At 42.7% G+C, this 144,179-nt stretch overlaps 1 long non-coding RNA gene across 3 annotated transcripts; it reads right to left on the reverse strand.

The window, feature by feature from the left end:
• Positions 1–31,216: 31,216 nt before the first annotated feature.
• On the reverse strand, positions 31,217–111,332 carry LOC130610178 (uncharacterized). Of its 3 annotated transcripts, XR_008974980.1 has the most exons (4): positions 106,794–107,454; positions 101,388–101,492; positions 88,878–88,991; positions 31,217–32,144 (listed from the first exon to the last, which is right to left on the reverse strand). It is a non-coding gene; the product is annotated as an uncharacterized LOC130610178 (long non-coding RNA). The 3 variants fall into 3 exon arrangements; XR_008974981.1 differs by lacking the exons at positions 88,878–88,991; positions 106,794–107,454 and adding an exon at positions 111,227–111,332; XR_008974979.1 differs by lacking the exon at positions 88,878–88,991.
• Between the last annotated feature and the right edge of the window lie 32,847 nt (positions 111,333–144,179).

Consider the following 144,179-nt stretch of genomic DNA (forward strand, 5'->3'; position numbering starts at 1 on the left):
AGCTGAAATAAACAACCTCTGCCCTTGGGGATAGAGAAGGTTGGTCTTGTTAAGAAAGGGATAGTATTTAAATACTTCTCCTGATGAAGAGATTCCCACCAGATTCCCGTTCTGCCCTTCTGCACTGTGCCATTCCAGGTCCTCACATGGGCTGGTGCAAGCATTCATGGGGCCACGCTCTAGGTAGGCTCAGTGAAATGATTAAAAAGTAGTGAATAACTGAGATGTGGGACTGTAGTAAGATTGAAATGGGAAGCCAAGTGAACTCAGGAGCAATGAGGATCCACTGCTTATTACAGCTCTCCACTTGCACTCTCCATTGCAGCTTTAGTTGTAGCACCTCAAGAAGGAAGTCACTCCCCCATCACCTCTCCCTTAAGTTATAATGGCAACTACACCAACCTCTACCAGTTTCACACAGAATACTCATCCTAAACCAACTGCATCAAGACCCCAAGCTCAGCTGAAGCCTCTCGGTAGTACAGTAATTCAGCTAATTAATGCTAATTTTAGTCAGTTGTTCCTGTGTATCCTAGAGAATGGAGTGACTATTCATTAGCCTTGATGTTTACTTTGGCAACAGCTACAAATTAAAACTCTTTTAAAATGCAGAATGTTATTTGCCTACGTGCTGCTTTCATTGAGCAAATATAAGTTAAGGGTGAGGATGAAAGAGAGTGCTGTACGTAGATTGCATAAGAATGAGATCAAGCATGTAGCTGTTACAGTGCCAGTCCCTCCGGTGTACCTGGCTGTTAGCCCCATCACAAGGTGGCCTTTATCAACAGGGTGCAAGGCACAGCCTGAGAGGGCAAATGCAGTCCATGATATTATGGTATAAAAGCTCAGGTCTTGATCCCAGACTTCAGTGTTTGGTGGTGCAGATACCAGAGGACATGGAACATCTAAATTCAATACAGTAGTGCTTGTGATTTCATGCCTCCAGCTCCTGGCTCCGGGAAAGAGGAGAAGTGGTTTCTTCTGCATGGGAGAGATGTTACTTCAGTTCCAGGGGAAGAGAGTGGTGATCTTAGCGTTGCTGGATTGCACCTCAATTCCTAGTAGAAAAAGAAGTTGACAGCTGTATCCCCCGGTGTGTGGCACAGTGAGCATACACTTCCAATTACTTCTTAAAGTCCAAGGTGCCTAGAGAGTGGTATTAAACTAGGTTTGATTCAAAGCACAGACAAAACAGGTGAGTGCACAGAGGTGTTCTGCTCCTGCTGCCAGGCCTCAGGTTAGCAAACAGATGCTGCCAAACACCTCAAACAACAAGAACAAACAAGATTTTCTACAAAATCCCCTATCTGCTCCTCTTTTCCTAGAGAACATACCTGATTGCAGGCAATAGCAAAGGCAAGCAGGGAAGAGAAATAAGCTGCAGAGTCGCTGGCATGCAGCTCAGAAGTGGGTGGAAGTTTGGAAATGTGTTTGATGAGCCTCTGGGTATGGTAAGACCTGTAGAAAAGAATGAAGCAATAGTTACCAGGGGGGTGTTGGAGTGACAGGCTTATGTAAGAGTTACAGTGGGAATAGTCAGTGGGAATGAGGAACAGACCAAAGCCTGGAAATGCTGATGGCCCCTGTGAAAGAGTGTAAGGAAGTCACACCAAGCAATAAAACAGCAGCATAAGATGTAATCCCTGACCTGAACATTCTCTCATTAAGGTTATTGGTCCAGGAACAGTGAGAGACTATTTCCCCTGTTCCTACTCCTTAAAGGAGAAAGCTAGCATAGCTCAGAGACTCAGGAAGCAGCGGTATCAGAAACGAATGGCTCTACCACCCAAGGGAGGTAAGAGGCATCTTTGTGGATTACAAATTAACTCTAATCAAGTCATATATATGGGAAAAAAAAATGATCTCCATCTAGTGCATATGCCGCAGGGAGGCAGTTATAGCAATGCCTGATGACTTCTTCACAGCACACAATGCAGCAGGCTTCCAGTCTGTCACAACAGGTTCTGGCCTTAGAGGGAAAGTTGCAGTAGGTCTCATTTTTGCTTTCTCCAATTACTCTGGAAAAGGAAGAGGAAAGATCTATCAGAACTGCTCCTCTTACCCATGTGAAGTACTGTGTTGCAGTCTGGAGCCTTTGTGAAATGCCAGCAAAACTTGAGCACGAGCCCAAGTTGCTGTGCTCCAAAGGCAGGTTGTAAAGGTCCCCTTTTTGGGCAACACTATCTATGTGCTGGCTCTAACCAACTTATATGTGACTTGTGCCCTTCAGTGACATTCACTAGTGGGCTGCCTGTACTGATGTATATATATATGTCTTGAACTCCCTGCATATTGTGTCTTCAGAAGCTGGCTGAAACACAAAAGCTGATGACGATGAGCTGAGGACTTCTGAGTCCTTGGATGTGGTCTCTTCAGAAAGGTGCAGAAACAACAACAAATTCTGGTTTGAATATATCTTATTTTCCAGATGCAACATGAGCTGAAATAACAGCCATTCTGAACAGCATCCACCAGTCCAAGACAAAGCTTGCATAACTTCCAGATAACCTCAGCTCTAGTTAAAAGTCAGAGCCAGGAACACACTGTTAATACCATTGTAAAGCAGAAAAGTCTCATTACAACATGATTCTTTTAACGTCCTGTTTTCATTTCTTCCCTACTTTGTATACACATAGTGTCTGCTTGTTTATAATGTCAGTAAGATAGTGCTCCTCAGGGAAAAGAACAGGGAAAACGCACCAAATCTAGCACTTTAAATCTTTCACGCACATGCATCTAGTTAGTGCTGTGGGGCAGGACTTTTCTCATGTGCTGAGGACCACAAGATCCTTGTGCTGCTGCAGTACTTTGAGAGGAGACCAAAACAAAAACTGAAGGCCATTACCTGGCAATTCATAAGACAATAATTCAAATTATATACTTTCTTCTCGCCTCTATTCCTTCACCACAGCTTCTTTCTTTGTTTGGTGACCATAAGCCTTTTCCAAGTTCACTTATTCAGCCTCAAAGGAAAACCATTCCACCCAGTAATCAGAGAAGTAGAGAAGCCAGTGAGGTATTTCTGAGGGAAAATTCCCATTCTTAACCACTTCTCAAAGAACAGATTCACACAGGTCTTACTTACAAAGTTGATTTTTAGGCATGTGAAAATGCAGAAATAGGGCAGCAAAACATATTTTCCAGTGAGTACTGGTCTTGTTTCTTACTATAGATCTTGAAGGGGAAAATGTACTTCAGAACATCTCATTGGAGAAATTGTCTCTCAGTGTGCAGCTCAGTGCCCTGGGGCCTCACAGGACATGTTCAAGGCCTACATAAAGCAAACAAAATGCTGTTAAGACCACTGCTGCAAAGGCTATGAAATTGATGTAAAAATGTCATTTATAGAAGAACTTTTTAGTAATGTCAACTTTCTGAGCCTGTTTAGTTTCACCATAACCCCTTTTTCACTGCCCTACAAACAATTATCTAAGTGGCAGCAATGCTATGAATTTCTAGGACATACAGTAGCAATCTACATGATCAAAGCAAAGCTCAGACACTGCCCTCAATGCCAACCAACTCCCTCTGGATTTATGGAAAGGCAAAGCCCTGGATGAGGATTATGCCCTCTGCTCTCACTGTAGATCACAAAGATTTCACCTACTAATAAGGATTTCTCTTCAGAAGCTGCTGAAGACAAGGGCATCAAGCCAAAACAATGACTCTTTTCTTGTCCTCCTCTCATTTATTTTTACCCTCACCTTGGGAGCCTGGTACCTACCCCAGACTGGTGCCTCCCCAGCCATCACCTTATTCTGGCACCCTCTGTATCACCATACTGGCAAGGATGCTTTGCTCTTGTGAGGCAGGATGGTGGGATAAGGGCCATGAAATTCAAAGCTGTTCTGATTTAAAATCTGGAAAGAAAAAAAAAAGACATTTTCCTCCCCTGTTCTATCACAAGTAGGCCTACATTTACCATCCTCTTTTAGGGTTTTTTTTTTGCCAGATTGCCAAATCTTCAGATTTTAAGCTGGAAAAGTTGGTGGTTTCTCCTGGAAAAATCTTCCAGACATTCACTGAACTCTTTCCACCTCCCTAACAGGGGCAGAGAATTTCTTGTAACATCAGAGAGGAGTATTTAAGCTGCATCTATAGCTCATCAAGACCTGTCAGATGTGAAAGCAAAGGCCCTTTGTACTCCCAACAGGTCTTCCTGACCTGGACATGAAAACCTTGGAAGACTCACTCTTACGATTATGTCCTGCTGGATCTTTACCAGTAAAGTTTCTCTTACTGTCAGTTGTGGTGCGTCAACTCCCTTCATCTCACTCCTACTCTGTGATAAAGAAGGACAGGAACACAGGTGAGATAACACCACCTTGATGACGGCTCCTGATGACCAACAGGAACTTTGCAAATACATCTGTATTTGTGTAACATCTTTTATTCACTTCTAACCTTCAAGAAGCTTCTTCACTTCTGCCACAGTGTTTATGTGCCTCTTCCCTTGCCATCTCTGTCCCTGTAGTAACTGTGCACCTACCAATTTACCTAACAGCGCCTGAAATTGCTCTTCACAAAAGGAGCCTGTGTTTTCCTTTTGCGTGGAGTTTGCTTTAATCAGAGACTTCAGCATGAAAGCCTACACACACCTCCCTTGAAGCTCACAGATGAGCTGGGAAACTTATTCAATGCTTTGAACATCCATTGTGGCTCAGGGCTATGGTCAAGCACCCTTAATGAAAAGCTGTTTGTGCAATCTATTTCCTGCTGATAACAAAGGACACCTCCTTGAAAAATAAATACACTAAAATAAAAATCCCAGGAAGCTGTCAAGCCTGCTCCCCAGCTTCTAGACTCTTCCATGGTAACTGAACTCAGAAAGCTACAAAATCCACCTCAGAGCAGCCAGAAGCCTCAAGTGAACGATGACTGCAAAGTGCCTCTGTTAAGACATAACTGTGCAGTTTGTGCATTTTCTCACTGGGGAACAGTTTCCTAGGAATGAAGAAGAATAAAAGTGCTTCCATTTCCCTTTCTCTCTTCTCCTCTTATGCCTTTCAATGACCCATATCACAACTGTCTAAGTCAAAACAGAACCAGCACCAAGTTCCTCAGAGCTGTGGCACTTCCTACAACAAATACTTTCATCCATAGGGGCATTTGATTAATTTTCTGCTTAGCCAAAGTGAAAGGATGTGGTTCACACTCATCCGTGTGTACTCACTTTGAGTCACATTGAATGGGAAGCATCATTGCAAGTGCAGTGACAAGCAGAAATCTTCCCTCAGTCCTGTACAAGCCTTGCAGTTTGTCAGTGCTATAACAGCTTTCTGTCATGACATGCTCAGGAAAATACAGCATTGTGATCTACAGGGAACATGGGCTTTGACAAGCAGGATGTGTTAAAAAACTAACTCTCCAACCCCTTTTCAGTGGTCAAACACTCCTCCCTCTGAGCTTTGAGGTTTTATGAGAAAATACTCTTTTGTCTTTAAATCACTCTAACTTAACAAAGATTTTCTGGAAGTGTGAGAGGAAGCTTTCCTATTGAAACAACTTTAGAACTTGAGTCCCAAGTTTCACAACGCAAGGGAAGGAGGCTTCCTGAAGCTGAAAGTGAGGGCTGTGAGTCAGAAGGTTCGTAAGCTTTTGTTCCAAGGTCTCCACTGTGAAATATTGCCTGGAGAGTGGAAAGACTCGTCCACTGCTATAAATAGCTCCTCTTACTGACAGTACTAAGTATATACATTAAAGGAGCAACACTCCTAGGTACTTTAGACAATAGCCCTACACCAGAAAAAGCTGGTCAAAATGAGCAATAATAGCTTGAACAATTGACTAACCTGCTCTTAAATTCCCAGCCCAGGCTAGGGAGGCTGATTTCTCAGATAAAGAATCAGTTTCAGATTCTTCACTTAAATGATGCAAAATTTCCACCCAAGGAGAAAAAGATGGAGAAAGAAAGGACAGGCTTTGAGAACAACATTGCCACTAAAAAGCATATGAGTGAGTCAAACTTCTTCACTTTGTGAGCAGCCTGTGGGGAGGCTGGCCATTGAGAGCGGAACTGCGTGGAGTAAAAACTGTCCTACAGGGGTAAGTGTAGACACCAATATCCTTGTATTCAGCTGTTCCCAAAGCTGCAACTGGACTGAGCATGTTTCAGTCCCTACCACCTAACCAAGGACTCTGTCTCCAGTATCTGCTTTTCTTACTGCTCTTTTACACAGAATTCTTTTGAACTTTTCTGGGTTTGTAAAAATAGAACAAGGGGTAATGGGTTCAAACTTAAACGGGGGAAGTTCAGGTTAGATATAAGGAAGACGTTCTTTACTGTGAAGGTGGTGAGGCACTGGAAGAGGCTGCCTAGAGAAGTGGTAAATGCTCCATCCCTGGCAGTGTTCAAGGCCAGGATGGACAGGGCCTTGAGAGACATGATCTAGTGTGAGGCGTCCCTGCCTATGGTAGGGGTTTGGAACTGGATGATCTTAAGGTCCTTTCCCACCCAAACCATTCTATGATTCTATGACTTGCAATTAGTTTATGCTGTCTCAGAATTGCTATTTTGCTACTTGAACAGCTGAGAGAAGAGTTTGGGGTTTTTTGTTTAGTTTTTAGTGACTTTTTGTTGTCTTTTTGTTGTGGTTTTTTCCTCTTTTTTTTTTTTTCCTTTTCTTCTCTTCTTTTTTTTCCCTTCTTTTTTTAACTTTACATTCATTAGGCTTTGGCTATTTAAAACTCTGCTGTAGACTGCCTTTGGTCTTCGTTGTTGCCAAAGGGGGGAAAAAAGAGAACTTGAACATCAAACAGCAATGCTGCAGACAGCGTATGGCTTGCTTGACTCCTTGCATGATTTGGTTTGAAGGGAGGAAAGGAAAAGTTGGACTGCAATTATCAAACTCTGGCAGGTTTTTGCTTTCCTCAACTCCCGAAACATAACTTTTGAGAGAAATAATTTAGCTGAGAGCTCTGCATCTTTAGAGCGCTTTCACTCCAAACACAAATCCCAGAACTTAATAGATTGGGTGGGGGCCAATCTGTAGAGAACTAATTGAAGGATTTGCAAAGACAGATATTCAACCCTGATTAAATAGAAGAGCAAAAAAGAGCACCCTAATTCCATTTCCAAATCAAACCAGTTGTACCACAAATATTTTAAGTACCTCAGAGATAGTTGAGTTCACAGTTAGTCTCTCCTTTTCCTCAGGGAGGAATGGATAACCCTGTGCACAAGATGAATTCTTTATTCACCAAGTCACTCGTCCATTACAGTAATATATTATTTTAAAAAGACACAGTTTGTATGGAGGACCTATTTTCAAAGGTGCTCAGCATCCATGTCCAATGCTGTTCAGCTCCTTGGAAGCTGCCATTCTGATGGAAATATGCCCATTCATTTCAATAGCTGAAAAGGAGCTGTTCTGAAAATATAGCTTTGATAGGCTTTGTTTTGAAGAGGGGATACCTCAGAAGTCCATGTAATAAGTCTTGCCTTCCTCAGCTTTCCAAGTGGTCTGGGTAATAAGATGTGTGATACCACCAAAACCAGCAAATCTAGTTTTCCTCTGAAACTAGAAAAATGTCCTATCCTAGACATTTATCTTTTTGCTCCTTGAACAACTCTATCGTCTACCTCATTCCCCCAGCTGCAATGCTTTTGTACCAACCATAACATTTCTGACATATGGTAAAACAATGACACCATCATCTCTTTCTGGCAACACTGTCTTTCTACATTTTCTCACTCTAGATTCATCGCCATCCACCATCTAAATGTAATTGCCTTTGCAGCAGACAGTGGCTGTTTTAACAGAGATACAAACAGTACACAAGAGCTCTGGAAAAGAAGTAAGGAACTTTACCATCCTGAATCTGAAACAGGAATTTCAAGCCAAAGACAAGCAAATGGACCATTGTTTTCTCAGGTAGCTCTGCTTGCCAGTCTTCAGCAACCACAACTGGTCAGGGCCTCTCATTTTGTATCTCAATTGAAAGACAGCTGTTCTATTTTTTAAATGGGAACATAGTTCATCTTGAGCCTGGCTTCCACTGCTGCAGCTTTTTCACTGCTAAATGCAATTCAGAATAGATTATCAGCATGGGGAGAAGACAGACAATGTTTGAACAAAACAAGCCATTAATTTTCTGCATAGAAGAGAGCAACTCTCATCCTGGAGACACTGCTGCGCTATTGTCTGAAACACAGTTTTCATCTGAAATTGGACAAACCATTTGGAAAGTAATTCAAGTTCCTCCAAAGGGAGGATGTATTACACACTGATGGTGGTGGAGGGATTCAGTACCCCACAACTATTATTTTAACTGTATGTAATGAATTGGAAGCATCTTCTTTTAATAGGTCCTTATTGTGATGTTTTTTCCCACCCCAGGTAGTCCATCTCCTTAACCCACCATCATAGAGTTTCACTTTGTTAATTCTGCTTCAGTGGCATCACTACCAACTTGTCCTTTTTGTCTTGCAGCTTTTTCTGAGTCATGGTCTAAGTCAGCGAAGACCTTCAGGGAAGAATCTGTCTCTGCACACACCCCCACCAAAAAATGAGGACTTCCACATTTAGAGTATTATGACTAATATATTGAGGACTCTCTATAAATCTCATTGTGTGGCTACCATTTTAGTACAGATTACTTACCAAACTGAAGGCCAAGTGGGGGAATGCATCACTTCATGACCAGCTTCGGTATTTTTTAAGCCATAGACACACACGGAACTTTATACCCTCTATACTAAGCAGTAAAGGAAGAAACAACCTGGAAGCCTAGAGGTTTTCCCTGTGAAAAGTTTGCTTGGTACTTTACCTCTCCAGTGCCTTTTAATCTGGTTCACAACCACCTTTTGTCCCCCATGCAAGGAAGGCTCTCCATTTATGTGGTCACAGGCTCAATGCCAACACCCTCATAGATAACACACAAAGATGATGCAGAAACTCCTGGTCAGCCGTAGACTGTGAAGTACCATTCTTTGGCATTCCTTTTCTGAGTTTAGTTTGGGGAAAGCATCCAGATCTGCCTATCAAGTGCCACTAAGACTATTGTGTAAACAGATGTGGTATATAAAGTAAAAACATATTTTTATTTTGATTTATTGTGCAAACAATGGAGGTTAAATCTAAGCATCACTTTGGTGGATGCACAGGATCAAACTTTCATATTTCATGCTGACAAAACCCAATAATTTTAAGAGATAAGAATACAGTATGTGCTGAGTGGTAGACGTATCTTATACAGTATTACTTGTGATTTGCTCCTAAACAGATTTCCAGGGTTATTCCACCCTCAAACAAGCCTAGGAGCAGAAAAAGGAAATAGGATGTATGAGGAAGCAGTTGGAGTAACGAGCCTTTCTACTCTAATCTCAGTAACAGATGAGATTGCATCTGTTCCTTTGCTGGACCCTAAGCACAGTGTAGGGAAAAGAAGTCTCCGATAGAGCCAAGCATAAACATTGGGTTTCTGCACATGGAGACAGCAATAGGGCAGAAGACAGCATACTGAAGACAAATTTTAACAGCTTAGATTTCAGAAGTAGGTTAGATAACTGGCTTAGATTTCAGAAGTGGGTTAAATATAAACTTACTGAATTGCTTTCAGCACAGCCCTGGCTAGAGTTCAATATGCTTTCCATTAACTGGCTTGCTTGTAAAGATTTCTTTTCCAAACCACCTTAACTATTTTCAGTTTGAGATGAGGTGTCTTTAGTGAAGTTAAGTAGAAAATAATGGGCAGTCTCTTTTGTGGCCTAAGAAAATGTTTAATTTGGTTTAGGTTAAATCAGCAAGGAACAGGTTCAAGTTACATTGAAATAATAAATCAGAATAGACACTACACTGGGGTTCATGTAGACATAATTAATACAAGCTGCACATGGTACAGTTTCAGCTCATCAAGACGTTCATGTTGGATTGATTTAACAACAGCTGCGTAAAATGATACAGCCTGAGACATGGATAGGCAAAATCCCTGGTAAGAAGCTACTTAAAGCAGTGGGTCTCAATTCCTTGGGGTGAAATTTATCCATGTGTTTTTTTAACATTCCCCTTATCTCCAAGGTCATTATGAACACAAAGGCCAGGTGAAGCAAAACTGCACTTGGGCATCCCTCATGGGTTAAAGCCAGGCAGTGGACAACAGCAATGGCACTGTGGAAGTGGTGGTGTCATCGTCATCACTCAGCCAAACACAGAGTGTTGTGAAAACACACTCTTTCCCCTCACCCCCTCACCTCTCATGGCTTAATTATGTTGAGTTATATTGTTTTTTGCCTCCCAGACACCTGGACAAGAATTAGTGCTGCCTCATTGCATTTACGTGCTTAGCCAAGCCATCTCAGTGTGTTCAAGGTCACCATCTCCAGTCTCCTGAGGTTGTTGATCCTTTGGTTTGCCTTTAGAGAAGCAGGGGAAGTAAACTTGCAAAATGGAGAGAAAGGATGAAACTGAATAAAAAAATCAAAACGTGTCACTTTAACATAATACAGAAGATGGAGGTCAAATAACCTTGGCTAAAAGTCTTGCCATTGCTCACACAAAAGAACAGCAAAACCCCCCAACACTTATATTTGATGGTGATGGATCAGTCAGGGTGTTTTTCTTCTATCCACAAGGCAGGCAAGGACACCTGCTAGAGAGACTTCCTCTCCCCAAAGGCAGTGACTTCATAATTTTAGCATGAGTAAGCTATTGCTGTCTCACCCCATTCATTTGTGCTACCACCTCTATCCTCACAGCAATAATGAGCTGCAATTTACCTGTTGGTAGGTGAGAAAACTACTTGGATCTGTGCATTGAGCAGAAATGGATTTTCTTTTGTCTGTTCCTTTCCCTTACCCCATCCAATGCAGACGAAACTGCACTCTGGTTCACCAACCAATTGTCCTTCATGGCTGGTGTACCAAGTAACAGGGTTAGCCCTGTTATGCTTATTGCATTCTGCTTTTAGCCTGGTAAACATCCACAGGAGCTGCATCACCTTGAACCAGTGGGTAAGAGACAGGGTTGGTCATTGAGCAGGGGTAGAAATAATTTACTATGAGTTCTTTTAAGCATTTGGCCATTGTGGACTGGTTGGATGACTGATGTTTACTATTGTGGTGTGTTGATCATAGCCAGCAGCCAAACACCCATCAAGTCACTCATTCATTTCCCTTCCAGCAGGACCCAAGGGAGAGAATCTGAAGACAAAAGCTGAGAACTCCCGGGCCAAGATACAGACAGTTTGATAAGTGACACAAAGCTGTGCACAAGCATAACAAAATAACCAATGCATTCATTACTTCCCATTGAGTGACATATGTCCAACTGCTTATTAGAAAGCAAGGCTCCATCACACATAACGGTTACTTGGGAAGACAAATGCCATAACCACAAACGTTCCCCTCTTCCTCCTTATTTGCCAAGCTCTATGTGATGACCATGACACCATACGGTGTGGAATATATCTTGGGTCATTTGGAGCCAGCTGTCCTGGCTCTATCCCCTCCTAACAGCTTGTGCACCCCCAGCCTACTCATTGGTGAGATGGGGTGAAAAGCAGAAAAGGCCTTGACTCTGTGTAGGTCCTGCTCAGCAATAACAAGAATATCCCAGTGTTATCAACACTGTTTTGGTCACAAATCCAAAACAAAGCCCCATACAGGCTGCTATGAAGAAGGCTAACTCCATCTGAGCCAGACCCAGCACACCTACCTTGTTTGTGTTTGTTTCCTTTCTGCATTCTTACTTTCTTCCAGTCCTCATCTTAAATTAGTATCTTATCTCTTTTGGACAAGGTCTGTCTTTATCAGATATTTACACACAGATAACATGTACATTAAAAAGAGCTGATGGGCAGAAAAATGACAAAAATAGTTAAGAGAGTCAGGGTTTACTCTCATTTCTTTGTTTTATTCTACAATATTTTTAGTGCATACAGAAGTGTTTGTTAGATCAGGAATAATGTTGTATTAGGTGCCAAGGAAATGCTTACCAAGAAAAAGTCTGTGCCCCAATGCAATTTATATTTAAGCACACAACAGGAGAAAGGTGAGCACAGCAAGTCAACCAGCAGAAACTCCATGGTCTCAGTTCAGTTCCATATCCACTGAACCATGCTGCCTCTACTTGGAACAATGAGGTAACCTCAACCTTTCCCAAAAGATGTCAGTTTTCACACTTCTTTCCCAAAGAAAGGCCTTTGGTGTCTGGAGATGGGATTTGGAAGCTATTTCTATATAAGTCACCAAAATAGAGAACTCGGCTTGAGAGGCATTTAAATTTCAGATGCATCTCCTTGGTGAAAAATAAGACACTGTGTTTGAAAGAATCTTTGAGGAGTTTTATTTGTAGCCAGCCTTGCTAACTAAATGAAGACCTATTGTCGTGGTTTAAACCACCTATTTACAGATACTTTCAAGAAGTCCCATGCACGCCATTAGCAGATAACAAAATCTGTCTCTTTCTTCCCATGGAGCTGTAATTTTTTTGTTCCCTGAAGCAGAAAAAAATTTTGCATTTGAGAAGAAGTTGATTCATAAAAATGAATTGGGAAAAATAGAGTGTGTATTGTCTAATCAGTGACAGAAGCGTAACACGCTGCCTGAGTTTCTCTGTGGATGCTGAATTTCACTGGAGATTTACCTGAAAAAAAGACCCCAAGCCAGCAAAATGCTTAAAACCACATTTGCAGCTTTAATCATGTGAATAGTCTTGTCTGAGCCTCATCCTGCACGTCTGAAGATAATTAGAGGTTTATTATGTTGAAGGAAATAGTGAGTACTTAAACAACGTGATTTAGGGACGCTGCCTGGGACTTCGGAGTGAGACATATTTCTTCCTCCTGACTCTGCGAACTCAGGCAACTCACTGCATCTCTTGATTTTGCATCTCTAAAAACGGAACTGGTGGCTTCTTCCTTCCATGTCTGGAAGGAGGCTTTCTATATGTGTCAATCTCCATAGCCACTCAGGCCTGAACTTCTGTTATGAAACTACCTGTGATAAGGACAGTAACTACCAGTACCTGTAATGTAGAATGTAGTCCATTGGTACCTGAGCTGAGACCATCAGTTCCTTTTGTGAAAGTTGTCAAAGAGCTGTCAAAGTGACCCTTGGCAGAGCAAAACTCTCTGGTTCCATGGATCATCCCCCCTCTCCGTCCCCAGCCACCACCCAGGTTTCACTCTTGATGCTATATTACTGGATTTTATTTAGCAGCAAGACAAGAAAAGGGACTTTGCTTCTGGGCAATTTCAAAGTAGAGGAAATAATACCAAGGGGAGACACAATAACTGTCTGCAGAAAAAGAAAGGAATGTTGCACCAGAGGACAGGAAGCTATTATTGCCATTAGTCAGCAGTGATAGAGAAAGAAGTAATTAAACTTCAGCTGCATCAGGGAAATTTTTAGATAGAATATTAAGAAAATAGCTGAAAAAAAAAGTCTAGGCTGAGCTGCTGAGGAAAAGTGGTGGTGTGACTGCGGTATGCAAAGTCACATCTCATGACTGTCTTTCTGTAAATAGGCTAAGAACACGCTAGTGCTATCTCAGCATCCTTGGGGGTTGAGACAGGAAAACATTTTTATTCATAGGAGTACCTAAACATGCTGAAATCCCATTTGCATTGTCTGAAAAGTCAAGGAATTTAAGTAGAACTGGAGCATTGGATGGAGCACTGAAGGGCACTGAATGCCAAGGGAGTAGATGTGAATCCTCCTCAGATGCCACAATTTTCCCCAGTACAAGACGACCGGCAGCAATCTGCTATGATGAGCCTTCACCTCAAATGGGTGCTTGCAGAGCCAAGCAACCTGTTTCTACCCAGACTGCTGTCATATTTTATAGACTTTTATAGTTTAATGGCAACCAGGAAGTAACAGTGCAGAGGGAATCACACTCCATTCCAGTGTCGCATAAGCAGAGAAGGGAGGAAGCAGAAGTTCCCTGTGGCTGTGGCAGCAAAGAAGACCCCGATCTCAAGAGCAATAGGGAGCAACCACTCCTTCCCACTGCTCAGCTTCAGCCTTGCAGGAAGAATTACATCAAAGGATGACTCCAAGCAGAAATCAAGTTTATATATTCTGAATTCCCTATAGAAGAGCCTCTATCTGCAGAGAGAATGCATAAAGAGAAGGGCAAGTCCCCCTTCCCTCTTGCCTGCTCCACCAGCCCACCTGAAGCTAGGTGAAGAATACGTTATAGCTGGTTTTCAGTGTTGAGCTCCCTTCCCATTTCTGGCACAAAGCAGAACACAGAGAGAAATTACAAGGGTCTAGAATAAGTGTGTAGAGCAAGAACAGAAAGAAGCAGGGAGATAGAGTGCGTATGCCTAATAGCACAGTTTTTACTGCCTTCCCCTCTCCATATTTCATTCATTTTGCTAATCCACTGAAGAAATGTCTCACTGGCAGGCAGAATCTTGAAGTAGCCGTTTAAATTTGCTGGATGGCCCTCAAGGCAAGTCAATTTTCAGTCTGACTGGCTTTAATCCTAGCAGAGAGCCCCGCCATGCCATTACATGGCACAGCAGGAGTAAGAGTGGGGAGGTAATCACATTACAGCACCATTCCATTTAGCCGTAATCTGTAAGGATCTCATGAAAGCATCAAGCATTATTATGACTCCTGATGTCCTTCGGGAAAAATCTTTGTAGGGAAAAGGAGAAGAAAATAAAAATCTCCGCCTGTCAAAAGGAGACAGGCACTTTCATTCAGGGAAAAGGGAGGGGAGATGTAAAAGTGACACAATATTATTTAAACATCCTATTACTAAAATTACAGTTCATCTATATAAAACTGAGCTATAGGACCTTAGTCTGTCAGCTAGATCAATGTACCTGCCATGGTTGCAGAGATGCAACGAGCTGAGGAAGCATTTGGGAGGCAGAATTTGCTGTAAAGGCTTCCAGCTTCAGTTCATCATTCCTGGTGTCCTTCCCACAGTACCAAATAGCTGCTGTAGAAGGTGATGCTGGGGAGGGTGAGGATGGCTCTTCCTCAGCCCATTGCTGTTACGTTCACATCAGAAGGCTTAAGGCAACTTCCACACAAGCACAGGTGGTTTGGGGCTGGCAGCTTTACTAAGGATTGTGCTTAAAATCCAGCTCTGATGTCCTACTCTTTGATCTCTTGTGGCAGATGTAGGCTGATTACACACTGTGTGAGGAAACAGTGGTCATCAGTGGCTGCAGAACTGCTCCAAGATGGAGTGTATATGGACCAGACAGGTTATGTGGGGAACTGGTCCTATTTCCATACCTGCTTTTGACATTCAGTAAATCAAGTCAGCTTTTCAGCCTCAATTTTTCTGTTTGTAAATGTAAAGTCCTTCTCATGTATATAAATGGACAAGCAAGAGATCATGGATACAACACACTATTGTACATGAGGCAAGTTTCTGTGGGCTTTTCCTTTTCATTTTAACTCCCAATATTTTGTGAACTGGCTCAAGGAGTATCAGGGAGGCAGGCAGGAATCTCCATTTGGGATGGTGGCAAACAGGAATACACACACAGTCCAAAGTAAGGGCACATGGAGCCCATCCATGAAGATGAACGTTTTCCAGAGCTGCAGAAGAGAGCCAGTGAGAAGCAAGGATGACATAGTAGCAGGACTGAGAGCGTTATACCCTGGCATTCAGCCTGTAAGAGGTGATGCCAAGAATGGCTGTGTTTCTTAGGAGGACGTCAATCCAGGAGATGATGTGTCGTAACAGCAAAGTTGCTGTTAGCAGGCCAGGGCATCTGAATTGTGCTGGGGCTCCTGATTCTCAGGGTAGGATCCACATGGAAATCCACATCAGGAAAGCTAAGTATACCACAGACGGTGATGCTGAGGATGCTGAGATACAGCCGTGATGGTTACCTAGAGTCAAGATGAACTCGAAGTACTGAACTTCACACAGGGGACAAGAAAACATTCTCACAGTACAGCACTGGTTGCTGCTACAGAAGATATCTCTGTCAGGAATAAGACAACCAAGGAAGGAAAGGCTTGGATTACTGGGAGGATTTGGAAGAGAAGAGGCCCAAATCAGCCTCAGATGGGAATGGGGTTAAGCTTCTAGAACTGGATAAAGATCTGACAAGGCTCTCCCCTAAGCTGTACATTTGGTGTCTGCAGTGGATGTAAAAGTGGGGCAGAAAAACAAAATGTAGAGGAGGAGGTGATGTTCCCTTGCAGGAAGGCAGAAAAGAGAAATCATAAACAGAGGGGTGGGTTGGGATGAGACAAAGCCAAGAAGAGGGAGAAGATGCTTGAAATAGTGCATTTCATCTACCTCCCCACTGAAGGGATACAGGGGAAGGCTTAAGGTGCCTCCCTTACAGAACTGTTGTGGATTTTGCCTGCTACAAACAGGTCATGCTGTGCCTGACCCAGCCATCAGGTTCCCTGATGCATGGAAAAAGCAAAGTAGGAACCTAGATGGATGGAACACGGTTCTGGTAGCTCACCAAGAAGAAGGCATCTCACATCACGTAGGGATATTTTGTTTATGTATATATATACATACATATATATAATCAGAGATCTGTGGAGAAAAGGGGCACCCCTCCTGCTGGATTTTAATGTGGCTCTCGATGACTTATAATAGAAAAAGATCTATTGTTTCTCCAGTAGCAATAAAGTAAGGTTAAACCAAACTCAAACATAAATTTTACAAACAGCCCCATATAAACACAGCTGTTCAATGAACTGACAGCACTGGTTGCTAGTTGAGTACTGCCCTCTAACGTTGTCATCTAAGGGAAATGTCCTTTACAATGTCTTTTATTAATGAAACACCATTTCCCTGTAGAACAATGGAGAAAAAATGATTGCTCTTGAGATTAGGCTAAATTTAACCTAAATGTAACCTTGACTTCAGCAGATGTGGTTTTGGCTTGGTTGCTTACAGAGTCAGTTATTTTCTACACCATCAGGTGATGTTTAATGATGCTGTTTAGAAACCTTGGTTTTAGGAAAAAAAAAGCCTACTGTGGTTTGATGAAGTGGCTTTAAAGGCAGAGATGGGAATTAAGTCAGAATCATCTTTTCTGAACAAGTTCAGCCTGACTATACAGTGTCTGGAAATAGGTTCTGCTCACAGAGATCTGAAAGTTCTGGTACTTCTCAGAGCCTCTGGAAAAGAGAAATCTGAAATGGAAAGGATTTCCATGAGGTTTCTAGTGTCTTCAGCCTCTTAGAAATGAGACTTTCCCTTACTCCAAAGCTTTTCATATCAGCCCTATACATAAAATTCTGCTTTCATACTACTTTAGACTGTAGACAGTGTAAACAGCCATCCAGGCACATGCAATCCTGCATGGGTCCTAGAAATACAGCATTGCTGGAAATAACTCATAAAGGTAAAGGTTAAGTTCTGACCCAGTTGAGAAGATTTACATCCCTTTCAGTCTTGTTTTAGGAATAACTGCTCAGCTCCTTGCCAGCATGGTGCCTGGTGACAGAAAATCCAGCCAGAGAGGAATCGTGGCACTACTAGAGACTAGTGACTCTCACCCAAACACTGTGTTCCTTTTGATAGCAGATTTTCCACCTGGCAGAGCATCCCATCATGGTCCACACAGGACACGGCATTCACAAAAGCTCTGCTTTGCCAACTGCAGCTGCCTTGCAAGAAGGCAAAGGGATGGATCTTGCTCAGGGGTCGGGCACTGATTTTCCTGATGGCTCTGACTCACCTTTCCTGAGTCACTCTCCCTGACACTGTCACACCTACCTGACAGCATCAAATCCCCCACTGTCACTTTACCGAAGGATTAGAAACCCTTCCACCATCATTTGCCTGGGACAGAACAATTTTCTTCGGGGGGTTATTTTTCATTCTTCCTCCTCTTATTGCTGCTTGACAGGAAACCATCTCATGTTGTTCTGCTCAAACACGTCACCTGTCTGTGGAGCAGCAGTCCCCATCTCCCTCCCTTCTTCCCACACCCTGCTGTTTTACCTGACTTTGAAATGGCAGCTCAGCAGACATTATAGAATCCTCTATTTCTATTTTCTTTTCAAGGCAAACAACAAACACTTCTATCTATTTTTCTATCTGCTGAACATGGGAATCTTATCTGGGAATAGTGAGAAGTTTCAGGGCAGACCCCCATGGCTTGAATTAATAAGTATAAAAACAGTGAGAAAGACTAAGGTGGTTGTCGTGGTTTAAACCTGCTACTGCTGAACCCAGGACAGTGGTAACTAGGTATAGAGAGAGTATCTTTAAGTATTCTGCCTATTATAGTTTAAAGGCAAGTGCCTTTATGCAGATGTGAGGTCTGCTGCCATTTCGGAATGGATAAGGCTACATGCTCTAAATTATTGCAGGAAACAGAAACACAAATAGTGCTGTCTTCTGCACCTGGACAGATTCCCTTTTTATTGTCACCTGCCTGACAGCCAGGCTGTTGCTGCTTACTAAAATCTGTCTGTAACTGAAATCCCTGCGGTAATAAGCTCCCTGTGAAACAGGTTCCTGACTGGAAAAATCTGCACATCTCCAGATTAAATCAATAACAATTAAGAATTCTTTGAAATCTAATTGGAAAAGCAGCTATTTTGATCATGACCACGATGTTATCTGGAAATTGTGTTCTGTTTATCTACAGCCAAAGAAGGTTTTCTTCTTCGTGGGATTGGTTTGCCAACTTCAGACACATCCTTTGATCTCTGAGATGATACAGTGAACTGAAACACGGGGGCAATCAGAGGGATTATCACAGGATGGGGAAACCATTTGATCTATTTTTAAAAGGATTTTTTCTTATTAATAACTTTGGGGTTTGATTACCATTAAGAAAGGAAGAGACCGAACTCCCATCTTTAGTAGTGTTACATTTCTCTGAAGATGATTGATTCTTATGGTTTATAATGCTTAGCATTTATATAGTGTTTCCTACCTTCAACACTGTACATTTCTCACTATAGCACACACCAAACCTCTGCGTTGTTACCTTCAAGGAGAGATGAGGTTATTTGATGTCTCTCACCTTCCTGTGGATGGGTTTCTGTTCAGGTCCCTCTTTAGTTATCTCAGGTTAACTGGGACAGAAAATCCCAGTGAGAAAAGGAAAAAGACTAAAGCCCTGGACCAGAATGCAGTGAAACTCATTCAAGCACATTATCTGAAAACTCTCCTACTCATCTTCAGGCTTTCTACACCTTGTACAGACTATCCTACCAAGTTAACTGAGACTCCAGTGCTTATTGTAAGGACAGTGCCCTTGTTTGAAGATCTCTAGCAATACCAATGCTCACAAAGAGAGAACATAACACAAGCTCAGAAGACATTCTGTACTTTCTGTGAGACTTTCTGATGCTTAAAACAAAACAAAATCCAAACCATAGAATGAACTTGAATGTCTTTCAAAGGTTTGCGAGTCCCTTTTTTCCCCCTTCAACCTAGTTTTCTTATAGTACATATTCATGCCAACAAATAGCAGATGGTGATGGCAGATATGTACTAAACCAGCTAAAATTGTATTCCTTGCAGGAGTATCTATCATGCTGATCAGGCTGTACAGTCTGTGCTGGCAGGAACGTCTGGACCATGCTTGGAAGGAAGGATCAAAACCTTTCTTGAGATCCCTTTGTATGGTACTTCAAGTGGCTCACTTCACAAACAAAGGTAGATTTCCTCTTGTGGTCTTTGGGAGCCACTCAAGACAGGGATGTTGTTGTGTTAGCCATGTGTCTGCCCTGAGCCAGCGGCTCAAAGCAAGCTGGCATCAAAGATGGAAAGGAAGGACCTCAGGTATGTGGTGCTCCCCTGGTCCAGTGGGTGTCCTTCCTTGCATGTGGAGTTGAAAGCAGATTGTAGGTCTTATAGCTGGGGTCAACAGATGAGCCAAGCCAGGCAGACCCAACATTTCTGTTTAGGATTCCTGTAGTTAACTTTTTCTCCTTTCCAGGAAGATTTCCAAAGAGATTTCTCAGTATCCAGGTCTTTGGCTTCTGCCTGGCTCCCTGCAGCCAGCTGTGACGATGTTTCTTGCAGCACAGAACTTTGTTCACCAGGAGCTGGCATAAGACCCATTTTGGAAAGGGCATTAAGGCTGTCATGGATAAGAAAGAGAATTAAGGAAAGCGTACATATACCAGTAACTCATCAAGGATCATGGTTGCCCTGGCCTCCAGGAGATCACTCCATCTGTGCCAGCCTATTAAAGAGTGACCTTTGAGAGGTTAGCATCTTTTCAGGCACAAATATGTTCCATCCCAGTCCCCCAAATCTTCTAATGCACAGACCTTACACTTCCCTTTTTCAAACAGATTGGCATAAGACTATAGAGTAGGATTATCTTAGGGGAAGAGCAGGTGGCCTGAGAGTCAGAAGCACTGAGCTCTGAACAGATCTGTCACTGGTCTATGGTGTGATCTCAGGCCAGTCACTGAGGGCCTGGTACTGGAACATAAAGAAAACCCACATTTCCCACTGACTCCAGAGGAAGCATTGTCTGTTGGAACCAAAGTACCTCCATCATCTTGACTCTCTGATGTCTGTAATGAAAAGATGTGATTTCTCATACCTGCCTCCTCAGGATATTGTGCCACTTTGCTGATATTCAGATGGCACTGTCAAATGTCCCCACTGTGAAAGGAGTTGCAGTCACTCTGCTGTGTTTCTCACTGTGCAGGTGTAGCACAATGCCTAGGCTTTGAGGAATTGCCCAGATTTTTCTCTGCAATCCTCCAGGCATCTCGGCAAGCTGATCTCTTAGATTTGACAGCTCTGGCTTTCTCCAGGCATTCTGAGTGGTAATCCTACATGGCCCTTTTGGTAGTGATATTCATTTTCCCCTGTTCACATTGCCTACTGATGAGCTCATTTGAAGTTACCTCTTGCTTGCAGGTTCAGCCTCTTGTTCAGTCACTTTGCGCTCTTTTATCTGATTGCTGAAGCGGAAACTGGGCTCTGCTCTTAGGCAGAAGCAAAGACACACCAGCAGCACCAAAACCTGGCAGTAACCTCCAAGCTTTGAAAAACGCAAGAAGAGAAAGCAGACCCTGTGCCTGCAGGGAGCTCAGCCAGATCCAGCATTTTTCATAGATGCCCCATGTCTTCATCAGTATGCAGATCCATCTGCACTGCTGAGATATCTGCATGGTTCAGACAGGGAGTGGGGGAATACATTTATAAATAGGATCACTTCATCTTTCCCTTTCCCGCTGTCCCCACTCTTCCGTAATCCCCACTGATAGACATATTTCACAGCTGAGAGCTGCCAGCTCCACCCTACCTTCATACCTGCTCTAATGGCACCAAACACTTTCTTCTTTGCATTGTAAATGAAGAAGCAGCTGGTGAGAGGTAGGGATGGGGAAGGAGGGATAGACTCCAGTGGCTGTTAGGACTCTCAAAATACCTTTTACCACCTGATTAACAATGACAGGTACTAGAAATTATGAGAGTCTGACGTTACAGTGCCTGCATGCTACGTCTAACGGGTGTCTGTTTAAATCCAACAGGTAAATAATAGCATCTTCTTACAATGGGTGCATACTATAAACCTGCCCTTTGTAGCACAGCAGCCTGCACCAAAATATCCCAGAACACTGGGTAAAGCTAACCCTTCCTGCTCACTGCACTCCAAGGTTGTTAAATGTTGTGCCGTCACAGAGAAATTAAACATTGCTCCTACTCATGCTTACTCACATGAGAAGCTGTTGAAGCTGTAGTCACACTGAAGGCAGCAATCATGTTAGTACATCACAGTAACAGCTTCTCGGAAGAAAAACACAGCAGAAAACCTATATGAGACAGAGCTTTTTTGCAATTGGGTTGAAGTTTTTCTCCTGGCATCTCACTGTGATTTTCTGGCAGAGTCAGTAGCAGATTTATAGAATCCCAATTGTCTTCTGTGCCCTAATAGATAAAAACCTCCTAGTGATCTTGTCCTGTGCACACAGTCCTGGCTCTAGTATGCTTTGTCTGCATGGTCTTTGTGTGTTTTTTTCCTTCCCCAGGTTCACACAGCCTATTGGCAAGCTGATTTATCCTCACTTGTCAGAATGCACATAGAGAAACTGAGCTTTGCCTTCCAGCAGCAGAAAAACTACCCCAACATCCTTCAAAAAGCATAAAACCCCACGTTTTATCTCTTCAAATTTTTCTTTTCTTATTAAGGAAGTAATAGAGGAAGTTCTGTAAATTCCATCATCCAGCACTAAGGATGTAAATGTTCAGAAGCAGACAATACAGTGATGATTTGTGTAGAAAAGTTACTTTTTAACAAAACATGAGAAAGATGCTGAACGAATTTACCCTCTAGGCAGGTGGCTGGCAGACCTTAGAGAAGACAAAATGTTGCAGCAAACACTTCAGGCAATTCTGCTATTTCTCTGGAAAACAGATGCCCTTGTAATTATCAAGTGATGCCTCTTGAAAGAGGTGATTTGAAGATGTGTATACATCAACCATCGCAGCCATGGATGCACAGAAGAGCAAGTGTTACATTGGCATGTGTGGAGAAACTCTATGGATTAGTAGTACAGTGCTGAACAAGGAGACAATAATAATTTGGTGGTAGATGTGTCCCTGGTTTATGCTATAATTCAATGGGAACACCTTCTTCAAGGCCTTGAGAACAGCTTTGTATGAGTTGCAAGGTAAGTCTTCCAGGACCGCCACAAATGTCTATTGGAACAGATCAGCCGACCTGGTTTTCCGACAACAGCCTCCTAAAGCAACTGTGAAGAAACTGTTACTGGCAGAGAGGTTGGAACTGGATGATCTTAAGGTCCTTTCCAACTCAAACCATTCTATGGCTCTATTACTGTTTGCACTGCCAAACAGCTGTTAACCTCATCAAAGAGTCTCGGACAGCAAGTTGAGCTTGCATTAGACAGGGAGAAAGCCCCTTCCCAAAGTGATTCCCTCCTCACAGAGGAACAGATTGTCCCTCATAGACTACCTGACTTAAGTATGTTATTACAGGCCACCATTTCCTAACCTCACTGACACAAAGCTCAGTGAGACATGACCTCAAGACAGGAATCTCTAAGGGGTCAGCACAGCCATTGACAAGTGCTGGTGACTTTGCAACACTTCCCAGGATCTGGAGTGCCCAAAACTGTTCTGAATGGAGCCATCCAGGGGAAATTAGATGTGCTGCCTGGTTTCCAGCCCAGGAAAGAAGGAGACAGAAGAGACAGGAGATGTAATATAGGAGGAGAAAAGGCTCACATGAAGGGACAGTAAGGTGTGAGGCAGGAAAAATATGGAGGAAGAGAATGGAACAGGTAAGATGGAAAAGGTTTGAGCAGCAGTCACAGGACTGGGAGATAATGGTGAAGATGCAATACTGGAGATCTCAGGAGAATTAGCAGAGGGAACTCACTGTTTTGTTGTACTATAGCTCAGGAGCTCCTCTTGAGCTCTCCTACACTCCTGTGTCTCTGCACAGCTTCTCACATGTGATGCCTGTTTATCAGCCTTTCCTTCACCTTGGCTGATGTAAGTCATCTCAGCAGCCCAGCTGTCCAGAAGCTAACAGAAGATACCTGAAATGCTGAGTATCTATCTAGTCACTCCATCAGGTACAGAGTTGTCTGTGTAGACAAAGAATAGATCCTGGATATGACCATAGCATATGTGCTGAACATCCCTACAGTGTGCACCCACCATGACTAATGCTTCCTAGAGGTGCTAGCTTTCAGTCCATATGTTCCCAGAGCACCCACTGTATTTGCACATATTTCCATCCAGGAAAACCCAAGAATAAGTATGGCAGCCTTCACTCTGCTAGGGCACTCGCACTACAAGGCTGACACTTCCAGGATGCAACAGATGGGCTGAGTGCACATACACTACACAGCCTGTGTACACTCATTTCTCTGTGAGAAACCCTGATGGGAAAAATGGCAGCCCCATGTGAAGACTAATTTCAAATACACAAAGACCTATTTCACTATTTGCCTACGCTTTGCATTAAGAAGCACTTGTGGGCATATGAAGTAACAGAAAATCGAGGCTTCAAGTCTTCAGGTATCCAAACTGTGACCTCTGCAGTGCAGAACTATGGCAGTTTTATTACTTGGCTGTGGAACAGCTATGTCAGTGGTTCTTCCCATGCACCTTCTCAAGCATCAAACTTCATCACAAACATACCCTCAGACATGGGCAGGCTCCTAGACACTGAGGTGTCTCACCATTATCCATGTGAAGCAAGGCAGCAGTGATATGAAGATGCAACTGATAACAGCCCATCAGGTCTAAGCAGAACTTTAGAACTTGCTGAAACATTGCTTTAAGTCTATCGGTACATTTTCTGGTTGGTATCCAGATCTCACAACTTCACAGTTGTCACTGCAGGATAGACCCTACAAATCAATCACCTTGCTTGGCAACGTCACATCACTTTGGGATGACAGTAGATTTAATCAGAACCTGGCGTGGGTGCTTTTATCACTTACTTCACATATGGAAAATCTCATCTATTTTTTGCCAGAATCTCATGGGGAAGAACTGAGAAGGATGAGGGGGAGGAGGAGGGGAGAGGTGTGACAGCAGTGTCAGTCTGTCCCATTTCTGACACTTGAGAAAAGGGGGGATTTTTGTTTCTCATTCTGTTCTGACCAAAAGGGGAGAAAATATACATACCGAAAAAGATTGCAGTGTACTGAATGAGGAAAGCCTGAATGAAGCTGTTGTGTTCTCAAAAACTTTTTCAGTTCTCCCCAAACTTTTCATTCATGGAGATTATCAGTATTTCTGTCTGGTTTCATTTTGACTTAGAACAAAGCTGGACTTCAAAACCATATTCCATATTCCTTCCTGGAACAGAGTTCTCATGGTCCCCTCCTGCAGTGCCAAACCACTGTGGGTTTGGGAGGTGGGCACTGCCAAGAGCACAGTTCCTGACTCCACATTCATGCCTTAGTCTTGCCTTCTGAGCCAGAATGTTAATTTTAGTACTTGTATAACCCTTGAATATTTCATGGTCCAAACTAGGGGCACACGTGTAGGGGATGTGACATTTTTGTTCTGCCAGAATCAGGGAAGACAGAGGGTGTCAGAAGTACAGATAACTGGAAAGCACTATGCCCTCCACTAACTCTTCCCATTGCCAACTCGGCAAGCCTGGGGAAAGCAAGGAGAGAAACCAGGGGCACATTAATCTACAGGAAAGTGAATAAGGCAGAGTTTAACGCACAAGTAATGGGAGAAGCAAGCAGGCAGCCATGAGGAATAACCTTGAGTGATGAACAACAGGATGTGTGATGTCCTTTCATGTGGAACGAAAGGCAAACATGAGACTTTACCCGTGTTCTTTCTGCCTGAAAAACACTGCTGATTGCACACGGCAGAGGTGAAGTTAGAAGTCAAACACAAGCCCTCAGTCTTCTCTTTTACAACCACAATCAGACAACAGACAGAAGGAGATAAAAAATGCTAAGTATCGCGGTTGCAATGCAGGGCCTTGTTAGAGGGACCTTCAATACAAAGAAAAGACTATAAGCCCTTAGCAGTTTTCATGTCCTCTTGAGTGTTTGGGAAGGAATCAGCAGAAGGAGAAACTATCAATTATGAATTAGTCAGTCTGTGTGTTGACCTGGAGTGCCCCCAGTACACCATCCTTTTCTATTTCTTTTTTCTGGGTGAGATTGTCATTGTTTGAAGTCAGAACCTGATTAAGAACATATAAGCAAATCAAGAGATTCCAGCTGAGAACTGGCTAGGACAGACTCTTCAGAAAAGTGATGGCTACAACACTGTGAGCCTTTCAGAGCCCTTCTCTATTGATCAGCAATAACACAACACAATACTGCACTAAAGAGAATAACCAACAGGCCAAACTGGGCATAGAAGTGATCTTCATTCAGCTTTTCACTTGCCTGCTTAAAACACTGGGCTGTGAGGTACCTTAACAGAATCATAGAATCAATAGTTAGGGTTACAAAGGACCTTAAGATCATCCAGCTCCAATCCCCTGTTACGGGCAGGGACACTTCACACTAAACCATGCCACCCAAGGCTCTGTCCATCCTGGCCTTGAACACCACCAGGGATGGAGCATTCACAGCTTCCCTGGGCAACCCATTCCAGTGCCTCACCACCCTTACAGTAAAGAATTTCTTCCTTATATCCAATCTAAATAAGCTTAATAAAGCTAAATAAGCTTAATAAGTTTAGTTTCCAGCCGGTGTCATCTCTGTCCTGGTTATTCCCTACAGTTCTCTGTTTCTCTGTTTTTGCTCAGAAACATTATCTAAGAATCTGCTCCACTAAAGCATCTCGGGGGGGGAATGTGTGAAAAAAGAGAAAAAAAAAGGAAAGCATTTCTGATGAATTTTCATTTCTCAATGGAAAGCTAAAAATAATTCCCAAGTAGCTGCAATCAGAGCACGAGCATAAATCACACATGATTCATGGTACCAGCATGCAGGGGGTGTTTCTCGGAGGGATTGCATCCCCAGGGCCCAGGTTTCAATGTGGCACTGATGTGTTTGGCTGCTCTCCCATTCCTGTAGAGCATGAGTTAGACTCCAGCCCCATGACTATGAATTCACTTGGGATGTTGATGTCTGAAATCAAACTGAATCGTTTAAAATGGCTCCCTTTGTCCCTGTAGGAGCTCATTTACTCTGACCTGTGGTAGGTAAGATACCTTACCCTGTTTTGGCTAATATATGAAAACAATAGTAAAGCTTTCACTTTCGCTTCTTTTTCCCTTTAAATCCACTACATGCTTTAAGCTGTTATGGCTTCTACAAATCCCTGATGATGCAGACCCAAGAACATCTATGTATCTGTTCAGTTATCCAGAGATTTCTTTCTCTTTCCCCCCATATTTCACTTTGTGTCTAGGGTATTGTTCTACTTTCTCAGTTACCAATGCCTAATTTAAATCGTCCCAGTTTTCAACTCCCTTCTGGTAGCCTCCCCCACTGATCCCAGAGGAATTGCCCGAGACACTTCCCTTCCTTTCTTTCTCTCCCTTTCCCCACTCAATATCTAATAATTTATGTAAATGGATTCATCAGTATCAAAATAATGTTGGAGGGAGAAGGAGGGTCTGCCTGATTATAAAAAATATGTGAACAGCTCTGGGAAAACACGGTTTTCCTTTAAATCTCTATACCCTGCAATGCACCTCCTTAAAAATGCCTTAATCAAGACTCTGTTCACATTAACCAGTGGTACTTAAGCAATCTTAAGATAATAATTTTCAGGTGAACTACATTTTCCAGACAGTAACCATAAGTCACCACTTGCAGTTCAAGCACAGCAGACCATTTCTGATCCTAAAACCTAAAATTATCTCCACTTATAAGAGCTGCTCCTTTAGATGGACAATACCTTAAAATGACATCTTCCACCAGTGTCTTACACGTTTTATGCAGCAGTATGAAAACAAAGATCGTTTGATGATGAATCTTTGGCATTTTCCTGCTCTGAAGCCATGTAATTGCCAGAAAATGGTTTTGCTGATGGACCCGGGAGGCCACAGTTCTTTTTGCCCACTGGCATCACTGCTATGACAGAGAATTTGCTCATTCAATTACAGAAGGCTTGATCTATTTCGCTGTCTCCTATGGTAGTTTTACGCTGTTCTGTATTCAGTTCGCATGATGCAGACATACTGGGCTTGATGAATGCAGGCAAGAATTTTATTTCATTATCTTTAAACCTTCAAATTACACATGCACGATAAATATTGACAGGGAGGTGAAATGAAGACTTTGCTGCATGTCATAGCAAGAGTTGCAAATGGCAGAAGGGAGCATGTAGGGGTGGTGTGACAAGCACAGTAGAAAGACTTGTGTCTTCTACTGCACTAAATGGGGACTGATACCTGCTAAACCCCTTAAGAGTCATGTCCTGCATATAAGGCATCCTCTCCTTAGATCCATCTCCAAGATCCTCTAGAGGATAGGGGGATCTTTTATGTTTCTCATATGCACTCATTAGCAGTACTAAGGGAACTGTAAGATATTGCATAAATTCTCTTGCTCATAATTTCATACTATTTTACTTTAATTGGTACAAGAAAATAAAAATAGGATCATAAGATAATTCAGCCTAGAAAAGACTTCAGGAGCTTTGTAACCCAAATTCCTACTCAAAGCAGGGTCAGCTACGGTATGAGAGGAGGTTACTCGGGGCTTTATTGAGTCAAACCTTAAAAACCTCCAAGGATGGAGAATGCACAACCTCTCTGGACAACCTCTGCTTCCAAAACCTCGCCTACTCTTGCATCTGGTCTAGCTGAAGAAATTGAGGTTTTCTGCAGTCTCCAGAAGTTACGAAAATACTATATGTTTGTCAAATAACATTTTCTAGTTTCTCAGTCAGCTCCTTACCCATCCCCAGGCAAAGCCTTTTGCATTCCAACTGGCCATTGACATAGAGAACAACACCGCCTCGTCTCTCCTTCCTGTACTTCCTAAAGAGCCTGTATCCTTCCATTTCAACACTCCAGGAGCCATCCCACCATTTCTCTGTGGTGCCAATAAGATCATAGCCCTGCAGGCATGCACACATCTCTAGCTCTTCTGTTTACCTCCATGCTATTCAGGCTCTGGGCACCTATTGCTGGCACTGGCATCAAACTGGTAGGAGAGAGATGGATTGAGGTTCCCCTCCCTCTCGACATTAAAGCTTTCTTCTTCATAAAAGACCAAAGATGCCTTTCCCTTCCTCTGACAGATGGAGCCCAATAGCCCCCAGTGGACCAGGCTTCTCAAGGGGAGTCCATGGTCTGAGTAGCTAAACCCCTAGCTGTGGCACCAGTCCCGTAACCATTTGTGATTTACCAGAAGATTGTGACTTCCCCATAGGCACTGTAAAGTCCTTAAAAAAGGTGGAAATTTCCATTTGCTGCTCTCAGTGCCATTGTCTACATTTTCTCTCTGGCCATTTAAGCAGACTTCAGTCCTAGTCTGCTCCTAATAGAGTGGACATATGTGGGATCCACAGTTAACTCCTTAGATACCTCTTGCTTTCACTGTGTCAACTTTTGTACTGTAGCTATTGAAATTCACAGTTAATTTATAGATCTTGTTCCTAAATTCTACCTTTTTGGTCCTGTTCCTTATAAGCCCATCATTCTCTGATCTTCAAAGCTTTTTTTCAGCGTGTTGTAGGCTGGTATAAATCAGACCAACTCCAAGAAGCTGCCAGGGGCAGCATCAGGGTTTGCATTTTTATGCGCAGTTCTGAAATCTGGCAATTAAGATGCCAATAGACAAAGTCCTGCCTCTGGCAGCCCCCTCTGCCCTTCACAGCAGGACATCTGAGCAGCTCATCCATTAGGCTTCCTCATCACTGCAGCCATCAGCATTACATTTTATGGAAACTCAGCACCAACTTTAGATCCCTTAAAATTCTGCCCTGTAGTCCTGGAACTGTTTGAGAAATAGTGGAGGTATTGGTGAGCAGAATGAGGGTAAAGTAGGGCAGAAAGAGGAGGGAGGAAGGAGGCAGTGAACTGGCAGTGATAACATCATCAGCTTTTCAAGATAAGTCGTCTCCACTCATCAGTCGGGGTCTCTAATTGCAAGAGTACCAAAGATACTGCAGAATTTATCCACCAGAAATAACCCTTGTGTCACACACAACTACTACCCATGTCCCTGTAACACAGGTCTGTGCTAAAGGAATATTTCTTGCCTGTGAAGTGTTTTGATAATAGAATAATATTAGACGATAGAATTTATTTCAGATTGATGCAAAATAAAGAAGTAGATATTCTCATGGAGAGCAAACTTCCCTCTTCTCCTTAAAACAAATTGTTTTAGGGCAATCCAAAACCTCATTTTTAGGCAGGAAAAAAAAAAAATCAACAACTTTATTCTGTGCTATAAATTATTTTAATTCACTTTTTAAAATATATTTCTTTTTGGAAATTTAAGTTCCAAAAAAGAGAAGAAATTGTGCCTTGATATCATGCGTGTTCTGTGAGTTTTCTCCAAAGCAAAATTCTCATTAGCTCATCTGATTTCTATAAATATTTTCTTTTATCTTAATGGAATAATGTATTTCGATGGAACATGATTTTACCCCATGCCTTTTGTACTCCTCTGCACTGTACTAATTATAAAGATGGTTGTTCTAGGCTATTATAAGAAGAACTTTGTGGGGTTTTGCTGTAACATTTTCATGGACCACTTAATGCCAGAAGCAGGTAACTACAATGGGGAATGTCTTACTGACCCCATTTGCCACTCAGCATCCATATTATATTATTTGCATAAGAAAAGAGGTATAAGCTGCTTTGATTTTTCTAACAGGTATCCAAACTTTGCCTGAAGTAGGAAGTCTTGTGTGAAACCTCAGATCATTATTCCCCATACAGGGACACTCACAGCTCTGGCCACGTAGCTGTCACCAGCATCATCAGGGGCTCTATGAATCACATAGGCCCCCGCAGTGAGCTAAGAAGGAATTTACCCCAAGCTACCTCTTTGAAGTGCTGCTCAAGCACAGCCTTTGCCAGCCACAAGCGAGCTGACATTTTGTGCAGCTCCTGTTCTGCAAGTGGGCTCAAAATAACAGCAAAGGAAGATCTTTGACCCTGGCTGATACTGCATATAACTAGATAGACTCCTAAAAATGCAGAGGTTTTACTGGAACAATCTGGGAGAAGGAGAGGGAAGCCAGAAACTTTTAATTAGGAAAAGCATAGGTATTTGTTTAATACATGATTTGCCACGTGAAAGCACACGTGAAAGAATAGTGCTTGTTTGGCTTAGCTCTAGTCCTGAATCTGTTTGCTATGACATTTACTGTTAAATCACTACCGGATTATCTTCACTATTTAAAGAAAAGTTAAAATCCACTTGCTTTATCTCAGGGTAATTAGTTTGGGGGCTGTGATGTTGAATACAGTATGTTCATCTCATACAACTAGTGTCCTCTTCCAAGTTTCCTCTTCTGTATGTTGAAACTGTTCGTGTTCCTAGCCAAAAACTACTTGCTCTCAGCCCCCATTTCAGCACTGTTACATCCTCTTCAACCAAAAATAGAAAAAATAACTCTAATCACCTATTTTTACTGTTTGAGTCAGGGAGTGTTCACAGGACTCATTTTGTTGGCAGAGCAAGAAAGGGAAAAGGAAAAGAGTTACAAATTCAGAGGGTAAGATAGCAGCTGAACTTGATAATGACATCAACTGGTGGTGTTTGCACACTGAGCATCTGTCTGTGGCTTAAAATGACTGTTCTGTTTGGGGATTTTGGTTTTCGTTGGGGTTTTGTTATACTGACGGCTCACTCCTTGTTGTTAATACCACTGAGAAAGGGACTTAAGAAAGGAAAATAAGTCCTATGGGGTTTTTAACATTCTCTATTGGGTTTCTGGTAGAAGCAGCTTGTGGCAAACAAGGAAGACAAACCTGGAACCTCTACTGCATCCTGCATCCTGCCTCAGATTTGTGATATAATCCTACATATAATCCAACAATTTGCCATGTGGCCCTGGTAAATTATAGAACCTAAACTTTCCACAATTTAATGTCTAAAACTAATCCTTTAATCCATATTTAGGTTGCTGTAATGAACTCATCTTAAATGTTATCTGCAGGTGCTCAGACATGCTGAAAAATTGATAAAGTATATGCTTATTCTTTCCTAAGGCACCTGAATTTGAATTTTTTGGCCATAATGACTTCTCCTTGGTGTTAATGAAGACTTTCATACATTGAAGGGCTCTTCTGATGTTTGTATATATATTTTAAATCATACTTCTCTGTAACTGCTGAACATTATGTTTCAATCACCAAAAGAAGCCCAAAGTAGCAGGAGGAAAATTCCTGCAATATTTTTCCTATTCCATGATAGGCATTTTTAGTCAATATGTTTTGCAGTGTTTGGAGGAACCTCCCTCCTCCCATGAAGTCTATATGGGGCATGGAGAGAGACTTGCTGAACATCATGGTACTGGGGGTAAAACAAGCCTGGTTTATGTACAGATTCTGGCTCATCACAAAGGAAAACAAGTTCATCCCAATAGCTAAGGTTAATGAATTTAACTCTTTGTTCTCTGCCTCTGGGATTACAGCTACAGGGAAAACAGTCTCTTAGAAACCTAAGCTTTTCAACAAGCTCCAATTAGTTCATTAGAAGAAGCAATAGATTCCCACATGCCCAAGCCACTTATGGTCCAAATGTTCTGGCCTCTTTTCCCAGGTGCTTCCATCTCCCTCTTCCCAAAGTTACTGGATTGTTTTCCTCAAATGGAGGAGTAACTGTGGACTTCCAACCTTACCTATAAGTGGAAGATAAAAGCAGAAACAGGACGGCAAAGGAGGGAACAAGGACTAAAGGTCTGCTGAGTTTCTTTATCAGACCTTTGCTTAAGGTTTTCTCCTTCAATTTCTATTACAGAGGCACTATCCTGACTAGTCCCATCAGGTGATGTAGGATGAATACGGAATTTGGTTGCTAATTTTCTGTGAAACACTGCACAGGATTTGTCAAGAGGGTGGATTTGGGAATAGGAAGATCTCAGAGGGTGTACCCCCAAGTGCTACCCTTTCCCCAGGGTCGAGCCATAGCACTAGAAGCTAAAAGGCTGGCATGTCATGAGCTTTTGTCTCTGGAACCGAATTTCCCCAAATGCCTGATAAGAGGATCAGTCTATTTGGCAGAGGATGAATTCAGAGCCTGCCCTGTTATATTTATTATAAACAAAAGCCAAAGAACGTTAAATTTTGTCTCTATCAAAATGCTATTCTGACTATTCAGATAAACCAGTTTTGGCTGGGGGTTTTTTAGATGCAGAGCTGCCTTTGCTGTAGGAAATCTCATGTATTAAGGAAAGATCAATACCACAGCTAATGGCCTAAGGTATCAAAAAAACCTCACTGGAGGAAATGAGAATGTTGTCTGGAAACCAGATGATGATAATCCTAAGGATAAATGGATTTAGAGATTTCCGAAGCTGTTTTAGTAAACAGAGGGCAGACTTAGGCAGTTATTTCAACAAGTTCCTTTACAAAAGAGAGATTGCCATTTTCCTGTTTGGTTTTAGTCTTGACATTGATGAGTCTCAGTGAATATTTATTAACCTCTTGGGTACAGACAGACCTTCTAATAAAGCAAAGAACCCTCTTCTTCTTTATGGAGGAATCTTGCGCTCATCATTTTGTCTTACAAACGTTGTCCTTGCACGTGCTGTTGTCGAAGGCTGACAGAGCCATTGGTTTCCCTGGGGTTGAACAAAGGCAGGTGCAAAACTTGTAAAGGACTCGGGGCAGAGCTCAGACAAGTACCACAGAGCAAAGATCCCTTGATTCTGTTCTCAGTTTCATGGATGTGAAGCAGAGAAGAGCAGTGTTCAGTGTGACCAGTAAGACCATACAAACAGCCTTAGTGCCTGAAAGTCAAGATGCATCTAGCCCACCTAGCCCTGTTTGTCTCCTCTCTTGCCACCACTGCAAACACCTCTTTTAGAAGGCAGTGATGGACAGCCTTAGCCATATCTTTTCCTTTGGAACCTATTTCATTATTTATTTCATACATGTTATATTTTCCAGTTGCATTGCTTTGTCTATAAGGATAAAAAACCAAATACAGCATCCAAGATCTCAGAGCTTGTGGTACTTTTGCAGCTGCTTAGAAACACACTCTGTGCTCCTCCCTGTTCTTCTCCATATCTTTTTGACTGTTGCAGAGCATGGAGCTTATGTTTCATTTTCTTCCTCTTTGGATAGAAGCATATGATGTACTTTACAGGGCTTTCATGGATTGTGGTGTGTCAGCCAAACTCCTATAACTGCCCATGTGCAGACCCAAACCAACAAAAAGCTGAAACAACTCTAAAGCACAGTAAGTGTCAGAGCAGTTTTATCTTGCAGCCAGAGCAGGGTCAGCTATGCCTATTTAGCCGTAACTCACTGAGTAATTGCAACACAAACACATTTGAGGGAGTCCATTTAAAAACCTGAACTTCTGTTTTTGCCTGGGGTTGATTTACCCCTCTCTGTGGTGAGCCTTTGACTCAACTCAGTTTCAGATATGCAGAAATCCCCACAAGGCTTCCAGCTCTCAACTGAAGAACTCCACCAGCTCAAAGCTGACTCAACTCCCTCCTAGTCACCGACTTTCACCAGGTCTCCCTAGATAAGCAGAGAGAGAAAGCTGCAGATAGGGGATATATTTCTGGAAGTGTCCTGTAATTCCCTGAATCTCTGGTAGGGAACATTCAAGGATGTGCCCGGCTGCTGTCTGCTCATGTGCGTCCAAAAGACGGCACATAGACTAGTCACACATGAAGGATATGCTGGAATCTCTGCATTCTGCAAGCACTCTATGGTGCGTGCATACACCCACCCAACCATGAAGCAGAGGAAGAGACAGTGATTTGGCCCCACCTTCACTTCCAGAAGAGGACACCTCATCAGAAGGAAAGGGGCATCTGTGAACCCAAGCATGTCTTCCAGAGACATAGCCTTGGGTCAGTGCCTACTGATGACTGGAGAAAAGAATCCACCATTCAAAAGACCACATATGCTTCATCTGAAACACATAAACCTCTGATGGCCTTAATTCCATGTCATCTTCAAAACACTTTGCATTTGTTTGTTTTTAAAAAAGCAAGAGATTTAAAAGAAAAATGGGGCCTATTGGCCAACAGCACTTTTGTCTGATTATAGCTCCACAAAGGCACCTCAAGGTTGACTAGCTCTGTAGTATGGAAAAAATAAAAAACCCAACCAAGAAGTTGGCTTCTGAGACCTTTCCATTTTATTAAATCTTTTCTGGCCTTTGTCATCACTTTCCAATGAATTTTTGGTTTTAGCATGACAGAATGCTAAGAAAAAGTGCCCTGCAGCTTTTTCTGTCCTTTCTCAGTATTTATCACTCAAAAACGTGTAATTTTTAAGGAATGTTTGCCAGTCTTGATTAAGGGGAAAGGGCAAATAATCTTGGAATAATCCTTTTAAGTTTATCCTGAGAATCTCTCTTTTTTATTCACTTTTATTTGAAGGAGTTGAGCCTGAGTACAATTGATTTCTCAGCTCCTTCGAGTGGGTTCCAATGTTGCTGACAACAGAAAAATGGAATGATTTGTTGACTGTATCCATAGATGCAGCAATCCTCACTCCGTGTAGAAGTGTCACAATATCTTGCAACTTCAAGCTGGTGTTTTCTGCTCTCTGCTCATGAACTGGAAAGCTGAAAATATCAGTATTTAAAACATTAAAATAAAACATTAAAAAAAAATTAAAAAAAAAGAAAAAGCCACCCACAGGGCTGTATCTGTTGGAATTAGGGGGTGCAGAGTTAGAACAGAGGAACTGGGGCAATGTGTTGCAGAAATCTCTTATCTCAAGCTACACCCTTGTATTTACTTGCTCTACATGATTCAACACTGCCATTTTCCACATGCAGCACATCCTGCTGCCCACACCGTTACCTGGGCAGTAATAACCCATCCCTCTGTGTCCCACAGGAGCTGCTTTCATCAGCCACCTTTTCTCTCAATCAATTAACATGATCATGTTAAACTCAGAGCAATTACACCTTGCCCTACTTAGCTTCACATCTATTTTCTCTGAGAGTTATGGAAAGGCCTTTGTGCATGAAAGCTCAGCTGTTTTTTTCCAGGTGTCTCTATTGGTCTAATAAATGACATTACTTCCCTACACTAACTTTTCCTTTTGTACACCCTTGAAACTTTGCAGTTGTAAGAATACTAGCACTATAATATGTTATCATGGCTACTGTACTCCTGACTGAGCTGTAAAGTCAAGAATCCTACAGCCATTAAAATCCCCCAACACTTCTCACAAAAATAGGAGTGTTAGTCCAGATTCTCCAGTCCAGTGAGCATAATCTTTACATGATGTTTAAGCTGATTGTAGCTCCCTTTCCTTTCTCTTGTATCTGTGGGTTGTTAAACATCTGCCATGATACCCCCTGGTCCCCCAAGAGATCAAGCTGCAAATGAATTATAGATATAATACAAGCAGTCTTACACATGCATTACCCAAAGCCTCTTACATGGGTCAGAATCACACAGTTACTGTCCTGTCAGATCTCTGGCATAAAAATCCATGGATGTTGTGAGACAGCCCCAGTGTATTGATCACTATGAAGGAGACTGAAAATCTTTGACTTGAGATAAAAAGTTATCAGATGTCTGTGATTAATGATCAGAAAAACTGGAGTGTCACAGAGAGAGCTTTTGATTGATTCTGTTAATGTGCCTCTGTGTGTATTTATGCACCAGATGTGCATATGCAAAGTGTTTGATGTACAGGTTGTATGTGTGTGTGTGTGTCTATATAATATCTGTGTGATGAATATGTGGCAGGGGTATAAGAGCTTCCTCAGTGTGGGTAAGTGGGGAAGGGAAGGGAAGGGAAGGGAAGGGAAGGGAAGGGAAGGGAAGGGAAGGGAAGGGAAGGGGGAGGAAAAAGGATGGAACAGTGGAAGAGGGAAGGAAGGAGATGAAAAAGGAGAGAAAGAGAACTACAGAAACGTGTAGTGTGAACGTCTTCTTAAAATCTTAAAACCACACTTAAGGGTACACTCCTCCAAAAGAAGAAACAAGGACATGAGAATTAGGACTGACACTTGGACTCTGTCCAGAGCCTGAATTGACTTTGTCAGTCCTGTCCTATTTTGACCTTTCCATTTTTCAAGGGTAATTAAACACACCCGCTTCAGTTTAGATCTTGCTCCCACTAGCGATTCACCTCCGCTGACAAGGCAAAGAGCTACACAGGAGAGGTCTGAACCAGCTGCCCAAAAAGCCATGTCCATATTGGTCTTCTTTTATGTGAATATAATGCCACCAAGTAATTAGCAATAAAAATACTGTGCAAGAACTGTGTATGACATTAGGATTGAGTAATTTGGTCTTTAACCCATCTAGCAGCTACTGCAAGATGCACTAAGTGACTGAAACCCATATATCTCATTATAATAAATATTTTATAGATGACATCTCAGCCCAAATCACCTTCTATGACATTGTTTTTAAAGCCACTGACAGGTGACAGGGTGATTTCGGTGACTGGTAATTGGAAAGGAAATCTTCCATTGCCGTGTTAAAAGGAACCCATATCAAGAACAACCAAGCGTTTTCATTTGATCCGTGTCAAACGTCAACAGTGCAATAAAACTGGTGATGCTGCTTCAATTTCTGTAGGTCAGAGGACAAAAGACCACTTCTTCCACACTGTGAGTGCTTGTTCACCGTCTTCCATCCTTGGGCTGACACCTCCTTGTGAGGAAACTCGCACAGTGGACATCGTGCTATATTTGTTTTGTAGAAAGGGAGAAGAATTTGCTATTTAAGGCTGTAAATCTGGCATTTTCGTAAGTGTTGAAATTCACACCTTCACATTTCTTGCTATATCCCTGCTATATAAGGTGAGCAAAGGTAACCATGCTGCTGATATTTGCAGTAGTCCTTCATCTCACTCCTTTCGGGACTGTTCCCATGTACATAAGTCCCCTTCATCTCTGACGTCTGAAGCCAGCTCCTTATCCATTCTCATGTGGCTGAGAGTGACAAAGCATCAAAGAAAGCTTCCTAGCTGTGAAATTTATTAGACAGGAGAGCAGAGTCCTCTGGGGGAAGTGTTGGAACAAAACTCCATCAGAGGAGGTTTTAAAGATAACAGAGGTAAAACATTGTGGGGGGAGATAGGGTGTCATAGTCCTGCAGTGACAGGAATTGAGTGGGTACTGAAAACTACATTTTCATTCCCCAAAATAGGGTGGGGATGGGGAGCGCCTCAGCTATAGTGCAGAATGGCTTCTTTCATTAATTAATTGTATGCTCTATCTTTAAATCATTCAGGATTCTTTCCAGCCCTACCATGGAGGGGGATGTCTGAGTGATTAAAGCATCTGGGTCATTCATTCAAGTACCTCTGCAGACATGAGCAGAAGGCCATGCTTGATGCTCTTAGAAATAGGTCACAACTACACAGATGAGAGACTCAAAGGCAATGTGGAGTGATGCTAGCCAAGCCATTTCCATTTGTGCAAACTGAACATTGCCTGATGCAATTGATCTCCTAGGAAAGAGTGAGGCTGTTTTCTTCAAAAGTAATAGATTTATTTGTACAATTATAGCTCCACTGAAGCCAACCCATGACCAGAAGATTATCCCAGAGTCTCACTCTCCTCATGGCTAAAAGCTTCCTTCTACTTTTCGACTTAAATCTATTCATTCTCAATATTCTTTTGTTCTCTGGACCAAATTATTCTTTAGCTGAAAGCACTCTTTCCTTTGGCTGGTGCCCAGTGCCCACTTAGAGATGGCAGTCACGTTCTCTCATCCTTAATTGTGTTCAAATTAACAAGCTAAGTTGTCTTGGTGTAAGACAGGTACTTCCATTTCTGCGATCACTGTTAGGGAGGAAGTAATGTACAGGGAATGATTGTTCTTTGTCATCTTAAAAACAAGAATTAGTGACATTGGAGGAAATAACAAGGATCAGCTTCTAAAGAACCAAGAGCTGATGGTTTTCCCTCATCTTGTGACTGCGGAAGTCCCTGATGACACAGAGACACTGAAAGTTCACATTGGTTCAGAAAGCAAACTGCAAGGTGAGCAAAAGAAGGTATGAGAGGGAAGCCAGTAAAGGAAAAAGTAATCTGAAGATATTAAAAGCAAAGATAATGCCTCCTGCTCAGGAAGCCTTTAAATTGAAATTTGTTGAAGACTGACAGTGTTTTGGGGAACTATTACACATGCTTATGCTATCTTACACTCTGTTAAGCTTTTACTCCTAGTCACTATCAGAGACAGGCTACCGCACTGCATATTCCTTTAGTCTGATTCTTTATAGCTTTTCTTATCACGACTAATAGTTTTCTGCTGAGTCTTACCAAGTTTGAGTGCTGGATTCTTGCAGAAGCATAACTCACACGGCAGTCAGTATTGTAGATGAGTTTTCAGAGAGTCTAGTACAGGGCTATTAAATTCCTTACTCTTCCCCAGTGAAACAGCTCCCCTTGTACAATACAGACTTATGTTTTGACTCATTGTTTTCCTGTGATTAGTCTTTATGTCTACCTCTGTCTCCTGCATGTCCCCAGCCATTGCAGAACTCCTTATCAGCTCAAAGCGTGTGACTTATTTTGAGCTACTGAATTTCATTCCACTGCTGCTTCTCCAGCACTTATGACCATATCCCTGCATGGTATTTCAAAACCTTCTGAACATACATTTAGTGTGATCAGTGGATATTAGTTAATTTATTTTCCTCTGCAATGTGTGTGTGAAGTTCTGTACATTGTTACTTTTGTCTTTGTGAATGTCAGTTGTTGGAAAAAGAGCTGTCCATAGAACACAAACCCCATTTCACACCTGATTTAACTACTTCCTAAACAAGCTGAAGCAGACTTTTCATTGCTGTACATATAAAGATGCCTTATAAAAAGCAAAGCAGCTGTGGCTCATTTTATAGCATTTGTATAATTTTTAAAGCATCCTCCACCCACCCTTCCAGCTGATTTCCAACCTTCCATAACCCTGATAAAATTCTAAGTTTCCCCATATTTTCCCATTCTGTCCTTCAGAACTGTCATTAACCACACACCTGAACTCCTTTTTGTTTAGAAGGGTTCATCAGAAAATGACAGTGAAGTGTAATCAGTCAGCCTTTGTTCCCTCTGAGGTCTGTGGCTGTTGTGAAGCAGCATCCCTTGTCACACTTTACATAGCCCAGCAGGCTGGGAAAAAACAAAATAGCTTTTATAACTACAATGATAAACAGAGTCTGCTCTAAAGCTACTCTAATTGACTTCAGAGGCTAACGCAACCCTTAGGCTGACCTCTATCTGGGCAAACTTAACAACCAGAGCAATTATCAAAGTATCAGCTCAGGCTTAAATCCACACACAGATTTCCAGCTGAACATTAAATAACATTCGGTCTTTGAAAAACTGGGTGCTGCAGTCTTCAGTCAGCTTCTGTCCCTCATCAGCTTTGCAACACTGGGGGAATCAAGGACAAAAACTGGCTGGATACACAATGTTAGACAGGGGGAAAGCTGACCTATGCTTTCAAGGGCTATTGCCCTATTAGGCAGGGCATCAGCATTAAGACTTTAAAACCCATTATCACTTACAGGAGTTCAAAGGCTTTTCTTTTAGTCCCACAGAGGGGTTTTTTACAGTGTGCTTTGCCTGCCATTTAAATGTTTTCACTCTGGATTTATTGCTTATTTTATCTGGCATGTAGCGTAAGCTGCTGATTTTTGCAATTTGAGTTTCTTAGATTGTTAAAGAAGCCACAAATTGTTGTTCTGTGTGTTACCCCAGCCAGTGTACAATGTGTGATATGTCAGTTACAGTAGGACTGGTAGTAATGAGACCATACATTTAAAAAGAGTAGTATTAACTTTTAATCCTCATACAACCCTTTGAGGAATATTCACTAACCTGAAAAGCATCATCTCCTGTTTCAGTGAAGCATCCTAGATATTTATTCTCTGCTGAAATCAATTTAACAATTAAATATGTTAAAAGACAAGTTCCACTTTCTCACAACCACTTGCCATTACTAGCTGTTCGATACGGATAGTGACCCTGAGATAGACAGTCATGAGAGATTTGAGATTAGAGGAACACGCACAATGGTCCCTTCTTTGTTTGCTACCACAGTTTGTTCACCCTGTAGCCTTGAAGGAGGCTCCTGAGGTACCATCACTGTTTGCTTTCTGTATCTCAGACTGTCTCAAATATGAAAAGCTCTCCTAACAAGAGGATTATTAAAGGCAAACGGTTGAAGACAGCACATACAGAAGGATAGGGACAAAGTGGAATCTGACCTGCATTGGCTGGAGTTCCTTTGGTAGGGATGGGCATCAGCCTGTATTGCAGTGCTGTGTTTCCCCATGAGGTATGAGCCCTTCACTCTTGGGCATACGGGAGGTAGATCTGATCACACAGAGCTGAGAGCTCAGGCTCTCTCCAGTCAGTGTGGCAAGCACTGCTGTTGGTACCCTGCCAAAGGTGTAAGAACAGAGCTCTAGTGTGTATGATAATGCTCTGCTGATTACAAACACTTCCCAGGTAGTTCCCTTTGGTATTGATCAGGGAGACTTTCTGAACCAGTGCCTCCATTTCCTGAGCTTTTGATTGACATCTCAGTCATGAGAATGAGTTCATCCATCCAGGCGAAACTTGCTGAAGACACAGACAGGCAAGCACACGGATGAGTCCATCCAGCAGCTGTGGATAGTATGAATTCTCAGCTTCTCTGTGGGAAACTTCTTTATGCATGGAACTTGTACAAGACTCGATTATCCTTTTTCATTGCATAACATGGTGCTACCAAGACCTAAGGAAGGAGTCTGAGGGAGAAAATTCTGCTCTGCTCGCACTTGAGCTTCTGCAAGTGATGCTGCTGCTTGAGGTCTATTCTGTACACAGTTTGGGCTGAATAGAGCTCAATAAGTTGCGAGTTTCCTAGAATATGTCTGGGTGTCGACTAGACGGAGAGGAGACTTGGGATAGGAATCCCATACTACACAAACACACATAGGCTCAAAATACATTAAAGATCATTGAAAAACATGGGTTGGAAAGGACCTCTGGGTTTTATTCAGTCTTGCTCAAAGCTCAGTTCCTCAGGCTGGAGTACTCCTAGCTTTTATACCCCAAGGATAATAAAAAGGTGGGGAAATTCCTTTTTCTCCTTTTCTTCCCTTGAAATTTGCGTGAGCATCCGGCACTCACCAGTAAAAAATCTTTGACTTCATGAACCGTGGCTTGGATGAAACTCCTGAATCCTCACCAAAGAATACCCACAGGCCCAGAAATCAAGGCCAGAGCTTAAGAAGATCTTTTCTCGTCACAGTCCCTGGCAAAATCTTCTTCAGGAGAAGTATTCCTTAGAAATGCCACACTATGTTCAATTGCATTTAAGGAAACAAATCTACTAGGGGCCTCCTCACTTAGGCATAAATATGTACACGCAGCTCGTATTGATAACTTTATAAACCCAGGCAAAATAACAACCTTGAATTCAGGAGAGCACAATTTCCATTAATCACTGTAATAAAAAAGCAAACTTCACAACACAGTTTAACACTAATGCCTCCTCAATACACCTTGTCAACTCCATCCCCAGTAGTACTTGGACACTATTATTTTCTCCATTGCAGGGCCTCTTAAACTCAGTCTCCTGTATCGCCTCACAAAGGAAACTAGTGAATCAAAGCATGAATGTTCCTAAAACAGGTCTTTTAAATGAAACCTTAGCTCATAGCAAGCTCAGAGTGAACCATTGGACTGCTTTGGGATAGAAGTTAGCCTCCTGTTTGGAAAAATATAATAACTGGATATCATAAATCAGCCTTCAATTTTGGTTTAATGGAGGCTATGTTTGTTGGTTGCTGCGTTCATCTATTAAAGAGAAACTTATGGGGATTTTAAATGGGATAAATTTCGCTGTTATATATTTAATAAAAGCGAGTAATTGTTTACTTATAAATGAAATTCCATGTGGAACTGGCATCTAACAAGGAAAGTTCAGCTGGGTGATTGGATATTGGCTTCAAAGATGAACTGGCATTGTAATAAACGTTTTAATTGATACACCTCCAGTTGTGGATGGCTATCCAAAATGCAAAGCCTTGCTTTATGTGAAGAACATAAATGAACATATGAGGATAAATCCTGAAACCTGCATCCTGACCACTTTCTCTTCTATTCCCAACACACAGAAACAAAAAAATGCTACATGAAATCTACCTCTTTGAAGGGCTAAGCACATTAAGTCCCTTCTAACTTAAGTGACCACTGACAGCAATCCCATTCTTCTGGAAGGAGACTCGCCAGCTTTGGAGTCATTTTACTCATCTGCTATTCCTGGAAGGATTCTTCTGGATTGAGGGAAATTTCATGGATTTTAATAGTAATGCCACTAAAGCTGCTATTACTCCGAACAATAACACAACCACTACAAAAACAGAATAATAATTCCTACGTGCATCTCATGCTTATCAAATCACATCATAGCATATTGTGATTAATCTCTTGCAGAGTTTCTTTAATCCTCATTTGAGGATACATACCTGTATTCTTCATAGTAAACAAATGAACCCTTGCATCACCTCACTTGTGACACAAATGAAAAACTATAAGCCATGAATTGATAATATTTACTTTTGTTTCTCTCCAGAAGAAACATTTCAGAAACCCAATGCTAGGTCCTATGAGCTGACCCTTCTTACCCTGTGGTTAGAGCCTATGCGCAGGTTAGTTCTAAATGTCTTCTGGTCACATTTTAAGGACTAGGGTTAAAGCTGAACCTACAGGTCTTGATGTATTGGGTGTTTTAATAAGTATCTTCCTGCAATAAGCCTGCCATCCTCAGCTATTACTGCCCTTGAGCAGAAAACATGAAACGTAGAAGCTTGCATATTTGTAATCCCTTCATATGATCATTTCAAGTAAAGTGGGAGAAAAGAGGGGTATGGCTAAAGAGGGAAAGTCATTTCTGCCGTTGCTTCTGGTATGCAGAAAAGTGCACTGGGCTGATCTAGGGACAGTGGTTAATGTTGGTGTCTGTGTCTTATTTCTAACTATGGTCTCTTTCTTCAGGAAGCTGAAATTAAAAGTGTCCATAGTCTTCTTCTTTTCCCTACTTGCTTATTACAGTTCATTAATAAAGCATAATATTGCGTAGTATTACTCCAGGAGTAAACCTCATGCCTCTCTTCTCCTAGCCCATGTTTTGTCACATCTATGCTGCCTTTCCAAATAAACATGCCAGATCTATGGGATTCTCTCTGCTGTCTGTAACTCCTGCTCTGATTGCTTGACCTCAGAGCCAAGCAATGAATGCAAGTGTCCTGACACCCACTTACAACAAGCTCTTCCAAAGAACCTGTTTAAGGCACTGATGACATTAGTCACTAAGCCATCATCAGGACACAGGCTGCAGGAAATGAATACTACAAACTACTTCTACTAGTTACCATTTTAGTTCAGGTCAGGACCATGGATGAAGCCTGAGATAAAACTGCGAAGAGGAGTAACTCAGCAGTGGGTGTGATATGCACGGGTACAAGGTGACAGAGAGGAGGAACCTCCCTACAGCTATTAGAAGCACAGCACAGCTTCACTCCAAAGCAGTCTGAAGGAGGGAGGTCTAAGAGGCTTTGCTGCACCTCCTAGTATGGTTCAACAGTGGTACACAAGAACAAAGTCACTGGTTCAGTCCCAGTCCTACTGAGGAGAAATTAAGAGTTATTCTGATGGTTGCAGGGTAGCCCAAACCACCATGAGAGCTGGTTTCCTTATTTGTGGTGTACTGAGTCCTTCTGGAAAACTCAAAGAGGAAGAGAAGTGAAGTTGGAAGCTCCTATCCCCTGTCCTTTTCTCTACCTCCACTTCCCCTAAGAAAGCCCTCTCTGAGCTGAGGATGCAGCATCCTTAGAGTTACCATACAATGATAGAATGGTTTGGCTTGGAAAGGACCTTAAGATTATCCAGTTCCAACCTTCCTGCCATGGGCAGGGACACGTAGCACTAGACCATGTCACCCAAGGCTCGATCCAACCTGGCCTTGAACATCCAGGGATGGAGCATTCACAACTTCTCTGGGCAACCCATTCCATTGCCTGACCACCCTCACAGTAAAGAACTTCCTCCTTATATTTAGCCTGAACTTCCCCTGTTTCAGTTTAAAACCATCACCCCTTGTCCTATCACTACAGTCCCTAATGAATTTGTTCTTGTGTACCACTGTTGAACCATACTAGGAGACGCAGCAAATCCTCTTAGACCTCCCTCCTCCAGACTGCTTCTGAATAAGGCTGTGCTGCGCTACTCAGAATAGCTGTAGGGAGGTTCCTCCTGTCACTTCTGTACCCATATATATCATGTACATACTGCTGAGATATGCTTAATTGAGGACTTTAACGAAGGTCTTTGTCAGGTAGTCACAGCCGGGATAGTATTTTCTTTACTAGTACATACAGACGTGCCAGTTGGAAATGCCACCAACACTGCACAACAGTTGAGCAATTTGCCAGTGCAGAGAACCAGGCTGCAGCCCTCTTCTGAGCCCACGTAAGGGTTTGGTCCTGGGTGTTGAATGACTCTAATGATACCATAACTCCAGGAAGCAATTACTGGTTTAGCATGTTTTCTGCCTGATGTCAGATAGAGCATTGTCCATAGCATCACACAGCCTAGGGAAATGTTTTTGTTCCATCACAGTTTCATATCTTTTATTCAATTTTGTAATGTCATTTTCTGTGAAAAAATATGAGCACAAAATGCATCTTGGGGTTTGCTTTTTAGTTCACATTATTTGTCTTTCCTTTTAACAACCAGGAGGAGCAGTAGCCATGTGAGTTCAGCTGCTCTGCTCTCCTGTAATCTACCCTTTGATGTAACTAACCGGCAAAAACATATTTCTAATCAAATATAGTCTCCCATCCTTAATCAGCTCAGCTTTAAAATGCAGATCAATGAGATAAGAAAGAGCTGATTTAATTAGTCCAACCTCAGCAATGCTACAGCATATTCTCATTTACAGAAATAATGGGGAGCAAGAGGAAACAGATTCATCATCATGAAAAGGCTGGGGAAGGCAGACGAAAGCAGGATATTTCCTATGCTAGCAAAGGGTGATTTTCACTCTGGCTAAAGAGCCAGCACATGCTTTATGAGCCATTTAAATAACACTTAGGCCTTCTGCTTTGTCCTTTAGCCTAAGGATGAATTTCTTTCACTAAGTAGCAATACCTCTGGAAATCATCACTCTTGGGTTTAATTGATGAGCTAGAGACAGCTCCCACCACTTGGTGAATAAAGAGGAAATACGGCAGGCAGGAGCTCAGCAATAATGCACATTTATATAGCTGCTTGGGAGAACTCACCCACATGCACTTTATACACCATACACCTGGTCAAGCACTCTTAACAGAGAGAAACAGCACAGGGCGTGCTTCCTCACCCTGCTACTGCCTTACTGTGTGTCCATAGGTAACTCACTTGCCCCTGCACTGTTGGGGGGCTGGGAAGTGCTTCGCTTTGCTTTATTCCTCCATCTTATTAGGATATGGAATTTCCTGCAGGGTTTGCTTCACCCTCCCCCAGTCCAGGTACCCCTCAGAATGGGGACCCTGGCACAACTGGAGCTCCGAAGTGTTGCTGTACAGATACTCAACAAGCAAAATCAGTGCAAGTTCTCAGCTTGCTTTTCCCCCTTTTTGGCTTCAAAGCAACAGACCGCTATGGCACCGCTACCAGCTATGTGTGACCAGAGTCCAAGTGTCCAACCTGGGATCAATTGGCACAGGTTTGGTCAGTGAGAAATGCTGCCACCTCCACTCAGAGCCCCCAGATTATTTCTGTGACCACAGCAACCTTGTAGAGGTCTTAACAAGAGGAAAATCAGACCTGTAGATGTGCAACAAGAGCCGTGGAGTTGGGCTCAGGACCCAAAACTTTAGTGTGGTAGGACTGGACATTCACACTGTTGAGAAGTCAGGCGCCATCCACACAGATAAGGGTATGTCAGCTCCCAATATAAGTGCTAATTCCTGGGATGAAGCTCAGCTTCGTGCCCATGCATCATTTTGAATGGAGGTAGTTTGTGACATCTACATTTGGTAGTGGCTGTCTGGGAGATAGTTGCTCATCACTGACGGGAGAACTATCCCTGTCTAAGATAACCCTCAGGCCCTTTCTCCTCAGGTATGGGAGCACCAGAGGCGAAACAATTAAGAGAGCAATTAAGCCATTAGCAAATAATCTCTCTCTTTTTGTTTGGTTTTGTGGTCTTTTTCTTCCATTTTCACAGACTTGTGCCACTTTCCAGTGCCTCCAAAAAGAGCGAGGAAAAGTCCTGTACTATATATGGATACTCCCCTCAGGTGGGACTGAGAGCAGGCTCTAATCCCCACTCCTGACCCTTACAAGAGCAGAAGAGTGCATCCCTATGCTTATGTTACCTTGGAAAGTGCTGGCATGTACCACTGCGCTACTCCTGTGCATCACCATCTTTGTTGTCAGGTTGTAGACACACATCTTGGGGATGGGCTGGTGGAAGAGACGACTGCCTGCAACTCAGCCCTAAGTGGGAGATACCAGCCTCTATGTCCCATCTCCTGCCTGATAAACTGCTTATGTGTTCATTCCTGGCATGCTTCACTAACAGTGAAATGGGTTAGAAAAAGGCCTTCTGTTTGGACTGATGGAGTTGGGTCCAGAGCCCAAAACTCATCATCAGCCTGGCTTTGATGGACATGGTTTGGCTACTTTAAAGAGAACCAGTGCCATTTCAGCTCCTGAAAGCCAAGAGACAACAGTGGTAGAGTTTTTCTCTTCCCTACATTTTTCTCCTCTGCTCCACCAGTTTTGTCTCCAAGATAATAAATCAATCTTCTCATAAAGGTTACACCAACTATCTCAGCTCTGTGGTTTCATGATAAAGCTCCACACAAAAGATTCTGAGACAAGTACACATGCAGGGGAAGAGCACAGAGGTGTGAGGTGTAACAGGGCTGTGGAGCTTGGAGAACTTAAAATCATAGAATTGTAGAACAGAACTTGACTGATGCAAAAGGCCAAAGCACTTTGGTGCTGTGGAGTTTGGCAATGGCATGGGCTTAAGGAAGCTCCCGCCACTTCATCCAGCAGCTTGGTCCTACATTATACAAGCCTGAAGTACATGGGAGCAGGCTGTGATCCCAACCAGGAGGCAATGCATTTGTACCTCCAGACAGAAACCTTTAGCCAGATCTTAGATTCAAGTAATCAAATAGCATCTCAGACATGTAAACAAAAATCAGCTTCTTTCAATGCCTTGGAATGTGACCACCAGTGACTTCTCCTAATCTACAAAATAACACCTCATCTCTAGCACCTGAAGCCTGCATGTCCCTCCATTTAAAGGATGCACAATGCTTTTGTTAATTAGAGCCTTAGTTTAATATGAGCTGTCAAAGTTCACTTAACTTCAATTAATTGTTTCTCCTGAGCTTAATTTCTTCAGTTAAGTATTGATTAATCATTGCTTAATTATGCTGGAGTCTCACTGGGTGATATTGCAGTCTCACACTGCAGCAATGCATCGCTTTCTAAAAATACTGCAGGAACCATCAGAGATCTTATGCATTCCTATTATTGCGATGACTTTTAATATTTATCATTTCATCCCTTATGTTCCAAAATGTATATGTAACATGTTGTGTTTAATTCCACAGGCTTACAACTCATTTTTCTCTGTGAGGGCAGGCTTTTGACTGGAGTTTTGCATTGCACAGTGTGAAGAAATGGCTTAGTGTCTAGCACCCAGCATCCTGTGCCAGGAGGAGGAGGTTAGGGAACACAAGTGAATGGTCTTTACTGTGGCAAAACATTAACATGTTGAAAAAAAACCAAAATATTGATGGTATGTTTTTTCTTTGTGCCTTTTAGGTGACATGCAACAACGTTGACTCAAATACTATCTGTATTTCTTCAAAACTACAATGTTAGTTGTAGTTTTGGTCCTATGAATATGGCCTGGGTCCTATGAATATGGCCTTCAGAACAAGGCATCTCCAGTCTGAAATCTCAGTCTGCTCCCAAACATCAGGAAGAGAAAACTATGAAGTCCTCCATCTCTCTGTAGTATCCTGACAGCACAATGTCAGGCTGGATTGAAAACATCTTAATTCTCACATATAAGTAAAATAACTACTAATTTTTACCAAGTCTCTCTTGAATTTGGATATATTTACCCCAATCAGATGTTAAGCTTAATCTGTAGTGAGAAATTGAACAATTACTTTCCCCCCAGCAGTAACTTCCCTGGAACCCATTTAGATGTATATTTTTACCTCGTCATAGGAGCAGTCATTCTTTTGAATGAAAAAAAGTCACTCCCCAGAGAACACTTCTTGGCTTGCCGTGGTTTTATCACAGTCAAGGGTTAACTTTTATCCCTTTGGTACACGTTCACTTTTTCAGAAATCTCTAAACATATTACTACTAAAATTTCATTTTTAATATATACTATGCTATAGGAGTACTAAGCTTTATTTACTACTGTCATCCCAGATGCTCGAATGAGCTCTGTAGGAATATGCTATAAAGAGAGCCATCAAAATGACATCGTTTTCTACTACATTTCTTCTACTTGGGGGTGTAAACATCTGGCACCTTGGGAATACACATCTTTGCTATGTGAAAGACAAGATAAACTGGTAAAACCACTGATTATTATAGAGATCATGAAAAACACGTCTGTTCTCTGATGCTGAATGACACAAAATAATGAATTTTCCAGAAAGGGATGGATGAATTAGTCCAGGTGTAAAAAGTACTGACAAAACTAATGTACAGAACTTGAAGAAGTGCTAGTCAAAAGAGTTCCAGAGTTCAAGTAACTTCTGTTTTTAGCTTCTTAGAATGACTCTGCATTTCTGGACTCTGCTCAAAACTAGAAACCAGAGGTCCCACAAGCTTGCTTGTTTTTATGTATTTATAGCAATAACATAGCCAAGAAACTGAAAAGCAAATCTGTTGTCATGACTCTCACCACAGCCTCATCTAAATGCTGTATCTGAGTCCAGGTCACTACAGCAGTGGGTGCTGGACAAATATGGTCCTGCCTCAAAATGGTTACTGGAGAAGAAGAAACAAAGAATTGGAAAAGGAAGTTTTCTCCTGCTTTCTGTAAAGGAAACTAAGACACAATGTGCTAAGTTTCCCAGTGTGATTTGGGGCCTAAAATGGTTAGTGATTGGTGTTAATTACAGTCCCCAGGATCCTACCACATGAAACCCGAGCTCTGCTTCTGGAAATCTATGACAACTGGATGCACATCCCCAACTTTCTCATGCTAATGCCTACACACAAAAACCTTCACATTTCATCAGTTTCTTGGCTTCACCCACATCCTTATTGCTCACTATTCTTTACTTTTATTGCAACCAAGCTTAACAGACACAGTCATCAACCACAGTCGTATCAGAGGCTTTACTAGCACAAAACAAACTCCTAAATCCAAGTGTTAAGATGAGACCACTGAGGAGAACAGGCAGTTAATGAGAAGTACGAGTTTATCTGCTGGAGTTTGGAAGTTTGATCTCCCACTGCATTAATAATTTGAGATGTCCCCATTAAAATAATAATAAAAAATATAAATAAATAAAAATAAGAAAGATAGGGCTTATTTCTTTTGGTGTGTCTTCACGTGAGCAGAATCACATGGCTCCCTAGACTGGGTTGTCTTATCTCCCCTCTGCTCAGGTCTCTGAACCACTTTCTTCACCCTTCCATCTCACCTGAGGAAAGGGCAGAAGGGTAAAATATCCCTCTAATGGCCTGTGAACACATACACCAAGAGTGGCACATGGGAAGTCAGCAGCTCTGCTATGGATTTCTGGTCTCTCAAGGCTAGGGTCTGCAAGGTTGGCTGGATTCAGGATGCATCCTCTTGTAGAGGAGATGCTGTGATTTGTTGGAGAATATTGTTCAGGCATGACAGCAGAGAAAGAAGTTGTAAAAGGCCAAGAAAGGTCCTTGAGGGACATCAGCAGTGCCGGTACACATGGGTTCAACGTGCAGTCTCTTATCACATCCACTTTGGGCAAAACCATAATAGCAGCTTCTCAGCTTAGACAGGTAAATGTGTTTGTTTTAATGTTTATCTAAAGATGATTTTGTTGCTAATAAAGAATCAAATAAAAGCTGCAGGTCACCATAACTTTGTCAGACTTCCCACCCTAGCAATTTTTTCCATTTTGAATGACACTGTGGAAATGACTGTAGAGCAATTTCCTTCCCTGCCTTTCAACAATATAATTGCTTTATATGGATTCTGCAGATCGTTGATAACTAAATTAGTGGCTCTTTTGTAATTGCTTCCCTTTCTATTTCTACATCTTTTAGAGGGGCTACAGTTTTGTTTTGAAACCCACTCTCCTGGTAACAGCAGCATTTTCCTGTGGGCTGGTAACAGCAGCATTTCCATGTGGGCTGGAGCAGAGTGCAGGGTTATGTGTGTTCCAATAAAGCTTTATGGAGCAGACTAAAAGGAAAAGAACTGCAGATCAATTCTGAGGGATCCCATTCTGCCTACCTCAAACATATTATGTAGCTATTCATCCTTTGAGCAGTCTTATTGAAATCAGTGGAAGAAGTTATTGGAGGAGTGAATAAGATGTCAGAATTTTACCCTAAATATTTCACTTAGCAAAGAAACCAATGCTGCAAGATAACAGACACCCAGCTGCAGCAGGATGCAAAACTTGCAGTGACAATAAGAACTGAGCAGCCTTTTGCTGCTTTGCGATGGTGCTATCTTATTGAAAGCATTTGATAAATAGCAGTGGCTGTGTCTGAATAAAATGAAAGACCCTGTTGTACAAACCATGAGCCTTCTAATCCTTACAGCACCACAAATAATTCAAAGTCTTGAAGTACCATGATAATGGCACGAGAAGACGGATATCTCTGTGTTATTGTTTTTGTGTAACACAAAGAATGTTCTGCAGGATAAATAACGTTGCATAAAAAATCCAAAGATACTGCTTTCAACAAAGCAGACAATTAAAATTATCCAGAAGTTGAGGAAAATATGAGTTAAATTTATTTTGCAGCACTTTTGCCTTTGAAAGTCTACATTGCCCTTAAAACAATTTTACGGTGGATATTGTTGGCTCAGGATTAACATAAGTGACTGATTGAAAATCTTATTAGATGTTAAGATTAAGTACACAGCTCAAGTTCTACAAGCGCAAAACTGATTTCAAAGGAATAAAATTATGAGAATGGATGCCTATGAAAGAAAAATAATATATTCATAAAGCCCTTTTTCAACAGTCAAGACATAAAGTGACATCCACTGAACTTTTCATCTGGTTTTAGAGTTGTTTAAATTAAAGATTATGGGGAAAACTGAAAAAGGACAGAAAGAAATACAAGCCAGCTGTACCTGTGGTATGGTTCCACTGTTTTCAGCATAGATAAGGCATGGGTTGGTTGACTTTTATGATGTAATTTTGTATGTACATGAAGTAAAGAGAATGTGGTGCTAAATGAATGACTGGAAAGGGCATGATCTACCTGATTCAGTACCAGCAGAGCTTGAGGGATTAAAAAAAGGGAAGGAGAACATGTTGGTTTATATAGCATTATAAAAGAAATAATCACAAATGGAGCATGTTCCAAACCAATGGAAGCATTAGGCAGAACTGTCCTGCAAACACTCTCATCTATCCCAGAATAATTCTGTACCTTTTCTAGGTGTAGAAATTCAAGTTCCTACCAAGGCAAGGACTGCTGATGCCTTGCACAGTCCCAGAAGCACTCATGACCATCATGTCTCCAATAACCAAACTGCTGGACACAGAGCAGGCAAAAGCTTACGTTTTGTGCCTGTCTTCTTCTTATGCACAGAGCTGTGCTTGCCTTTGTCCCTTAAACACATGGAGTTGTACTCCCATACACATATTAGGCCAGAAACATCAGCAACAATGTATGACATGCTTTATTCCATAGAGAGAGACATTGACATATAGCATCTACTTATTTGCTGTCATACCTTTAAATCAAGGCTAAATGAGGTGAAAAGCAAATAGATTTTAAGCCCTTGTAAACTCATAGGGCAAGCTGAATGGATAAACTAAGATGATTCACCCTTATATATTATCCTGGTGGTTTAGAGTTGGCCATATAATAAGTTCATGGCCATCTTGAAATGAGTGGAAAGGTGAATGCTTCCACTGTGATTACTTGGCTAAAAAATAAATGCTAGTAATACCTCTTCTGCCCTTCTTCACCATTTAATTGCCATATTTTAAGGTTAACAATGGGGAAAACTGATCAGGCTTTCTTCAGAAATAAATTACTTAGAAAGAGAGAGAAAATAATACTGGTAGTGAAAATGACTCCTTAATGTAGATGTCCCTATTGGGCCAGGTTAAAGGATAGGCACACTTGCACATGAAGCTGCAACTCCTGCAGTCCTGTGACTGAAGGAGAATCTCAGCTTCTCTGTCAAGTTGAAGGGAAAGATTCAGGAGGAAATTTCAGTCCATCTGTTAATGCGTCTGAATGCAAAGCCTAACTGAGACAGCAAATCAGATTAGGGTCCCCTAGCATGATTTCTATAGGGTCCTAATTCTATATGCAGCCTTCAAAGGGGCCTTTAAAGATCTATTCCCCATGTTAGTGAATGACTGAGTAAAAGAAGAAGATGAAGAGGAGGATGAAGGATGCGTGAACTGATTCTCTTGATGCTGAGAACTTTTCAGCTGACTCTTCTCCCTTCTCTAAGGTAAAAAAAGTCTCTCCCAGCCCATCATTATGGTGAGTGTGAAAATAGAACCATTTCAGTGGGAAAGCACAGCCATCACCCCAAAATAAGGTTCAAAGTCTGGATCTAAACACTGTTTAGGAATGGGCTGAACTAGTTGTGAAGCTACACTCAAGTCAAGTTTTGCTGTCCAACTTTGATGTTGGGTTCCTGGAGCACTGCTTGCACTGATCTCGGGGTGATCCAGCTGATGTTTCTGGGTGGGAAATCACAGATGTAGCCTGACAGTTGCAGTGTACCCTGGAGATGAATCTGTTGTATGACAAAACACCATCACTCTCCTGTCTAGCCCTTTGACTGATTCAAGGCAGGCAAGGCAGTCTGGGCTACCACTCCAACTTTATCTATTATATGAATTCATGGGCAGTCTAGTCCTGAGATTGGGTATGGAAACAGAGTGGTGATGAGAGTCTGTCAACCCTTATGTCCATAATCTGGTGGTCTGAACAGATCTGCACACTGGAAGAACACAAGAGAAAGAACTTTTCAGCCAGTATCTGAGAGCTTCTGCATGCACAGCAGAAGTAGTAGCTTTGTAGGGACTGCTCATGAGACTGAACTTTGCAAGTGGGAGCATAGTGCCCATGATAGAGCAGCCTGCAGTAGTTCCCCCATTCTGGGTGTGACTAAGGAGTTGAATTAACTTCTCAAATAGACACAAGGAATGTTTTCCACTGTTAATGGATCTGGAGGAAGGACCACAGATTCATTCTAAAAGTTGCTCTTTCATTCCTGGTCTCTTCAGTAGAAATTAAAGATCAAAGCACTTTGAAAGACAATCTGTTTCCATGTTATCTCTCTGCGTGATTCCCGGGTTCAGGAGAATCACACAAATCAGGCTTTTCCATTCTCCTCTAGTGCCAACCTACAACACACTGAGCCTTTTCTTTCTGCCTGTCATGTTTTGAGCAGCTTCTGATGAGATAGATTAAAATCATTTCACTTATTTATAATAATTGCAGTAAATCTTAGGGCAAATCAGGAGGCTATTGGACAGGAATATGCTGTTTCTTTCCCTCCTCGTGTTAGGGCTGTGGAACATGGGGAGCTGATATTAGGTCCTGGCAATTTTAATCTGTTTAGCAAGGTTCTTAATAATCTTTGCATGTGCATCACAGAGAACCTTTTGCATATTGCTTTAAATAATTCAGAACTGCTCCAATATTGTGTTAAATAATTCAAGAATAGGACAGGCTTTGTGATTAATGATGTGTACCGGGAATTTCTGCAAATACAGCAAGGAGTTAAAGTATGCTCCAGATACAAGTGTCCTGGCACCAGATCCCATTTACTCTTTGCCAAGGCAATAGTATTAGAAAATTGGAAAAGCGCCTGCTACTCAATGGAAAACTGACTTAGGCCAATGGTTAATGTGGCAGCAGCTGAAAGAGCCTGCTCTTTCTGACAGACAATACTAATTTGGCTGAGAACCTCTATTGTCTTCTGACTCCTATTTTTAATCTCCATGAATAGCATTTGTGCCTGATGTGAAAATTAAATGGAGGTATAAATATTTCTGCAGGAGCTGAGGGTTTGTCCTGGTATTTTACCAGCCCTGCTTGCAGAGCACAGAAATGGTGTGCTTTGTAAAGCAAAGCACATAAGCTTATTTTGCATGTTAACTTAATCCTAAACGGCTCCGGAGGCTGCTGTTCTTCCCAGCTGTGCTTGGGTCTGTGGTCATGAGCAGTACCTGCAGAGTCTGTTGTCCTTCATTTGTTTTTGTAGGGAGATCTGAGTGAAGTAGCATTATTAAGGCAAAACCCTAAATACTACAGTTTCTGAGTTTTCACCCTATTGACACGGCAACCATGTTCCCTCCTTAGTAAAGCTGAAATGATTCTGTTTCAGGGAGTACTATCAACACTTTTTGCCTAGGAAGTGAATAGATTTTCGTAAGCTCAGAGTATATTTTTGGTTAAGGGATTTCTCCCTTTACACAAGGTAAATCAATGCTACATTGAAGTAGGAATAAAGCAAACAAACCCTCCTAAATATCCTTTTTAAAATAAAGGATATGCTAGTGAGCAGAATGGAATAACTAACGAGGAGATTACAGATATCGGCACTATTGGAGATGCTCTGTAGATATCTTTATAGAAGTCTGATATTGGACTCCCAGACCAGCTGCCTCAGTGAGCAGCCACTTTGCAAACATCAAAAGGACCAGCTAATTTTATTGGATTTTAGATGTTTTCAATAGAAAGACTCCGCAGGGGATATGCTGAGATGTGTCCAGCTTTAATATTTAAACACATTTAAGACTCCTAGAGGAAAAGAGAGGGGGAAAAAAGAGGGCTGCTGCTGTGGCAACTGTTTGGTATGCCCTGGCCAGTATATTCCTCTATTAATGCCCCCCTGCCCCAGGGAATTGCCTCAGGGCCATACAGATAAGGTGAGGGACCAGCCTGAATGAAACACATCTTTACAGATGCTGATCTTGACTTCGGATGTTCAGGCCAGGGTCTTTTTTTGATTTGATTTGCTTTGTTTTTAAAGGAAGGTGCATCTCAGAAGGAAGCTCAGGTATTTAAAGGCAGGGACAAAAGCCAAGGCATATCAAATGATTGGTATCTAGAACAAAACTGGCTATGCATTTGCATTTAAATAGCAGAAGCCACTGCAAATCATCTGCATGAGTCTTTATTTCAGTGTTTTGGAAATCCATGCTATAATAAACTCCAGCATCTTTTTGCTTAGGCTGGCTGCAAAATGCTGCTCACTGTTTCTTATTAAAACCAACGCTCTGAAAGATGACCAATTAAAGTCTCTGGGAAAGTCTCGGGGGTGAAGCATCTCCTTTAAATAACAGGGGAAGACGCTCATTTTCCATCCCTGCGAATTAACTGAAGAAGCCATAGCATTCCTCTTGTGTTTCAGGGCACTGAAGGTGGGAAGGGAAGAGAGAGGATATTGTATGTCAGCCACTTTTGGGTTTCAAAAGAGACTTTGCCTTCTGTAAAGAATGAGTAATTCAGCCACCACCACCCCCCCCCCCCCCATAACCATTTCACTTACAATCTCCCTGTTATTATAAAGTGATCTCTCAAAGGAATAAATAAAGTTGACAAAAATAATCTTCATCAGGGATGACACTGATTATACCAGACTGAAATCCCTCACTCATGGGGGCTCATCCACCTTTAAATGTCATCATGGGATGACACCTGTCTATCCCACTGTCAGTCTGAACATGGAATAAGACTCTGCTCCCACTGGCTTCTCTTCCTAGCAAGACCAATTCTAAGTCACAAAGCACAGGATGACAAGTTTTAAAGCAGGGGAAGCTGAATGGTTTCTTGTAATTCGCTCTGTCTTATGGTAGGAAGGGAAAACCGCTGAAGAAGGGAATGGGGGGCAGAAGAAGGGATTCATGGCAGATAAATTGAAAGCAAATAAAATGCTGGAGTTGGTTCTGTAAAATCAATTTCTGCAAAAGACCGTGTAGAACAACGATGTGACAGAAAACATTTGCTACCAGCAACGCTTCAGGTTAATCAGTGGCAATTCACTAGCCAGCTACTTCCGCTGAGTATCAAGGACAACTGGCCATGTGGCTCTGTGCTTCACAAGACTGCTCTGCTGGCACCTATTGTCTCATTTTTGATTGTCCATCTTTCAGAATAAGATGCTCACAAGAGCATAGGTACTGCAGTATTGAGTGAAATCAAAGGCCTAACTAGCCCTGAAACCCCTACCATAAACAAAGGAAAGTCTGAGAAAAGGAATTAGCCTGTTGATAAACCGAATCGTGGCTGGCCTCTGTGACATGGCTCATCAGAAACAGAGATGAGAGTGACATTCAGATTTTCTGAACTAGCCAAAAACATTCTTCCTTAGTCAGAAAATAATTCATTAATTCCTGATGACTTCCAGTTGTTCTATTAAATTTCCACCATTGGGGAAAAAGCATCTAAAATGTGATTGTTCACTGAAACAGATTTCTTCTTCTATTTCTGCTGTGGTTCATATTTCATTGCATTAAAATAAACTGATATAGTGCCCTCATTCTTCTTTCTATTAAGTGGTGCCTCAGATATTAACAGTTCATCTGCCAGAGAGAAGCTTAACTGGCCTCCCATGCCCAACAGCACAGAAGTGAATGGTTATGGATACTCCGTGATACAAACTGACATGCCCGCAGGGCAGCATATACATTCATAATTTAATTCCCTGTGAGTTATTTCTTAGTATTAGAATAGTTTTCTGTGCTGGTAGGAAATCCTATTACTGCTCCCAGATGGATGGCTTAGATAAAGTGCCTGCCTGCCAACGTACCTTTTGTCCTGTGTACTGCAGGTCAGGGAGGACAACCTCCTGCTGCACAGGGTCAGTGCCTTGGACAAGATGCTGAGAGGTAAGGAAACACACTTCAGGGATCCCACTTTAGAGATGCTGCCAGACACGCTCCTGGCAGACAGTGTGATCATAATTCAGTAAAAACAACCACAAATACACATGCCTATACACATACATACAGAATATTACATCTGCGAGCTTATAGAAGACTTCAGGCACATATGGTGTGGCTTTCTGCCACTATTAAGTCCCTTTTCCTGTCTGCCATTTCACCTCTTTGAAGCACTTACGGCTCACCGCAAACCATACTGGCCTACACAGATATTGTATGTGTATAAATGAAAGAAAGAACTAGTTCCTCTGAGCTACCTCCAAACGTGACTTAAGCTGCAGTTACTGAAGAACACACTCAGCAGCAGCAGGAGCACCTTGTTCATATTTTGTATGTATTAAAACAAAAAAGCCATCTGTTTTGTTCTAATATCCTGCTAGTCGAGAACTTCAGGCAAGAAACAGAGGATTAAAATGGTTTTATATCTCTCCCAGCTGCTCAAGCAGCAGCACTATGCTGTAGCTGCACACAATCCTCAGACAAGATATAGCAGCAGGTAACTTCGATTTCTGGACAATGGCACTGTGGCATCCAGCAATCCCATGGTTTGTTTTTTAGAGGAGAGTCTGTCCTCTAGAGCAAAAAAAAAACCCCAATTTTAATAAACAAATAAATCTGACAATAGGATTATCTGTGCTTCCTGGGTTAGCATCATGCCTTCCTCAGAAGGCACTAAGCATACCTTTGACACTTAATTAACACGATGAAAGAAACTAAACTTATTGGTGTAATACTAAGATTTTCTCCACACTAGTTGTATTGTCATGGATAAATAAAAAGGACTGATGTCTGCCTTTAAAAAAGGAGGAGGGAGAGGAAGTATTGTGAGAGAAAGGAATTACCCATTGATTTATTCTTTTACTTAACAGCAAAGGGGAATGAGCAATTTAAGGTCAGCAGCATATTGCTTAGCTGGCCTCAGATCCCACAGAATTACCAGCATTGTGTGTTGCAATAAATTGCATACTTCTGTCATTCTTGTTTGTTTGAAATATGTGTGAAATGAAGAGGGAAATAGCTAAGACCAGCACTAAGGACTGCACTGGTATGCCTAGAAGGTGAACGGGAGACAAAACACTCTATTTGGCCTTGATATGAGTGCCCCTCTAACGCAGAAATAGTCCCACTGCTCTCGTAACTGCATCATTGCAGCAGCCTCACCACCAGCAACATATACAGGTTGGTCAGGAGGGATTTTGGCAGTCACAGCAAAGCTATTCCTCCCTATTCTCTCCCTCTGTAACCCACTGACCCCCCCCCCCCCCCCAAGGGCTCACTTTGGAATCTGTGCAGAGATAGCGTGTTGTCCTTGTATAGATTCATCCTGCAGGCTGCTCAGCATCGTGCCTGCAGATGCAGTGGTGCTAACAGTCCCTAAAGAACTCACCTTATGCAAAAGGTACAAGTTAAACTCCGAGGCGTGGCTCAGCCAAGGCAGTGCATCACGCAGTGAGCATGGTACTGACAGTCCAAGTAACTTTCCAGACTAATGACTCTCTCATCAGTCCAGGAAAACAGATACTGTTGCTCCAGAAGGTCAAACTGGCCTTTATTTTCCTCCTGGCAATGCAAGCGCTGATTATAGTGCAGTATCCAAGACAGGTAATTCATGTCAAAAGGTGGAGAAAGTGGCTTTGCTTATTGATGTGTTGTCATCGCAACATTCAGCTTTTCTGTTCATAGCTATTCATGTGAGTTACAGCAAACAATGCCTGCTCCTGGCTTTAACTTGCTCCCCAGGCAGCTATTACTCAAAATGCACAATGGCCTTTGGGACACCAAAAGATTTGCCATTGGTCTATTGACCAGGGGCAGCCTTGTATAGCACCGTGTAATGAAGTAGCATCAAAAGACATTTTTCCAGAGAAAGTTACCAGGTCGGCAGCCCACAGGGATAAAATCTTCCCTTTATTACTGGTTAGGCTGCTTTTCTTCATGCAGTGCTGCACCGACCTCAGGAACAAGGGAGAAAACTGGGGTACTGCCAATACCAAAGGCACGGGGGCATAGGCATTCAGTGGAGCATCTTATCATAGAATCATAGAATAGTTAGGGTTGGAAAGGACCTTAAGACCATCTAGGTCCAACCCCCTGCTATGGGCAGGGACACCTCACACTGAACCATGCTACCCAGGGCTCTGTCCAACCTGGCCTTGAGCCCTGCCAGGGATGGAGCATTCACAACTTCCCTGGGCAACCCATTCCAGTGCCTCACCATCCTCACAGGAAAGAATTTCCTCCTTACATCCAATCTAAACTTCCCCTGTTTAAGTTTTAACCCATTACCCCTTGTCCTATCGCTACAGTCCCTAATGGAGAGTCCATCCCCAGCATCCCTATAGGCCCCCTTCAGGTACTGGAAGGCTGCTATGAGGTCTTCACACAGCCTTCTCTTCTCCAGGCTGAACAGTCCCATCATAGACAAGAAGGACTGTTTCACTGTATCTCCATTTTGTTAGAGGATTGCCACTAAGAATAATGTAATAGGTTGCTAAGACCTGTCTTCAAAACAGAAGGCAAATAGCATCCTGGTCACCTCTGCACCAGCTGAAGGAAAGAGTTGGTATAGATTTGGTGGGTGTCATTATGAATGCTGCAGTTCTTAAATGTTCCCGGAAATCCCAGCCCAGGAAAGACTGAGATTAAGTCCTTTTCTAGCTTGATAAAAGTGATCTAGTTGAGGTGATTAATTAGACCTCATAGCAGCCTTCCAGTATCTGAAGGGGGGCTACAGGGATGCTGGGGAGGGACTCTTCATTAGGGACTGTAGTGACAGGACAAGGGGTAACGGGTTCAAACTTAAACAGGGGAAGTTTAGATTGGATATAAGAAGGAAGTTCTTTACTGTGAGGGTGGTGAGGCACTGGAATGGGTTTCCCAGGGAAGTTGTGAATGTTCCATCCCTGGCAGTGTACAAGGCCAGGCTGGACAGAGCCTTGGGTGAGATGGTTTAGTGTGAGGTGTCCCTGCCCATGGCAGGGGGTTGGAACTTGATGATCTTAAAGTCCTTTCCAACCTAACTATTCTATGATTCTATTCTATGATTTTATGATTCAATGAAATCTCCATAACCTCTCAAATTGACCTGATCACAGTAGTTTTCTCAGGCTGTGGATTTCAATAAATCAGATAGCAGGTTTTAACCCATCTGACTTTTAACACTGAGCTCCATGTGGAACACAAATGTGAATTTCTTAGCAGACATCTAGAGTTGCTGAGGAGCTCCAGTGCCGACAGAATTATCAGTGGAGTGCTCTAGCACTCCATAGTGGCATAGTTTAGAGGTAGACTTCGCAGTCTTGGGGTAATTGATGGACTTGATGTTCTTAAAGGTCTTTTCCAACCTAGCTGATTCTATGATTCTATGTATTCTTGATGCAGCATCAAACAGCCTCTGCAAGGACTCACTTGGAGCTGCTGGTTGCCAGGATCCTGCTTCTGGCCTAAGCAAACTCCAAATTCAGTGGGACCCAAGATCTCCTGCCTTGCACAGAGTATGGAAACATGGTGCTGCCCATCTAGAACCGTACTTCAAACTCCTACCCTTGCCCTCACCCAAGCACGTTTTGATGATGTGTTGAACTCACACAAGCAATGTAAATTGCCCTGAATATGCCTATCACATAGGATACTGGACATGCAGATGCATGGAGATGGCACCCAGCCCTCATCTTCTATGGGAACTTCCTCTGAAGAACTCCCTGGTGTCACCCACAGTTTGAAGGTCTAAAGGAAATTCTCCTAGAGCTACATAAAATCCTTACCACAGCCTCACACACTCAAATCCCACTTGTGTAACTGACAGACCTCTAGGAGCAGCTTTTAATTCATTAAAACAACACAATTTCTCAAAGTTTCCAAGATTTTTGTGCATTTTAGAGTGAAAGGACATTTATTGCACTTTCACGTGTAAGCTGCCTGCAGCTCTATATTACTTGAGGTGTAAAGCAGATGAGCAAAAGGCCTTTAAACTAGTGTTGTTGCACCTCTGATCTTGATTGATGTTGACACCAATTAGCAGAAAAGGAATCTTCCAGATAAAGGGAAAGAAGATTTTATTAAGCCCTAAATGCCAAGAGTCAGAATTCAATGCAAAATTCATTAGTGCTTATGGCAGGAGTCCTACCAGCTATTGCCAAGGGGTTAAAGGGAAATAAAAATTACATCAATAAGATTTTCAGAACCTTTAAATCCAAGCTTGAACAGTAAATGCATTTGGGTGATTTGAGCTTGTTACTCTATATCCCTACATGTAAATGCTGTTTTGTTAAACTCACTAGTTTTAATCAGAGGCAAACCCTACTGAAATCAGTTGTCTTCCTCTGGATGACAAGCAAAAATCAAAATAGAGGTCATATCTTTGTCATTCAGTTCTAAATATATTTTTGTAAATACAGCATTCACTCGGTAAAGGAAGAGGTCTTCACATTGTGTAAATATAAATTTTAAATGTATAAATATAAATATACACATGCATATCTATCTATATATATATATATGGGATCAAAATCTAACTTTAAATTTCTGGCTCATGTACAGCCAGTGACATAAATCAAATGACACTTGTCTTTCTTTGCAGACTTTTAACCAGAAAAATACAGGGCTTCTGCAAGTCCCCTTCTGTTGTATCACCAATAAATCCCAATTTAACAAAGCTCTGAAACAGTATCTGAAAGCTTTGTAAAAAGGAGATTACATATGCGCTTTATAACTAGAAATAAGGTTGGGGCAGTGAGGGGTCTGGAGAACTTTGAGCGCTTGCTCTGTAAGAGAAGTGCCATCACTGCTTTTTATTCTAATTCACAGCTCTTAAAGAAACTATGTTTTGAGCATGAACAAATAGAATCATAGGATCATAGAATAAATAACTGGGGAAGTTGAAACAGTTCCTTCCTATGGCTTGTGTTCACAGCACGCATAAATCTGGTTGCATATTCAATGTCACCATGTTCTCTAGATGGTGTTTTGCTTTCTAATGCTCTTCAGCTTTGTAAGGGAAACTACTGTTCCCTAAAAACCTGCCTGTCCAGAAACATCCCCCCCACCGGATTTGATTTCCTCTCTCCTTACAGGGTGTCTGTTCTTTCAGTTCAAAGGACTGCGCACACAAATGCTAATTTCTTACAGCTCAATTTATCCAATGATAATTCAATTTCAACATGTCCTAAGACACGTTCTTCCTCTGGCAGAGGGTCCTGACAAACATCAGTTTACATCTACTTGTCAGAAACCCCAGGGCAAATGTTGACTCTGAATTTACCTTTCAGTCTCATTTACTGCATCAAATGTCATCAGAGTTTTTGACAGCAGCATCCTAGACTCATAGCTAGAAATCTATTGCCATTTCTTGCTTGCTGTGAACGTTAGGGATTTGGTTTATACATCTCTCATCTTTCAGGGCTAAGCACTGCAGTTCTGATTCACTTTACCAATGTAATGCTATTCTCCTCAAAAGGCTTAATCCCAGATTTATTTAAAAATTAAAGCATCCCGTTGCTGTCTTTACATCATTTGTTCCTGCCCTCCAACCAACCATTCTTCCTGCTTTAATACATACCTGTTGTCTCCCTGCTGCTTGTGGCAGGGGCTCATTCTCTGGTTACAGATTTGAGCAACTTGTCACACAGTGAGAGCTTTGCTTTCTGATTGGGGCTAAGCACTGGCTTTATCCTTTAAAAATCCTCAAAGGTTGCTTATAAAATACCCCAGCACTGTGCTCTGTTGTTAAATCACATGTTCTGAACATTGGTGAGCCTGGGAACTTTGACTGGAAAAAGGAGAATAACCCTAGATATGGGGATGTGGGATTTCAAGGAATATGTTATATAGTCTGTTACGCTTACGTGTTTCTATACTGCCTCAGTTTCTCATCAATCTTTTTTTAGTCACGTTATGGTCTCATGCTATTTACATGTTCTGTAGATGAAGATAAATCTCTGCTCATTGATGGTGGCTATCTAAGCAGCTCTCGGTTTTGGGTCTTGATCATGCTTCCTAATGTGCCATTTTTATAACAAACCTTTTCCAAGGTCACATTTAAATGTGGAGAGAAAGAGGGCTCTTGCTCTGAGTGTAAAACCCATCTAGCAAAACATCAGCACTGGAGCTAAAGCCGCACGCCGCCAATCTTCATTGTGCCTTCAGTAGCAAGTAACACATTGCCGAAAGCTGTTCCCTCCTCCAAAGGATCTCAGTAATAAAGTATTGAGGAACCTCTGACCAAGAGTTAGAGACCATGACTGTACATTGAGAAAGCATCAATTCAGACAAGTATTATGCATGGCTTCAACCTCTGCGGCTCTAGCAAGATCTCTCCTGTGTATATATCCTCAGTATATCTATTATATATATATATATAGGTATACTATCATAATTATATTATTACTACATCTATCTTATTTCAGTTAATGAAATAAGAAAGAATTATTGGTTAAAAATCTATTTGCAGCGAGTCAACTCTACTTCACTATTATGTATAGATTCCATTAGTTCTTCCTTCATAACAAACAAAGAAGACAAGACTTCAAGGGATTTCACATTTCCAGTATATCAACAAGAATGTTTTAAAGCTTTCTGATGCAGACACAAGGCAAAACTTGTAACTAAGCTCCTTTTCTCGCTATGGAGTTACCTGTAAGCAGCCATGCAGAGAACAGAAAATGAAAATTGAGTGGTTTTCACAGATATTAATTTATAGCAGGACCCCAGCAGAAATGCTTACATTGCCGTTCCTGTCAGATTCTATGAATCCACGAATCCTGCTAAATACCTAATATCACAGCTAAGGACGTGCCTAGATGTGCAAGCTGTCAGTTATTTATAAAAGGCCTTTTATCACGACCAGCACTGACAATAATATCTGCAAATGGCGGAGTACCCTTAGCTGTCAAACACGAAATCATCATCCAGCTGTGTGATATGTGTAACTGCCAGGCGCTAAGTCTACAGGCAAAACATAAGGGGATAAACAACAGCTACCACCAGGACACCAAAAATGAACCTGACCAGAGAAAACACAGGAGCAAAACAGTGAGGTTATTGTTAAGCGTGATCCTGTCATCATTGCAGCATCCATTGCTGATAGGGAACATCTGGAGTCTACCTAGAGGAGTCAGCAGCATTTCTGTTTTTTCTGTTTATATATCATTGTACAGAATGATCAGACTTGATTGTGGTGAAATGTGAGTCATTGACAATGATTTTAACAGCTACCATTTCAACTGATGCTTCACACAAGTCCTGATGGGTGTAAATAGTAGAAGTATAAGCACGTGCATATTTTGAATCGACTCCATGATCCAAACTATCTTCCGTTTGTCATCAACACCATTGCTAGACAAAGAGAAGGCATTATAATAGGTTCCATGAACTTGTATAATATCTTCTAGAAACCATATAAACTTTTAGTACCTTCACTGTGGCAGGGAGCTCCGCAGTCTAGCTGGAAATTGTGCCAGTTGTCAGATTTCCACAAACAGGATTTTCTTGACCTGCAAAGTAACTTATTGAGTGAGGGTATTTGTTTTCCAGCCTGACAGAAGACAGTAGTGACAGCCCATAGAACATGTAGACATACCCCAAGACAGCAGAAAAGCACCAACAATTAGTCAGAACCCCTCTATTGCCTGACAAAAAGTAGACATATACTATCAGTGCAGACCAATCTTTAGTGTAAATTCAACCCAAAGTGCAAATTACACAGTAAAGGAGATGAATTTAAGAACATTGATCATTTTGAGTCAGTCTTTTGAGGAATTACTTCTTTCAAGCAAGCTAAAACTGCTGGTCTTGACGGCATCTGACAGCTTAGTGGATAGAATACCTTAGTTGAATGACAAATATCTGAATACTCCAACCATTTATTGTGTACTGCTGTCAGCACGTTAGTGCTTGTATGTCACGGCACTCCAAAAATCCAAGGAGGATGCTTCAGAGCCAAAGAACAGTAGGCCTGTGTCCATACGGCATCATCTTCACAAATGGCATTAACATCTGATCTTAATTAAATTAGTTACAACCATTTGCTAAATGGCTTCTAATACCAGAGCAAGCTGGACTGGTCACAGAAAGTCCCTGCTGTTTAAGCGCTTAACATCACTGAGCAGTTCCAAGAGAGCCTTGGGAGGGCATGGACCGAGACTCTCTGCTTGTAGACCCATCAGCAGCTGTTCATGACACTGGAAAAATCCGAAGTATGTAATTATTTGTAATTATTAAATTACACAAATTGATCATCACTGCAGAGGGTTTGCACATTGAAAAGTTTACATAAAACCATGCAAGAAACAGAGCCAATGATGCAGACAGCAGTATGAACTGTCAGAAAAGGGTACTTGTACCAATGTTTTCAGCATGTCAGAATGAGCAACTAGCCTCTGATCATACAAAATCTTATTTCTTGCAGGTGACTTAGGCATCTCAGTCCAAAATTAGGACTTCAGTTGTAAGCACTTGATGTGAAATCAAATCCATGTTGACCTGAGCAGCTTTCCCGGATATTTGATTAGCACATCCAAAGCCAACTGTGTATGAATCCAGATGAAACACATGCAAGTCCCCTCCACCTGTGGGCTCAATAAGCTAACTAAACAATTTTGCACATCCAAGATGGAGGGTGATTCACCCACAACTACCTCCTTGTCTATCTGGGTATCACACTAAAGTGCACACTTTTCTGAAGGCCAGAGAAGTCAAAATGCAAAGTGAGTACCTGTAAGAGCTCAGTGTCCAAAGAGAGGTGAAGGGGAGATGAGGAGACCAATGGCAATCAAATAATGCTGTGAATCACTGAACTCACACAATACTCTTCACCACCTGTATGTGTGCTCTGTGTGAGAAAGATCAGGTTTTGTAGATAGGCTGCAATGGACCAAAATTGCATTGTCTTAAAGGATATCTTGGACAAGCCACAATCAGTAGTTCTTTCTGAGGCTCATCCTCTCTGACATCATGAAAGCACTAGCTATTACCAGAGAACACGTTGCATGAAGAATGGTGCTGGAAAGTTTTCTAGCTACAGCAAAAATACAAAAGCTGTGGCAGCTGCACAGCTGCACTTGGTCAACATAAGAAAAGGATATTTAAAATTAGCGTAGATTTAAAAAAAGAAAGAAAGAAGAAGAAGAGAAAAGAAAATGAATTTACCTAGCAGCCTGAGAATGGATTGGGATAGCTTGGAAACCTTACACATGAGTCAGCAGGAAGAACATGCAGAAATGTGATTATTATAAATACACAGAAATGTGTGTGAACTAGAGACTGGTTGAACAGTACAGCACATCGTGGTCTGCAGCATCATTAAAGAGTTGGAATAGACTACGGATTTAGCCTGGGTGACCCACTGGTCCATCTCTCATGTTCTCTTTATAAAACTATCAGAAAACAATAAAAGGACATGTAAGAGGAAAAGGGAATCACACGTATGGAAGGATAAACTACTCTCTTCTTCCCTTTCTGCAAATCAGAAGAAAGGCATAAGACTGAAGAGACTTTTTCAAGCCCTAATGGTCCTTGACAGGAAAGAGGAAATAATGTCCTAATTGCCAAAAAATGGCAAGAAGAGGAAAGAGGGCAGAATGTCACGGTTACAATTTGTTTCCAATTCATTTTCCCTCTCCAAGGTTCCTTCTGCCCTTTAAGAAATTTGTACTTAAAAAATAATGGACTAGACAATTTCCAAACCAGGAGCCCGGTATAATTCATTTTAATGCCACTCCACTTGGCTGGGCAATACAATAGATCATCCCATTGCGAGAGAACCCTTTGGTCCAGACTATGTATCAGACTGAACTTCTGGATATGGAGCGTATTTATCATGACTCTGCTGTCACACGAAGTTATCGCGCTGGTGTGCAATATGTCTCCATCTCTCCCTTAGTGAATTTGGATCTTTTTGCCAAAATGGAGCTAATCAGCATAAAAAAACCTATGCTGACTTTTTCAAAGTGAGATGCCCAAAGTTAAGTATCTACCATAACACGCACAGGGAAGGAGTCAGCAGTGCGGTTTCACAAAGTCTTCAAGACTATTTTTCTTAGTATGAGCCAGTGTTTAGCCTTGGAAAGATCTGCTGGTTTATACTTAGTTTCAGCTACACCAGATACCCTTCACTGCTTTTTCTGTTTAGAATGAGCTCCATGAATAAACAGAGGATTTCTCTTTTCTTAAGGTTATTCCCCTCAGCATAGAAAAGGAATAAAATTCAGCATGGTTTGGCCTGCTTTTCTTCCAAGATCCAGTGACAAAACACTTGGAACACACCAGACTTGGGGTCACTTATTGTTCCTCTACTACGAACCCAAGCTGAAAAGTTCAAGACATCACAGGAGACATGTCAAAGACCCTGGGATCAGAAAAAGTGTCCCAGCTAATTAAAACTTTGTTTTGGAAGACACTCAATGCTTGGTATTTCCACTGCTTTTATGGGAAATCAGTGCTCCGAACTTCTGACAAATCAGGTCACTTATTCAAGCTCCTTAGTGTGAACTGATCTTGCAGACTTAGCTCTGACTGCTTCTGTGAACGTTGATCTAGGACGTTTAAAATATATGAGGGTAGGAGAAGTAAAATCCTCTTTTTCCCAAAGGTTGTTGTCAATACTGTTTTTTCTGGTCTTGTTTTCTCTTCCAGCATACATGCATTTCTGTCTATAAGTGACAAGTTTGACCAGACCAGCATTGATTAAACCAAACTCACAGGCTTACTCAATAGTTCAATGATTAAGGATTGCTGGAGGAAAAAAAGCATTTATTTTTCTTTTTGCCTTCCATTTCCAGCTAGGAGTGAAGCCAGCAGTGACAGAAATCTGCTGTGCAAGGGTCTTTCTATGCTATTTCCATCCAGAAATGAATCCCTTAAGAAAGGGGGGATGTTCTCATGAGAGTCTCACCTGGTTCCAAAGAGCTTCTAAGGTCTGAAGGTCCCTTCTGTCTAACTAGATTACTGAAAACTCTCTGATGTCCATTTTCCTCCTCAACATTCCTTAGCATTCACAGCACTGCAGCTAAAGTTCCTTATCCATTACCATTCAGACTGTATATCTCTTTACTGACAGTCCTTAGCAAGTCTCATCATATCTCTAATTCTGCCCTTAAGACCTTGCGCTGCTCCTTCCCACCCATATTTATGGTCTTACCTTTATCCTTTACCCCTTGTTCTGCCTCACACTCTTTCCTCAGGCTATTTCTTTCTTCTGGTCCATCAGGGCTGTGTCATCCTTCCGTTCTGGCTTGGACTCCCTCACTTTTCTATCCCTTCAACAGACTTCTCCCTCCACTCTGCAAGAACCAGAGCTACAGCCTTGGAATGCAGTCCTGCAGGCCAGGTTCTCTGACCATGAAGGGAAAGGAGACTGTGAACACCAACATCTGATAAGTCTCCAGTGAGCGACAGCTTCTCCAGTGCTGCTGCTGGTGGGCAACAGGACAATGGCTTCAAGATGGTCTGCCCTAGCATGGACTTACTACTACAAGTGTAATCCCATAAATGCCTGTGATGGGAAATAGCTGGGGACAGAGAATAAGAGTCAGAGGTGAGACTTGGTAGCACCTTCACCTGTGCATAGCGGGAGGCAGGGCTCTTTCATGCTGAGCCAGTGCCCCAGATCAGCCTTCAGTCCAGCCAAGGAGAAAGATGTCTTGAGTTCACCTAAGCCTTTTTCCTGGGATCCAGGCTTGAAGAATATAAGGCTGGAAAGAGCAAAAACCATTGTATCTAGGGAGAGGTGACTGGGAAAGTGTTGTCTGAGGGCACTCAACTACTATATTTTTCGTGAGGGCAAATTTCACATTAGGTTCAGTGAGAACAGACTGTGGCCAAAACCAAGCAAAGTCCTATTTCTTGGGTTGCACTGCTGAGTCCAGGATGAAGAGTTTAACCAAACAAATCTCATATTACATTGGAATTAGAGAGGCAGCATTTCTCAAAAAAGCTTTCTTTAAATGAGCATTGTTCCCTAAGATTTTCTGGCTATACCATACCCAGTGTACACCCAGAGACCAAGTAAATGGTCTCTTTGAAATGGTTTGGTAATTGCAGATCACCCTGCAGGATGTTTAGTCATTTTAGCAATGACTAAAAGCTCAGGTCAGATGGTCACAGCAGGCAACTGGGATCCAGGAGTTCTTGCACTGGCACGTTATCCTCAAGCACTGGCATAAAGCAATTGACATTTCTGTTCTTCACTCAATATGAGCTTAGTTAGCATTACTTGAAATAATAGATGGCACATTACCTGAGAAATGCTTTAAAGTTGTGAAAATGTTAAGTATCATAGAACAGTAGAACAAGATCCCCAGTCTCATTGTATTGATAGATATGAAAATCAGAGCTCTTGCTGTCTCACATTTTCAGGGTAATTGCTAAAAGAAAATGATCTATTTGTCAAGTCAACTCATTAAACAAATTGAGACTTTGAACTACTTGATTTGGGTGCAAATTCAATCAGAGAGTGAAGGGGTGAATTGACACAGAACACACTTCCCATCTCCTGCCCTAGGGCCATTTTAGATATTACAGTAACACAATATCCTCACTGTTATTTTATAATCTAGCTGAAAATCAGCATCACTCTGTGCATCTTTTCCACAGTGAACAGAGGAAGTGCTTATTCATACATCTGTAGTTAAGATGCATTTAAACGCGTAAACAGACACTGTGAGGGGGTTGAATGTCTCCCACCTGCACTAATTCCAACAGAATGAGGACAGGGAGAGCAGTGCAGACATGCTGATACAGTCACTTTGGGGATCAGTACCCATTTGCTCTTCAGCAAATACATAAACATGCAGAAGTGTGAATTACCGAGACCTGTCTAGCTCCCTCCTATCTTGCTGCTGGCACAGTTCATGCTCCTGCACTGAAAAAAGAGGTCCTGGCACCATAACTGCACCCCAACAACCTTTCATCAGGCCTCTCAAAGTCGAAGGTTGAGCTTTTTCAAGGATTCATTTCAGTATCTGAACAAAATCAATCCTACTCATTCCAATTAAGCAGCCAGTAAATAAATCTTGTGTCCTGTCATTGCAGGTTTCGCTGTCGTGTTGCGAACAGCTCAGAAATTTTCCCAAAGCACCTGCAGTGCTCTATTTGCTTCTTTTTGACAGTTAAAACTTCTTACTTCTGTAACCACAGTGTCTGTTCAAGGCATACTCCTGTGCCGAGCAGAATCTGTGCTGTATTTACAAAGTAAAAGCCAATACAAAGAGCGCTCACTGTAATGAACAGTGTTTGGAACGAAAAGTCTAATGAGTGTAGATGCTATCAAAGCTGTTCTCTTGCTCAGAAGTGAATGTTAATGCCAATTACTCATGTTTCTTGATTAAACTCTCTCCGAACATTAAGTACTGCAGAAAAAAATCCCTCCATCACAAAATATGCACATTGCACTTGACTCAGAAGCTGGTACCAAGAATCCAGGAGCAGTGCTCTTTGTGTTGCTGTCCTTCAAGGAATAGCGCCATGAAAAGTGCCTTGGAAGTGACTTATAAAGGGTGTCTATGTTGGGTATTCCACTGGATCACAGTCAAATAAGTGGACACTAGACTAAGATGTACTTCCAGGGCAAGGGAAGTACTTCCAGGAGTACTGACTAAACACTGAATGAGGACATTTTACATGGACAAAACAGGAGGTTCCACTAAAGATATGTCAGTTCTCAAGATCTACAGCAGGGAATCATATAAACTATGATAGTCAGCTAGTGATCTCTCATGGCTGGAGTTGGGGCTACTGCCTCAGTTGAACTGGATTCTTGTCTATTTGATGAATTGTTATGGGGTATATCTGTAGCAACCTTTTCTGTCAGTATTTTGATACAATACAAAAGGGGCAGGCACCTTCCTATATATCTATATACTTGAGCTCTGAAATAAGGAGAAACTAGGAGGAAAAGTCAACATGTTCCTTTTAAAACATGAAAAGCCTCATTGTCAAAGCTAGAGGAATGCATGTTTATTCATCATTCTGTTCATGAAATCTAAGTTCAAAAGCAGAAGGGATGCTTAGTCTATTCCCTGACATCTTCTCTGTCTCAGGCCATTGCACTTCATACAGCTATCACTGCCTTAAGCTAGACGTTTCCTAGAGCTGTGACACAGTGACACCCTAAAACAGCCCTTGGCATGCCAAACTATGCAGCAGATGTAATATTGGGAACAGACAATAACAGGAAACTTTAAAATTAAAATAAAACAAAGGGGACGGGTGGAAGAGCTGCTCTTCCTTTCCATCCCTGGATTGAGATTGGGCTGAAATCTTCCACCCACAGCCTTGGGGTCTCAAGAGCATCCAGGGCTCGTTGTACCTGCCTTGCAGCCAGCACCTATCAGAGTGCTGCTCACCAGCAGAGTTCACAGCTAAATAGATGTATTGTATCAAAGCTGGGGGGGAGAGAAGTGTCAGGAATGGGGAAGCGTCTTGTCCAGGGACAGGCAGGAAGGCATTAGCAGAACTGGAAAAGGCCACGGATGTCCCAGTTCCAAGGACTGTGCTTTAAATATTTAACTACCCAATGTTTACTCCATTTGTTATTGACAGATCACAGCATCCAGCATAAATAATGCTTTACACTTTGAAAATATCACCTCATAAATCTTCATGGCAGGCATATGCAGTGGGTGGGTAACCAGCGTTATCCCCACTTTACCAAACTGGGATGCTCACACATCACAGCCAGTAGAGAGAAAACTGCAGTGAACAGGTTAGGGAGAGCCCAAAGACCAACAAATGCCCCTAGAAATCTCTCCATGAACCTTGCAAATAGAATCATAGAATCATAGAGTAGTTAGGGTTGGAAAGGACTTTAAGATCATCAAGTTCCAAGCCCCCTGCCATGGGCAGGGACAAACAGCAGAACTTAGTGATTTAAATTTAAAGCTATGGCTGCTCGAGGATAATTTGCAAGTTATGAGAATGGCTCAGGCTAAGCAGGCAACTCACTAGGAACAGTCTAACTAAATGACCTCCAACAAGAGGAGGAGATCAGCAAGGTGGCTGGGCTGGGGAGCAAAGCCCCAGCTCACTGGGGATGCCTGGATGCTGTGCTTGCCATGCCAAGCCTCTGACCAGTGGAACTGCTACTGACAGCAAGGCAATTCTCACACAAATTTAAGTTAGCAGGAGAAAAAAGGAAGAGATTGGAAGTAATGGGGGACATATGAATCACATCTGCAAGTCCTCATGTAATTTAGTTTTGAAATTTAAGATTTAAACTAATGCACTCCTCGGCCAAAAGTTATTCTAGCTTCTCTAGGCAGGTAGTAATAGAAAGAAATGTGATCTTTTTGATTAAGCCAGAACATTTACTGCCACTGGGAAGTGCTGCACATAATGTACCTTGGGGACATGGTGCTTTCTGCAATTTCTGCTACAACTGCAATATCTTACAGTAAACCTTCAAAAGTACGGTATATAGGAAGTCTCAAATCATCCTTACTAACTGCACTTATACAACAGAACACCTACCTATTAAGGTATTAGAGGTGCTTCCAATAAAACAAACGAAGTCCCGATTCTCCTTCCAAACACCCAATATAAACCCAGACAACTTGCCTTACTTCCGCAGCATTATTCCAGATTTAAATCTAGTCAACAAGGTTCTTAAATTTATGCCTTACTTGAGCACTTGAGTGTTTCTATGAGTGTCATCGGGGTTGCTCTCATAAGCTTTAAATTCTACAGTATCTTGGAAAATGTAAGCATGTGCCAGGGACTAAAACCTGACTTCTCAGGATAAAAATAACAGAGCTGAAACCTAATATAAAACCATTAATGAAAATCAAAAAGCTTCAGGAGAAAAAAGAGAACTCGTAATGTTTAGAAAGACAGCCAAGGCCTCGGAGGAAAAAGGAGATCTGAAGTATCTGAACTTGCACCTTCATTTTGAATACTGCCTTCGTCTTTAGTTCTGCCTCAGGATCCCATTGTACTGGTGCTGTACAAAGAAAGGCTGAGTCTCTGCCTCCTCGAAAGCTTATACCTGAGATGTCCACACTTAAGATTTCTACTTAGCTGTAGCTACTTAAAAACCCTACAAATTCCACCACTATCTGCAATCTACCATTAAGGAAAGTAAGGTATGGGAAAGAGAAATAACTTACCTAAGGCTTTATCACACACTCAGACACTAGGAAATGAGAGCTCGGTATCCATCTATTCTACCACCACAAATAGAGAAAAATCTATGTATGTTTAGCAATGAGCTTTTGGGGTTTTGCTTGTCACTCAGGCTCATGCAGGGAATGGAAATTTCCTGTTTCTGTCAACCTGAAATGCCTTCGAGGTCACAGCTGCTCAGCTGGAAGGTAGTAAATACCACAGCCTCATTTTCTTAATGCACACAAGAAAGAGACAAACCTAACCTTATAAGTTTACTTTGGGATCATCTTTGGGGTCCATGTAACTCCCAGCTCAACCAGTGCAGGATGCTTAAGTGATATTGTAACATGAATAATAAATCTTAACTTGGGAGCAAGCAGGAAACTATTTTATGCTGACAAATGGTGCTGTAAAAAGCCACTTCAGAGCTCTGTGCAAACACAGGGGAAAGACCTGCCTGGCTGTGGGCATGTTAGAGTGCCCAAACGGGGCACATGTACACTTGCTTTGTTGTCTACAGGGAGGTCTTTGCCCACTTTCTGCTCTGGACCATATACCTGCTGTACACCTTGGTTTCCTCCCTGAATCACCATACTCCTAATTAAGCTGAATGCTACTTAATTCAGCAAGCTTGTAAACGTGACATTCATTATTCAGAGTTCTCCAGATCTGAGTGAACTGCAGGGAAACAAAAACAAAGCTCCTCACAGGATTTAACACCCACTCTGCTGGTCTGCAGAGACCCAACGTGGGGTGCAGCACAGCTCCCACCATCATTCTTTGTCACGTGCAGACGGATGTGGGAAGAGATGGCAGCTGAGCATCCACTAGGAAAACTGCAGGGGCCCTTCCTTTAGAGTGGTCAGAGCCAAAGGACATGGGGACAATGCTTGAACAGGACCACAGGAAGAAGAAACAGGCACATCCCTTCCAAGTGGTTGGTGCTGATTCCCCCATCTCCTTTTCCAAAGCACAGCAGATGCTGCCCATGGAGCAGCTGCCAAACCCCAGCTGTTGTGCTGCCGAGCTCCAGCACGCCTGTGGTGCTCATGTGCTGGAGCACAAGGCTCCGCTTCCTAGCTCCCAGCTGCCCAATGGCTTGGAGGATTGGAAGGGAATATTATACTCTCCCACCTGCTTGTGCATTAGTCACAAGCCAGAACAGGATCCAAGCCTTTTGTTTGCATCCTCTCACGCCCTAGGGAAGTATGGGATCTGGTTGAGGCTCACAGGAAAATGGCAACCCAGCCATTTGGCTAGGCTACACACAAAGAGCTCTGCCTCAGTGATGGATTAGAGTGGGTGTCTCGACAGGGCTCCAACCTTTATCTTCTCTTTCTTTAGAGGTTGATGAAAAACATACGAACAGATCAGTGCAGGAATAAAACACGGAAACAGCCAAACATAACCACAGAATGGAGTGAGAGAGATCAGGAGTGGAAAAGTTAAGTTTACAGCTGGACATGCATTTCCAGAGAGAGTTGCAGTTTGATGCAAAATCATTTAGACATTGGAGCTGAACACAGTAAGTCAGAACAGGCCAAAAGCTGAGCTAGTTTCACCTGTAGCAGTGATATTTTATCACGGATTTCCCAAGTATTTTAACTTTTCCCTCACTGGACCATGCAAAATCAATGGAAGCTGCTGTGGGAGCACTCACTCTCTCCCTTCCTTCAGCTGGCCTTCCTATCTCTGTCAAAACAGGGCTCTGCATCCACATTTTCCTGCTCCCAAAGGACCCACTCACACCCAACTCATGCTCTTCTCAAGTGCAGCTATCTGCATCTCAGCTCTTGACAGTAGTGCTCACTGAAAGGAAGCCAGTGCGATAATACTCACCCAGTGATGAGGCCAATAACCAAAGTGAACTGAATTCCATCATTTCCTCCATAACCCACACTTTGAGCTGGTTTTACATTTCTCTGATCAAGTAGAGATCTGAAGGCAGCTGCCTCAGATCACCTTGACCTTGGCCTTTTTCTACCTCCTTGCTTTTATGGATCTGGGTTTCTCTTTTTTTATATTAAGAAAAAGGCCTCCAAGCAAAATTATCTGTTTCAGGTTGAACAAAACACCCATTTAAATCTAAAGGGAAGGTTTTAAACATACAGATAAAGCAGCTTATTTTAGTTTGACACCCAAACAATATTACACTGCCCTAATCAGATCAATGTGAAGACCCTGTGAAGATACTTCACCACAGTACTTAAGGACTGTAACTGATGGTACAAACATGACTTCCAAATTTTTACTCAATTAATCATTTTCTTCTCTATAGGCATCCATAAGGAGGGGTTTGAGGAGGATTATTTACTGAAATGATTTTAATAAGTGTGACTATGTTTAGAACTTTTCACGTTTCTGAACAGATGCACTTTGCACGCGTGCGCGTTTCACTTATTACTGGGTTTTAAAGGAACTGATTTCAGATTTGGTTCTGTACAAAATCCCAAATTCAGAGCTGTTTGGGAACTGTTCATATTCGCTTTGCTCATGACAGAACTATTTGATGCTGTTCTCAGTGTGGCTTTGGACTGTCAGAGCATCTTTTTTCATATGGAAAAATAACAAATATTAAGTACCCCCAAGTCCAGGTACCCCTGTTGTGTGATTTGGTATACTACTTGTTAAGAACTTGATCGGCATAACTTGCTTAGCATTAGCAGCTAGGTGTGCTGAAGCCCCAGGCTGCAAGCTGTGAACTTTCATATGCTGAACCTTTTACCTGCTTAAGTAGAAGGAGACCCCAGAGCAGGTTCCCACTGAAAGATAATGAAGCAAGGAAGGACACTACCTCCATCAGCAGAAGCTGCAGCTTTCAAAATAAGCGATGGAATGGCCCTTCTATGGACAATGAAGAGACCCAATGAAGAACAAGGAGCCTCCAGACACAGATATTATTATTGGACCAAACTGTTGTGTGAGGAGTGGGAAACTTTGATTGTAAGGGTATAACTGCACAGGGATTTCTTTGTTCAGGGTCCCTCTCCAGAGACACCCAGCTTGAGCTGTATGTTGCTGCTGTACCAAATAAACTCGTGCATTGAATTCTGCCTCAGACTCTGATGGGGAAACTGAGGGTGGAGGCAAAATGTCTCTCTGAGTGTGTGTGTGTGTCTGGAGTCAGCACAAGGCACCCACAGTTCACTGGACCTGCCCCACAAAGGGACTGCCAGGTCTTGGTGGTTAAAGTCTCGGGTGGTGGCAATGTGATTCCTTGACTGAGTGTACAAGAAGTCAGTTTACCCTACCATCACCATCCAGCCAACTATGCGTATGGACTAATGGGAGGGATGGTTTTCATTAATAACTGGCAATAATCGGTATATTTGTAAGACACACAAAAAGATCCCATAAATAGCATTGAGTAGAATTTAGAATTCAGAGTCTGAACATTGAGATTAGGTTTTCCAACAGCAATTTGGCTTCACTTGCCAACTATAATGCTTTATAAGAGACTGGGCATCAGCAGTGGGATTATCAGGCATACCATCTCCATTAGTCATACATGTGACAATCCACATTCCTTCACATAAGATTTGTCAAACTTAACATTATGACTATCAGCTTCATTTGTGTTTCTAAAGGAAAACTATTGCAAAATGATGACACATATAAGCAATATCCTAGTTTACAAAGATCAAGAAATATAGGAATAGTAGTAAGTTGATACTACAGACTACAGTATTTTGCAAACATGGTATAAACAGATGAGCAACTTAAAGTAATAAGAGGAAATCACACTCTAATATGCGTTTACATGGAGGGATACAAAAGAGAGTGCAGATCTCAGCACAGACAGATAAACTCAGAGAGATACCCAAGCCAGCCAGGCATAGTAAGGCCATGAAAAACAACAGCAAGTGTGAAGAAACAGAGTCCTTCAGGCTATGAGATAAACTGTGAGTTCCCATTTCAGTAGAACATAAGCTACTTAGTCTGTGTCTTTTGCAAAAGTAAGAGAAGCAGTTGGCCAGGTCTGTGAAGGCACAGAGGACTACAGCGAAGGACTAAAATGCTACATGGCACTGTAATGCAGGCACCTACATCCCCAAGAAGTGATGCACCAACGCACTAATCATAAGCAATATCAATGACAAATGTTGTGCCTCTCCACCGACAGCATCAAGGAATCAAATTGTAGAGACATTAGATTTAGTTTTTCCAGACTTAGGTTCCAGAACTGGAAACACCAGGGTTTTCATAGAGTGAAATACGCTCAAATGCCTTAGGGGGTGAAGAACAAGATATAGCGGGGACACCAGATGGCCAGGACTGGGGAAAGCTGTCTCCCCTATGAGCGATACAAGTTAGTTATCTCCCCTCTCTTAGTCTCTGTGTTTGCAAAGGGCTTCTACCTTACAGTCATACTGGGAAGAGATAAATAGTGCAGGGAGGAAAGACACAATGTTTTCTGTATTATGGGTCAGTAGAGGATGCTTTTTGCCTCAGCTGCTGAAGGACTTCTGCACAAAACATCTGAAGATACTATGTGATCAGCATCCCCTAGGTTTTCCTACAAATTACCCTCCTGCATTAATATCCAAGGAAAAAAATGTCAGAATGAAAATACTCAAATGCAAAAAATACAAACAGCAGAATTCTTTGGGTGTTTATCAAGACAGTCAGTAAGCATTGGGAAGTGTGACAAGCTGGTCCCCACTTCATCCATGGCCCTCCAGGTATCTTTTTATAAGAGCAAAGGCTCCAGAAGGAAGGCTGATGCACGTTTGCACAAAGTGGCTGTCTTGTGGCTGCAGGGGGATGAGCTCTCACACATTTAGGATAATGACAGAAGAGACAAGTGTGCATAACAGAGACCTGCAGCACCCGTCACAGCAGGCAGGCAGCGAGGCCAAATCCATTGATGAGCAGCAGTGCTTGGGAGCGTCCTTTGTGCCCCTCTGCTCACACACAGCCACTGCTGCACCAAGGACATCACAGAATCACAGAATAGTTAGGGCTGGAAAGGACCTTAAGATCATCCAGTTCCAACCCCCTGCCATGGGCAGGGACACCTCACACTAAACCACGTCACCCAAGGCTCTGTCCAACCCGGCCTTAAACACTGCCAGGGATGGAGCATTTACCACTACTTTGGGCACCCTGCTCTAGTGCCTCACAGTAAAGAGCTTCTTCCTTCTATCTAACCTGAAGTTCCCCTGTTTCAGTTTGAACCCTGGGATAAGCAGCTCAGTAAACACAACATCCTGCCCACCATGAAACACCCCATGGGTACCCACTGCCGAGCTGCTGCCTGCAAATAACACAGCTCTGCAGCCCCACAGGGGACTTAACAGCCTTCAGTGCTGTGTCATGTGTAGTGAATCAAATTAGTTCCATGGGAAAATCATTTCAAAGATGCCTAAAGTGCAGCTTGTCTGTTAGACTGAAAATTGCTTAGGGAAAAGGAAAAAAAAAAAAGCATGCTTTTTAAGGGCTTGGAAAGCATCTTGTGTGTGGCAGATGCTCCTGTGAGTAAATGACAGGCTCCATCAGATTGTGTAACTTGCAGGCTCCTCCTGCCCGGGTGGCACCTCAGCTAATGGTGTTGAGATGGAGGCCTGCGTACCCCATTACCCATCCCCAGAGCCAGCTGCTCCCCACACCTGCAAAACCTGACAGAAAACAGATCCCTTACAGCACTGCTCTCCAAGTGGGACAGGGTAAGTCCTGCTTCTCCTGCCCTATCCCTGGCAGGAGCCGAGTCTTTGAATCCAGCAGGATTTCCAACACTGACCAGGGGCTTTTTTTTTCCCTCCCAAAGTTAAACTTTGCACAGTTTGAAAACAACTCAGGGAGAAGATGTCAACAGCTGAAACAGGCTGGCTAGAAACTGCGCTACCTCTTGATCCACCACCACTGCACAGCGGCTCTGTGTGCAGACTCCTGGCTCGTTTGAAGGTGGTGGGATGGCTTCAGGCTTTTGGCTTTTTTATGCAAGCAGATTTTCATGCTTTGATATCTCCTCTGACACGACTTTTGATCCAGCGGAGGTGATGCTGACACTTCATTTCACTGGGAATATTTTATTTGTGCTGAAGCACTGCAAGTTGCCGGAGTTATTTCAGAGGAGCTCTTTCACAAAGATACAGCCTGATAAATAGGATGAGAAGTGAGAGCTCTGCTAACTACCTGCCCTGGTCTGGAACAAGGCAGTGCGGGTTGGCAGCACACAGGGACCATCAGATGGGGTGATGATCGGAGGGAAGCCAGGGTCAGTCGATGGTGACCTGAGGACAGTTCTGCTGCTGCTGCTGGGTTTTCCCATGACTTTATTCTCTGCTGATGATCATGACAGCACTCATCTCTTCAAAGCCCAGAGTGGTGGAGATGGGCATCTAGCTGATGGGCTATAAAAGTGTTATATAGCAGGCAACAGCATATAATTGAGTTCACTGGCTGTTTTCCCCCAAAATTAAATCCCCTTGATAAACACATAGAAAAGCTCAATGATGTTCAGGACAGGAGACACCAAGGACACAGCCAGCATGAAGATGGTTTTCTCAGCTGGACGGGAGAGGAAACAGTCCACTCTGTGCAGGCATGGATCTCGCTCATAGATGTAGATGGCATTAAGGCTAAATCCATAAATATACCATTGTGTCAGCAAGAAAGCCACCTCGAAGACAGATTTAAACAGGATGCTGAAAGGAGGGCCAGGAGAGAAGGGGAAGCACATCCTGCACTTGTCTGGGCATTCTGGAATAGACAGATGATTCCCCCCAGAAAGAGGGGGAGATGTTTCAAGTTGTCGGACTGGAAAATTTGGGGGAAAATGAAGAAACCCTGCTGGAAAGTCTGCACTTAGTCCCTGCCAGGTTAAAGCAGCACAGAGAATGAGGGTGACCAGCCAAGGAATGCTATGTGCCCCGGGGAACCCCCTGCTGAAGGACTTTCAGCTAATTGAGAAAGTCAAACATCCCTGTTCCTGCTAAAAAAGAGGCTGCACTACCTTCACTAAGCATTTTAGCTACAAAGGGAATTGTTCATAAAGGCAGAAGGAATTAAAGGACATACTATTTAATGGGCCAGATTGATGTGCACGCTGATGAGATATACTTCAAATTGACTAAATGTCTGTTTTGGCTGAAATAGCCTTTTCTTTTTTGTCCCTTTGGCCAATGTTATCTGTGATCTTTGCTGTTTGTAAGACATGTCCTTTGCTGTGACCTCAGACAGAACTGACACCAGCCAAATACAAGATGTGTGTAAAAGTAATTTTAAAGAAAGGAAAAGAAAGAGACAAAATCACCATATGTCCTAATTGATGCCATTCTAGGGCCCATTGAAGCAGATGAATTTTGTGCTAATGTAAGTCTCACCCCACCTAAAAGAAATCCCAGCCTGACTGCAGCCTGCCTGCATACAGTATAAGGACTCACTAGGGCACAATGCAAATTATAGCAGCTACTTACCAACACAGCTGACCTCTGTGGTAACTGAAGGAGAGAAATGGGGCTGCACACCATCACTTTCCTTTCCTAAACTGATGATGTAGTCTCTGTGTGTGTGTGTGCATGTAATAGTATGAAAACACATTAGCTTGGAGCTTGTAGGCATTAGAAGAAGCTAAACTAGCCTGGATTTATATTTATGCAACTTTCCCAGTCAATACTGTTACCCAAGTGCAAGCCTCTGTAGTGGGACTCCCAGAGTAAGTCCTGCATGGATTTACCTTATGAGGGAAAACTATCCAACCAGGCTAAAAACATTTCAGTGCAGAGCAGTTGTAAGGGCTTGTTTACATGAAGCTGCTCACAAAAGCTGATCTAAATATTTAGAGGATCAGTTAAACTGCATTAATTAAAGCTATTTGTGGGAACTGTCAGAATTCAAGTGCCTTTGACTTGATTTGGTTTACTTCTCTTCCAAGGCTAAGTCATATTAAGGCCACTTAAATTGTGGAATGGGAGGTTTAATGAAATTTTGCTAATTCACTTTAAACTCCTGCCTTTAGTTAATTTAAATCAGCTTTCCTGATTGTCCCTGTATAGACAGGACCAAGGAAAAGCGAAGACCACTTAAACAAAAAGGGCTAAGAGTGACTGAAAACAACCCAAATCTCTCACTAGCACATCCAGGACGTTTCTATGTTTGTCTCCAGCAAGCTTTGGAATTGCAGGTAGCAATGTCAAGATCTAAGGAGACACACTGAAAAACAGATCCTCAGTGCTGAGCTACAGGGACTCAGCAGAGACAGGGTGGCCGGTTGTGCGCAAGAACTTTACTCCAGCCTAAAATAAAAGGTAAGTTAAGAAAATGCCTCAAAATGACACAAGGCTTGGACCATGGGCTGTGCAGTGGGGAGAATATTGCTGCCTGAATATATGGGAGAAGAAAGAAATTGTATTTAAAGCTCTAGTGACAACTCCTGCTTCCTGTCTCCCTCCTGAGCCACAAGGTAGGAGCAGTGGTAGCAAAATGTTGTTGGAGGACATCTTGTCTGCTTTGCCCTGGAGGCATTATGCAGACCTGTAATAGCCATACAGCATCTATGGAAGCTCAGAGATTTGGGACGTGGAGGCATGGAGGTGAGGTTTTGCATGGTGTTAGCCCTGGCTCTGCAGGAACAGCACTAAGCCAAGAGCTGATGTGCCAGACCATCCTCAAGTGTTGGCTAGGAATTCAGGAATTCGAGGTGAAAACTGTCTGTTCCTACAAAGGAAAGTTGCTTTCATAAGACACATCAGTGCCTATGAAAATCTACATGCTTTTTGCATCATAGTTTTAAAGCTCACAGACTGGTGTATGCAACAGAGCAGCAGTTACAGTGAACAGTGTTTGAAGTGACAGGATTACTCTCCGCACCAGGTGAATGATTAGAGTAGGGAACTGCCACATTAAATGAGAGGGAGTACAAGAAAGGCTTCTTATGCTGCCGAGACCCATTTTAGTACTGAATCATACTCCCAAATGGCAACCAAAGTGAGAGTAGAGGTGGTGATTAGTAGGACTGTGTCTATTTGGAGAAGGCTGTGTGCATGACTGAGCATGAATGGCCTTATTATGAGTGGGTGGAACTCTACTCAAAGGCACTGAGCGGGCAGAGCTGAGGTAGCAGTGATTAGCTGCCATGCAAGGTAAGTTATTGTCTCCTGTGATGCTAAAGGTACACTGTACTTACTAGCTCATTGGCTAAATGCATCCAAAGGGTTGATATTGCCACAGCTGGAAACTTTCACTCACGTAATTCCTTTTCCTTCCTGGTTTAATGCAAATGGAAAATCCCCCTCTAAAGCTCTCCTAAGCTGGCTGCTGTGCCAGGGTTGGATCAGCACAGTCCTTTCGACTTCGCAAAGTTGCCTGGTCTTATGGAGGTCCTTTAATCCCCTACCTTATCACAATGCCTTATCACAACCATTACAGGGATGCTCTGGGATCTTCTCTAAATAATCTGACCCCAAGATCTGCAATGGCAACTGCTGAAATCTATGGAAAATGAGCCATTGTATGGCAGGGTTGTTACCTGTCAGTGATTTTAATTCCAGGTGTGTCACAGGGAGGACAGGAGATAACTCATCCCTTGTCAGGATTCCTCTGCGTCTCAGATTTGCAGTTGTACCATTTTCCAGAGGAACTCCAGCTACTTGCCCAAAATAAATGATCTGCAGGTACTTCCTCTCCCTTTGCTGGGAGTCATGAATATTTGACTTAACAAATCAATCTTTTCACCCCCTTCATAGGCAGACAGACACCTTTATATATGGAGTGCATGAGACAGAGAATTAAAAAGACAGACCACAAAGGAAAGCATCTGATTTTCAAGTAACTCTCTTCATCACAGGGGTTAGCCCAGACCTTCAGCTGCAGCACAGCAATACTACTTAAACCAGCAATTGCACTACTCCAGCTCTTCCTATCTCACTAGTCCTATTTGGCAGGGAACAACTTTCAGAGCCTAGACCAGGTCTAACATCAGCACTGACCCCATTAGTTCCAGCATGGTGGACCCTGTCATCATCCTCCAGTGGTGTTTAGGAGGGAAATTGGACTTTTTATCCTGTGAAGCTGAAGAATTCAAAGTGAATTTCTCTCAGTTCATACAGTGCCTGAAGTGTCAGGGCTGGGAAAGGGAGAATCATCTGAGGTCCTCAACACCAGCGTAACCATAACACTGAGCTTAGCATAATTGACTGCTCTGCAGAGGTGGCGCTCAGCAAGGTATCCTGCCTTCCAGTGACTCTATTTCATAGGAGCAGAGCTTGAATTTGGATTAGCTCTCTTAACGCATAGGCACATGGCTTTGGGGAGAGATATGATATGAATCTGTGCTGCTAATACCATGATCCATCACATGCTCAGCAAGGAAGTATAACAGCAGTCCGGGCTAGTGCCAGCATTTTGCTATTGCTGTGCTATTCTACCTTTTCTTTTGTCTGAGTCTTTTTGTTAAGCCTTCAGCAGTAGGGCTGGGCTCTAGAAAGGGCTGCTTGGAAGCTCATGTCCTCTCTGAGCAGTATTACATCCTGCGAAGAGCTCACGAAGTACAGGCAGTACTTAAATTTCTACACAACACTTACAGTCATCTCCAGAAGGCTAACTCTGCTGTGGTCCACAGGAGGACATCAGGGTCTTGAGCCTCATCCATCTGTTTGCCTGCATATGCTTCTTGCATTCATCGCTTTTGACCTATCAGATGTGTTGCTGAGCCCTGCAATTATTCCTCCATTCATCTTCTTTCTTGACTCATTTAGCAAACAAATACTTCTTGACCTCCTGTGCACTGAGATGCACCATCTAGCTCAATGTGGTGGAAAGTGTGAATCTGCTGCCTTTGGAAACACTGCAAGCTGATAGCAAGGCGCAGTTGTCGCCTGGACATTTTGTTCCCATTCCACTCTGGTGCTTTCTTATGTGAAAAAGTAAATTTTGGTCTGGATTCATGCAAGAAGAAAAGCAGCCTGCTCGTTTTCTCTCTTCAGACAGACTCACAATGATTATAGGAAGAGGACCGGCTGGGAGCTTAGTGGCTTCCTGGCCAGGAATGCAGGAAGTGACTGTAGCATCAGTCAAACAAGCACATTGGTACAGTCAGATAGCTGCTGTGCCCCAAAACAGACCAGAACTGCTGAGTGCCACAGCATAATTCCTCACCTATGTTCCTCTCACTCTGAACTCCATAGTCCAGAGATGGTGGGTTGTATGGAACTCCCTTTGTTTATGGCTATGGAGAGCTTCCATCTGCCTATGGGACCATGACAGGATACAGGGTAGGGCTCTGTGTGTTTCCTTATCTTAAGGTCAAAGTTGCAACACTCTCTAGTGAAGTGGTAGAGAAAGCAGAAGACAGGTGCATGCCATATTCTGGTCATGTTCCTGTCTGGAGATTTAGCTGTCAAGGACAGGAACACCAGCAAACAGAGCAGCCACCAGCCATTGTCACAGGGAGACAGGCACCCCCTGTCTCCCTGCCCAGGGTTTTCCCAGCCTCATGTCAAGGCTGCCTATTCCATGTCTCCCTGATGGACAGGAGACACCCATCCTAAGCCAACCATGTCACCAACCTCACTGCAACATGGGCCACCACCAGTGTTTTTCCTGTTGTGACCTGGATGCTGGGGCTGATGCCAGTAGGTCATGTGTAGCCCAGGCCTCAGCTACCTGGGGAAAAAGGATGTGTGGCTTTGCCATGGCTGTAAGACCATAACAGGGCATAGGCTGGGGCTATGTTATCCATCCTGCAGTGTGTTGACAGCTCTCTGACTGAGTGTTGGAGGAGGGAGACAACAGGAGTGTGTTATGGCCTGATAATGTCCTTATCCAGGTATCCGGCTGTAATAGACAGGAGAAGCAAAAGAAGGAAGAGCAGATGCCCTCCACCATCACAGGCAGCCCCTGCCCATCCTTTCCCTGCTTCCCCTCTCAGCCTGTGATCATCTGGCTTCTCATCTGCCAGCCTGGTCTGGGGCAGCCCTTTTCACACCCATCCTGGTCTACCCACATCTCCAACCCACCCTGTGATACAGCCACCACTAATGTTCTGTCTGCTGTGATACAGCCACGACATCTCCCTGGCTGATTCTAGGGCCTGTTGTAACACCAGCAGGGTGCCTGGTGTTAGTGCTGTATCACTGTGACCTGGCTATTCCACCACTCAAATAAGAGGAAATAATAAATAACTAAAATTAATTAACAACTGGCAATATTGGGGTTGGTAATCAGGTAGTTGTAACAGCTGTATAAAGAGCAGCGCCTCAGCAAAGGTTAGAAAAGAACCAAAAGCAGCAAGTCCTACCCACTGCCCAGTTTTAAAGATTTGTGTGGTACTTGCTGCTGAGATTTGTGGCTTTGAAGGCTACATTCTGGAAGAAAAATGCTTGTCAAGTTGACTGAAGACGATATTTCACACCTTGGGAATTAAAGACGAGTGCTGAACCTGCATCCACAAGTGGCTGACAGCACTGAGCACGGTTCAGCGTGAACTCCAAGACTCTCATCTTTCTTTCCCCGAAACAAGCCAATGATTTTCCAAGGGACTGTCCTGTGCTACACACTTCAGTTGGACACTAGAATGAAATACAGGAAGTAGCTTCCAACTGCTTGGTTCTCTGCAGGCTACTACATATAATATCTTTAACTGACAGGACTGGAGGCAATGGGCACAAACTGAAATGCAAGAAGTTCCCTCTGAACAGGAGACACATTTTTACTGTGAGGGTGACCAAGCACTGCCACAGGTTGCCATTAACCTTCAATCAAGGTTGGCCCAAAGACAACCACTCCAGCAACTGACTGATACAGTCAGTCTGCATGATGCCACAGCTCACAATAAGCAGGGACCACATCCTCTGTGTGCAGCGGACCTGTTAGCTGTGCAATCTTCAAGGAGGAAGTGAGATCCCAAAACGGCTCTCTAGTCCTATATATTTTGGACTTAAACCAAGAAGGTTGTCTAAGGCAGCTCATCTGCTGCCTTCAGTGGCCATATTTCCCTTGGGGAAAGCAGGTGGGATGAGAACCAGGCTGAGCAGCTCTGAAGGGTTCATCATTCATTCGGGGGTTGGAACTGGATGATCTTTAGTTTCTTTGCAACCTTAACTATTTTGATTCTATGAACATCCGTTTCTGTGCCTGTGCGCCAAAGAAGGTGCAGAAACCTCATAATGCTCTGGTATTCTGCACCTTCTTTGCTTTTAGTCTTTGCAAAGATAAGTGGTCAGATGGGATGCAAAGCAGTGCTGGCTCAAGCCAGCAGAGTTTCCAGATGGGGAAGCAGCATCGGTGCCTGAGAGACCTCCTGAGAGCCCCTGCCTGGACTTGCAGGCACCAGGAGCTCATACACTTCAGCTAAGCTCCAGATAAGCAATGCTCTTCTGAATCCAACGCATTCTGAACTATCTAAAGCTTTTGTTTGCTCATCATAGAATCATAGAATGGTTTGGGTTGGAAAAGACCTTAAGATCATCCAGTTCCAACCACCCTGCCATGTGCAAGGATGCCTCACCCTAGACCGTGCTGCCCAAGGCTCTGTCCAAGCTGGCCTTGAACACTGCCAGGGATTGAGCTTTTACCATCATTTCTCATTTCCTGGTTTTACCCAGAAATCCTAATACCTTGGTGAAGACAGAGTTTAAACACTTTCAGCAACTAAACACATACAATGTGAGAAAAGGAGCAAATGCACCTTGGCCAGGTTTACATGCTGCAGGAAGTGCTGCAGTTTAGAGATGACAGAGCAAGTGAATAGCAAATAAATCCTGGCTGTGTGTTCTTTTTTCACCTGTTTCCTCTATAATGAAGCCTTTGGAAATCTGGCACTGCTGGGACCTGAGTAAGGGGCTCTTTGGTTCTGTATTTAGCTGCTGCATCATAAAATCTAGTGATAGAAAAGTAACTGCATAAAAAAGGCACCTAGGTGCTGTAAATACGTGTTCTCTGCAGGTCTCCTAAGGCATACGTGCTGAGTTTAAGGACCGTTTTTTTCCCTGCTCTCTCTCCTTCCCGTAGCTAGGAATGTGCTAGCCATGTCGCACTCAGCTCTCCTGCCTCTCCCCCAGTATTGCCAGTTAATGTCTGATTCCAGAAGCTTTGCAGTTGGCAATGTTTTAATAAGCAGAAAGAGCACAGCTTGATTCTCAGGTAACAGGCTGAGCTAGCTGTGCTGGTAGTCAGAGGGAAAAACATGGTATTGACTTGAAGACTGAGTGAATTTGGAATAGAAATTGCGGAGGAGGAATAAATGTGGCATACCAGGATGTCACTTTTACACTTTCCAGATGATAACTGCACTTTAAAGTGGAGAATCTCTGACAGTGACGTCCTCTTTCAAGCATCCAACATCCATGCCTGTACTTGGCCCTCCTGCAGACTCCCTGCTCTCCCAGCTCTGACTCACATTGTGCGTTCTTCACAAAACTCACTGACACAGGCTCTGTTTATGAGCGTTACTCAAGTTTGTTTTCCAAGTTAGAATTACCATTTTATGAGGAGGTGGCTGGCTTAACAGAGGAGAAGTTTGCACTTGTTGGGCAAGGACACTGAAAAGCACCCACTGGGAATAAAAGTTGCAAGCTAAGTAGCACGCATCTGGCTGTGTTGCATACTGAAAACTCTTTTCTTGCCCCTCACTGCAACATCTTTCAGGGCATCCATGAAATCGGCATCCAAGAGAAGTTTATTTCATCACCTTCTGCTTCATCATTGACAAGGGTATTTATTCCTAGGAAATTAGTATATCAGCTGGAATCTGTCAGTTGGATGAAATATTTGGGATGCCACCAAGTAGTACAGAGGGAACAGATGCCTTCTGCAGGGCAAGGCCACATCTGGGTGCATAACAGCAGTGTGCCCACACTGACCTGGTACAGAGGGGAAAGGGAAGCAAAAAGGCAAGCCAAAGGCGTAAAGTAGCTTGGGTGGCAGGATGAGTCCTTGCTGGCAGACCCTGTGGCACTGAAATATCTAATTTATTTTCAGGAAAGGGTGAAAAAAGGATTAGAAGCAAGAAATCAGACTATCTGCTTTACTGGAAGAGAGAGGCAGTTTGATAATAAGCTGCTTTCCCCTCGGCAGCGCAGGGTGATGTGCCTCCAAGAGCCACATCCCTCAGGACAACACCCTTGGTGAGTGAGGTCGACCCTCTAGAAATCTTGTTAGAGTGTGAAAGAGAATGTCTGTGTGTGAAGGATGCTAAAGCCTCTTTGAGAGGGCAAGGAGCTGACCCTGCAGAGAGCAATGTTTCACAAACTGACCTGAACCAGGATGATTCCACCCCCAGGGAGAAACATTCCCTCTGTCCACTGCATCTGCTCCCAGAGGCAACCTCTCTCTTCCATGGTTCCAAAGACATGTCAAAACACGTGTCTCTGAAAGACATCAAATCACTGTTTTATCGGGCCATGTTTGGCATCAAAGATCAAAATCAAGCCTATGCAAAAATCATGAGTATTATCTGCATAATATAAACAGTTAATAAAGGTTATTAATGGAAAAAAGGTAAATTAATTATTTTTAGAATTTATTTTAATGGTTACTATGTTATTAGTAATATATTTTCAGCTGTGTCCCTAGATCCAGTAAATTAATTACATGTTCCAGGACAGCAGTAAAAAGATGAAGAACTACATATATCTTAGTGACCAGTACTATAAATGTGCTACTGAAAATTAGAACTCATTGTCATAGCTGGCTCAAGAGAGACCTGTTAACTAATTATAGATCAAGCTGGGCATTAAAATTAAACCCATCTGCAAGATAGCACAGCAAATGTAATGTCCCTGATAGACTGGACTTTGAGTGTCTGTGTATCTTCTGCAGCTTGGTCAGCACAAAACCAAGTTTCAACCATTAAACCCTTGTCATGCCTTAAATCAGAAGAGGTAGAAATGGTTTATTCCTTGGCCATGGAGGCTGTGACCTCTTGAGTCGTGAATGTGCCTGACAAGGTGTGGTCTGAGATCACAACATTCACTGCAGAGATCACCAGGACATCTGCACATTTAACGGCCTGGATTAGCTGCCAGGTCAAGCAAGGATTTAGGCAGCTTCTTCAGGCAGTCCTACCTGTGACCTCACTTGAGATAATGCCTGTGAGAGCAAGTCCAGAGGAGGCCACGAGGATGATCAGGGGACTGGAGCACCTCCTGTATGGAGACAGGATGAGAAAGTTTGGGCTGTTCAGCCTGGAGAAGAGAAGGCTGCGTGGAGACCTCATAGCACCCTTCCAGTACCTGAAGGGGGCCTACAAGATGTGGGAGAGAGATTCTTCATTAGGGACTGTAGTGATAGGACAAGGGGTGATGGGTTCAAACTGAAACAGGGGAAGTTTAGGTTAGATATAAGGAAGAAGTTCTTTACTGTGAGGGTGGGGAGGCACTGGAACAGGCTGCCCAGAGAAGTAGTAAATGCTCCATCCCTGGCAGTGGTTAAGGCCAGGTTGGACAAAGCCTTGGGTGACATGGTTTAGTGTGAGGTGTCCCTGCCCATGGCAGGGGGTTGGAACTGGATGATGTTAAGGTCCTTTCTAACCCAAACCATCCTATGATTCTATGATTCTAAACCACAGAATTTCTTGATCTGAAGACCCTATGGAACATGTACTAATCATAACACAAATTGCCCCAATAAACTACTTAGACATTGTGAGATTTTGGTCATTACTGTCTGGTTTTGTGTTTTACAGTACTTTGCATGACGGGATCTCCATCCATGATAAGTAGCCTTGCCGTAATATAAACCACACAGAATAATACCAGAGGCATTACACTCCTCAAAGCTGTATTTCAAGAATGCAAAGTTTATTTCCTGATTTAGTGCTGCCACAGTCAAGCAGATTCAGTGCATTACACGGGCATAGTAAGAAGACTTCGTAAGCACTTTAACACTGTGGATAACTTAAGAAAGAGGAGCAAGTGTATTGGCAAGTAAAATGCACTTTCTTGTAAATCATACATAGAATTCACAGGATTTTATCCTGTAACCAAATCTGGGTGTGAGAGACAAAGGTGAAAGCCCAGTGAGCACACACTGGGAATCTTTATCACCTTACAGTGCTGCTTCATCACTGAAAAGAAAAAGAATAAAAGGAATACACAGGCAATTGAACAACCAAAGGACCAAGAAGGCTGCTGGAGAGGAGGGGGTTACTTCCACTTGCTTGATCTGTTTGCTCTGGCTAAAATATGATTAATATTTTAGTATATTGACTGCTGCATAATCTTCTGGAGCAACACCCTTAAAAACTAAGCCCATGCAATCCAGATGAACCTGGATACTTCCTGATTGAGATCAAGTGCAAGAGACACTTAAAAAATGGACAAAAACATGGGCAGAAGCTCAGCCTTCTTTAATTTGAATTAAACTTTCTGTTTGCCTACAGAGAACAGAGCATCTGTCTGCAAAGAAGCTGGTAGCTGGACTGCAGCATTCAATTACAAGTAATCTGTATCAGTAGATAACTTTTAATGTGCCTGAAAATGACTTTGATCTAACAGTAATCAGTTTACCATATGCATTTACAGGTACACAAGGAAAACACAAATTGTGACTGAGACAAAATTCAGCTCCTTATTTTCTATTGTGGCATTAATTATTGATCAGATTCTTATGCTACTGTACAATATAGATCTGCCACTAGCAGTACTCATTCTTCTGAACATGTTGGAAGCTGGTATGTGACACACTAAATCTTAAAATGTAGAGTAATAGCACAGCCCAGTGGCTTATCAAAGAATAAACCATCACTTAGAGATCTAGTGATCTGCACAATTTAATACTGCATTTGATTAAAAAGTCTGGGAAATGTGAAGATGTGAAATTATTCCAGGGCCAGGGAGAAGTAAAAGATCTTTATTTATATCCCTTTTCTTTATCCAAAATTACTTGGAGAAACTGCTTTCAGTTATGCTGGGTATAAAGCCCACTGTCACTTTCATGCCATTTTATGTAGAGTTATTTAATATTATATTCAAAATAACAGTTTTATTTAATATGTTTTATTATTTAAACGATGATATTATTATAATTATATTTTTATAAAGAATTATTCTGTATCTCATTATTCCCTTATGTATTTTCTTGGATTTGCTTTCATTCTCTTGTGCAATTCCCCTATACCCCAGCAGTCATCTGAAATCTATCTACACTGGCTTATGCCCAGCTGGTGTCTGACACAAACACACACCCCACCACCACTGCCTCCATATTAGTCCTGAGTATCTTATACTGCGTTACAGCAACACGTTAGGTGAAAGGAGCTGCTTGTTGCTGCTGCATGGCACCAACTTGTGTGAAAGGAGTCTCAAAAACACCCAAACTGAACTGGGTATATGGTGGGGAAGCATCTTGTAGGACCAATTGCAGCTCTAGTCCTCAGCTGTGCAACCTGAGAGTCTTCTCAGTGCCCCTCCAGCCCACATATGCAGGTTTCATCCCACACGAAGGGATGGGAGAATGTTGCATGCCCATGTCTCATTCCATTAGGAAGACAGGATGCATTTGGGGGTGGTCTGGGACACAAGCCAGGGAAAGACTCTCTAGTTCCTCACAAAGCATGCCGGGCTGGGCCAGTCCATGGGAGAAGGATCAAACAGGGCTGTTGGACACCTGGAAACGGAGTGCATGCATGTTAGCATACGGAGATAGCAAATATCTGGACAAGTCACCAGGAAACACAGTGGGGAGTGCTGTGCCTTAGGGCTGGCTCCCCTAAGTAAACAGAAATACCTTAATGTAGGAAGCACTGCGCTTTCTCCTGGGATTAAGTGATGACCCCATCTCTTCATAGGCAACACAGTTTGTAGGAAAATCTACACAGGGTCCAGAGCTGGAGTATGGATATGCCAGCAGGGAGGAATGGGATGAAAACCTTACTGTTAGTGAAAACTTCTGAAAGGAAATAAATAATCATGTATTGATCAAACAAGATAAAAATCCCTGCTGCCAGAGAGGTAGCAAATGGAAAACAACGAAAAACAGGCCTTTGGGGTGTGCCACTTGAACAAGAAGTCAGCTCAAAGAGACTGTGTTGATAGTGTAGCAAACACGGGTCCCCGTTAGCTAGATAGGCATAGATTTCCCTCTATTGACTAGAGGAAATAATGCATCTCTCCTAGATAATTCCCTAAATTAATTATACCAGAAGATGCTACCGATAAGAGGTGACCTTGCACACCGGTCAGTTTGTTAGACAGGGTAGGGCTGACATAGCCAAGTCCTGCCCACCACAAGCCTCCGAATCTGAATGTTAGCATTTTGTGTGGTTTAGAGACATCAAGTGAAGCTTCCATTAGTTCAAGCTTCCTCATGGGTAGCAAAGAATGGGATTAAAATAATAATTAAGAATAAAGCTAAATAAAGACAGACTCTGAGCTCTATTTAGTGCTCTTAAATTCCCGCACACCCCAGAGAAAAAGACATGAAACCTGCTGGCATTTTGTGCAGCAAAAAAAACAAAGTTATACCTCACTAGTAACAAAGCCCTTTGGGATTTAAGGATGTGTGAAGAGACAGAGTCAAAGGAAAAGCACAGGGTTCTAGGTGCTGACAATTGCAAGCAGCATTGGTTTCACAAGATGTAACCTAAAGGCCACATGTAGCCCTGGAAGAGTGATATCAACACCAAGTTGGGGCATGGTGCTGGCAAAGAGAGTCCCATCTGGACATTATGCATGAGAACTGAACTTTACACTTGTGTAGTTGACCCACACAGCAGCTCTGCCTTCCTGGCTCTGCTGTTCAGCAACTCTGAGTTGCCTGCACAGCCTTCCCTCATTCTTGAAACTGTCTCTGGACCCTGCTTTCTCCACTTTCTTCCCTGTAATTATTATCTTCTCTATCCCACTTGAACATGGGATATTTCAGAGGGTCTTGTACACTGCAGCAGAGCTGTTGATCCTCTCCTGGAAAATTAAACATGTGAAGATCCAAAATCCCAAGAGATTAACCTAAGTGTTCACATTCCCGTTTATAAATTAATTGTTCTGGATGAAATATAGGTTAAAGCACCACTATTTTAAAGTGTAAATTTGGAAGCATTGCAATGCTTTCTTTCTCAGACTTCATAGAGGAAATATGCAGAACATCTTTCTTACTGTTCATGCATTGTTCTATTATTGTAGACAATTTCCAGTCTCTCATTTATGATAAACTCATTCTAAGTTGTCATTAAAGCACTGCAGTGAATTGGGATGACTGGTATCTGAAGGTCTGATCTTGCAAAGTAATATGGGATCTGTGCTTCTCCTGCCTAGTGTTAGCATTTTCTACAGTTCTTTGGATAATGCCATGATTTCCGATGGCGAGTGTGTGGCTGTGGAAGTTGCAGATCCGAGAAGCCTTTTCTACTCAGGAAAACAACAGGGTATCCTTCAAAATTCAGTTCAGCTTCTCGCAGATCTAACCCTAATCCTTGGGTTTTGTTCCTTTTCCCTTTGCCCAATCACTTATCACAGGAAAGAAGATTGTTTCATTCTATTCCTTGCCCCATCCCTGATGAACTTCGCCTTTGCCATGTGTATATTATGGTTGATTTTTGCCTTCCTCTCTCAGCATCTGAATTTATACAATTATGGGCTTGCAATGGTTTCAGAGGGATAAAACCTCATTCACAAATGACTGGTACTGGGCTTCATGCGTTTCCCTTCCTTACTTGGGGGGTGAAGACTTTCAATGAAGTGATGTTCTTTTTGTCTAATTTCCTGCTTTGACTTGGTCTTTTCACTCTCCTTGAAAGCAGAGTGAATAAGTACTCCGGGACTATGTAATTCTCTTATAATTGAAACAATAGACCATAAAGGCTCCTTGAGAGCAATTACAGCTATCGAGCCAGTGAGTCAGTTGCGCATTTGCACCAAGTCCAAGTAGTAAAATATATTTATGATGTTTTTTTTAATGAAAGTTACAGCTTACTTAGTCTTCAGAGGCAGCACAATGCATCATGAGACAGGGAGCCTTAACTGTGAATCTACATGAGCAGTGTGCATGGCTTGCCATAAAGAAAGAGCGCAGTATGCTTTGTCTGGGAACGCTGCGCCCAACCAAAGAGTGTGTTTGTGATTCGAGCCAGTCTGAGTTAATCTAAGAAAACTAAAGTAAAAACTAAAGTAAATTTGAGAGCACAGAGCTCAAAATTTGACAGGGAGAAGGGGATGAACTCTATATTACTAAAATTAGAAGTGCTTCAACTCCTGCGTCTCCTTTTATCCTCAACCACATCACAGGCTGACTCTGCTGACAAGCTTAGTTGAGGGCAGGAGAAAGCAACCATTCCGTATTAAGCTATCTATCCAAGAGGGATCCTGGACAAATCAAATCTTGTGCAAAGCACTGGACTGCAAATGAAGGAGCCAAGGATCAGCTACTGACTGTGCCAGAAACATGACTGTGTGTACGACCCTGGGATCCAGATGTGCCTGTACCTTGTAACTCTCTGTGACACTGGGCAAGCCACTTAGTGGGGTACCAATACCCAAATGATGGTCTCCATAATATGGAGAGCAAAGTGCTCTTTTTTGTGCCACCAACAGCACGCCCTGCTCTTTCACTAGACAGTGGAGAGATTGCAAAGTCTATGGGGGCTTTGCACTGTGTAGAAGCCCAACACAGCCACAATACTTAGGAATATAGCTTTAGGCTGAAGCGTAAATCCTCCCTGTGCAAGACAGAACCAAGGAAAAAACATATTCAGGCCCTCACTGAGTTAGGGCTAGCAGACAAATGGTTTCCCAGCTTGGAGGTGCACTGAAGCCAGGTAGCTCCATGTAATACCTGCAGATTAGTGCAGTAAATTTTGTACTAACATAGTGTGCCACTTCCAGCATCTGAGCCAACAGCCCACGTCTTCAGTGACATGTAAACACAGCAGTATGTTTGGAGGCTGCTCAGGTACCTCCTACACCTTTGCAGTGTGGCTTTACAAAAAATCTGTGCTTTATATGCTTTATTTGATGAGGCTTGTTCTCTGCTCCACAAACATGCTCTTTTCCATGGCGAGTGTTTCAGCTCCCTTTTAAAAGTAAGCATGCATTAAAGCGCTTTTCACAATGGAGATAATTGAGTGCATGTACAACATCTATCACAATAAAAGCCAAATCTCAGACAGATACTAGGGCACCATCAAAGACTAAAAAACCCAATAAATAAGAATTCATAAGGGCTTTCAGTATAACACTTCCTGACAGCACTAAATCCATCAAAAGAATTCAAGTGTTTGTCCAGCACCTCATTTTACAGAGTATATTGGCACTACTGCAATACAAATAGAACTTGCAGCTATTACTACTAAAGACAATTAACAATGTGTCGTTTGTAGATTCTCCTCTCCTTTTTTAAACTGCCTTTTTTTTTCTTTCTGAAACCTTTTATATTTTTCCAGTTTAAGAATTACCAGGTCATTAAAAAGAAAATTGACTGTTTTGATAACAAATATCAAATAGCAGCAAACGTGCACATCCAGGTTATAAAGATGAGCTTCAGAATGGCAATGCAGATAGATCATTCCTGTTAACACATCAGCAGGGCATCACCACAATATAGTGCTTCACAAAAATGACTTACCGAGCAGGACTGAAAATAATAAGAAATTCCTCAGCAGGGCTGATTCTTTTTACTGTTATATCAATGAGCAAACAACCCTGGTTTTCTTAGTTTGCTTTTTCCATTTGGTTGGTTTGTTTCAGGATTTTTTCAGAGATGGGAGGAAGTCACTAGAAAATGTGGGTGCTTTTATCTGAGCTGTTTTAATTTTGCTGTTTTCCCTGAATTTTCGGGGAGAAAAAACTGTTTAAATACCAGTTTTACAATATGGTAAGAAAGAGAAGAGAGACTATAATTTTCCTCTTTTTGGGGGAAAAAAATTGGCTTTTACAGCCTTTTACAGTTTCTTTCTGCTATAGCATCAAATCTGGACAGGACAGATCACCTGCAATTCCAGCTTCACTGACAAAGGGATGGAGGCACTGAGCGTTTTGCCAGATTCAGGCCAGATTCTGTATTTACAGTGACACTGATTTCACTGATGAATGGGTTTGTGCTGGCAGAGCTAATGCTCAGGAAGAAAACCACCTGCCACCAAGCTGGGCACATCATCCAAGCTCATGTGCCAGGTGGTCAACCTCATCAACCATCAGCTTCTGCATCAGCCAAGCCATTACTTCTACCAGCATCCCTTGGCACAAGCATCCCTGGCTCTGCCAAGCTTCAGTACCCCTTCCTGTGCTGGCTGCTCCTCTTGCAGGCATTCCTAGGAAGCTTAACTTTTTTGTTAAGACATAGATCTGCTTAATCTTAAAAATAATAATAAATCCCCTTAGAACTCAAAGTTTCTTAGTTTGAAGAATAAGAGCTCCCTTTTAGCTTCTGAATTAAGTAAAGCCCAAGATACCTCATACAGTTTTTGGATAACTGACTCAAAGGTGTGTAAATGTGTGTTGTCCCCCCCAGCTTTTGGAGAATTCCATTCACTAATAAGCTGAAGTGTACAAAGCAACTTGGCTACGAAAGAGAGTGCAGTGCAATACAGTACAGCTATTCCACATCCAGTATAGGAAAGAAAACACAGGTAAAATAATAAGCTTTTTAAATGAGACCGGTCTGGGGTGCATTGCAATGAGCAAGAGTCCTGTACAGCTTGAGCTCATGTGGACTAGCCTTTCAGTCCATGGCATAATGAAGATGTATCTGAAATATGCCAGTGTAATGATCTATGTCTGCATGCATCTGTCTTGAGCTCTCACACAGCACTTGTATGCATGGAGTGCGTGACATGCTGTGACTGCACAGCAAGCTAGGATCAGGACAACCGATGCAAAGCTTAAAGCCAACTGCAAGATGCCACAAATGACTTGCAAAGGTCACATTCCCTTCTCTTCAGGCTTAAACAAAGCTCAGGTTGGGAATGTCATGTGCCTGTTGACCACAGCTCCGCTTCTACTCTCCTGCAAGGCAAAGAGGAAACAAGCACAAGAAGGTGCAGATTGGGACAATTCAGAAAATAGCAATGTTTGTTTTGACAACTCCTGACTTCATGGACATGAGTTGGCAGGATTTTCCTTGGCTTTAAAACAGTAGTTTCAAAACTCATCATGCCCCAAATGACTGTGCCAACAAATTAACACGACTTCAGACGTAGTGGGGGAGGGGGAACAGCTAATCAAAGTAGGGCAGTGGAGGAACTGAGAGATCCTAAAGAATATCCCAAAGGAATAAACTGCTGCCCTTTCTTCTGGGTATTGTTTTGATTTTTGCTTTCGTTTGCTCTTCATACCCACTTGATGTAAGACATTAAAAACTATAATGGAAAAATAGGTAAATCCTGAAAATACAATGTATCTACTAGAGGAGGACTAGAATTAGAGAGAGGGGGGCTGTGCATTCACTTTTAATTGCCTTTTATTGCCTTTTCTTTAGGATGGGGAAATGGTGTGAGCTGCATCCGTCCTTCAGGTCTTCTCGTGCTTTTCCAGTCACCCATCTCTGCCTTGCAAAGCTGCTTTGTACTTGTGAGCCCTCCTCAGAGGACCTGAGAATAGAGAAACCTGACAGCTCCCACCTGAGAGTGAAGAACTGCAGGGAAAACACTGCTTTTCTGTTCCCTCACCATGTCTGATCCCCTGGGCCTGCAGACATGGATCTGGCCGGCTTCCAGAAAGTGAATGTGGCGATAAAGGAAAGCAGAAAGGTTTTGGAAGGCAAAGATCTAGTGTTACACTGGGCACCAGCAAGGAAGGTAATGCTATCACTGTGATTGCTGGCATGAGATACTGAAGAGCAACCATGCAGTCACAATTTATCCCAACTCTTGGAAATGACTGGATTAAATATTCAGTAACAAAAAAACACCAAAAAGATTGTCATTTGTAATAGAACCAAGTAAAATCATTATCAATGTGAATTCAGTGGGAAGTTTAAGAATATCCTAAGGGATAGAAACAGAGAACAGACTTCAGGATAACAAAGCCATCTCCTCTTTGCTGCCGCTGGAAATGTCTCCTGCACTGCTGTGGAGGGAAATGGGAACCACAGTGCAAAAGGGGCACTCACACCACACCACTTCTTCACTCTAAGGTGTGATGAAAGGTAGCTACACCTTTAAAGGTGCCTGCCATCCCCATCCTGGGCTTTCATAGCCTTCCTAGTGTCCCAGTGTGTAATTATCCTCCTAATTGCTGTTTCCTAATGTCTAAGCAAGGCTGCTCTTGGTGTGTAACAAATGCCTCTTGTGAGTGTTCCCTTTGTAGCACTGTTCTCTGCTTGAAGCCTGTTTCCACATCCACACTTGATGCTCTCTTTATTAAACTAAATAACCCCTGCTTTGGTTGGTCTTTCTGGATAGGTCACGCTGTCTAAATCTCTTAGCACTGCTGTCGCTCTCGCTGAGCTTTCCCTGATACACACAAATGTATGCATGCACATACGCACACCCTACTTCTTAAAGCGTGTGTGCCCAAAATGGGACACACACCACAGGAAAGGTCTTGCCCCTGCTAAGCAGAGTGGAATAATAGCCTTTCATCTGTTCCATGTGACATACACAGGAATGGCTCAACAGCATTTTATCTGCTGGCTTATATTCAGCCGTCTCATCTAATTCAGCCCTGTACTCTCTTTTTACTATACTGGGGAATAGACCAATATTCACCATTTGGGTTTGGGGGTTTTACACTTCATTTTTCTTCCAAAAGTGAAGTACTTTGCACTTGCTGTTACTTAATTTTACTTTATCAGTTATAGGCTATTTCTGAAAGCAATCTCCATCACTTGAATTCCAATGCTGTCTTCCAAAAAAAAAAAAAACACTTGCATCTCTTCCCATAATGTTATCTTCTGCAAACTGTGTAAGAGTATGCTCTGTATCACCAGGAAAGCTGCCCATGGCAGGGGGGCTGGAACTAGATGATCTTAAGGTCCTTTCCAACCCTAACTATTCTATGATTCTAACCATTGTGAAATTGGGGTAGAACTGACCTTGGGTGGTGGAAAGTGAATAACTTGTAAGTTCTCTTTGAGCATGACTTTTTCAGACAGTTGTGCTCTCTGCCTTATAGCAATTTCCTCTGAATAAGGATGTTCCCCCTTCTCAGGAAGCCCATGGCTTCCTCCAGCTGGTAGAGGTTTCCTCATGTCTCATCACAGAAAGTGGCTTCAGGGACTTGATATGCTGGACTTTGCTGATGTGGGGCATCCTCCGGGTTAAGCAGTGCTCATCTAGACCAGTTTTCTTCATCTGTCAGTGAGGACATTTCACAGGGCTATGCCAAGATGTTTACTGCAGCCAAGAAAACTGTTTTGCCTTTATCCACTGGGTTAAAGAACTAAATTAAATTCATGTGATATGCTTTATTCTTAACAAATCTGTGTTGGCTGCTTCTCATAGACTTGCAATACTCTAGGGATGAGCAAATAACTTGTTGTATTATCTTTCCAAGTATCAGAGCTGCAATGCTTGATTTACAGTTATGGGTCCTCCCTTCCTCTGTTTTTTAAAGACATGATTTGTTTTAACATAAATCAGCAGAGCTGCCATAGAAATGGATGCAAAAATGCAGGGAAAGTTGCTGGGCACTGGAACTGAATCCTCCCTATCTTACCCTGTGAGAAGAGTGATGGGTTTATCTCAGACAGCTAGCATTTTCCCAAACAGTCCCTGCACACCATGCAAGAGCTGGTGCAGCATGGATGAGGCCATCCTAGTTTGGATGGTAGAAGTTTTAGAATACAGCTGTAGTCAACCATGTCAGTCAGTCCTGAACAAGATGATGGCCTCAGTGTTGTTATTCCAGGAGGTTGAAGGAGGTGATCCTGACCCTCTTATTCTGCCTTCATGAGACCCCACTTGCAGCACTATGTGCAGTTTTGATGTCCTTGACATAAGAAGGACAATGAGCTGTGGAAGCAAGTCCAGAGGAGGCCACAAGGATGATCAGGGGCTGGAGCACCTCCCATATGGAGACAGGCTGAGAAAGTTGGGGCTGTTCAGCCTGGAGAAGAGAAGGCTGCGTGGAGACCTCAGAGCAGCCTTCCAGTATCTGGAGGGGGCCTACATGATGTGGGAGAGGGATTCTTCATTAGGGACTGTAGTGATAGGACAAGGGGTGATGGGTTCAAACTGAAACAGGGGAAGTTCAGGTTAGATACAAGGAAGAAGTTCTTTACTATGAGGGTGGCGAGGCACTGGAACAGGCTGCCCAGAGAAGTGGTGAATGCTCCATCCCTGGCAGTGTTCAAGGCCAGGTTGCAAAGAGTCTTGGTCAACATGGTCTACTGTAAGGTGTCCCTGCCCGTGGCACAAGGATTGTAACTGGATGATCTTAAGGTCCTTTCCATCCCAAACCATTCTATGAGTCTATGATTTTGTAGATTTTGCCTTACTGATCACTATAGAAGAAAACCAACAGAATGCTTTCAGGTATCGGATATAATTTACCAAGCAGGTAAACAAAGGACCATGATCCACTTCCCACAAAAGAAAGAGACTGGGGAAATGGCTGATGGCAAAAATTTTTTTGTGTTTGATACATACCCATCAGAGGGGGTCTGTCACAGTAAAACACAGCATAACACATAGCCCTTCAGGACAGCAGCTCTGCTGCTGGGGCTGGATAACTCCCTCTGCCCTCCATCCACTCTGCCCTCAGCACCTGAGGGTGTTCAGAAGAAATTTCAGACAGGGTATATTCAGCCATAGGAATTAATTCACAGCCAGTCTCTGGAGCTACATTAAGCCATGTTTCCAATAAGGTTTCCAATTAATTTTTAGGTAATACCTGTGCATGGTGTTCTGTGCAGAATGCTGAAGGTTGGTAGAGGTCCATTCATCAAAAAGTGATGGGAACCATGGCCTCCATGGTGTACACAGATGTTGTTCTGATCTAGTGAGACATTAGAGAGAAAAGTTAACACAGCAAGGCAAAAGATGTATCGCAGTAAAATATTTCTACCATAATTAAGAAGAAAACAGAGTAAAAGTATACCTATTCACCAGAGTGGAGTAATTGCTAAAGATAATCTAATTAGGGGCTAAGACCAGACAAAAAACACCTTTTTTTTTCATTTTCAGTGAGGCAGATGACTCTGTGGAGGGGACTCAGAAGTGAGCAGACTATAATGATCTCCAGTCAAATCCTTCTGATACGTGTAGCAGGAGAGCAGGGGTGTGACAAGGGCAGGTTTGATGGTCTGTGATGGGACTAGAGCAGAGCCAAAGCCTTAGTACAGATCCACTTGCAAACTGTTCCCAAAGCAAGCACATCAAACCAGAAGAGAGCTGACTATGGAGGTTTTTTTTTCATTAGAAGACAAATTAGAATGATCTGGCTTTTAAATAGAGAAAACTGGATGTTCTGGGTGAGAGACTTCAGTGTTGAAGACATTCTAAGTAAGTTTCCCTCCATATGTTCTCCCCTTGTCAAACAGGCAATGAAAGCTTCTCAAGGGCAGATCTTGCCTGAGCAGCCTCATGGATGAGCTGATGGACTGAACTGCTCAAGCGCTGGCCATGGAGCTTCAGGGCTGCCTCTATGTGACCCAGCTGAGCCCCTCAGTCAGACAGGGGGCAGTGGACTCTCTGTCCTTGAGGGTTTTCATGGCTTCGTATGGCTGAGCACACCAACTGCTACTTAGAGAGAACCCTGCTTTGAACGAGTGGTTGGACCACAGACCTCCAGAAGCCTCTTCAATGACTCTGTGAGTACAACAGCTGTGAAAAAAAAAATGTGGTGAACTAGTTTGTATAAGTAAGGAAAGTAATATAAGTCAGGAAGAATATTTGCAGTCACTGCAAGAGTACTCCCATGCCTGGAATATGCAGTTTGAAGATTAAGTCCTCCTGAGGACAAACTGCAATAAAGGTCATATAGATCACACCTTCTTTATTTTGAACATATAAATTGTTTTGTTCTGATTTTTAAGGAAAAAAAAACCAACCCTGCTGCTGTCTTTCCAAGGGAAGCATAGCAGTAAATGCTCCTTGTAAAGGTATGGCTGAGAAACTAGTGCTATGCTCATACCATTGCTGGAGAGATGGTGTGCTTGGGATCTCTTACAGAGCCCAACAGTGCTGCTCAGTGTGCAACAGCATCTTTTGTCCCTTGGTTGGACTCCAAGCATTGTGTTTGGACACAGGTGGCAAATCCAAAAGTAGTCAGGAGCTGAAAGCTGCCATTTTAAATGCAGTTATGAATCGAACCTGTCTTGTGCAAAGGGTTTCCACACTTCTAGAAGTGAGGATGAGTGGAAATTAGGGCCTCCCTAGAGGCAAGCTATCACCAGCCATAAGATCTGCAGGGTCCTGCCTATGCTGGGGGCAACGGCTAAGTCTGAAAACCCACATCCCCTCAAGTACTCCACTGGGAGGAGCAGGAATGGGATGTAGGGACCATGACTGATAGACACTATGGATTCTGTAAGTGTGTAACAACTGGCAAAGCTGAAAGTGGGTCTCAGAGGCCTGTGGTGTGCAGCTATGGTCCCAAGTAAATGCTGCCACCCACCAATCCTCTTTGGAAATCTGTGATCACATCTAACTGACCGAGTTCAGAAAAGGCAAATTCAGTGTGGACTAGGTAAAAGGAAGGACTTTCTGAAGGACCATGGGAATGGAGAATCTATTTTATAATGTCCTGTTTCATAACGAGTCTTGTTTAGCCTGGCAGAAGAGTGGCTGCAAGGGAACATGACTGCTTTCTATAAATACAGCAGGGAGGGAAACACTGGGGAGAACTATGTAAGTGAAAAGCCAATTCTGGTGAAAAAAACAAGTGGTATAAATTGGCTCAGAAAATAATTAGTCCAGAAGATTTCTAACCACCTGAATAGGAACGTCCTAAGGTTGCCTAATAGCTGCAGTGCATTGAGGGGGACCAACCAAACTATTCTTCTGACAGAGTTTGACAGGTTTTGAATCAGATCATGGGGCTGTTTGTAATAGCAGACGATGTCACCCAGGAGCTGTTCTGCCTCTGGCCCTGCAGGGCTGGTGTGTTGGAGGGCAGAGATCCTGCATCCCCCATGCTGTTCTGCCATCAGGGGTAAGTTACACTGCTCTTTAAGCTGCTTTAATAAACACAGCCTGAGTGTTTGCTTTTGCTTTCACAGATTTCTTGTTAATCTCAACACTTTGTTCCCCTGATGTCCTAGGGAGATACTGAAGTCCAGCCAAAGGACCAACGCCTTCTCTGTGCTTTATCGTCTGTTTTCCGGCATCGTCTGACACTGCTTCTCAAGCAGTAATACCTGTTATTCCCAATTCTATCTCTATATTCTCCTTCCCATCTCCCTCTTCCTTCTTATTTCTTTTCTTCTGCCTTGTGCTACACCCGCTTAATCTTCCCGAGCACCTTGGATCGCTGACTTCAACTCCCAGCTCTTCTTCTCACCACCATTCACCGCTTGCCTCCCATGACTCCCTAAAAGACAGGATGATCATAGAATCATAGAATAGTTAGGACTGGAAAGGACCTTAAGATCATGTAGTTCCAACCCCCGTGCCGTGATATTACTTACCTGGAAATTGATATTAGATGGAAACTATACCTACCAGATTCTGTGCCTAACTAGAGTATCATATGGTGGAGAGCATAAATTAAACAAGAGCAGATGCACATTGATATAAAGTTTGGCTTGAGTGACCACAACTGCTCACTTCTATGAATGGACCATCAAAGACTCCAGGAGATTGCAAGGCATGTGTTGGGTGACGAGAAGCAGCACAGCTGAGTTAAGGAGGAATTTTGCTTGGCAATTTGCTTTCCTTTTTGAGGTGTCACCCTTATAGCTGGAAAGAAAGTCCTAGATCCCCAGTCCTTTGCTACACAGTTCCTTCTATGTTACAGAAGGAGTTGTGTAGCGCTGTTTGGTATACACAAAGTTTTTGAATTAGTTGCCAGCATACTCACTAAAGAGCAAAACATGTCCTGCTCTCAAAAATGTGTCATCTGAAAGTCAAGCAGAAAAGCATGATGATTACATACCCTAAAGTGGACGCTTATGGTCTGTATGGTCAACTCTGCAGGCTCTGCTGACTGGATCCTTGTTGACTCTAGTGGGAATACAGACACTCAGCTTGGAGGTAGATATCCACACACAGACATTTACATTTAACCAACTGATATGCAAGCATCAAGTGTCATTGGAGATGCCCTAGGATATCTCAGATGCATTTACAGGACTGGCAGAAATTACACAATGGACTTGCCACCTTCTGCAGCAGGAGCTGGAGGTTAGGCATAATCCTCTAGGACATCTTAAATGTCACTGAAGATCTATGTGTGGGCAACTGAATATCAAGCTCTGTGTGTCTTAATCCAGAGCTGGATCATGGTTGAGAATGCTTACAGCTAAAATAAAGAGTTTCATATGTGGCTGAAGGAACTGAATAAGCTGGTTTTGCAAGTTCCAAAGTTTCAGTGCAACACTTGCAACTCGATATGGATTATCCACTAAAACCAACACACACCTAGGGAAAAAGAAAACACTCATGCCTCCAGAGAGAAGCAAAAGCAAAGCCTGAGTAAAAGGCAAGTACCTGCTAATTGATTTATATCACAGGATACAGTGGCTGAAGACTCTGACACTGTAAATAAGAAAACAGTGTTAGAAATGGCCTAAACTGAAACAAGATTGACTCTGAATGAAAACAAAGTATTCACTGGCTCAGAGATGGGAGATTAACGGGGCTGCTGATTCAATGGATCAAAAATTGCACTGATCTAATGCCTCCGACTTTCCACATTATGTCCGGAAAATGTAACCCAAGTACAGCTAGATTGGAAGATTGCTGCCTGACAAATGCTTTTCTTCTTTTTTTTTTTTTTATCCTTAATGGAAAATTTCAGCTCCATTTTTCCAGCAGCCCAAAACATCCTCTGCTTCCCACATTGTGAGATGACAACAATGTTCAGCTGTCTTTGGCCTGAGTTACGGAGCTGTGCCAGAAAGTGTCTCAAGTTGTGAAAAGTCTTAAATCAACACATTTTACCACTGAAGAGTGAGGAAAAACAGTTTCTAAACCATATGAAATATTCATGTCTAGCATCTTGTGAGATACCATCTGGTTAGATCAAACCAAAGCAGAGCTGATAGTGACATAGAAACACATGGGAGAGAAAACAGGATGATGTGACTTGAAGATTCATTGTTTCATGACCTACAAAAGAGCACTGCAACCCAGCAAGAACTGCTTCTGAAACAATTAGTTTTTCAAACACAAAAAATATTGATCCTTTGGGTCTGCTATTAGGAAAACCATAACGTACTTCAGATAAAATCATGCATCTCATGAAGGTATTGACAATTTAATTGCAATTTAGTATTTGTCTAAATATTAGTGTCTAAACCCCTCCCTAAACTACCAAACAAGCATATCTACAGCCAGAAAAATAATAAAGGAGAAAAACTGCTGCAGACATTATGATCTCCCAGTGTTTTACACTCCTAGTATATAAATACACCTTTTTTTCCCTAAACCCCATTGTTACCAGGACTTGGGAGACCTGAGTTTTGCTCCTGTCTGAGCTCCTTTTCTGATATATGACCTTGAGACAAACATTTTTCTTCTGTTCCTGATTCCCCTCCCACTTTCAGTCTCTTGCAGACAGTGACAGTTTTACTGTGCCTTGTACAATGGGGCCTCTAGGTGCTATTGCAATGTAAATAGTGGCAGCTCAGGTGCAATTGCGGGTGGAATATGGCTTTTATGATCCAGTTACAAGGTCACCATTGGGTGAAAGGATTGCTGCATAAAACATCACCGAGCCATCAGCCTACGGCTGCCTGCCAGTTATACAATAACGTTATTTCAAATGTAGGGACACTACTCGAGGCTCTCCCAAGCTTGCCAAATTCGTGGCACTGCAGAGCATCTGTGGTAAAACAGCCCCATGCAGGTGAGTATCAACATGGAGATGCTTAAACTGCCTTTCCCACTCTATCCTTGTTGTTTGCAATTCACCCATTCCTTCCCTCAAGGTTAATTAAGTTTTGTGACACCTTGGAGGATAAGGAAATATTGTACCCAGTTCCGTGGAGGGGAAAGATAAAGGAGGCAGAAATGAAATGGCTGCCTTGGAGTGGCAGAGCTGGAATCAGGACCAGGGTAATCTCCATTCCCTCGTTGTGCTGAGTACCTCGTGATAAAACTAAAATGCGACCGCTTTAACAACAGTGTCACTCACCCAGTATGGGCTCTGCAAAGGCTTTGAAAACCAGGGAAGAGAGCATCAAATGTTCCAGCCCACTTAATTTGAAAGCTGCCTATAATAAGCCCTTGGGAACATGTAAAACAGACAGGTCAAATTACACACTTACACAAATATCACTGGATTTCTGGCATTTAGGAATAAAAGGCTTTGATCTGTTCAGTTTAAAAGTGCCTAAAACATCCATACACTACGTTAAAATTGAACATTAAATGCTTTCCTTTTTGTATTTTCCAAAAGCTTAGCCAGAGACAATTTGCACACAGCATGACAAAACTTTCACCTTAATAACATAAATATCTATGCACGAGTAATTTGGCACAGTGTGCAGTTGCAAAATATTTTATATTCAGTAAAATGGCAGTTCTTATCTAGTTCTTATCCGCAGAAACCCTTAAAGAAACAATCTATCACCCTTTAAAAGCCCCTCTCTATTCCTCACTTTCCCATCTGTCTTATTTATAGCTCTCTCCTTTGTAAAGCCCTCCAAGATCGACAGATGAAAAGTACTCATAAAAACTCTGTGTGAGCCAGGATTGGAAATCAGCAGCACTTATGGATGTTATGCATACGAAGGAAACACTTCAGGATTCAAAAGCAACCCTACGTCAGTGTCCTCGTCAATAATTTCGCTTTAACCCAGTGCTGCTCACACAAAGTTGATGCAAACGCATCAAAATACCTCTTAGCCCCCCTCCCACTTATATTTTCACTGTGGCTATGAGCAGGGATCCTCTCTCCCGGTTTTCTCTCATTGCACAATTGGCTTTCCATGGGCCTCTTCGGCAGCTCCAGCCCTTTGGGAAAGCAGAGTTTATTCCTCCCCTCCTCTTTCAGCCTCACATTGAGGAGGTCTGTGGTGGGGACTTGATGCCACAGAATGTCAATGCCAGGAGTGGCTTTTGTCATGGAAATGAGGCACAGGACTCTGACATTGTTTGTGCAGGAAGGAGACACCCTTGCTTCCCCCCCAACCTCCTCTTTCTTTCTGGGAGATTACATTTGAACTGATGAGCTCTGGCTCTCTCACATCTTGCGAGTGCCAGAGCCTTCCTCAGGACTGACTTCCCCATCTCCTCCCTTGCCGACATTTTTGTGCCATTTCCTCTTCGTCATGTCCAATTTATCATTACAGGCTTATCTTGGCATTTGTAAGATTTCATGGTTAAAAATGCCAAACAAGTCTATTTTACATTAATTTACTCATGCTGAGGGCTATTTACCTACCCCATTATACAGAACACAAGCATGGATTCTCCCCAGGGAGAAAAGGATGTAGTCTCCTCAGTGAACTAGAGGGCAGCAGGAGGTGTTCAGGAAGTAAACATCTTCTCCGCGGACATGCTGGTATCAAACGGATATATCCCTGGTGGCACATTTATTTATGCCCTTCCGAAGGGTATTGCTGTTCAAAGTCTTCCTCCCGATTTGACTCAAGAGGGATTTGGGAGGAGACGGTAACATGGACACTGCAGTTTTTTCAGTGCTACAAATACAAATGCCCAAGTCCTCGTGTCTTAATGTGCAGCTCATGGTGGTTGACCATCACATCAGACCCAGATGGCTGTCTCGCATGTTAGCATAAAGTCAGTCCCAGTTGCTGCCATGTGGCCAAACCCATCCCCTTCACAGCCCTGCCAGCCATGTCACAAAGTCACTGATAGCTAAAAAGCTCTCTTCAAAATAATTTCATTATTAAACTTGTGCTAGACCCAGAGCAGTTTCAGGCTGAGAAAGTTGGGGCTGTTCAGCCTGGAGAAGAGAAGGCTGCATGGAGACCTCAGAGCAGCCTTCCAGTATCTGAAGGGGGTCTATGGGGATGCTGGGGAGGGACTCTTCATTAGGGACTGTAGTGATAGGACAAGGGGTAACTAGTTAAAACTTCAACAGGGGAAGTTTAGATTGGATATAAGGAGGAAGTTCTTTACTGTGAGGGTGGTGAGGCACTGGAATGGGTTGCCCAAGGAAGCTGTGAATGCGCCATCCCTGGCAGTGCTCAAGGCCAGGCTGGACAGAGCCTTGGTCGACACGATCTAGTGTTAGGTGTCCCTGCCCATGGCAGAGGGGTTGGAACTGGATGATCTTAAGGTCCTTTCCATCCCAAACCATTCTATATATCAATTCACAATGCAGGTCTTACCGGGATATGATTTAAATTGGTTTGTTAACAGTCTAGGAGAAAGGAACTGCATTCCAAATGCAGGGAAACTGCACCCATGCTCTTTTTACCCACCTTCAGGCAGGGTTTGTAGACTACATCTCGGTCTGTATTCCCGATTGATCTTCGATTATATTTCTGAATGAGTATTTCTCATTATAAATCATTTCAAACTGTCATTTTACAGCTACTACAAGTATGTGGCACATACAAAGTACACAGTGCATTCTTCATGTAGAGTAGGTGAAAGACACAGTGTAATTGCTAACTGATAAGCGTATTTAAACATCATACCTGTGTACTTACCGCAGCTCCGAGCCTCCAATGTGTAATGCGTTGTAAATGCACACACCTCTCATGAAACAAGGTACAAACCCGAGTCTCACACCCCTGCCTTGCACAGGTTTCATGCAGTGTGTGTGGAGCCTTTTCACAGCTGACAGGGTTTGAAGCAAAGTGTTGAGACATAAAAAATTTATGCACTGAGGCACTGAGCTATGCAGCCTCCTGTATGTCATGTAGTACATGCATGGTTCTCTATGCCAAATATTTGGAGAAAGTAAATGCAATTGCCCATAAGCTTCCCAAACAATGGGAATGCTGTAAGCTGTGGGTCTAGAGAAGCAGCTTGATCCTTGAGGAGTGCTGGAATACCATGGGGTAAGGAAGAACAGCAGAGATGCTAAGGAGCAGGCAAACTACGATGCCATTAGCGTGTCTTGTGCATGTGCGTGCGAAGAGAAAGCAGCATCTGAGTTCATGTGTTAGGATTTCCCTTCTCCCTCTGGAGCAGGGGGAAACAGTAACTCCATGAGCGTGAAACATGTCATCCCCTGTTTGCCCCTACCTCTGCTGATGGACGCACTTTAACGCACTGCTCCATAGCAGCCATATCCAGCATTCCCCTGCTCCTGCTCCAACCCCTCCAGCCCTGCTCCTGCTGCAGCATGTGCCTTGCAAGGACTCAGCCGTCCCCCTGTGCTCTCCTGTATACTCATCAGCCCTCCCCGCTGCATCCCCATTAACACTGCTGGGGCTTGTACGGCGGAAGCACTGACCTGCATGGTGGTGGTGACACAACGCACACATGGTGCCATAAATTCAACTAGGTTGGGAAAGACCTTTAAGATCATCAAGTCCAAGCACTACCCCAGCACTGGCAAGGCCACCACTAACCCATGTCACCAAGGGCCTCATCTACATGGTTTGTGAACGCTTCCAGGGCCTGGGCAGCCTGTTCCAATGCCTGAGCACCCTCTCTGTTAAGACATTTTTCCTAATATCCAATCTAAACCTCCCCTGGCGCAGCTTGAGATCGTTTCCTCTTGTCCTATTGCCTGTTCCTTGGGAGACCGACCCCACCTCACTACACCCTCCAGTCAAGCAGTTGCAGTGAGGTCCCTCCTGAGCCTTCTCTTCTCCAGACTAACCCCTCTCCAGGTCCCTCAGCCCTTCCCCATCACACTTGTGCTCCAGGCCCTGCTCCAGCTCCGTTGCCCTTCTCCGGCCCCGCTCCATCACCTCCATGTCTCTTGCAGCGAGGGGCCCGCAGCTGAACACAGGACCCGGGGCCCGCCGTCACCAGTGCCCGGGGCAGGGGGAACTCCTCACACAGAGACCGCGCGCCTCACGCACACCACGCGCCCCGCGCACCCTGTGCGCTCATTGGCCACGAGGGGAAGAAGGCCCCGCCCCTCCCGGCTGCGCGTCGGGGATTGGTTGCCATGGCAGTGACGTCAGAGTGTGCCGGGGACAGGGAGCGGAGACACGGAAAAGGTCAAAGTAAAGGCGAAGGAGGAGACGCGGCCGAGCGGGAGCCGAGCCGAGCGGAGCCGAACCGAACAGGGGCCGAGCGGGAGCCGAGCGGAGCCGAACCGGGGCCGAGCGGAGCCGAACCGGGGCCGAGCGGAGCCGAACCGGGGCCGAGCGGCTCCGCGGGACCCGGTGCTGAAGTGAGGGCGGCGGCCGCCAGCGGGGGGCTGCGAACGGGCCGGGTGAGGTAACCCCACCTCCGGTGCGCCCCCGCCGCCTCCCCTCGCAGGTACGGGGAGCTCCGCGGTGGGGTCTGGCTGGGGCGGGGGGCGCAGGCCGCGGTCTCGGGTGGAGAGGGGACCAGGGCCGAGCGGGCGGCGGTGGGGCGGGAGGGTTGGGGGCCTGCAGCTGCCATCGGGGGCTGGGGGTGAGCGGGGGGACCCCGCGGGGAGCTCCGCGCCCTGCACCGCGCCCCCCGCACCGGGGGTCGCTTCCCCACCTCACAGTCCTTGGGGGCTGCGCTCTCCGTCCTCTCCTTCGGCCTCGCTGATGGGAACAGAACTTGGTCGCTTTTCTTATTGCTTATTTTTAGGGGGAGAATAAGGGGGGGGGGGGAGGGGATGTCTGTGGGGAGCTCTGCCCCCGCCCCGGCCCCAGCTTTGCATAACTTGTCTCCCCAGTTGACTTGTTTCCTCCCTGCACTTTGCCCTTGCCCGGTGGTCTGTGCATGAGGGAGTAGAACTATTCAGGGACTGGGTTTTGTCTCTTTAGTTAGCTGGATTGCAAACAAGGCATGTCACTTATTATATCTCTCTCTATGTATATATAGCTATATATCCCCTTTTTTCCTCCAGCAGCCCAGTGCTGAAGCAAGATTCTGAGCTAGCACAGAACAAGGCCCTTGGGCTTGATATTTTTTAGCAAGCCCTGGAGTGAAGCTGCTATTTAGCATGTGGAGTTTGAATGCCACAGGCAGTCTGTTGTCTCTTCATGCTCAAAGAATAATTCAGAGGAGCAGCAGTGACTCATTAACAGAAAGTATTAGTTGCATGAAGGCAAACCCAGGTGAAGTTTCTTACTTTACCACAGACCTACTCTGTGACCTTGGCTCAGTCCTTCTGCATCAGCCCTCTGTTTGCTTATGAATCAGGAACAGTGGTGCTTTCCAAAACCATCCCGTGAATAAACATACTAATGGCTGTGAAATGCCTATCTGCTGTAGTAATAACAGGTAGATAGAGATACGATTTTTACTATAGGAGGATGGAGGCTCTAGCCAGGATGCACGTGTTTTGCTTGCAGAATTTCTCAGTAGTAGCTGCACTTTGGAAGCAGGCACTTGCTTAAAAGGATGTTTAATAACCTGTAATATTGCATGATCTGCGCTGTGCTCATCTCACTCTTCATAAATTTATGGAGAGTATGTGCTAATATGCTTTCAGGGAGCTTCCATTTCATCCTTCAAATAGTATGTGTATGCTTTTTCCCTTCTGTTTGCCTAGAACAAAGCTGGTGTCCTCTTCCACAGCTGAGGAAACCTTATGAATCCCTAATGTGGCTGATTATCTCTGATAGTTGGCACCTCTGAACTAGACTCAGTATTTTGGTAGGGAACCGCAAGAGAGCGAGAGGAATTCTGATGTACTTGCTGTGATGAAGAAATTACTTCTGGCACTGGTTTGTAGCTTACTGTGATAGCATTGAGTGGTACTTGCCAGGGTTGGGTGGTTGTGTTAACTCCAAGCTGTCTCAGAGTGCCTCTGTATTTGCACAGAAAAGCTCAAGGGAGTGACAGTGAGTTCTTTACACGTGTAATGAAAGGAGAAACTGTGTAGTTCAGGTTTAGGAACAGTATTTTCCCTCCCACTTTAATGCTCTTTGTAGAAAATCAAGTGCCTTAAGTATGCCATAAATAAAAGCTACAATCCAGGAACCCCAGAACTGTGCAGGAGTTGAGGTTCACACACTGCTAGGAAGCAGTGTGCAGCCACTGCAGTAAGGGGTGAGAGCAGCCAAGGATAGAGCTGGGAGTTGCTGCTGCTTCTGTGAATACTGACTTGAGTAAGCTTTACCTCTTTACAGTTTTACTTTTTACTAACTTTGCAGCTAGATTGTCTTCTTTTTATCAGTCTATTGTAGATGGATACATCAGGAAGCAGCATTGTTTGACTGCTATCTTAGGGGTTTTTTTGAAAGTAATTTGAGCTATAGTTTCTCACGGCTCTACTCAAGTTAATATGAAACTTCCATAATAGAGTTTTAACATTCAGTAGGAAAGCTTTTATGTGTTGAGAGAGGAGGAGGTGCACACAACACAGTTTTGGGTTGTTTAGTTTGCTTTTTTTTTTTTTTTCCCTTTTTTCTTAACAAAAACTGAAAGCTGTTAAGATGGCAATTCATTGTTAATTCATAATATGTAGGTGCCCTGGAAAAATCAAATACCCAGTTTCAAAGCTACCCTTAGGCATCCTTAATTTATGCAAGCAGGGCTCACTGAGTAACTACTGTAAGTCTCATTGACCTTACTAGCTTTGTAGAGGTCATATTTTAAAACAGAGAAGTTGTGCTTGAACTATTTTTTCAGTAAGTATTAGGAGCAAGTACTTGTGTACAAAACTACTTGCTTTTTCCAGCTCTTCATTACATTTTTGGTTAGATTATTGTTTATAAGTGCTACAGTAAATCTGGTGTGTTCTTGTATTTTTTATTTCTCTCATCTTGCTATTAGGGAGAAAAACAAGTTTTTGAAAACAAGTTCTTCTTTAAGATGTTGGTAAAACAAAATGTGAGGTTTTATGAACAGGGAGAAAGGCCAGTTCTAGGGTCAGAGAAATTTGGCCAGTGCCACCTGAACGTATCCGAGTGACATCAGCATTTTCCTGAGCCATTTCTGCTGTTCGCTTCTGTCGGTTCCCAGCAGTGCCTCATGTCTTATGTAAGCTCACACTGTACATCCTGTCCTGCTGTTCCCGTGCATGAGAACTCACTGGCGTTATCTTACTGTAGGCTTTGAGTGCTGAATAGTTACTGGCTGCTGCTTGTCTCAAATGTCTACATGCGAATTTCTCATGAGCATGCTGAAGGGATCTGTGCCAGGAGCATAACGCTGTCCTCCTAGGAGACATCAGAGGAATAACTTGGAGCGAGACACAGCTCATCCCCCTGCCCGTTGGTAATGGGAACTGTAACCACTGTGGGGTAGCATGGCTCTGGAGATAATCGTGAGAGAAAGGTTTTGCCTCAGTCTGTATCATACATACCTGAACTGCTAATGTAGTTTTGATGGCTGGTGATAAACCAGCCATAAAACTCAAAGGACTAAAGTTTCAGTAGAAGCTTCAGTAATACTAAGACTGCAAAATGAAGGCTTTTATGTGCTGTTACTGTCCTCCTCTTGTTAGTAGGTCTTTGAGAAGAACTGTGCCTTCAGATACTGATGGTATAAACTTGTTCTTGTTAGCATTTAGTCATGCATAATGAAGATGCTGTCACTTACTGAGTGAAATTGAAGCAAACCCACGATTATCAGCTCTCAAAACCAAACATTTCTTTTGTTTTCCTTGCCTGCTAAATCTAACTGAAACTTGCTGGCATAGAGTCCTGCACTAACATAATGTTTATAGTTTAATTCTAAGTAAATCGGGCACTTCTTTGAACAGTATCTAATATGTCAGCTTGACATAATAAAATGTTTGTTAAATACACTGTAGGCTCTTTTGTTAGTGCTGTAGCAGTGTGGGGGAGCCACATTCCTTCTTACCTGTCTTGGAGAATGTGGTTGTCCTTGTGTGGCCCCTTGGCTTGTTTTGAACGACGGAAAGTTTCCATGTGAGTGCTGATGTAGTGCAGTCATGTCCAGGGTGTGCAGCTCTGCACATTCAAGATTCCATTACATTCTACTTTATTGCTTTCCAGATACTTATGTGAAGGTCCAAATCCACGTTGTTGTTATTCAATAGCCTTTTCAGTAGATAAAATGTATGCAGAAGGGAGGAAGGGTTGACGTGGAGGAGAAGCAAACCTGGAGAGGAGTGCGGATATGGCCTATGGAAGTAATGAAATCTTCCCTGTGACTTTCCACAAGTGCTCTGTCCCATACTGCATGGAACAATTTCTCATTGTGATGGAGAAACAAGAGCAATATAAGACTTGACAAGGAGACTGGTTATCTGAAAAGGAGCAGGTGCAGTGCTTTGACACTTGAAAGCTAAACAAATTCCTGTAAGTGAGCCCTTCTTGCAGAGAGAGGTTAAGGGTATTTATTGGCAGAACATCTAAGAGGGACTTGAGTTTTCAGGGAATTGAATTATCACTATTGCTTTTATCACACAAATCTGGGAATGCATGGGGTTTTTCTAGTGCTTTTGTTATTTTTGGAGGATATGCAAATCTCTTTTAAAACCATACGCAGGAAAACGGACAGCAGTGCTGTGGTACACATTTCAGAGACTTGTAGCAGCTGTAAGTAAACATCATAAAAATAAGAAATTACTTCAAAAGCAAGTGTAAACCTGGTAAAATAAATACATAAAACTTCAGAAGCACCTGCCTGTGTAGCACATTTGATTCCATTGCAGTCTGTTTTATTGCTTTGCACATACTTATGTGAAGGTCTAGATACATGTTGTCATTATTCAATAGCCTTTTCAGTAGGTGTAGGCAAGTAAAATGTAGCCCGGATGCTTAAATCTGCTAAAATATTTATAAGCAAGTTGGCTCTTGGAAAAAGTTTCCCACAGGATGCAGTGGGTGTCAGGTCTAAAGGTCAGTGGCAGACAAAGTGAAGTGAAGGCTCTTTTGGATTTATTTTTCTGCTTTTCCAGAGAAGTCCTCCTTATGTCAAGGACTAAGAAATCTTTCTTTGTTATTTCCTAAATTTCCCAATGTTAACAGGCATTTGCGGGTTTGTGGTTTGTTTGGAGTTAAGTGTCTTGTTGAAAGCTGAATTTCTCTTGCTTTGGGGGGGGGAAATGAGTGCAGTTAATATATTCATGAACTCTTGTAGCACGGAAGGACTTCCTGGTGTAAGTCAAAAAAGCCAGATGGAGTTTCAAGCGACTGTCATGTACAGCTTAGGAAACGAACATTCCTGATACTAATAAAAGGGCCAGATTGGAAGTACATAATTAATCCCAGTGTCCTTCTCAACACGTGATAAGATTTGGCTATAGCAGTTAATGGAGACAACTGTCAAGTTCTGTGAAGCAGTGGATTGTTTGCCTAAAATAAAAATACCTGAGTGCTTACTCCTCCATGTATGTGATAGTGATGAGTGCTCATGCTGCAGTTCAAATGGGAAAAGAAGCGTGAGTAGTGGCTGAGTTAGCCTTGAATAGATTTCCTGTCTTCAATATGTATGTAAAGATATAAATATTTAATATGCATAATATATCTGCATACATATTTTATGTATATAAATACACTTGAAGAAATAAGCGTATAGCGGTTTTTAAGTGTTACACTGCAAAACCTTCTCTCCGTTGGAGCTGATTTGAAATGCAGTGACTGGAGAGCCACAGGAAACCATCTTGCAATTAAGTTTATTTGCTGTATGTATCAGTGACCTGGAAATAGTGTGCAGGAAGGTGCTGAATTAAAGCTTCTGTGATGGCACAGAGTCTATGTCAGAGACAGACAGGAGGAGGCACGGGCAGATGGCAGTCAGTACAAAACAGGTGAATAATCAGATTGAGCAGAAGCTGAATAGGCTGTGCAAGTGAGTGTGCTGTTTGCATGCTGCTTTGGTTCTGGGTTAAAGTGATGGGGAGTTTTTCTGCTGTGATCTAGGAAACAGAGGGGTAGAAAACCTACCTGTAGCTGGAAGCGTGTATCATGGTGAAAGCACTGTCAGAGGGAACTTCTGGGACGAGTAGAAAAGTCAGTGCTTTCAGACCTGTGCACTGGAAATGTTAAAAACCTCTTCAGCTTTGTAGGCTTCACCTGCAAGTTTATTCAGCTCATGCATAACATGGAACAATACTGTAAAATGACCGAGAATCATAGTGCCTGGGGAGTACAGATACGTGGTATGACCATAAATATTTTTTAACAAGACATATTTGTGATGATCTATTTATATTGCATACTTTACGTAGTTTGTTGGAAAACATTTGGTAGCTGTCTGGCCTAGCTGTTCATGCCCTAGCTCAGTCATTGTTTCCAGGTTGTTGCTGGGAGGCACTGTAGGAGTGATGAAGGTAAAGAAGAACAAAGGGATGGTTGTGCTCATGAGTGAACGTTGCTAATACAATAGCAATCTGTCTTTCCTGTTTGTATTTCGTTCAAAGTGTTCCTGCCTTTTCCTCTTTTAGCAAGTTCTGTAAGTTAAACCAGCAGTGAACTGGTCTAACTGGAGAATGCCGTACTCGAGAGGCATTGCTTTGTCTGGGCTGGCACCTAAGGAGAAGCAGCACAACCCACCTTGCAGTTTAAAGTGTATTTAGCCTATGTAAGCTTTCTAGTCTTGAAATTACCCTTTAGGAATGTATCAGTTTTCTCCTTATACACTGTCATCTTAGGATGCCTCAGTCTGAGACCACCAGGAAGGACCCACCAGCACAAGAAGGTTGAGGGAATTTGGTGGATATTTCTGCAGAAATGAAGGTTAGAAAGATAAGGAAAGAAAATACTGAAATATTCACAAGTGCCCTAGATAAGATTGTTTCATGTCTGAGGACATGTTGAATCCTGTGGGAATGAGGAAGTTAAGCTACTAAAAAGTTGGATTGTATTCTTATGTTTCACACTGAATCAACTCGATATTAGGTATCAAAGTGGTATTAGTGGAATTTGTAAGAATGTGAGTAGTTTATATAAAGAACATAGGAATAAAGTAAGTTAGTCCAAAACAAATCTTCTGCTGTGTCAGAGCCGAGTGGAGAATGAACATTGGAGGCTTAACGTGAGCGTAATAAATCAAAATGCCAGATGGGCCTCAGAGGACTTCCTTCATTCACTTCATTGTTTTCTCTGCAGATACAGCATGGTTCAGCCAAGTGCAGGGTTGTCATTCTTCTGATGTTCAGAGTGTTTCAGAGGGTTCTTGAAGACCAAGCTCTTGCCTGTATATTAATTTAAACTGCCAACTTCATCGTTCAGTGTTTGGTGCACTGAGTACTTTTACATGCAGAGATCACAGAGTGTGTTGACAGTTTTGGGTGGGTAGTATGTTATGTCCTAATGTAGGTTATGGTAACCTACAGCAAAGGCTCAAATTTGTACCTTCTGGAAGGTACCATTTCCCAAAGCTGATGCTTGGCAACAGAAGATGCCCTCCTGACCCTCTGCAGCTTGGCAGAAAATGCTCCGTAGTGCCTGAGCTTCCTAAGTGTGTATCCCAGGGTACAGACTGCTTGGGGCTGCTGGCACAGAGTAGCTTCTCTTTTTTTAACCTTTTTAATCTCCTTTCCCTGCGTGCTCAGTACCAGGTGAACAGAACAGTAAAATAGAGGGCAGAGTTATTTGGTAAGGTAGATATTGGAAAGAAAAAGGTAAAAGTAGAACGGATTGGGAACTGTTCTTGTTTAAGCAAATGGTGACCTGTTAAGCTGCTGTTACTGGAATTTCTAAGGAAGGGCTCAGCTGTTGGACCTGGAGATTCAGTACTCACAGCAGTACTCTGGCATCACTGTTAGCTTCGATTTCACATTTAAACCTAAAATTGCTGTGAGTTTTCCATCACATCCTCCTTTCTTTTGCGCCCTGACTGGGGCATGAAAGCTGTATGTTGTTTGTGGCATCCGTACTCATTCTGCCGGCTGATTGGCCCATGTTTGATAGGCATCATTATTTTAACATTCATTCTTACAACATACTCGGTGTATGTTGTAACTGTAATGTAACTTTTGGTGTAATGTGTATTGTTAGCCTGATGTCTTCTGAGAGTATCTTTAGCTTTTTATAGAGACCACGTGATATACTATTAGCATGTTGATAAACTTTATGTGATCTGATTATATATGGATTGTGCTTATAAATAAGTATAATTTCTCATCATTGCCCCCAGCCTACTTCATTTGGAGTTTTGCTTGAATTATTCAGTGAACTTAACCAGTAAAATGTGAACTTGAGTAATCAATATTGCACTTGCTCCTAGAAGGATGTGTGAACACGTTTTTGTCCATCAAATTAGGTTAAGACAAGAAATACTACAGCTAAGTTTTAATATTACTTTGGCAGGTATGTACTTTGAAAGACAAAGGCAGTGTTTTCAAGAATGCTTTTATTGATGCTGGTTCTCTGAGCTTAACTCTCTGATCTCCCTGGAGGTCAAGGACATCTTTGTTTTCACGTAGCCCTTTGCTGTGGGATAACCAAGCTGTCTGCTGACAAGATCAGGCACTTTGAGGTCACTGAAACATGGGGAATGTTCTGGTGTCGGATGCTAGTTCTTCTGCAGCCTGTCCCTCATCTGCCTCAAATATATCAAGGGAGTATTTCAAGGAAATATCAAGCAAAGATAAGGTGACTTCTAGAGCTTTGTGAAGATTGCGGTGCTGTATCTCTATCCCCTGTAGCAGACTGTAACACTAAACAGAGCTTGCCATGTTCAAAACTTGAATCGTTTGTGATACAGGACATTCTTTAACAGGAAAATGTGATATTTTCCTTGCTTTAAAAGCACATTTGTCTATTTTGACTCCTCTTCTGATACTTTTAATATTATTAATTACAAAATAAATGTAGTAGTTGATATCCTTAGATACTATGTGTTTAGGCATGATTGTCATTGCATTTTTCATCTGATTTCAGCCTGTGACTGCTGTGAGTTCAAAAGCTTCGTCAAAACTTTACAGTGATTTGTTTCACATGAATACGGTGACTGCATGCCTTGTCTTGATAAACACACTGCTTGGATCAGGACGTGCTAAACTGGTGGTTCAGTGAGAAGTCAGGTTATGCCAAATGTTAACTAGAAGCATTAAAATCTTAGGAAAGTGAAATGAATCTGTGTACTTAAACATACCTTGGTTCTAGCAAATGGATTGATGCTGTGATTCTGTATGTTAACATGAAGTTGCATACTACAGTATCAGGGAGAAGTACTGGTTTACTTGTTCTTTCTTACACAACACAAATGGCAGTGTGAAACTCCTTACTGTTGTAGTTAATGATACCTGATTTCTTGCTTATATGTAAATTAAGAAACAAAGACCTTTATTTACACAGCTTGAGTTGCTGTTATGTGTAGTATTACATTTCTCCTAAGAATACCAGGCAGCACAAGAAAACCAAACCTCTGCTGCAATTAGCAAAGGCTGCTAATGATAAGGAAGAAGTTCTTTAGGGTGAGGGTGGTGAGGCACTGGAACAGGCTGCCCAAAGAAGTGGGAAATGCTCCATCCCTGGCAGTGTTTAAGGCCAGGTTGGACAGAGCCTCGGATGACATGGTCTAGTGTGAGTTGTCCCTGCCCATGGCAGTGGGGTTGGAACTGAATGATCCTGGATGGTCCTTTCCAACCCAAACCATTGTGTGATTCTGTGAAAAGGGGAATGTTTTCCTAAATCACCTGCTTTAAGTGAAAAGGTGAATGCTGGTTTTCTGCCAGTTTACTGGTGCACTACAAATCTGTTACTCCAAAATTTTCCATAATAGTTCAGACAGTTTATAATACGCTGTTAACTGGAACTTGTGGCTGTCAGCTTCAGTCATTCCTTCACCCCTGCAGAGTCAAGTTATTTTAGCTGTCTGGTTAATCTTTGTGCTCTCTGGTCATTGGACATCAAAGCACTGCAGTGTACAGGTTATTGAGAACTCTGTGAACAGGTTTCCTGTCTTTTAAGCTACTGCTTTAAGCTGGAGAATATAATTTATTTGAAGAGTTTTACTTTTCAATAGTATTGTAGTTAAGTTGGAAGTTGAAAGATGAAATGTGAGATTTCATTTGCATACACAGCTTGACAGATATTGCCAACTATGATCCACTCTTGCATTTATATGGAGCCTAAGGCAGATGAGCCTATGGCAGCTGACACTTTGTGGCTTTGTGGAAGAGAGCTGAGTTTTGGTCTGTTGTTGGTGCTTGAGTTTATTTTAAACAGTGGCTGGAAGCCTGTATCTGCAGCATTTCCTGCAGTGGACCTTCACAGGTCCCGTTGTACAGGTTAACTTTTAACTACTTTCACAGAGCATTTGTTCTAGAAACGTGATGCCTGATGCTTATTACCCCAGTACCAGTAACATTTTAATTCTTCACATTCAAAGACTATTACAAACTGCACATGAAATTGAGCATTTCTTTAATTGAATTGATTCCTTAGAGGAATTTCTTGACATTTTTACAGCGTTTCTGTTGTGCTGATGTGGCTCCCATTGGCCTCTACTTGAGATCCAACCGATCTGCAAAACTGAGCATTTGCAATTGGTCACTCAGATGATGATGAGTAGAAGTAATGGGTGGATGTAAAAAGTGCTTTCAGTGGCTTGTCCCACACTTGCAGGTGAACAGTGTAGAGGAGGTTGAGGACTCAACTTATAAATCAGCTAATCTCCAAACACACTGAGAGTTTTCCTCAGTTACCTGTCCTGGTTTCTTTGGCTTCTGCAAAAGCAATTGAAGCAGATGATGGCTGTGAATGACACCTTTCAGTTTGTTAAACAGGTGAAATAAGTGTTAAGGACTAACATCCCGGTTCAAACCTCTTCTGGGGACAAGATCCGGTTTATGAAGGGAATATGGCAGGATTCCTATGAAGAGCCGTGTGTTTGCTTATGTTTTATTTTTGTAGACATTATATTTCATATGTAAATATGTTGAAATGAGGTGGGCAGCTGTAATTTGGGTGTTTGGCTAATTTGTTTTGGGGAGATTGTCTTTAATGAGATTTTATTTTGGGCTGTCATAAAGCTCACTTTACAATCCTGATAAAATCAAATTTGCAATGCAGAAACTCCAAACTTAATGATGGGTTTGTGTGGGAGCTTGGCTTGCATCACTCATGCAAACTGCTCTGCCCTTGACCTAAAGAAGTTACTAATGCTCATGTGTTAGTAGGCGGCCAGCCACCAAAGCAGGCTTGAACCACATCCTCGGTTAGAGGTTTTCACAAGTATTTGTCAGGAATATCAGTGTTCAGACATGTCTTATACTGGCAAAGTCTTCAGAGTAGGTTTTGCCTGAGGTGCTTTTGATGCTTCTGACTACTCGGAACATTTTAGTTGACTCCTGCATTGTTCTTGTTTGTCTTTGCCTCTCTCCCAGGTCAGGATGCTGCCTGGACCCCTCTGTAACGTCAGCATATCAGCAGGTGGAGCGTTGGTAAGAGAGCAGACTGTCAAGTCCCTCCAGCATTTAGGAATTGCCATCCAAGTCCTGCTCAGCTGATTGCCATGGAGGTGGGGTCTGCTGACTGCGTTTGGCATGGAAGTCTGAGGGAATTGCTCCATCTTAACGTGCAGTGTTAACAAGAAATGCCAAAGGATAGCTTCAGACATGCAGTTGGTGTGAACTTTGCAGAGAGTGAAAGGCATCTTGGTGTTCCTCTGCTGGTTTATCCAAATGCCAGTTTTTTGCAAGGCATGGAAGTATTGAAGCTGATCTGGATTAGTTATAAAGTTGATACTAGCTTTAAGGGAGCATGGTTGTGCCAAATTCCTTTTCTTTGCTGGCTCTTTGCTGTGTCTTTGAGATATGCAGCTTCCTTACGTTACTGTTTCTGCTCAAAGCATTGATACCAGAGGTCTTAAGTATTGCTATCTTCTTCTTTTTCTTGGGGGATGGTGGAGAAAGGTTCCTGTTGTGGTTAAGCGATTCACCTATATTGGTTTAACACTACATAGCCACCAAAGCAAGCAGTCCTGCCCTATACAACACCTGAGTCCTAAGGACTGTAGTGCTGTCCAGTGACTGAGATCAGCTACCTGCTGTAGGAAAAAAAAGATGTGTTTTCCTTTTGTTTTCCAGGATTATTTTGTAGCTGATACACTGCTTGTCCAAGTAACTGGCACCATGAACCATGGCATTATAAAATCCCTGTAACAACGGGGGAAGTTGGACTCCCTCAGCTGGAAGCCAGGAAGCACAGGACTGTACTTCTGCCTCAGTGCTCTTACTGTGTTCGGTGTAAACCATCCCGAAAGTACACTCTCAGTCAGGCTCTGTAATGTGAGTATTCTCTTCATATTGTTGGAATGGTTGTTGTGTAACAGCCTCCCTCCTTGAGATAATTACAAAGCAACCCTAAACTGCACTGAGTGATGTTCTTACTGCACAGTTGTTTTCTATTTGAGGTGTGACAAAGATCTCACTACACATAAGTGTCGCATTCATGCATTACTCTGTAGACATGCATAGGATTTAGTGTTTAGGTTCTTTGCCTTAACATGCAGCTAATGAAAATTGCTTCAGATTAATTTTGGAGTAACTGTGTTATCTCCAGAATGCCTGTCACTATAGGCTGCATAGGAACATTCTTTCCTGCTGGACATGCCAATCAGCTTCCTTTGGGTGAAACCAAATTCAAAGCTATGCTTCTGGACTTGGCTAATGTTTTTTGTTTAAGGCTGTTTAGACCATAGGTAGGACCAGAGCAAGTTCTGAAGTGAGGTCATGTGGAATATATGTAGCTTGAATATTGTCTTCACAAACTGTTTGTTTTGCTGATCTCCTCCTCTTGCAGTACAATACCTGCTAATGTAAGTGTAGGTTTTGTTGTTTGATTTTTATTTTAGATGCATACATGGGCTAATAAAAGAAACACACCAGTTAATGCAAGGAAGAGAGTGCATTTTAGCTACAGGTCTTATTGATCGAGTGCCTCTCAATCTTGTTTTGAAGCTTGGTGACAGCGTGAGATAACCGAAGATTCACAGGCCCAAAGAACCCAAAAAGCAGGATTATAGTGTCAAGTAATGACCTAGGTTTCCCCTTCGCCAAGCTCTTTTGTCTGTTGCATTGAATAGTTGCTTCATCTCTGTGGCCCTAGGAGTGAGTAGTAGGAACCAGTCCTTCTCCTCCTAAATTACTTCTAAACTGTTATTGTAATTGCTTTAATTCTGATTATCCCTAAAGCTCAGCTTTTATAGTGCGCCTAAAGAAAAGTTTGGTCACACTGTCCATCTTCTGTATTTAGTTTATTCTGATTTGATACTGGTAGGAAACAAAATGGAGCCTAGTGAAGGACAAATAGCCATTTAAGCTGTAGTGTTGTTAAACGTGAGGCATCCTGTGTGCTGCTTGAGTGACATTTAAAACACTTCAGAATTGTCTTGGGGGAAATATTCTGCCTTTTTCAACTCCGAGGGAGCTTCTACAAGCAAACTAAGTGCCAATAGCTTTCACATTGCCTGTTCTTAAAGATACAGCATAAAATGTTCCTCTTGAAGGGGTGTTTTTCCTGACAGAACAGTGAGTAGTCTGCACAGGTGCCCATAGGATGGTGTTTGGCAGCACATTTAACTTCTTAAATGTGGCTTAGGCAGGAGAGTTCTGGTTTCACTCTAGGTGTTTGGGGTTGGTTGGGGTTTTTCTAAGTATTTGGCAGCAGCTGATTAAAATACTTTTAACATTAAATATTTGTGATTTCAGAACTTGCTGGAGCTGCCAGCACTGCAGTATATTGATAATACCTGGCTATTTATAGTAAAGTCTGCACTGATGTCATCTGTGGATAATTCCTTTTCCAAAGACTTACTGACTTCATGTCTGAGGGTAATTCTGTAAACAAGGCTGTAGGTGCTGGAAGCGTATCACAGGAGTTATGAGATCATGGAGCTGCAAGGATAATGGTCAGAAGAGATTTCTAGAAGTCTCTGGTCCAACCACTTGTTCAAAGCAGGGCTCTGAGTGGTGGGCTCAGCCATGGCTCTGTCCCATGAAGCCACGAGAACTGCCAAGGACAGGGAATCCACTGCCTCTCTGGGAAGCCTTTTCTGGGCTTCACCAGCCTCCTGGTGAACAAGTTTGTCCTTGTGTCCAACCTGCATTTTCTGTGCTGCCTTTTGTGGCCATTGCTCTGTCTTACCCTGTCAGTCAGTGCTGAGAGAGTTTGTCTTGACTGTCTTTAGAGGTCCCATCTTGTAGCTGTAGACAGGTCTTAGATGGTCTCTTTGCCAGACGAAACAGGTGTGTCTCCCTTCAGTTTTGCCTGTGCCCTTGAGGCTCTTGACCACTGTGGTAGCCCAGGGCTGGACCCTTCTTGGTTCCTCAGCATCCTGTTGAAGTGATGGTTCTCACATGAGCATTCAGCATCCCTTCCTTGTAGTCCTCTTTGCAGTTTGCCTTCTGCAGCGAGATGTTGGCTCCTGTTTCAGCTGCCTTCTGCCCCAGCACCTAGTCCCTTTGCAGCAGGGCTCTTACTCAGCTCTCCCCAGCCCATGCTGATGCATGGGGCTCTTCTGCCTTGGGTGCACAGCTCTGTGCTTTCCCCTCTTGAACCCAGTGGGGTTTCTTTGGGCCCATCCTCAGGTTTATCATGGTCTGTCTCTGTTGGTAGAAGTGCTGCCATTCACAGTGTCAGCCTCCTTCTCTGCCCTCTGCACTTTACTGTCACCTGTTTCTGATGGTGCTCTCTGTGTTGTCATCCTGGCTGCTGCTGAGTGTTTGGAGCCCTGTGCTGGCCCCTGGGGTCCTAGACATGAGTCTAGTGGGGTTTGTGCTTGTCAGGAACCTTCTGTGAATGCCATGATGTTTTTTTCTAGTTACTGTTAATTTCTGTGTAGAGCACAGCAAAAGAAGACTAATATGGTAGGTGGTAAGTGCATTTGGTAGGGTCATAGAATGTTTGAGTTGGAAAGGACCTTAAGATCATCCAGTTCCAACCCCCTGCCATGGGCAGGGACACCTCATACTAAACCATGTCACCCACGCGTCTGCCCAGCCTGGCCTTCCTTGGACACCGCCAGGGATGGAGCATTCGCCACTTCTTTGGGCAGCCTGTTCCAGTGCCTCACCACCCTCACAGTAAAGAACTTCTGCATTATATCTAACCGGAGCTTCCCCTATTTCAGTTTAAACCCATCGCCCCTTGTGCTATCACTACAATCCCTGATGAAGAGTCCCTCTCCAGCATAGTTGTAGGTCCCCTTCAGACTCCATGCAGCCTCCAGCCAGGTGGTTGGTAACCAAAACTTTTAACAATCACTATGAAAATCAAAGACTATTGTCATGATTTAGAGAGAAAATTCTTTCTAAACTTCACTCCTGTTCTCCCTCCAAACACTTGAGTGGCTCCTCTTCTTAGTGTAGTGCAGTAACTAAGCTCTAAATGTGACATTGCACAAGTAAGCAGCATGACTCATATTTGTCAAGATTCACTCCTGGTGTACTTGCAGACTAGGAAAGTCTATTTTAGTTCCTGTTGTGTTGTGAGTTATTGAAGGAGGTGGCTCGATTCTAGAGGAGGAGGCTGTGGAAGTAGTAATTTTATAAGTATACTTGTCAGATCCTGTGCAAGACTGACTAGAGAGTACAGAGTAATGCTTTCCAAATGAGCTGTTTTGCCAGCACATTATGTCTCTTCCCAATTACTGTCAGTAAAACCTGAAAAGAACTTGGTGACATCTACATCTTAAATAGAGATAATCATGTTGAGAGTATTTAAAAGGTGTTTTGTATCGTGTTTTTCTATATTGTATGCTTTTTGTTTTGATTTTGAGATCCTTGATGCTGAAGTGGGTGCCGTGGCTGCACGCTGTGCTTGTGTGGACTGTCCCATTGTGGAAGCAGGCTGTGTGTGTGCACTTAAAAGAGTGGGTCTCTTGGGTATTATTGCAAAACAAATAATTAACTTATTTTGCTTTGAACTTGAAGGACAAAGATGCAAAAATCAAGTTAAAAAGTACAGAAACTTGTAAAGCCAAGTGCCACGCGCTTATCTGATGTTTGCTTGGTGCTTGCTGGGCTGAGCTTGTTTTCTTTCAAGTAAAGAGCAAGGTTAGGATTGATACTGGTGTACAGCTCACGTCTCAGTCTGATATCCTTCAGGATTTATTTGCAGTGGAGGAGTTGAGCTGGCTTTATAGACCAGGGGAAATGCTGTACTTTCCCCAGAGGCTGCAGTAACAATCTCCAGACTCTGCCTACCAAAAGGAAGTGGGAGAATGCCAGGATTTCTCAGGTTTGCAACTATACCATTTGCAGTGATTGGAATACATTCACACAGGACTACCCTTAAAATGGGAACATTTGGCTTCCATTGCCTAAAGATCTCTTGGTGCCCTTAGCAGTTTCTCCAGTAATCCAGTAACATGGTGTAGACTGAACTGTTGGACTGCTGAGGGTAGCAGCCTACCCAGACCTGGCTTTGTTCAGTGAAGGGACTTTGCAGTATGAATCTCTCCTTGCAATACTCAACTCGTTTCTGTCACAGTGTTACAGAGAACTATTGTTGGCAGCTGATATCACCAGAGAATTATAATTGCAAATGGGAGTAAGAAGTCATTAAGTGAAGGAGTGTGGTAAATGTGTCACTGATTCGAGTCTGTTGCACCAGACTCAAGTGGTAGCCACTCAAAACCCCAAAGAAAACACAGCCTGGCCTAACAAATGACATATTGATGTGACTTTTGGGGGTTTTATCTTATTACTGAGATTTTTCCATTCATGCTTGGTCATAGTTGAGGCAGAAGGCATAGAAGGCCTCAACTTGCTACTGGAAAGAGTAAACACTGAATTATTCGGATTTAGGTTGAGCTCTTCTAATACTACTCGGAGAACATCTATTAAACGTGTTCTTTGTTTCAATTTCTTGTCAAGTGTTGGGGTTGGTTTTTGCCCTCCTGCATCAGCCTTCCACTCTCTTTAAGAGATATCATAAAATCATAAGGTGGTTTGGGTTGGAAAGGACCTTAAGATCATCTGCTTTCAACCCCCCTGCCATGGGCAGGGACACCTCACAGCAGATCGTGTCCAACCTGTCCTTGAACACTGCTGGGAATGGAGCATTTACTACTACTCTGGGCAGCCTATTCCAGTGCCTCACCACCCTCACAGTAAAGAACTTCTTCCTTAGACCTAACCTGAACTTCCCCTGTGTAAGTTTGATCCCCTCACCCCTTGTCCTGATCAGATCAGTTACTGTATTTTCAGTCGTGTGGACTTTGTGTTTTTCAGATTGGAGGATCTCCAGAATCTTAAAAGATGCCTTTATGAAGATGGGGCTTGTTTTCTACAGACAGCTTTGTCATCTTGGACTGGAGATTGAGATTACCTTGACAGAAGAAGGACCCAGTTTAGGAATTGGAAGTTTTTTCAGAATAACAAGGAGACATGTAGAGGTAGCCAAAAAATATTTACAGTAACTTGTTTTAATAGCTTGTAATTAAGTATCTCCAAAGGATATTCGATTATAGAGATTCAGCAGGTTTAAGATGCAACTCATTATTGCTGTGCACAGTATAGTTCTAATTTCATAATTTCAGCTATTTACCTTTCTCTTTTGGTCCTTTTTACAAAAAAAAGGAATTTTTGCATCATTCAGGATAAAGATCTACACTGAAAGCAGGTTTTATCTGGGGATAGTTTCTTGGAGATAGAATAAAACCACTATGAAGTGGTTTGGATTGGAAGGGACCTTAAACCTCATTCAGTTCCAGCCCCCTGCCATGAGCAGGGACACCTTCCACTAGAGCAGGTTGCTCCAAGTCCCGTCCAACCTGGCCTTGAACACTGCCAGGGATGGGGCAGCCACAGCTTCTCTGGGCAACCTGTGCCAGTGCCTCAGCACCCTCACAGAGAAGAACAACTGCCTTTTATCTAATCTAAATCTTCTCTCAGTTTAAAGCCATTCCTTCTTGTCCTATCCCTACGTGTCCCTGTAAACAGTCCCTCGCCACATTTCTTGTAGGCCCCGTTAGGCACTGGGAGATGCTCTGAGGTCTCCCCTTAAGGAGCCTTTTCTTCTCCAGGCTGAACAAGCCCAACTCTCTCAGTCTATCTCCATAGTAGAGGTGCTCCAGTCCTCTGATCATCTTTGTGGTATCCTCTGGTCTTGTACAAGCAGGTACACATCCTTCTTAGCTTGGAGGGCCCAGAGTTACATTAGATTCAATTTCTTCTGTTGCTTTAGAATTCACAGGCAGGTTTAAAAACTCCTTCTACCTCTTGCACTAAAGTTGCTGGTTGTGCTGTGTATGTGTTAGTGATACAGAGAAGCAGAGTGTCCTTCCTTAACATACCCAGGAAATGCAGTGATAAAACCACTGATGTATGCTTCCTCCTCCATCATCATTCATTTGCATTGTTAACTTCCAGTGCTGCAGTGTTGCAGTCTGGGTATTTGAAGCTCACCACAACATAGAGTCAATATTCAAAGCAGTAACACAGATGTGAAAATCACTGCGTGACTCAAGTGCTATTGGAGATGATGTGGGTTGGATTATGTATGAGCTGTGAGATATGGTCCTTAAAATGTAATGTTGATTCAGGCACACTCTGCCCCATGGCAAATAGCTTATTTTGTTCTTTGTGATCTCTGAGAAAGTGGAATAAAAGTACTTACAAATGATAAGGGTAGTTAAAAATGTATAAAAATGGTGAAAGCTGAAGCACTTGATATTTCAGTGTTGAATGAATTTCTTGGAACGTTTAGTTTAGAAATAAACTGTCTCGAGAACAGAAGTTGTTCTCTGCTCCCCAGCCCGTATCTTCCACCAAAGTAGAAGGGGTCAGGGGAAGGACCTCAGTACAAAATCTGTTCTGGCTGCTTAACTATAGTATCAAAGTAATGGAATTGTATAAATAGTTTGGTATAATTACATTACTGTAAGGTAAAAAGGGGAAGAATCCATTAAAAACAAACGTCTGGATTTATATCAAGGTTTTTATACTTAGGAGGAGTTTGGGGGAGGGAGAAAAGAGCAGAGTGAGAGCACATCAATTCACGTAGCATTAGTCTTTAAACAGACTATTGTATGCTATCATAGCTAAACATCTATTTAAGTACTAGAAAGCTGGTGAAGGCTGGTTGTTGACTTCCATTGGGAAGTTCTTCCTGCTGCTTTGGGAATCTGTGCACTTCAATCCTTTTATATTTAGGATTTAATGTTTAATTTTTAATTCTTTTCTGGTCAATAATGTAGGACTTAAAAAAATTCATAGCAACAGTGAGCATCTGTCTTCCTCTGTCAGTTCCAGTTGCTTTTTTGCTTGCATCAGGCATCTGTGGCTCAACTGCTTTGACTGATGGATGGATGGACTGATTGACAAGACCTTGACTCCAAGCACACGCACATGAGATGCATGCAGAGGCAGACTCCTTTGACTCCATTTACATTTAACTATTATTGTGTGACAGCTGAAGCTTCAAAATCATAGAATCACAGACTGGTTTGGATTGGAAGGGACCTTAAACCTCATTCAGTTCCAGCCCCCTGCCATGAGCAGGGACACCTTCCACTAGAGCAGGTTGCTCCAAGCCCCATCCCACCTGGCCTGGAGCACTGCCAGGGATGGGGCAGCCACAGCTTCTCTGGGCACCCTGTGCCAGTGCCTCAGCACCCTCACAGGGAAGAACTTCTTCCTGATGTCCAATTTAAATTTACCCTCTTTGTTTTCTTTTAAAGCCATTCCCCCTTTCCCTGACCCTACATACCCCTATAAAAAGTCCCTCACCACATTTCTTGTAGGCCCCCTTTAGGTACTGGAAGATGCTCTAAAGTCTCCCGTAAGCCTTCTCCAGGGTGAACAAATGCAGCTCCCTCAGTCTGTCTTCATATGGGAGGAGCTCAAGCCCTCGAAGCATCCTCATGGCCTCCTCTGGACTTGTTCCAACAGTTCCATGTCCTTCTTATGTTGAGGATACCAGAACTGCACACAGTGCTCCCAGTGGGATCTCACAAGAGCAGAGTAGAGGGGTAGGATCACTCCTTTGACTTGCCGGTCACACTCAGTGTCCTGGGATGCATCAAAAGGTTGTGTTTTGGGCTCAAGTGAACACTGAAGTTGGCTCATGTTCAGTTTCTCATCTGCCAACGCCCCCAAGTCCTTCTCTGCAGGGCTGCTCTTGGAGTCAGTGAGTTGTAATGGTCAAGCTTGTGGTGGACAGAGGATGTCTTAAGATGAGTGGAGAAGAGAAAGAAACAGTTTGGCTGCTTGCCTCCTCACCCTCTTCCTTTCTCCTTCCTCCCCTGATTTTTCTTGTCTTGTTGAACTCTGCTCCATGTGCTTGTGGAAGGTGCAGTAAAAGTTGTATGTGACCAGTAAAATAGTGCTTGAGGGAATATTGCAGTAAATCTCTGTGGCTTTGATTTGGAATTTGCGGATGAACACAACCTTAAGATTTCATTACAGTGTCCCTTTTTCAGTTTTAAAACTCTTCTGTTCTTCTGGAGTATTGACAGCTGAAGGAACAGCTCCTGGGTGGGTCATCATATGTTGCTCTTGGAAAATGACAAATAGGAACATATTCTGTGTCAGAAGGACTTTAGGTAATCTTAGAGTTCCTTCATATTCTATGGGTGGAGTTAGGGGGGGATTTCATGCTTCAGAGAATGGAATCTTTATTGCTTTTAAGAAAAACAGTTAAGGCATTAGAAGCCAGCACTCAATATTCCTGTCTGTGATGATGTTAGGATAACTCCTATTTTCAGTGCTTTCAAGCTTTACAGAAATGAGAGGGCAGTGACTTGAACAAAGGCAGGAGATGCTGCCTGCTTATGTTGAAAAGGTGGTAAAATAGCTGAAGATGCTTCTTAATAAATATACAGCTTCGATTTTAACAGGCCTCTTATAGAAGTTGTATCTTTCAAGCATGTAGTTGTACAAAGTGATCTGTAATGGCTCTGCCTTTAAGACCACATTTGGAACTGAAAATTTCAACTCCTTTGACAGAAGTGGAATCATTGTGTAAGATGCTCTGTATTTGTAGTTAACAGTTCGATAAAGCAGAAAGAGATTTCGTTGTCATGTATTGCCTATTTTGTGATGATTTACGTGTTAAAAGGAGGCTGTGGAGAGTTTATTTTCTTTGGGCAGATGACATTGAAGTAACCTTCATTATTCCTTAAGAAGTAAGTGTTAAAGGAAAGCAGTATAAGAAATGGTTCATTGCAACTTAATGCTCAGCAGCCTAATTAGTCAAATACCATGTGCCTACCTCTGCATGAAACAGCCTATTTCTGTCCAATGTCAAATAGGAATTTCCAGGTTTGGAGCAGCCTGAAGAGGCCTTTGTTGCAAATGACCACTGGCTTTTTAACTGTTTATTCCCAGAACTAATGAAGGTCAGTGAGGTATCCATAGTGACTGCATGCAGGTCCCTCCTTAATCTCTGTATGCTGCTGTGACAACAAGTCAGTTACTACCGACAAGCTCTCATTTTGAGAAGAAATGTTTATCTCAAAACGGGATGTGAATGGGTTTCTGTAACAGAAATCCTGAATAATGTCATCTTTCTCCACTTTTAAACTCCTTGTCATAGATTCTTCTTTTATGAATTGCGTGAACAGACCTACCCCCTCACACACCCTTCCCTGGAACAAGCAACCTTAAATTGCATTTAACCTGGCAGTAGAAAACTCTTTACATGCAAAATTCTTCCCTTTTTGAAGGGATAAAGCCTGCTAAATGGGAATACATCAACTGCTTTCAGCTCTTTTAGTAAAAGGAAAATGTTGCACTATAAACTACAAAATGAAGGCATATAAGTATTATGTGAACGTGATCAACTCACAAATCAAATGAAAGATGGGGGAGACTTGAACAACAGCAGGAGCAGCGCAGGAGGCCTTTGAATTTTGGCTTTTGGATTACTTCTGTGCACAGCAGTGTGGAATTTGTGCAGTAACTTAGGGAAATGCACTTCATGAGTTACTTTGGTTTAAATTATTTCCCCACTTAAGTGTTATACATTATAAATATCAACTATTAATAATATCAAGGTTCTTTTAACTTGGTGGAACTAGCTTGTTGCAGAACAGGATGCAGTCTCATGGGTGTTCTGACAGGATCTTGTTGAAGATGGGGGAGTAAAATGGTTCCATCCTGATGTTGTTGTGGTTTTCCCTCCCACCCTGTCACTCTCCTTTAGTATATACTTGTATACTAAAGTATATACCCAAAGAGAAGTGGCTGTATTCCTTGGCTGTAAGAGAGCTTTAAACTGATGAGGTAGGATTCTGACACTGAAAGTAAATACCTTCAGAAATCTGTCAAATTTCTGTTTCTGATACACACATATATATGATATATAAATAAATAACTTTATTATGCACATGGCTTGTTTTGCTTCTGTCTTTAACTTTGCATATAGCTTTATTAAATAATATCAATGATTCTGAAAGGATGGCTATGTGTAGAGTTCAGGGAATGTTCAAAGTGGAAGTCCACTTATTTCTGAGAGCTCCAGGAACACGGGTATTATAGGAAAGTGAAGTCAATGGATCAATGAAAAAACTCACTACTATTTTTATATTTTAATGTATAATGGAAATTCATATTAATGAATAAATATATAATAATAGAAATATAAGCCTAAAGATATCTTAATATATGTTTAAAATCTGAGAATTTGTATTCTAGGTGTTGCACTTAGAAACTTTGTTAATCTAATGAGACTTTAGAACTGTGTTACTGAATGTGAAAATAAGGTTTTCTTCAGCATTAGCTGGACAGTGATTGTTGGAATGTTCTGGAAGCACGGCTTAAGTCTTCTCTTCCTTTCTCTCCCCTCCTCTAAAGGTGACAGCTGCTCTGCACTGTTGGATGGCTGCTGTGGTGTGTAGTAGCCTGGTGTTGTAAACATCCCCGACTGGAAGCTGTACCAGCTCTAGCTTTCAGTCAGATGTTTGCTGCACCTGGCTATTCCTGGGCAACGTCAGAAGGAAAACCTGTCAGGAATACCTGTGTGCACATACATATATATCCAACACTGTTTCTATGGACACAGTTGAATTGCCTTCACATGAATCATGATTCTGTGCATTAACCGGATTGTTATTAATAGTGTAGGTGTGATTTGTTGAAACCTGGAGATACAAAGCTGCTGTCTGTGTGTCACTCAGAACAGTTCACTGCACTATGAGATGAGCTTCGCTGAGACATAACGGGAAGTGGTGGTTCATTTCTTGTACAGTTATCTGTAAACTTGCTTTATGAATTGTCTGTCTTAGCTTCTGTTAAATTTCCTCTTAGGACAAATTGTTAGGAATGCTGTCAGACACTTAAGCAGGCATTTTACCTGAGATGCCTTAGGTTTTGTTGTTAGGGTTTTTCCTGGAATTCCACATTCTGAGTCTCCTTATGACTGGGTGAGTCTCATTGTTTGTGAGCTGGATGTAACCCAAGGCCAAAATGAAGGTTAAAACCTGACAGCACAGTATGTATTTTTGCACTGACAGTACATAGAGTAAACTGTTTTGCCATATGGTCATCTTGGCCTGTGCTGCCCCCATCCATGTCACTGTGAAGGTTTACTTGTCAGATAAATAACAGCTTTTGAAAGCACTTCTCCAGAACTAACTCTTCAATGATTCCAAACCAGCCTAAAGTAATAATGTCAAGGATACAGATACTTAGAAAAGTGAAAGATTTTCTCTTTGATTTATCAGAATTAGAATTCTTTGGAGTTCTTAGCCCTGGGAAAGCAGTCAGTGAATGACCAGATCTCAACCAAGGACAGCCATATAGTACAAAATGTAGTTTGTTTCTGAAATCTGGGTGTCCTGTCTGGTGCCATAGAATATGTGTGGTGACAGAAGGTGGTAAACTTACTGATGCTTTCATTGCTAGTATCTCTGCAGAGATTTGTCTTTAATGCAGCTTGCAACTTAATACAGGCTCAGTTAAAATCACATTTTAAATACGATCTGTTTGGTTTGATGTCATGTAGATGTATTTATAAAAAGGACTTTGAAGCAGAATCTACAGATCTTGATTTCTTTTACAAAAGAAATAAAAGCGCTGGTAGTTGTTTTCCAAGCTTTCCTTGCTGTAAATATTTAGCATTCAGAGTTCTGTATAGTACTTGGTCTTAGAAGAAAGGAAGCATTCTCTGTTAACAAACTTCTCTGATCAAAGTAAACATGTTATCTCATGATGAATCTAGTAGCCATTTTGGTCAGTGCTGTCTTGGCCTTTCCACATGCCAGCTAACTCTTGTTTTTTAAGCTTGGTTCACGTGCAGTCTGTCAGTACAGTCCTGTGGAATTTTACTACTGTGTACGTTTATGTTGTACTAGAACCTAATAGATGTACTCAGCCACGTCTGCACATGGAAACAAACGGAAGTGGCTTATACGTATCTGCAGGAAATAAAGAGATGTAAAAACCAACACTGCCTTCTTGTTTGAGGGTTTTTTTTTTTGTCAAGTATTTGAAATACAAGGATCTGTCTTTTTCTGTACATGAAATAGAAGTACTGAACGTGTCTCACACATGGCTGTTGTTTGCAGCTGAAGAAGGTGGGTCTCTTAAAGCGTTGCTCAAGTGCATGTTTATGTCATAATTCCAGGTGAGCTCGCATTTGGGATTGATGGAGGGGACAACGGGAATTTGGCACACTTGTGCTGTTCTGGTGGGGAGGAGGAGCTGGAGTAGCAGACACAGAACTGGGCAGCTGTAAGTGTAACGGTCAGTTTGGGAATGGAAGAGGCAGATTTGACACATCACTGATGATCAGAAGTTCCTTGTCTTGTTAACCTGATGAAGCCTGTGCCTGTTCCTCACATTAGAGTCCTGGATCAGTTTCTGATGTTGTTGCAATGCACTGATTTCAAAGCAGAGCAAAATTCCTGAAGGAAAACAGGGTTGGTGGTGCAGAGGCCCAGGAATTGTGGTGGGCACACAGGTAGTTACTAACTGGATGGCTGTTGCATGCTGTCTACACAGGTACAACCTACAGTTACCTTGGCAAATGGAAGGAGTACTAGGGATCCTAGTCCCCTCCATACTAGGGAGGAGTACAGAGGTCCTCACTTGCTGAGCCAGTGCCATGCCTGTGAAGAGCAGGGTTTGGGGTCTGGAGTGGTTTCCCTATGGAAACAGGCCCCTGTGGGGCCTGTGGTTTCCCTCTAAGTGGCTTTTTATGTCCTCTCGAAAGCAATGCTTCAAAGTTCTCGATGCCTTCCTCGTGGCCTCTGAAGCCCTGATCCCCTTCTGTGAACCCACAGCTGTGTGCAGCAGAGATGGTTGAGCTCATGTTTTCTGCATACAAAGAACAACTGTTCAACATTCAGAGGCTTTCCCCCTCCTCTGCCCATGAAGTAATCACCATCTGTGGTTCCTGCTCCCCAGAAACGCTGCACAGCACCTGTGCAGACAAGAGCTTTGTGAAGGCTGAGGCCGCGTGAATTCACTGAAGTGTTCTGTCGTGGATTCCTAAGATCTTGTTTGAGACTGAACATACATTTAAATATACCTGAGCAATCTTAAGATGTTGAAGCTGAACGAACTTGTCTCTTGCTGTTGTAATGAGTTGTGTTGCTGAGTAGCTAAATCCATGTGGAGGAAAATTAGAAAGAAATAATAGGGATACCTTGCAAATGTTCTGGAGGAGGAGTGGGAATTTAGCGTAAGAAAACACAACCAAATGTAGAACAAGAACCGTGGAATTCAGCATATGAAGGAAACCTGAAATGTTCGCCATCATTGAGATTTATTTCTGCATATGAAGTTTGAGGGGGACATCTGAGGACTTACCCAGATCTCCCAGATGCGTTCTGGTTTGAGTTCCAGTTATGATTTGGAGATTCCTGGAAGGTATCTACTTGGAGCATCAAGGGCCTTGGCAGGGAAGTGCAACAGAATGCTGCTGTACATGGGCTGTGAGAAGCAAGCTCCCGTTTTCCTTCTGGTATCACTGCAGCATTAGAGGCTGTTCACAGTCTTACTGTGTTCTGATATTCAAAAGGTTAAAAGTATGTTCCAACTTCCTAGGGCTCGTAAGGCTCAATGAGTGTTGCACGTGCCTTACAAGTTGGTGCAAACTGCAGCACTATGTTGAGGTATGTCTGCAGATTCATTTTTGGATGCCTTGAAAGCCAAGGCTGTATTTATATTGTTAATTAATGTCTTAATACTCAAATTATGACTTATATTGGCTGTATACAGGTATATTTATTGTGCAGCTGTCTTTAACTGATGAAATCTTTCTAATTGCAAATTGTGATAATATGTCTTAGCTTGGAAAGTAACTTCTGATACCCTGATGCCAGAGAAATAATCTGTAATCTTATACAGAATATTCAGTTCTCAATTGCAGCAGTGATTTATTGCTTGGTACCTACTTGCTCATTGTTAAAGAGAAATAGATATATTGTGTAATGCTAAAAATAACCCAGCAGCAACAAACCAACAGATCATTAAAGTTGCCCTTTATATCGAACAAACTGAGAAACATCTGGGAAAACGAACAGGAGAACAAGGAAGGAGATGAGCATAGAATCATAGAATGGTTTGGGTTGGAAAGGATCTTAAGATCGTCCAGTTCCAACCCCCTGCCATGGGCAGGGACACCTCACACTAAACCATGTCACTCAAGGCTCTGTCCAGCCTGGCCTTGAACACTGCCAGGAATGGAGCACTTACCACTTGTTTGGGCAGCCTGTACCCCCAAGGGCTCAGGACCCAACTTCCAGCCTTTGCACCCACCAAACACCCCTGTGTATGTGGGACAAGAGCTGTGCATGTGGGAGCTCTCCTGGGATCTGTCTGTGGGAAGAAGCTTCTGTGGGCTTTGCTCAGGGCTTTCTCAGGGTGGGTGGACCTGACACACATTGTGCTGTAGATGATTAAAGAGATTAAGTCCTAATCCCATGGCACCAGTGACAGCATAAACCAGTTCTAGCCATCTTAGTTGATGTTTTTTAGGGGTTCTGTGTATGTGGTGAATAAGGGCATAGTTAAAACCACTTAAAACTTCCACAACATTCTATAGTAGTTGAGTTTGAATAGGAAGGACTCAACTGATGCTGGAGTCTGTTCAGCCAGTTCAGGAACATGGACATTTGGGGTTTACCAATGAGGGAAGAGCAGCCCCTGAACGTGTCCTTGAAGGAGAGGAAAGCCCAACCCATGGATGGCGCATGGGATGAAGGAAATGCAGTTTATGTCAGTCCGGATCGCTGGCTGGCTGATAACATCTCTTTCTCAGCAGAGGAATAATTTCCTCTAAACAACATGGCTTTATCTTAAAAATCTGCCATCTTAATAAAGCAAAAAATGATCTTTCCAAACTTTACACAAGCCTTATCGTTTTCTGAGAGGAAAATGGGAGGTGGCAGGGATGAAAGATGCTCTGTGAACCGAACTGTGTTACTGAAGGTTATGGAAAACATGCTGAAAATGTGTACATGAAGTGCAGAGCTCAGTGCATTTATTTAACACAGACATTTCCCCAAATATTAATAAATCAGCTGAACTGACTAACCAGTTAAACTGACTTTCTACTAATCTGATAGGGAATGTGTTCTATTAATGATTTTAAGGTGTTTCACAATGAAAGTCTAAGGAATTTGTAAGTCAGCGATGTCTCCTTAACCTGGATTCCAATTTAGTAGTAAGAGTCAACAGGAATCATAGAATCATGGAATAGTTAGGGTTGGAAAGGACCTTAACATCATGCAGTTCCAACCCCCCTGCCATGGGCAGGGACCCCTCACACTCAACCATGTTACCCAATGCTCTGTCCAACCTGGCCTTGAACACCGCCAGGGATGGAGCATTCACAACTTCCGCGGGCAACCCATTCCAGTGCCTCATCACCCTAACAGTAAAGAACTTCCTCCTTATATCTAATCTAGACTTCCCCTGTTTCAGTTTTAACCCGTTCCCCCTTGTCCTATCACTACAGTCGCTAAGGAAGAGTCCCTCCCCAGCATCCTTATATGCCCTCTTCAGATACTGAAGGGGGGTTATGTTATAATATATAGGGGAGAATGTTATAGCTTCTGCTTCCTACCTGCAGAGGAGATGGAACGTGTACCCAGGAATCCCCCCTCTCTGCTCATTCCTGGTGAGGGCTCCCCTGGAGTGCTGTGCCTGGTTCTGGGCTCCCTGGTACAAGAGAGACGTGGAGCTCCTGGACAAAGCCCATTGAAGGGGTGCGGGAATGATAAAAGGTCTGGAGCATCTCTCCTATGAGGAAAGGCTGAGGAAGCTGGGACTGTTCAGCCTGAAGAAGAAAAGGCTCAGTGGGGGTCTGATCGATGTCTATATATATCTGAGGATGGGGCCAGAATCTTCTCAGTGCTGCCAGGAAATAGGATGAGAGGCAAAGGGCATGAAGTAAAACACAAGAAGTTCCACCTGAACATGAGTAAGAACTTTACTGTAAGCACTGCAATTGGTTGCCTAGAGAAGCTGTGGAGTCTCCTTCCCTGGAGATATTCAAGAGCCATCTGGACACAATCCTGAGCAATGTGTTCTGGGTGACCCTGCCTGGGCTGATGGACCCTGATGGATTCCTCCCTCAACCATTCCATGATTCTGCAATTTCTACTTTTGGTTAATATACTTGCTCCCTATTTCCAATAATGTGAGAAATTCCTGTTTTCTGCAAGGGAGTTATGCTTAAGTGGGATTTATACTCATTAGCGTATTACGTATGCAATCAAAACTATTGAAGCCAGTTTAAGCTCCAGGACTGGACTTTTTGTTTTGTCTCAACTGCTTGGGATGACATTAAAACGCAGAGACATCTTGAGTTTTGCTGCATTTTGCTGTATGAACTTTCTTTTCTGATCTCAATGCCTAAATATACCAATACATGCAATGTGAGCTGCTAGAGAGGCAGAGGCAGTATGATACGAACATTTCCCATGATTTCATAGAATCTAAGAATCACATCATCCAGTTCCATCCCCCTGTCATGGCCAGAGACACCTCCCATTAGACCATGTTGCCCAAGGCTCTGGCCAGCCTGGCTTTGAACACTGCCAGGGATGGAGCATTTCAGTTGTACCTTGTACTTTATATTGAGCTTTGGGTCCAAAACTGGCTCCGGATTTATTTCCTATGTCAGAACACGTTAAAGTGCTTTTAGCTAAATGGAAACAAGATACTGATGTTCCCATATGGAGTTGATCAGGAGCAGCTAAGGAAGGTTTTAACTACTGGAATACATACTTTCAAATGCTACTGCTGCCATTCATGCTCTGGCATTATTTGTTTATTGAAATGAGCTGAAGTTTTCAAACTCTGCTTCGTATTCTGCTGCCTGGTATTGGATTTCTGGAAGTGTGGACTCATCTTCATCTCTTATGGAGAACAGGAAAACTTCACAGAGCATAAGAATCAACTTCTTGAGATTATGAGTAAAAAAGATACTAAAACTATGAAATAGAATTGGGTGACAATATCCCATTTACAAATAATTTTCTAATTTGCAAGGATTATAAAGTAATCAGGTGCTTAAGTAGCCTCGAAAATAGTATTTCCCAAAGTCAGCATGCTACAAGAAGGTTTTGCCTTCTGCCACTTGAAGTGTGTGGTGTTCTTATGATTTTTATCACAGGGATATAACAGAATATTAAGCAAAAGGAAACATTCTGAGTATTGTTTTATCACGCTTGGTTTTAGATACACGACATGTACACTGTGACCCAGACCTGCTCAATGGACTGGTGAACAAGAGACAGCAGGAAAAGTTGCTCCTAATTTATTCTTAGTGTTACAAGAACACTTTAACTTTTTGCAAGGATTTTAAGTGCTTTGTAGGAACAGTTTAAATTGCACCCTTGGTAACCTTAATTCCTAAGAAACGTTTTTGCTAGTTGAACTTTTGTTGGCCATTACAATAGAGTTGACAGGGAGAGAACAAGTAACGGAATAAAACTTCATTTCTTCAAGATACGTAAGAATCACTTCTGGCCATACTAAAAACTGATTTTTCTGAACCAAAAATGGGATGTGATTTTATTTAAATGTATTAAATATAAGGAGAGTAAAAGTAAAAAAGAAACTGGTACCAGAGTGGTAACCTCTGCTTGGCCATTTCTTTTAAACTAAGATACTTACAAATGGTAACAAGGCATAAACCTCCCCCTACCCCCAAAAAAGCTTCATGCCCAAACTGAATCTCCATGTTTATCTTCTAGTAAATCATGACATGACAACATACACAAGCAGCCTATCTGTATAATGTCATATATTCACTGCCACTGTCCTGAGCACAGCTGGTGTTTGGAGTTGCTCCTCCTGAGCATCTGTTAAAAATGAACTCATCATCCTTACAAACCTTCATTAAAACTCTCTTTTTGTGAATGAGGACAACACTCTCTGCAGACTCCATGGCCATGTTATAGCTCGCCCATGGACTACTGATGGTGCTGCTTCCATCCAGGAGTACAGGGACAGGAGAATGGCTACAGCATTACACGTATTTTGTGAGAGACAACTCGAGATAGGTTGTGTAGGGATCTGTATGGGCTTGTAGATGGTGGAAGGAAAAGTTGAGTTTCTGCAGTTCCAAGCTGATTACTGGGGGAAAGAAGGATGGAAGTGTGTGTCAGAGAGGCTAAGAAGTGGGTGGGAGAGACAAAAGATAGGCCAGGAAGGGTGACAGACCTTCCCTGCCAGACTGGTAGCTTTTAGGTAGGCATCAGCCCTTTCTGGGGGGAAAGGGAGATAGGGTGATATTGTCAAGCCTTCCCCAGAGCCATAGACGGCAGGCTTCAGTCTGCCCTCATGGGCAAAATACCTCTCTCTGTGCTCCTGCAAAGATAGGGAGAAGAAGCTTTCCTGGGACTCAGGGAGAGGACTGAAATGCTTATTTCTGTGTGAATGGGCATGTGGAGGTGTCAGGTCCACTGCCCTGACAAAAGCCCACAGAATCTTCTCCCCACAAACAGATCCCAGAAGAGCTCCCATGTGCACAGCTCTTGTCCCACACACATGGTGGTGTTCGGTGGGTGCAGGGGCAGGAAGTTGGGTCCTGAGCCCATGGGGGTACATGACCACATCTGACCACAGCTCAGATCCCACCAGGGCAGCAATGGAGCCCCTTGGGCACCATTTGGAGTCGCTCCTCCCCAGAGTAGTGGGGGCTGCAGTTGGGGACTCTCCCCTAGGGTCAGGACATCATCCAAGGGAGCTCCTCGAGGTTGAGCCCTCCCTTTTAGGTGAGTGAGTGTGCATTTAGGATCATTGACCATAAAGTTTAAGAGTCAGCAGCGTAGTGATGAACCTGTGTGACATCCCCAATGTATAGTTAATGTTGGTTGGGCTTTAGTAGAGTTTGAACAATAAGTTTCATTGAGCATCAATTTACTGGTTCTGTGACAGGAGGTTTGCGCTGTGCCAAGCTCTGACCTTTCACTGACAGCTTCAGTACTGAAGCTCTTGTAGACATAGGAACTGCTAGTTATGTGAAGTGTCTGCTGGTTCTCAGATAAATTTCCTCCAGTGCATCCAGATATTGGGATATTGGAAAATCTTAACAGCACTGAACTTCCCTGAATTCTTCTTTGAGTTGCAGTATTTCTGCTAGAAAAATACCTAAGTGAGGACACACTAAACTAATGGCTTCCAATGCCTTGATCTCAGTGATAGCTCACAGCTACCAATGAGATCTGATGGTTGATGTTATAGCAGAATTGTAGTGCTGACTGGAGAGCATTTAATCAATGCATAAGTTGTTGTGAGTGAGGGCCAGATTCTGACTCCACTGAATTCCATTACACCCGGTTGACTTCACTGATTTCTAACATATCTTCTTCTGGCTTTCATGAACATGAACGAGATTATAAGCAGGCTTCACTTATGGTTTGGAATATATCAGTTGATAATAAATATGAGCAAATGTAAGCAGTCAGGTAAAGCACATGAAGTGTACACGATACATAAGTGGGTTTAATCATAAACAGGTTTTGCTAAATTGACAGCTATGACAGGGATGACTGATTTATCAGCTTCCCTGTTACAAACATGAAAACTGAACTCCTGTATGCTTTTTAGATATCTAAGTAATAGTGTTTGTTATAAAAAAAACAAACCCCCAAACCCTTGATGTGATGTACTAATGCGAGTAGACTGAGCAGATGGTTTTTAGAGCCTGCACTTCACATATTATGCAACTGTGCTGAGAAAGAGAAGTGAGGCAGAAAGAAACACAGCTAAACCTTCAAAGCCTGATTTATCACTCCTTGCTAAAATAACATGGAAAATGACCCAAAGAACACTCCAAAAATAGAGGAAATATTCAAGTGTTTAAGCTACAAAACTTTGTTTCTTTTACCCTCCAATTTGAGCAGTTATTTCATTTGAGCCCTGGAGTTAGAAATTAAACACACTCGACACATTTTTATCAGGGAGGAGAGGGAATGAAAATCATTCCTAGACCTGGAAAACCCTGGTAGCATAGCTAAGAGAATGATCCCAGATAGTGCATGCAGCTGCTTGGTTTTGAGGTATTACAGAGTGAAACCTGAAGATACTAGCTTAAACTGAAGAAGTAATAAAAAAGGGATATTCAAACAGCTCATACCGATTAAGGAGTTTAACTGGAGCCTCTGTCAGTCCTCGTAGATGGAGTTAAGTCTCTTATGCAGGCTTCAAAATTCAGTGTTGTTACTGTTACGTTTAGTAGTTGGAGTATCCAAAAACTGAGCAATGTTTGTGATTTTAGGAAAACTTATAAAACTATTAATTTTCCTTAAAACATTTTTGTGGTGTAATCTATCACCTGCAAAATTCAGCTGTAAGAGAGAAGGAAGAAGGGGGTTTTAGTTTAAGTACCCACAAACACTGTGCAATGCATGCATTTTCCTCCTTGTAAGGAGCAAAGAACAAAGAGGTGGCAATGGGGCTTTTTGCTAGCCAAGCAGTATTACCCTGAAAAAAGGACTTTATTTGCAGCTTCTCTCTTTTTAAGTATTTTTTCCCTGTCATCAATATTTACTGTGTCAAAGACTGAATTATCAGGCTGTAGTAATTGTGGAAGTTGCAATGTAACATGCAACTAATGAGCAAATCAATGATATTGGTATCACAGAAGTTGGGTACCTTAACTCTTTTTACCTTGTTTCCAAAGTAGGCATTTGCTCCTTTACAGTGGTGGTTAGATGGTCACAGCAATCTTACCATTCTCCTTTTGCAGTCAGTGGGAAAGCCTGTACGCTTCTAAAGGCTCTGTAGAGTTTAGCTGTATGTTAGCATACTTATCCACACAGTCAGGAGAGGAAAGTAGAATTGTAGAACAACTCAAGGTGGAAGGGACTCATAGGGATCATCAAGTCCAAGTCAAGGCCAGGTTGGACGGAGTCTTGGGTGACATTATCTAGTGTGTGGTGTCTCTGGCCATGGCATGGGGTTGGAACTGCATGACGCTTCCAACTGCAAGGTCCCTTCCAACCCAAACCATTCTATGATTTAATGGCATGCTAATCTTGCAGAAAACTGATGAAAATTAAGAATAGCAGCCTGCTGAAGCCAAACATATGATACAATGTCTAATCAAACCAAAATCAGAGAAATCATGTAGGAACGGTCAGATCTGTGCAGTCTGCAGTTTGGGTATATCATGTTTGTCAAATTCCTCCTGTACAGTTAATAAATCAAACCCAGCATGATTGGTGGTTT

This window comes from Pezoporus wallicus, unplaced genomic scaffold (assembly GCF_028554395.1).
Source record: "Pezoporus wallicus isolate ANWC-B61680 ecotype Strahan unplaced genomic scaffold, APGP_CSIRO_Pwel_v1 contig_7545, whole genome shotgun sequence".
In the NCBI taxonomy this organism is placed as follows: domain Eukaryota; kingdom Metazoa; phylum Chordata; class Aves; order Psittaciformes; family Psittacidae; genus Pezoporus; species Pezoporus wallicus.